At 43.3% G+C, this 128937-nt stretch overlaps 2 protein-coding genes across 6 annotated transcripts; one reads left to right on the top strand and one right to left on the bottom strand.

Annotated features, from left to right (window-relative positions):
- Window positions 1–8437: 8437 nt before the first annotated feature.
- ddx49 (DEAD (Asp-Glu-Ala-Asp) box polypeptide 49) lies at window positions 8438–36068 on the top strand. Of its 2 annotated transcripts, XM_060846493.1 has the most exons (14): window positions 8438–8570; window positions 9653–9776; window positions 13949–14034; window positions 14122–14243; window positions 16331–16518; window positions 25246–25386; window positions 25572–25647; window positions 26328–26404; window positions 26495–26592; window positions 26693–26767; window positions 26922–27010; window positions 27488–27559; window positions 32668–32825; window positions 34901–36068. In XM_060846493.1, exons 1-14 carry the CDS (start codon window positions 8453–8455, stop codon window positions 34932–34934), a joined length of 1458 nt encoding a protein of 485 aa, XP_060702476.1. In that variant the 5' UTR covers window positions 8438–8452; the 3' UTR covers window positions 34935–36068. The 2 variants fall into 2 exon arrangements, with proteins under 2 accessions (XP_060702476.1, XP_060702477.1); XM_060846494.1 differs by lacking the exon at window positions 34901–36068 and having other exon boundaries at window positions 32668–33008.
- On the bottom strand, window positions 34589–109740 carry upf1 (UPF1 RNA helicase and ATPase). 4 transcript variants are annotated; one of them, XM_060846489.1, is made up of 24 exons: window positions 109335–109740; window positions 79915–80057; window positions 78165–78254; window positions 76027–76194; window positions 73666–73846; window positions 72804–72965; window positions 69354–69438; window positions 68634–68741; window positions 62013–62121; window positions 59610–59769; window positions 58254–58372; window positions 53758–53922; window positions 50457–50571; window positions 47322–47465; window positions 43735–43948; window positions 42876–42993; window positions 42365–42521; window positions 42025–42167; window positions 41140–41314; window positions 39970–40051; window positions 39439–39603; window positions 38702–38922; window positions 37871–37990; window positions 34589–37474 (listed from the first exon to the last, which is right to left on the bottom strand). In XM_060846489.1, the coding sequence occupies exons 1-23, from the start codon at window positions 109503–109505 to the stop codon at window positions 37874–37876; spliced, it is 3312 nt and encodes a 1103-aa protein (XP_060702472.1). In that variant the 5' UTR covers window positions 109506–109740; the 3' UTR covers window positions 34589–37474; window positions 37871–37873. The 4 variants fall into 4 exon arrangements, with proteins under 4 accessions (XP_060702472.1, XP_060702473.1, XP_060702474.1 ...); XM_060846490.1 differs by having other exon boundaries at window positions 39439–39600; XM_060846491.1 differs by having other exon boundaries at window positions 68643–68741.
- Window positions 109741–128937: the final 19197 nt, after the last annotated feature.

Here is a 128937-nt window from a genome sequence, read left to right as displayed (position 1 = left end):
CTATAGTTCCCGGGCTTGTCCTTACCACCTTTCTTAAACAGTGGCACCCACGTTTGCCAACCTCCAGTCTTCCGGCACCTCACCTGTGACTATCGATGATACAAATATCTCAGTAAGAGGCCCAGCAATCACTCCCCTAGCTTCCCACAGAGTTCTAGGGTACACCTAATCGGGTCCTGGGGATTTATCCACCTTTATGCATGTCAAGACATCCAGCACTTCCTCCTCTGTAATACGGACATTTTTCAAGATGTCAAAATTTATCTCCCTACATTCTATACCTTCCATGTCCTTTCCACAATAAATACTGATGCAAAATACTCATTTAGTATCTGCTCCGCCTCCTGCAGTTCCACACAAAGGCCACCTTGCCGATCTTTGAGGGGCCCTATTCTCTCCCTTGTTACCCTTTTGTTCTTAATGTATTTGTAAAAACCCTTTGGATTCTCCTTAACTCTATTTGCCAAAACTATCTCATGTCCCGACATATGTAGGAATAAGATGGAAGTAAGGAATGCTGTTCCAATTAAAAAAAACACCCCTACAGACTTAATCCTCTCAAAGCCACACAGATCCGAGGGTAGTGGTTGCGACGCTCAACTAAAATATCATTTAACTGAGTCAGAGTGAATGGAGTTCGCTGATTATGTAAACTCTCAAACCTGACGGGACTCTCTATCAAGGGCACCTTTTCATATGAAACATATTCGCAGTAAAAACAGAGAAGAAACCCCAAGGATACCTCTAGCCAGGAGAAGAAAAACACAGGACAACAGTGGCTGTGTGGTTTTGAAATTAAGTTGATGTAATTTTAATCAGTGTCTAATTGGAACATCATGTTGTTATGGAGTTGGAGGCAGATAGCAGTTAAGAGAAATGGGGGCTTAGAGTTGTGAATAGTTGTTGTTTAATGTTCACTTTTAGAGTTTAAAAATAAATTGACATTATTTTCTTTAAATAGTGGAAATTGGGAGTTCTCTGTCACTCATATTTTAACAGATTACGAGGCAAGATGAACTTTTCTGGGAGTTTGTTTTAATTAACAGAGGGTTCACCTCCACGTTGTGATAATACAGATACTGATACTGCGAAAACAGCAGCAGAACTGCCATATTTAATTGCTAATGGCGGAGATCCTCAGGAAAGTCTGTGGTCTCTGTTTGACTTTGAACCACATCCAGTTACGAAAGAACTGATGTGAGGTTGGCCTTTTTTCTGTGTTGAAGGATCACCACACGAAGGACGTTCTGGTTATATTGCCAGAAAGTCATTAATAGGCAATGTACTAGAGACACTTTACAGTTTGCAGAGATAACTTGCCGTCTTAACAGCCATTAAAGAAACTTGCATATAGTTATAAAAGTTCGGATGGTGCCCTCACCACTAGTGTCACAGTAGCACATCCTTTTTATCACAAAAATTCACAGTGAGAGCAAACCCTCAGATCACGGACCAGCCAGTGGAAAGTGTGGGAAAACATCCACAGTCATTGCAAAGCTGCTAGACTGTTGCAGATAAGTGCTTTGTCAGCTAGGGTGACCCTGGAGTGAAGGAAATACAGACGCAGAAAGAGCAGTATCAGGAAAAACGTGCACACAACCTCCAGATGGAAGAGTTGGAACAGCTGCAGACACAATAAACAAATTCAATAGATTTTGATTCCTCAAAGCAGGAGGACAAACTCTATGCTAATGCCACTGTCGATCACGTTAGTTCACTCCCTCAGGTGCATATAGCCCCCTATTGATGCACAAAAAAGAATCAAGGCCCCAACTGTATGTCTCCTGCTCCCTGTGGGTGAGCCTGCACTGCCCTGTCTCCCTGTGGGTGAGCCTGCACTGCCCTGTCTCCCTGTGGGTGAGCCCGCACTACCCTGTCTCCCTGTGGGTGACCCTGCATTACCCTGTCTCCCTGTGGGTGAGCCCGCACTACCCTGTCTCCCTGTGGGTGAGCCCGCATTACCCTGTCTCCCTGTGGGTGAGCCTGCACTACCCCGTCTCCCTGTGGGTGAGCCTGCACTACCCTGTCTCCCTGTGGGTGAGCCCGCACTACCCCGTCTCCCTGTGGGTGACCCTGCACTACCCTGTCTCCCTGTGGGTGAGCCCGCATTACCCTGTCTCCCTGTGGGTGAGCCCGCATTACCCTGTCTCCCTGTGGGTGAGCCTGCACTACCCTGTCTCCCTGTGGGTGAGCCCGCACTACCCCGTCTCCCTGTGGGTGACCCTGCACTACCCTGTCTCCCTGTGGGTGAGCCCGCATTACCCTGTCTCCCTGTGGGTGAGCCTGCACTACCCTGTCTCCCTGTGGGTGAGCCCGCACTACCCTGTCTCCCTGTGGGTGAGCCCGCACTACCCTGTCTCCCTACCAGGAAGAGGCTGTTAGAACTCAGAACATAGAACAGTACAGCACAGAACAGGCCCTTCAGCCCACGATGTTGTGCCGACCACTGATCCTCATGTATGCCCCCTCAAATGTCTGTGACCATATGCATATCCAGCAGTCTCTTAAATTTCTCCAATGACCTTGCTTCCACAACTGCTGCTGGCGACGCATTCCAGGCTCTCACAACTCTCTGTGTAAAGAACCTGCCTCTGACATCCCCTCTATACTTTCCTCCAACCAGCTTAAAACTATGACCCCTCGTGTTAGCCATTCCTGCCCTGGGAAACAGTCTCTGGCTATCGACTCTATCTATGCCTCTCATTATCTTGTATACCTCAATTAGGTCCCCTCTCTTCCTCCTTTTCTCCAATGAAAAATGTCCGAGCTCAGTCAACCTCTCCTCATAAGATAAGCCCTCCAGTCCAGGCAGCATCCTGGTAAACCTCCTCTGAACCTTCTCCAAAGCATCCACATCTTTCCTATAATAGGGCGACCAGAACTGGACACAGTATTCCAAGTGCGGTCTAACCAAAGTTTTATAGAGCTGCAACAAGATCTCACAACTCTTAAAGTAAAAAGTGAGGTCTGCAGATGCTGGAGATCAGAGCTGAAAATGTGTTGCTGGTTAAAGCACAGCAGGTCAGGCAGCATCCAAGGAACAGGAAGTTCGACGTTTTGGGCCAGAGCCCTTCATCAGGAATGAGACTCTTAAACTCAATCCCCCTGTTAATGAAAGCCAAAACACCATATGCTTTCTTAACAACCCTGTCCACTTGGGTGGCCATTTTAAGGGATCTATGTACCTGCACCCCAAGATCCCTCTGTTCCTCCACACTGCCAAGAATCCTATCCTTAATTCTGTACTCAGCTTTCAAATTCGACCTTCCAAAATGCATCACCTCACATCCAGGTTGAACTCCATCTGCCACCTCTCAGCCCATCTCTGCATCCTGTCAATGTCCTGCTGCAGCCTACAACAGCCCTCGATACTGTCAACGACACCTCCAACCTTTGTGTCGTCTGCAAACTTGCCGACCCATCCTTCAATCCCCTCATCCAAGTCATTAATAAAAATTACAAACAGTAGAGGCCCAAGGACAGAGCCCTGTGGAACACCGCTCACCACAGACCTCCAGGCAGAATATTTTCCTTCTACTACCACTCGCTGTCTTCTGCTGGCCAGCCAATTCTGTATCCAGGCAGCTAAATTCCCCTGTATCCCATTCCTCCTGACCTTCTGAATGAGCCTACCATGGGGAACCTTATCAAATGCCTTGCTGAAGTCCATATACACCACATCCACAGCTTGACCCTCATTAACTTTCTAGTCACATCCTCAAAGAAGTCGATAAGGTTTGTGAGGCATGACCTGCCCCTCACAAAGTCGTGTTGACTGCATTTAATCAACTGAAAATGTGTTGCTGGTCAAAGCACAGCAGGTCAGGCAGCATCCAAGGAACAGGAAATTCAACGTTTTGGGCCAGAGCCCTTCATCAGGAATGAGGAGAGGGTGCCAGGCAGGCTAAGATTTAATCAAGCCATGCTCTTCCAGATGGTCACAAATTCTATCCCTCAGAATCCTTTCTAACACCTTACAGACGACAGACATGAGACTGACTGGTCTGTAATTGCCAGGGATTCCCTATTTCCTTTCTTGAAGAGAGGAATTACATTTACCTCGCTCCAGTCCTCAGGTACGACTCCAGTGGAGAGCAAGGATGCAAAGATCTTCACAAGTGGCAAAGCAATTGCATTTCTCATTTCCCAAAGCAGCCGAGGACAAATCTGGTCCGGGCCTGGTGACTTGTCAATCTTAATGTTTGACAAAATTTTCAGCTCATCAGCTTCCTCTATCTCTATCCATTCCAGCATGCACACCTGCTCTTCAAAGGTTTCATTCACTACAAAGTTCATTTCTTTTGTAAAGACAGAAGCAAAAAACTCATTTGTGGCTTCCCCTACCTCCTCAGACTCCACACACAAATTCCCTATACCGTCCCTAATCGGCCCTACTCTTTCTTTGACCATTCTCTTATTCCTCACATAAGTGTTAAATGCCTTTGTGTTCTCCGTAATCCGTTCTGCCAAGCCTTTCTCGTGCCCCCTCCTGGCTCTCCTCAGACCATTTTTGAGCTCTTTCCTTGCCTGCCTGTAATCCTCTAGAGCTGAAAATGTGTTGCTGGAAAAGCGCAGCAGGTCAGGCAGCATCCAAGGAACAGGAGATTTGACGTTTCGGGCATCAGCTTCCTCTAGAGCTGAGCTTGACCCTAGCTTCCTCCACCATATGTAAGCTACCTTTTTCCTTTTGACGAGAAGCTCCACTTCTCTCGTCATCCAAGGTTCCTTTATCTTACCACTTCTTGCCTGTCTCAGAGGGGCATTTTATTCATCTCTTGCAACAACTGTTCCTTAAACAGTCTCCACATGTCTAAGTGCCTTTACCATGGAACAATTGCTCCCAATCCATGCTTCCTAACTCATGTCTAATCGCATCGTAGTTTCCTCTTCCCCAATTAAATATCCTCCCATTTTGCCTGCTTCTCTCCTTCTCCATAGCTATGTAGAATGTGAGGCAGTTGTGGTCACTATCACCAAAATGCTCTCTCTCCACAAGATCTGATACCTGCCCCGGCTCGTTTCTGAGCACTAAGTCTAGAATGGCCTCTCCCCTCGTCGGCCTGTCAACGTACTGAATTAGGAAACCCTCCTGAACACACCTTACAAAAGCAGCTCCATTCAAATCTTCTGCTCGAAGGAGGTTCCAATCAATATTGGGAAAGTTAAAGTCACCCATTACAACAACCCTCCTACGTCCACACTTTTCCAAAATCTGCCGACCTATGCTTTCTTCCATCTCCCTGCTGCTATTGGGGGCCTGTAGTAAACCCCTAATGAGGTGACTGCTCTCTTGAAATGAGATTGAAGCTCCTCAGTTCCCTCTCACCTTCCCACTGATTCTGAGCACCTGTGGCTCGGATGGACACCAATGGAGTCCATGTTCATAAGCAGCAGACCCTGATTGTGCCTGGTCTGGCTCTCCATGTTGGTTAGAGCCTGTCCATGGAGCCAGCTCAGCCCTGATAATGCTGATGGATCCTTTCATCCTTCGATCCAGCTGACAAGAGTTCATCTGACAAACCTGTCTGATGTTTTGTGCTTGTCAGTACATTTTGACCAAGTTGCTAATGGCCAAGTGCACATCTTCTACTTGGGGCTGAGCACATGCCTGGTCTCCAGCAGTCCTCTGAGTGAAATATTGAGGTAGATATCAGCTGTGATTGTATTAATAATAGAGCAGGCTTGATGGGCTGAATGACTAATTCTTCTTCCTGTGAAGATATGAGTAGATGTTAAACAATCAGTCTTAGAGTATCGAGACAATGGAAATATTTGGGGTGGAGCAGGAAGTGTGACTATTTTTATTCATTCATGGGATTTGGGCATCACTGGTTAGGTCAGTGTTTATTGCCCCATCCCAAGTTGCCCTTGAGCTGCTGCACACTTTATGATGTAGGTTCTCACAATGAGGCAATGGTGATATCTTTCCAAGTCTGGATGGTGAGTGGTGTGGCCAGGGGCCGGGGACTGCAGGATGGTGGTGTTCTCAAGCAGCTACTGTGCTTCTGGGAGGTAGAGGTCATGGGTTTGGAAGGTACTAACAGAGGATCGTACGAAAGTTGGTGGAGTGGTGGACAGCAAAGAAGGATATGGCAGGTTACAGCGGGATATAGATAAGTTGCAGAGCTGGGCAGAAAGGTGGCAAATGGAGTTCAATGTAGCTAAGTGTGAAGTCATTCACTTTGGTAGGAGTAACAAGATGGATTACTGGGCTAATGGTAGGCTACTTGGTAGTGTGGATGAGCAGAGGGATCTTGGTGTCCATGCACACAGATCTCTGAAAGTTGCCACCCAGGTAAATAGTGCTGTGAAGAAGGCATATGGCGTACTGGGCTTTATTGGTAGAGGAATTAAGTTCTGGAGTCCTGAGGTCATGTTGCAGTTGTATAAGACTCTGGTGCGGCCTTTTCTGGAGTATTGTGTGCAGTTTTGGTCGCCATACTATAGGAAGGATGTGGAGGCACTGGAACGGGTGCAGAGGAGGTTTACCAGGATGTTGCCTGGCATGGTAGGAAGATCGTATGAGGAAAGGCTGAGGCACTTGGGGCTGTTCTCGTTGGAGAAAAGAAGATTTAGGGGAGATTTGATAGAGGTGTACAAGATGATTAGGGGTTTAGATAGGGTTGACAGTGAGAACCTTTTTTCGCGTATGGAGTCAGCTGTTACTAGGGGACACAGCTTTAAATTAAGGGGGGGTTGGTATAGGACAGATGTTAGGGGTAGATTCTTTACTCAGCGGTTTGTGAGTTCATGGAATGCCCTGCCAGTAGCAGTGGTGGACTCTCCCTCTTTATGGTCATTCAAGCGGGCATTGGATAAGCATATGGAGGTTATTGGGCTAGTGTGGGTTAGGGTAAAAATTGAGGTCTGCAGATGCTGGAGATCACAGCTGAAAATGTGTTGCTGGTTAAAGCACAGCAGGTTAGGCAGCATCCAAGGAATAGGAAATTCGACGTTTCGGGCATAAGCCCTTCATTAGGAATTCCTGATGAAGGGCTTATGCCCGAAACGTCGAATTTCCTATTCCTTGGATGCTGCCTAACCTGCTGTGCTTTAACCAGCAACACATTTTCAGCTAGTGTAGGTTAGGTAGGCTTCGGTCGGCGCAACATCGAGGGCCGAAGGGCCTGTACTGCGCTGTATTTTTCTATGTTCTATGATCCACAGTGAATTGCTGCAGTGCAGCTGTAAGTAGAATCATAGCGTTATAGAGTCATACAATAAAGAAACAGACCCTTCAGTCCAACTTGTCCATGCCAACCAGATATCCTAACCTGATCGAGTCCCATTTACCAGCATTTGGCCCATATCCCTCTAAACCCTTCCTATTCATCAACCCCTCCAGATACCTTTTAAATGCTGCTATTGCCACAGTATTTATTTGGCTATCGAACAGTCCCTGTGGGAGGCAAACAAGGGAGGGGAGGGTGATGGTTGCATCTTGCTGGAGGTGGGGCAAATGGTGGTTGCTGAACAACTTCCCTTTTAACTCCTCTCATTTTCTTCAGGTCACGGGTTGGCCATGGGTACCCGCATGAGCCACAATTATTCCTGTCTCTTGGTAGGGTACTTGGAACATTCCTTGTTCCAGTCCTATTCTGGCCTCCACCCACAACTCTTTCTTCAATATATCAATGAAATCATTGGTGCTACTTCGTGCTCTCGTCTGGAATTGTAAACATTAATCGATTTCGCTTCCAATTTTCACCCTGTCCTCACTTTCACCTGAGTCCTCCTTTCCCTTCCTTAACATCTCTATTTTCATTTCTGGGGATAGAGTGGCCACTAATATCCACTCTAAACCCCCCAACTCCCATAGCTACCTAGACTGTACATCCTTGCACCCTACTTCCTGCAAAGACTTCATTCCATTCTCTCAGTTCCTCCGTCTCTGTCGTGTGTGTCCAATGAGGTCAACTTTGATGTGGGAGCCTCTAGAATGTCCAACTTCTTCCCCTCAACCGACAACTCTTCAGCACTATTGTTGACAGGGCCCTCAGCCTGGACCAACACATCTTCCGATCTTCTGCCCAGCACCCCCTCTTTTCCCTCCTGCAACAGCGATAGGGTTCCCCTTGTTCTTTCCTATCATCCCACCTGCATCACCAGCCAGAAGATCACTAGCTACCAATTCCATCACCTTCAGTCAGGTACCACCACCAGACACATGTTCCCCTCCCTGGCCTTGTTTGTTTTCCACAGGGTCACCACCCCCATGGCACCTTCCCCTGTGATCATTGAAGGTGTAACACCTGCCCATTTCCCTCTTCTCCGAGTATCCAAGTGGAGAAAGCACTGGATTAATTTAAACTAAATGTAGTTTTCTGTCACTTGAACACAACAACAAAACTTCTGCCAGCATCAAAGATGGCGCCGCCACGTGTCGGTGTGGGCCGCGCGGTGACGTGACGCCATCAGGAGGCGCCGGGCTCTGGAGGATGACGTTGACAACATGGCGGACAGCCTGGTAGCGTTAGGCCTCGGGGCTTGGCTCTCGGAGCAAAGCGAACGGCTCGGGATCCGGCAACCGACCCCCGTGCAGCAGCACTGTATCCCGGCCATTCTCCGGGGTAAGAGACGCCGCTCGGATCCGGAACCCGCCAACCACCAGGCCCTGGACCCTCACTCACCCCTGACCCCTCACACTCACCTCTGACCCCCCATTCCCGGACCCTCACACTGACCCCTGACCCCCTATTTCTGGACCCTCACACTGACCCCTGACCCCCCCATTCCCGGGCCCTCACACTGACCCCTGACCCCCTATTTCTGGACCCTCACACTGACCCCTGACACCCCCATTCCCGGACCCTCACACTGACCCCTGACCCCCCCATTCCCGGGCCCTCACACTGACCCCTGACCCCCCATTCCCGGGCCCTCACACTGACCCCTGACCCCCCCATTCCCGGGCCCTCACACTGACCCCTGACCCCCCCATTCCCGGGCCCTCACACTGACCCCTGACCCCCTATTTCTGGACCCTCACACTGACCCCTGACACCCCCATTCCCGGACCCTCACACTGACCCCTGACCCCCCCCATTCCCGGGCCCTCACACTGACCCCTGACCCCCCATTCCCGGGCCCTCACACTGACCCCTGACCCCCCCATTCCCGGACCCTCCCGCTGACCCCTGACCCCCCATTCCTGGACCCTCACACTGACCCCTGACCCCCCCCATTCCCGGACCCTTACACTGACCCCTGACCTTCCATTCCCAGACCCTCACACTGACCCCTGAACCCCCCCCCCCCCATTTCCGGACGCTCCCGCTGACCCCTGACCCTCCACTCCTGGACCCTCACATTGACCTCTGACCCCTGACCCATTCCTATCTCTTCACTCTGCAGGCTCTCTGCCTCTATTCCTGATGAAGGTCTTTTGCCCGAAATGTCGATTTTCTTGCTCCTCGGATGCTGCCTGACCTGCTGTGCTGACCCCCCCCCCCCTCCCATTCCATGACCCTTGTGCTGACCTTGGGACCTGGTTTCTCCCTATCTGGCCCCTAACCTCCAAATCTGTTCCTTTGTTTTGACCCTGATCTTGGCTCCTTGTTCTCTAACCCATGACTCTTGACCTGGCTCCTTTAATCTTTTCATTAGTTTTCATTGCTCCACAGATTAATTGTTATTTTTTTCTCTCTCACAGGACAGGACTGTATGGGCTGTGCCCAAACTGGCAGCGGGAAAACCGCAGCATTTGTTCTCCCAATCCTTCAGAAGCTGTCAGAGGATCCATATGGAATATTCTGCTTGGTGCTGGCTCCCACCAGGTGACTGAACTTTGAGCAGTTCTCACTGCCATCGCTCACAGCTAATGCATGATAATTGACCCCATTCCCTACTAATCCTTTTAGCTTCTCCTTTCTGCAATCTATTGTAGATTGGAAATAAATGTTGACGTTTTGAAAACAGTTGATATTAGAAAAGTGCTGGAGATCTTAGAAAATACAAAGCTGGATAAATCTCGAGGACCCAATCTCGTCTATCCCAGGACTTATTGGAAAGTTAGGAAATTGTGGGACCCCTTGCCGAAATATTTGTATTATCTATAAATATGCATGAGCTTCTGAATGAGTGAAAGTGTATAATGTGGTGCCATTGTTTAAGAACCGGTGTAAGGAGAAGCCCGGTAACTGTAGACTTGTGAATCTGATTTTGATGGTGGGTAAATTATTGGAAGTGATTCTGAAAGCACTGAAAGATAAGGAATGATTAGAGATAGTCAGCATGGTTTTGTGCATGGAAAATTGTCTTACAAACTTGAGTTCTTTTGAGTAAGTAACCAAGATGATTGATTAGGACAGAACATTAGACATTATTTACTTGGACTTTAATAAAGGTTGACAAGGTTCCGAATGGTAGACTAATTAGTAAAGTTAGATCACATGGGATTCACATTGAGCTTCCCAATTGGATGCGAAGTTGGCTGAACAGCAGGAGACAGAGGGTAGAGCATTTTGTCAGACTGGAGGCCTATGATCAGCGGTATTCCACAGGGACCGGTGCTGGGTCACTTCTGTTTGTTATTTATATAAATGATTTAGATGAGAGTATGGAAGGTATGGTCAGTAAGTTTGCAGATGATAGTAAAGACATCTTGATCAATTGGGTCAATGGGCTGAAAAGTGGTAGGTGGAGTTTAATCTGGATAAATGTGAGTGTTGCATATTGGTAAAACAAGCAAAAGCAAGACTCAAACATAGGGCCTTGAATAGTGTTGTAGAATGGAGAGACTTAGGGGTTCAAGTGTGTAATTTTTTTTGAAGTTTGCATCACACGTATCTAGGATGGTAAGAGAGTGTTTAGCATGTTTGTCTTCATTGTTCAGACCTTGAAAGTAGAGTCGCAGGTAGATAGGATAGTGAAGAAGGCGTTTGGTATGCTTTCTTTTATTGGTCAGAGTATTGATACAGCGGCTGTACAGGAAATTGGTTAAGCCACTGTTGGAATATTGCCTGCAATTCTGGTCTCCTTCCTATTGGAAAGATGTTGTGAAACTTGAAAGAGTTTAGAAAAGATTTACAAGGATGTTGCCAGGGTTGGAGGATCTGAGCTACAGGGAGAGGTTGAACAGGCTGGAGCTGTTTTCCCTGGAGCATCGGAGGCTGAGGGGTGACCTTATAGAGGTTTATAAATTCATGAGGGGCATGGATAGGGTAAATAGGCAAGGTTTTTTTCCCTGGGTGGGGGAGTCCAGAACCAGAGGGCATAGGTTTAGGATGAGAGGGGACAGATATAAAAGAGACCTAAGGGGCAACTTTTTCATGCAGAAAGTAGTACTTGTATGGAATGAGCTGCCAGAGGAAGTGTATGGAGGCTGGTACAATTGCAACATTTAAGAGGCATTTGGATGGGTATATGACTAGGAAGGGTTTGGAGGGATATGGACCGGGTGCTGGCAGGTGGGACTAGATTGGGTTGGGATATCTGGTTGACGTGGACGAGTTGGACCAAAGGGTCTGTTACCGTGCTGTACATCTTTATGATTTTGAGCATAGGATTTGGGATGTTATGTTGAGGTTGTCCTGGATATTGGTGTGGTCTTTTCTGGATAATGTGTCCAGTTCTGGTCTCCGTTACTGGAAGGATATTGTTAAGCTGGAGAGGGTTCAGAAGCGATTTACCAGGATGATGATGGGAATGGAGGTTTGAGTTATAAGGACAGGCTGGATAAACTGGGACTTTTTTCACTGGAGCTTTGGAGGTTGAGAGGTGTATTTAGTGATTTATAAAATCATGAGAGGTATAGATAATAGAATATAGAACATTACAGCGCAGTACAGGCCCTTCGGTCCTCGATGTTGCGCTGCCCAGTGAAACCATTCTGAAGCCCACCTAACCTACAGTATTCCATTCTTGTCCATATGTCGATCCAATGACCATTTATATGTCAATAAAGTTAGCGAGTCTACAACTGATGCAGGTAGTGCGTTCCACGCCCCTATTACTCTGAGTAAAGCAACTACCTCTGACATCTGTCCTATATCTATCACCCCTCAATTTAAAGCTATGTCCCCTCATGCTAGCCATCACCATCTGAGGAAAAAGGCTCTCACTGTCCATCCTATCTAACCCTCTGATTATCTTATACGTCTCAATTAAATCACCTCACAACCTTCTCTTTAACGAAAACAGCCTCAAGTCCCTCAACCTCTCCTTGTAAGGCCTTCCCTCCATACCAGTCCTAGTTAATCTCCTTTGAAGCCTTTCCAAAGCTTCCACATCCTTCCGATAATGCGGTGACCAGAACTGCATGCATCACCCCAAGTGCAACCACATTAGAATTTTGTACAGCTGCAGCATGATGTCATGGTCCCAAAACTAATAAAAGCTAACACACTGTATGTCTTCTTAACAGCCCTATCAACCTGGATGGCAACTTTCAGAGCTCTATGTACATGGGCACGGATCTCTCTGCTCATCTACACTACCAAGAATCTAACCATTAGCCCTGTACTCTTTATTTCTGTTGCTCCTTCCTAAGTGAATCACCTCACGCTTTTCCACATTAAACTTCATTTGCTACCTCTCAGCCCAGCTCTGCCCCTCTATGTCCCTCTGTAACCTGCAACATCCTTCTGCACTGTCCACAACTCCACCAACCTTAATGTCATCCACAAATTTACTAACCCATCCTTCTATGCCTTCTTCCAGGTCATTTATAAAAATGATAAACAGCAGCGAACCAAAAACAAATCCTTGCGGTACACTAGTAACTGAACTCCAGGATGAACATTTCCTATCAACCACCCCCCTCTGTCTTCTTTCAGCTCACCAATTTCTGATCCAAACCGCTAAATCGCCCTCAATCCCATGTCTCTGTATTTTGTGCAGTAGCCTACCAATGTGAACACCTATCAAACACCTTACTGAAATTCATATGCACCACACCATGGCTTTACCCTCATCCACCTGTTTAGTTACCTTGTCAAAGAACTCAATAAGGTTTGTGAGGCACAACCTGCCCTTCATAAAACCATGCTGACTATCCCTAATCAACATATTCCTATCGAGATGGTTATAAATCCTATCTCTTATGACCTTTTTCACCTCTTTCTCCACAACTGAAGTTGTGGCAGGTGTCTTATCCCTTAGGTGGGGGATTTCAAATTTGGGCATATTTTTAAGGTGAGAGGAGAAAGATTTTAAAAAGAACCATGAGAGGCAATTGTTTTTAGTGTTTTGTGTGTAGAATGAACTTACAGAGGAAGTGATGGATCCAGCAACACTTAGAACAGTTAAAAGACATTTGGATAAATGCATAAATAAGAAATGTTTAGAGGGTTCAGGGCCAAGCACAGGCAGGTGGGACTGGTTTAAGTTTGGGATTTTGTTTGGCATGGGCTGGTTGGACGGAAAGATCTGTTTCTGTGCTATATGATACTGAGACAAATCAACAAAGGGGACTGGACAAAGCAGAGAATCAGTTCTTATTGATTACATCTCTCCCTACGCAATGGCAATTTGCAGAAAGTTAGTCATGAACTCATTGTGGATGATTGCATTGGCATCATGGGCTTGATGGCAAATTGCTTGAACGTTTGAGACTTTCCATTTAAATGAAGCCACCTCACCAGACTATAGCTTTCACCTCTGGCCCAGACTGATGGTAACTAGATCAGATCTTGACCTGTGCTCCTTGACCTACCTTTGGCACTTTCCCTTCTTTGAAAGCCCCCCATGTTCCACTGCTTTCTCCCCTGATTTATAGTTCTGGTTCTTTCTGCACTGCCAAGTACAATCAACATGATCTTTCTGAGATATGTTCACTGACTTGAGACCTCCGTCTCCGTGATTTCAGACTCCATTCTCATAACTGTCTGGTCTATGTTTACTTGCTTTTGCTTTCTGAACATTGGAATATAAATTATTGTCACTCTTTGAGATTGAGTCTCTTGATCAGACTGAGCTGAAACACATCTTCTGTAATTCTTCTTTTCAGGGAGTTGGTCTATCAGATTGCTGAACAGTTTCGAGTCCTGGGGAAACCTCTGGGTTTGAAGGATTGTGTTGTTGTTGGTGGAATCGGTGAGTCTCTGTCTGATGTTCTGTGGCCTGCTGTTTCAATGCCTTGTCCCTAAGGCCAGTTTATTATCCGTCTGTTTCCTTCCCTAGATATGGTCTCACAGGCTCTAGAACTCTCTAGAAAACCTCATGTTGTCATCGCAACTCCAGGCCGTCTGGCTGACCACATCCGGAGTAGTAACACCTTCAACTTGAAGAAAATAAAGTTTCTGGTATGAGAGAATTTGTAGAGACTCAATATGTTAATGTTTCTCCCATTTTACAGTGTGGGGATTAGGAAGGCCACAGGGAGGGGGTGGCGTTAGAGCAGCATCAAATTTGGCTACTCTCTGCTTCTGGCTAAATTAACACGGTTCTGACCTACTCGCTCCCTTTAGCCCTGTATCAATCCCCAAACTAATCCCACTGCCTACTCACTCCCTTTAGCCCTGTATCAACCTTGAAACTAATCCTTTCATTCTTTTAATGACAAGTTTAAGATTGCTGACGCCACAGCCAGAGGCCGTAGTCTTTCCAGTTCACGTTCACCAAAATCCTTAATTATTTCCATAAGACCATTGGATATAGGAGCAGAATTAAGTCTTATTGGTTCATCAAGTCTGCTCTGTCATTTGATTATGGTGAATAATGTTTTTCAAACCATTCTGCTGTCTTCCCCTGCATAACCTTTAATCCTCTTATTAATCAAGAATTTACCTATCTCCATCTTAAATACACTCAGTGACCCGGCCTCCACAGCCCTCTGCGGTAACGAGTTCACAGATTCCCCACCCTCTGGCTGAAGAAATTCCTCCTCATCTCAGATCCAAATGGTAATCCCTTCACTCTGCGGCGGTGCCCTCTGGTCCTAATCTCTCTTACACTTGGAAACATCTTCTCCATATCCACACACTCCTGGCCCCTCAGTGTTCTGTAAGTTTCAATCAGAGAACACAGAGTCCTCAATACCTCCTCATATGACAAGCCCTTTATTCCCAGGATCATTCTTGTAAATCTCCTCTGGATTCCCTCCAATACTTTCCTTAGATACGGGGCCCAAAACTGCGCACAGTATTTCAACTATAGTCTGGTTGGAGCCTTACGCAGCTTCAGCAGGACATTCCTTCTGTTGTGTTCTAGTCCTTTGGAAACGAATGTTAACAATGCATTTCTCTTCCTAATTACCAACTGAAGTTGCATGTTAACCTTAAGAGAAACCTGAATGTGGACTCCCAAGTTCCTTCATGTTTCAGATTTCTGAAGCCTTTCCCCATTTAGAAAACAGTCTATGCCTCTATTTTTCCTACCAAAGTGCATAACCTCACTTTCCCACATTGTTTTCCATCTGCCACTTCTTTGCCAACTCTCCTAGCCTGTTCAAGTTTTTCTGCAGCCTCTCACTTCCTCAACACTCCCTGTCCTTCACCTATCTTTGTGTTATCTGCAAAGGTAGCAGCAATGTGCAGATTGTTAATGTGTAATTTGCATAGTCCTGGTCCCAACACTGACCCCTGCAGGACTGGAGTAGTCATCAGCTGCCATCCTGAAAAAGACCCTTCATCTCCACTCACTGCCTCCTGCCCGGCAGCCAATCCTCTACCCATATAACCACCTTGCCCCTAACACCATGAGCTCCTCTTTGACAAGATGCCACATGGGAGGCTGCTAACTAAGACTCTCTTTACTCTCCTCTGCCAGGACTGAGTCCTTGGGTTGGGATATCTGATTAGCATGGACGGATTGGATCGAAGGGTTGGTTCCATGCTGTACATCTCTATGACTCTGTCACTTCGTATACCCCAAACGATGGGCTGATATCATCAATTGCAACTTCCTCTTTTGATGCATGAAACAGTAATCCAGTGACTAGGGATTATTTTCAGGTTCCTCCATTATGGACCGTGGAATTTGAATTCAGTTAATGCATGTGGAATTAAGAAGCAGATCTAGTGGTGACCAGGAAATTGCAGTTGGTAGTTGTAAAACCCATTGAGTCATCTAGTTGTCCTTATCTGGTTTGGAATATGTGACTCCAGACCCACAGCAATATGGTCTACTCCTAATTACCTTCTGAAATGACTGTGCTACTTAACTTCAGGTAAATTGAGGACAGGCAATAAATGCCACCCTGCATCTCATGAAATGACGATAAGAAAGGGAGGAAGTAGGGCTAGCGAGCATGTCTGTCTTGTATCTGAATTATTGTTTGTTTATGTGCAACGTGGCAGCAGAGACGGTTTACATTTTTCTGGCTGTGTGACTTCCAATTTCCGATAGAAGAAAACACAGTTTTGCCATTGGCGTTTGCTCTTTTCCCTAGGTGCTGGATGAAGCTGATAGATTGCTGGAGCAAGGCTGCACAGATTTCACTCAGGACCTGGAATTGATTCTCAGTGCTGTCCCAGCCAAACGGCAAACTCTACTGTTCAGTGCGACCCTTACTGACACGTTACAGGAGCTGAAGAAGATTGCCATGAACAAGCCTTTCTTCTGGGAATCAAAGACAGAGTAACTATAAAACACATGGGGTTAGATACAGAGAACCAGAATCAATCTCCCTGTAACTATAGAGCATTCATGAGGCTGAGGGAATTGTGGATAGCATATTCAGTAAGTTGATCACAACACAGATAAAAATTACTGAAGAAAGTAGAGAATGGCTAGTCAACAGACAGAGGAAAGGTCGGTAGGTAGTGCAGTGGTCCCCTGTGATCATCTCCCTCCAAAACAGGTATAACTGATTTGGATACAGTTGGAGGAGATGGCTCACCAGGGGAAGGCGGCAGCAGCTGGGTTCAGGGAACAGTGGTTGGCTCTGCTGCAAAGGAGGGCAGGAAAAAGAGTGGCCAGAGCTGTAGTGATAGGGGATTCAATAGACGCGTGTTTCTGCAATTGCAAACGAGAGTCCAGGATGGTATATTGCCTCCCAGGTGCAAGGGTCTGGGATGTCTTTGAGCAGCTGCAGTATATTCTGGGGGAAAATGAACAGCCAGCTATTGTAGTCCATACCACACCGACAACATCAGTTTTTAAAAAAAAAGGATGAGGTCCCATAAGCTGAATTGAAGGAGTTAGGAGTTAAACTATAAAGTAGACCTCAAAGGTAGTATTCCTGGGCTTGCTACCTGTGCCATGTTCTAGTCAGAGTAAGAATGGTAGGATAGCGAAGATGAAAACGTGGCTTGAAGGATGGTGCAAGAGGTGGGGGGAGGGGGGTGGCGGAGTTCAAATTCCTGGGACATTGGAACGGTCTGCACCTGGGCAGGACTGAAACCGATGTGCTCGGGGAAGTGTTTGCTACTGCTGTTGGGGAGGGTTTAAACTAATATGGCAGAGGGGATGGGAACCAGTGCAGGAAGGCAGAGAGAGGTTTAACAGAGGCAGAAACACAGGACAATGATTGGAAAGGTGGAAGGCAGGGAAACCAAAGACAAAAATCATAAAGGGCCACGTTTCATAATGATTCTAAAAGGGCAATAAATGTCAAAATAAATGAGCCTGAAGACTCCGTCTCAGTGTGAGGAGTATTTGTAATAAGGTGGGTGAATTAACTGCACAAAGTTATTAATGGAACAAATGTAACTGGCTCAAGGGTTACCAAGGATGGGAACACAATGTGCAAAGTTATTCAATTTTCAGGGAAGACAGACAGAAAGGGCAGTGTTGCTGATTAAGGAGATTAACATAATAGTAAGGGAGGGTATTAGTCTGGGCATTGTGGAATCTGTATGGGTGGAGCTGCAGAACATTGAAGGGGAAAAGACATTAGTACAGACCACCAAACAGTACTTGTGATGTTGGAAACTGTATCAAACAGGAAATTAGAGATACATGCAGTCAGGGTACAACAATTATTGTGGGTGATTTCAATCTACATACTGATTGAATTAAACCAAACTAGAATTTGGAAGAATCAGAAGGGATCTTGTAGAAACATAATATATGGAACGGGGTAGTTAAGGTCGGGGCAGGTAAGCTGTTTCCATTGGTGGGTGAGACTAGGACTAGGGGGCGTGGCTTCAAGATTAGGGGGAGTAGATTAAGGACAGAGATAGGGAGGAACTGCTTTTCCCAAAGAGTGTTGAATCTGTGGAATTCTCTGCCCAAAGAGGCAGTAGAGGCAGCTTCATTCAATATATCCCAGACCCAGTTGGATGGGTGTTTGTATGGAAGGGGAATAAAGCGTTATGGGGATAATGCAGGTCGGAGGGGCTGAGACGCTGGGTCAGCCATGATCTGAATGAATGGCAGAGCAGGCTCAATGTCTCAGCTGGCCTATTCCTGCTGCTTTTACTCTGAAACTATGCACCAGGTATCAATGTGATGGAGGAGGATTTCCTGGAATCTGAGAGGGATGGTTTCCTTGACCAATACATTGAGGAACCAACTAGAGAGCAAGCCACCTTGGACTGTGTGTTGTGTAACGAGAGAGGATTAACTAGCAACTTTATGGTGAGAGATTCTTTCGGGGAGGGTGACCATAATATGATAGAATTCTTCATTAAAATGGAGAGTAACACAATTAAATCTGAAACTAGGGCCCTGAACTTAAAGCTACCTTTGATGATATGAGGCATTGGCTAGGATAAACTGACCAAGGATACTTACGGGGTTGATGGTGAGTAGGCAATGACAGACATTTAAAGAACATATAGATGACCTTAAACAATTGTACGTCCCTGTTTGGTGTAGGAATAAAGAGAAGGTGACTCAACCCTGGTCAGCAAAGGTGATCAGGAACGGTGTTGAAGCCAGACAGGAGGCAGATACATTGGCCATAAGAAGCAAATCCAAGGTCTGGGAGAAATTAAAAATTCAGCACAGGAGTGCAAAGGGTTTAATTCAGAAGGGGAAAATAGAATATGAAAGTAAACTTGCAGAAAACAAAAAACTGACTACAAAAGCTTCTATAGATGTGTGAAGAGAAAAAGACTGGTGAAGACAAATGTAGGTCCCTTACAGTTAGAATCAAGTGAATTCATAATGAACAACAAAGAGATGGCAGACCGGTTGAACAAATACTTTGGATCTGTCTTCACTGAGGAGGACGCAAATAACCTTCAGGAAATCTGAGATGGAGGACAGAAAGAACATGTGGCTGTTAACTGCTTTTTTTTTAAAAAGCTATTTTCAGTATTGGAGCTGATTTCCTTGAATTCCAGGAGCAGTAATTATTGTTTTATAAGCTGTTGCATTGTTTTGGAACTTTTGGAAAAAAAGGATCAAAACAATGGCACTTTAAAAAGGTTGAAGACAAAGGCCACATGGGAAATGAATCAAACTGAGAAATCTGCCTGCACAGCTGACTGTCTCTCCTGTTTGGCTTCAAGTATCTCTGGACATCACAGTTCCTGTCAGAAAAATAAGCAAACAGCAAAATTGACAGCTCACCTTGAAGGAGCCTGTGCAGGAGAGGAGCTCAGTGGCTAGCTTTAAAGTGTAACCTTACTTTTGTTTTTGTAAATCTGTAGTAGTGAGTAGAGTGGGTTCTTATTTGATTACACATTTTTATTGAGATGTGTATCTTGGTTAAACTTTAAAAATTCAAAGTTTGTGAGAAGATTTGTAGCTCGGGTGCTCGTTGTTGTGGTTCTGTTCGCCGAGCTGGGAATTTGTGTATCAGATGTTTCATCCCCTGTCTAGGTGACATCCTCAGTGCTTGGGAGCCTCCTGTGAAGCGCTTCTGTGATCTTTCCTCCGGCATTTATAGTGGTTTGAATCTGCTGCTTCCGGTTGTCAGTTCCAGCTGTCCGCTGCAGTGGTCGGTATATTGGCCTATCATCAAACACATCGATCTGGACCCAGTAGTGGGGGAGCACTTTGGGGCCAGCGACCATAATTCAATTAGGTTTAAAATAATGATGGAATGGATACACTGGATCTAAAAGTTGAAGTTCTAAATTGGAGGAAGGCTAATTTTGACGGTATTAGGCAAGAACTTTCAAAAGTTGATTGGGGGCAAATGTTTGCAGGTAAACAGACGGCTGGAAAATGGGAAGCCTTCAGAAATGAGATAGTGAGAGTCCAGAGACAGTATATTCCTGTTAGGGTGAAGGGAAAGGCTGGTAGGTATAGGGAATGCTGGATGACTAAAGAAATTGAGGGTTTGGTCAAAAATAAGAAGGAAGCACATGTCGGGTACAGACAGCAATAAGAATGTAAAGGTAGTAGGAGTATTTTAAGGAAAATCAGGAGGGCAAGAAGGGGGCACGTGATAGCTTTGACAAATAGGGTTAAGGAGAATCTCTAGGGATTCTACAAATACATTAAGGACAAAAGAGAAACTGGGGAGAGAATAGAGCCCCTTAAAGATCAGTAAGGCCACGGGAGACGGGGGAGGTACTAAACAAGTATTTTTCATCAGTGTTTACTGTGGAGAAGGGTGTGGAAGATAGAGAACATGGGGAAATAAATATTAGCATCTTGAAAAATGTCCCTGTTACAGAGGAGGAAATGCTGAACATCTTAAAACGCATAAAAGAGAATAAATCCCCAGGACCTGATCAGATGTACCCTTGAACTCTGGGAAGCTAGAGAAGTGATTGCTGGGCCTCTTGCTGAGATATTTGTATCATCGATAGTCACAGGTGAGGTGCTGAAAGAGTGACGATTGGCTAACGTGGTGCCACTATTTAAGAATGGTGCTAATGAATAATATTGATTGGAACCTCCTCAGTGCAAATAGTTTGGATGGAGCAGATTTTGTCAGGTGTGTCCAGGAAGGACTCCTGACTCAATAAGTAAGTAGATAGGCTGACTAGAGGGGAGGCCACATTGAATTTGGTGCTTAGCAACGAACCAGTTCAGGTATCAGATCTCTCAATGTGAGAGCATTTTGGTGAAAGTGATCACAACTCCCTGACATTTACTCATTCATGAAAAAGGATAGGAGCAGACGGTATGGGGAATTATTTCATTGGGGGAGGGGGAATTACAATGCTATTAGGCAAGAACTGTGGAGCATAACTTAGGAACAGATATTCTCAGGGAAATTATGACAGAAATGTGGAGGTTGTTTAGGGAGCACTTACTGATAGTGCTGGATAGATTTGTCCCACAGAGGCAAGGCAGGAATGGTTGGGTGAAGGAAGTTTGGGTGATAAGAGATGTGGAACATCTAGTCAAGTGGACGAAGGAAGCTTACTTAAGGTTGATGAAGCAAGGATCAGACAGGACTCTAGATGGTTACAAGGTAGCCAGGAAGGAACTGAAGAATGGACTTAGGAGAGCTAGAAGGGGGCATGGAAAAGTTTTGGTGGGTAGGATTCAGGAAAACCCTAAAGCATTCTACACTTGTGAGGAGCAAAAGACTGAGGATAGGGCAGATCAGGGAAAGTGGAGGGAACGTGTGTCTGGAGTCTGAGGAGGTAAGGGAGGTCCTTAATGAATACTTTGCTTCAGTATTCACTGGTGAGTGGGACCTTGTTATTTGTGAGGGCAGCATGAAACAGGCTGGTATACAGAAACAGGTGAAACAGGCTGGTATACAGAAACAGGTGAAACAGGCTGGTATACAGAAACAGGTGAAACAGGCTGATAGACTGAAACAGGAGAAACAGGCTGGTATGCTGAAACAGGTGAAACAGGCTGATATACTGAAACAGGTGAAACAGGCTGGTATACTGAAACAGGTGAAACAGGCTGGTATACTGAAACAGGTGAAACAGGCTGGTATACTGAAACAGGTGAAACAGGCTGATAGACTGAAACAGGTGAAACAGGCTGGTATACTGAAACAGGTGAAACAGGCTGATATGCTGAAACAGGTGAAACAGGCTGATAGACTGAAACAGGTGAAACAGGCTGGTATACTGAAACAGGTTGCTGTTAAGAAGGCGGATGAGCTGAACATTTTGAAAATCATGAAGGTCGTTAAGTCCCCTGGGATATCCCCTTGGTGTCTACAGGAAGCTAGGGAAGAGATTGCTGCACTTTTGGTGATGATCTTTGGATCCTCAGTGTCCACTGGAGTAGTACCAGCTGATTGAAGCCTGACGAATGTTATTCCCTTGTTCAAGAAAGGGAATTGGGATAATCCTGGGAATTACAGACCAGTCGGTCTTAGGTCAGTGGGGGCAACGTATTGGAGAAGATTCTGAAAGACCAGATTTATGATTACTTGGAAAACCATAGCTTGAGTAGAGATCGTCAGCATGGCTTTGAGAGGGGCAAGTCATGCCTCACAAACCCTATTGAATTCTTTGAGGATGTAACAAAACATGTAGATGGTAGAGCAGTGGATGTGATGTATATGGATTTTAGCAAGGCATTTGATAAGGTTCCCCATGGTAGGCTCATTCAGAAAACCAGGAGGTATGGGATACAGGGAAACCTGGCTGTCTGGATACAGAATTGGCTGGCCCATAGCAGACAGAGGGTGGTAGTAGATGGAAAGTAGTCAGCCTGGAGCTCAGTTACCAATGGTGTTTTGCAGGGATCTGGACTGGGACCTCTGCTCTTTGTGATTTTTATAAATGACTTGGATGAGGAAGTGGAAGGGTGGGTTAGAAGGTTTGTTGATGACATGAAGTTTGGTGGAGTTGTGGATAAAATGGAGGGTTGTTGTAGGCTGCAGCGGGACATTGACAGGATCCGGAGCTGGGCTGAGAAGTGGCAGATGGAGTTCAACCTGGAAAAGTCTGAAGTGATTCATTTTGAAAGGTTGAATTTGAATGCAGAATACAGGGTTAAAGGCAGGGTTCTTGGCATTGTGGAGGAACAGAGAGATCTTGGGGTACACATCCATAGATCCGTCAAAGTTGATAGGGTTGTTAAGAAGGCATATGGTGTGTTGATTAGCAGGGGGATTGGGTTTAAGAGCTGCAAGGTTATGCTGCAGCACTACAGAGCCCTGGTTAGACCACACTTGATATATTGTATTCAGTTCTGGTCACCTCATTACAGGAAGGATGTGGAAGCTTCAGAGAGGGTCCAGAGGAGATTTACCTGCCTGGACTGGAGCGTGTGTCTTATGAAGAAAGGTTGAGGGAGCTAGGGCTTTTCTCAAAGGAGTGAAGAAGGATGAGAGGTGTACAGGATAATGAGAGGCATTGATAGAGTGGATAGTCAGAGACTTTTTCCCAGGGTGGAAATGGCTATCACGAGGGGGCATAATTTTAAGGTGATTGGAGGAAGGTTTAGGGGAGATGTCAGAGGTCGGTTCTTTACACAGAGAGTGGTGGGTGTGTGGAATGCACTGTCAGTGGTGATGGTAGAATCTGATAATTACGAGCATTTATGCGACTCTTGGATAGGTACATGGATGATAGTAAAATGAAGGGTACGTAGGTAAGTTTGATCCTAAATTAGATTAGGATAAAAGGTCAGCACAACATCGAGGGCCGAAGGGCCTGTACTGTTCTATATTTCTATGAAAAGCCAGGGATCTATAGACTGGCAAAGCTGACATTGGCGGTGGGCAAGTTGTTGGAGGGAATCCTGAGGATCAGGATGTACATGGATTTGGAAAAGCAAGGATTGATTAGGAATAGTCAACATGCTTTGTGCGTGGGAAATCATGTCTCACAAACTTGTTTGAGATTTCTGAAAAGTAACAAAGAGGATTAATGAGGGCAGAATGGTGGACATGATCTGTATGGACTTCAGTAAGGTGTTCCAAAAGGTTCCTCATGGTAGACTGGTTAACAAGGTTAGATCACGTGGAATACAGTGAGAACTAACCATTTGGGTACAGCACTGGCTCGAAGGTGAAAGACAGAAGGTGGTGGTGGAGATGGGAGGACAGTGACCAGCAGTGTGCCACAAGGATGGGTGCTGCCTTTTGTTATTTATATGAATGATTTGGATTTGAACATGGGAGGTATGGTTAGTAAGTTTGCAGATGGCATCAAAATTGGAGACTTACTGGATAGCGAAGGTTACCTCAGATTACAACAGGATCTTGATCAGATGGGCCAGTGGGTCAAGGAGTTACAAATGGAGTTTGAGAAATGTTTGTGATGCCTTTTGGAAAGACAAATCAGGACAGGATTTATATACATAGTGAGACGGTCCTAGGGAATGTTGCTGAACAAAGAGACTTTGGAATGCAAGTTCATACTCCCTTGAAAGTAGAGTTGCAGGTAGACAGGAAAATGAAGAAGGCATTTGGTATGCTTTCCTTTACCGGTCAGTTCATTGAGTTTGGCAATTGGGAGATCATGTTTTGGCTGTACGTGACATTGATTAGGCTCTCTCTGCTATAGGATGGATGTTGTGAAACTTGAAAAGGTTCAGAAAATATTCACAAGGATGTTGTCAGATATGGAGGGTTTGAGCTGTAGGGAGAGGCTGAATAGGCAGGGGCTGCTTTCCCTGGAGCGTCGGAGACTGAGGGGTGACCTTACCGAGGTTTATAAAATCATGGGGGCATGGATAGGGTGAATAGCCAAGGTATTTTCTCTGGGGTGGGGGAGACCAGAACTAGAGAGCATAGTTTCCAGGTGAGAGGGGAAAGATATAAAAGGGACCTAAAGTGCAGCTTTTTCACACAGAGGGTGTTGTGTGTATGGAATGAGCTGCCAGAGGAAGTGGAGAAGGCTGTTACAATCACAACATTTAAAAGGCATCAGGATGGGTATATGAATAGGAAGGGTTCGGGGGGATATGGGCCCATGTGCTGGAAGATGGGACCAGATTTATTTAGGATATCTGATCAGCATTTACGAGTTGGGGTCACAGTCTAAGAATGAGGGGATAACCATTCATGACTGAGATAAGGAAGAATTTCCTCACTTAGAGTTGTGGAATTCTCTCCCACAGGAAGCTGTTGGGGCCAGTTCCTCAGATATTCAGGAGGGAGCTGGACATGGTCTTGCGGTTAAAGGCTTGAAGGGGTATGAGGAGTGAGTGGGAATAGGATACTGAGATTGAATGATGAGCCATGATGGCACTGAATGATGCTGCAGGCTCAAAGGGCTCAATGGCCTATTCCTGCACCCATTTTCTATGTTTACACTGACCCCATCAAATGCTCCCAGGACAGGGATAGCATAGGATTCGGAACAGCATAAAGTTCCCTGTTTATTGTCCTCTGAGACAGGAACATTGTGGGTAATGACACATGTGGAACTTGCGTGGTGTTTTTGGTACGCCCAGTTTAATCACTAGTCTGAGAATTGTGAGATTTGATGATGATGAGTTTCCCATAATATTGTTAATCTTAATAATAAAGGGTGCAATATTGCTGTGGGAGGTGTGGCTGTATAGAGTTTGAATTGATCTGTCTGTGTGTAGAGTTCGCACGGTGACGGAGTTGGATCAACGTTATCTCCTTGTTCCCGAACGGGTGAAAGAAGCTTTCCTCGTTCAGATTATCCAGAAGTTTCAGGATGAACATGAGGATTGGTCCATTATCATTTTCACAAGCACATGCAAGTGAGTTCCCTTTATGATGTATGTGGGAATGCTGAATAAACTGTGTTGAACATTCGAGCATATTCACATGTCCATCTGTATGTATGATTGTGCATCACGATAGGAGGATGAGTGGAACACACTGAATCGATGACTCACCACATCCCTGCAGTGGGTTTGGGTCTCATTTTCACTTCTCTTTGCAGAATGTGTCAGATTTTGAACATGATGTTGCGGAGGTTCAACTTTCCCTGTGGAGCCCTACACTCAATGATGAAGCAGGTGAGTGTTGATCCAACAGAGTCTGGAATAACATCAACATTGGTCCACTCTTCTTGGATATTCTTAACAATGTTGAAATGGAATCTAAAATCAGTGACCTGGTCTTAATGAGTCATTATTAAAGAATTAAATTCATTTTACAGATGACTAAATCCAAAACACCAGAATAGATACAGCCCAAGGTTAGAGTGAGCTTTATTCTTATATCCAACCCTGTGCTGTCCCTGTCCTGGGAGTTTTTGATGAGGGAAATGTAGAAGTAACTTTTCAGTTTACGAGTACTCTCTATCTAATCCCATGCTGTCCCTGTCCTGGGAGAGTTTGCTGGGGACAGTGTAAAGGGAGCTTTCACTTTCAGTTTTATTATAATTCAAAGAGTGGGAGAAGCTTTGCTTTGTATCTAACCCCATGCTGTACATGTCCCAGGAGTGTTTGATCGGGATGGTGTCAAGGGAGCTTTATTTTCTGTTTCCTTTCAGTTTTAAAAGAGCAGAGAAAGGTTTACTCTTACTTTAAAAATAGTGCATGCTTTACTTTCAACAACTTCATGGGGTTAGATACAGAGTAAAGCTCTATCTACACTGCCCCCATCAAACACTCCTGGGTCTGAGACATAGCCTTGGGATGGGTGTATGAGCTTACTCTGCGCTGTACTGATTGACTGTTTTCTGTCTCTACAGAAGCAGCGGTTTTCCACACTTGCGAAGTTCAAGTCGAGCATTTTCAAGATCCTTGTGGCCACAGATGTCGCTTCTCGGTAATGAAGGAACAGCCTAATGCTGAATTGACTTCTTGACATCCCATTTCCTCCAGTGACTAATGTCTAACTTGGACCTTTTCTCCACAGTGGTCTCGATATTCCTACAGTCCATGTTGTCATCAATCACAACACACCTGGACTGCCGAAAATCTACATCCACCGTGTAGGCCGCACAGCCCGAGCAGGTGATCAGACATTCGCTTTCTCTCTGACCTCTCCTTTCCTCACCCTCCTCCTCCTCCAAGTCAGTGATGATGAAATGGTTTAAATGATTCTGTTCTATAGGTCGCCATGGCATCTCTATCACTCTGGTTACTCAGTACGACATTTACTTGGTTCATGCAATTGAGCAGGAAACAAGTGAGTATTATTTGGCCTGGGGTGTGGTCTTCAGAGCAGTGCAATGGAATACAGCCAGTGGGATGTGTGCATGGGTGGGCTTGTCTCTGACCTAATTATCTGTGCAGTTTTCATCATTGATGCTTTTCTGCTTGATATGTCTAATTTATCTCAGAGATGAAACTGAAGGAGTTTTCAGTAGATGAGGAGAAGGTGCTGAAGATTCTCACCCATGTGAACGTGACTCGGCGAGAGTGTGAGATTGTAAGTAGCTTGTGTTTGGACAGAATCCTTGATGATGCTAAATCTGCTCCCCTTATCCTAAAACCATGTGCTCTCATTCTCCATGTGCTCTATACCTACTCTATCAACCTCATTTACCATCATTTATACTTCTATAAGATCTCCTCTCACACTTTTTTTAAACTTGTGAGTATGGGCTTACACTGCTCAATCGCTCCTCATCAAACACATCCCTCAGCTCTGGAATCGATCTAGTGAACTGTCTCCAATACAACTACATCCCCCCTCAAGGAAGGGGACCAGAATTCTACACAGTACTCCAGCTGCAGTCTCACTAATGCCTTGTACAGCTGCAGAAATACTTCCCTACTTTCATTCTCTATTCCTTTAGCAATAAATGAAATATTCTGTTTCACTTCCCTCTTATGTGCATATTAGTTTCTCAAATGTAATCAGATAGTAATTGTGGCATCACTGATAATGACTGTTTAATCCCAGGAACTTGAGTCAACTGACTTTGATGAAAAGAAGGAAATCAACAAAAGGAAGCAGATGATTTTAGAAGGAAAGGTACATTTTAGTTTTCTCTAATCTGTCAACCACTCAGACTATTTCTGAGCAACTATTCCGTATCGTGATTGGGAGATAGAGTAAAATTGTGTTTATTTAAAAAAAAATAGCATAGGATCTGAGAATTGCTGGCAAGTCCAGCATGTTTTGTTTTATTTGTTCTTTCACAGGATGTGGGTATCACTGGTGAGCCCACCTTTTAACTAGAAGGCAATAGTGATTGGTTGAAGAAGCCTTGGTGGGTTGCTGTAGATGATATGCTATCACTGGTGCCTGAGGTACGTCAAGTGGGCTGCTTGAATGTTGAAGCTGCACCCATCCAGGCAAGGATTCCATCATTTTCCTGCCTTGCACAGTGGACAGGGTTGGGGGGAGTCAGCCGGTGAGCTACTCACCACACAACGCTGTCCTCCTGTAATTTCAGTTTTTATATGGCTCGTCCAGTTCAGTTTTTGGTCAGTGGGGGTGTCAGCAATAGCAGTGCTATTGAGTGTCAGATCAAGATGGTCATTATGTGGAATGAATATTACTTGCCAGGTCTTGACGAATTTGGACACTGCTTTATTAAGAGTACCTGGGATTTCGACGCTGTGGCCATTTCAGACACACAGCAAGTTTTGAGAAGATTTGTAGCTCAGGTTGAGGTTCTAGATGTAGGTTTGCTTGCTGAGCTGGAAGGTTCATTGCCAGACGTTTCATCACCATACTAGGTAACATCTTCAGTGGGCCTCTGGGTGAAGCACTGTTGATAATTCCTGATTTCTATTTATATGTTTGGGTTACTTTGGGTTAGTGATGTCATTTCCTGAAGTGACATCATTTCTGTTCTTTTACTCGGAGGAAGTGTGTTTTTGATTAGACCCCATCTACTATCCCCTGAGAAAAAGTGCAGGAAATGACACCGCTGAGATAACGCTTGAGGACTCATGCACTGAGGGAGTTTGGGTTGAGGTTAGAAACAAGAAAAGAGGTCATTCAGGGAGTTTTCTGTAGGCCTTTGAATTGTTTCAGGGATGTAGAGGTAAGGACAGCAAAGGTAATTCTCGATATGAACGAGTGTAACAGGGTAGTTGTTACAGGGACTTTAACTTTCCCCAATATTGACTGGGAATGTATAGTTCAAATGGGTCAATTTTTATTCAATGTGTGCAGGAGGGTTTTCTGACACAGTATGTAGACAGGTCACCAAAGGGTGAAGTCATATTGGATTTGGTGCTGGGGATTGAACCAGCCAGGTGTTAGATTTGGAGGTAGGGGAGCACTTTAGCGATATTGATCATAATTTGGTTATGTTTAAATAGCAATGGGCAGGGATAGGTAGATATTGCAGGGAAAGGCAATTATGATGCAATTAGGCAAGACTTAGGATGCATAGGATGGGGAAGGACACTGCAGGGGATGGACACTCTTGATATGTGGAGTTTATTCAAGGAACAGCTACTGCAGGTCCTTGATAAAAGTATCTACTTGTCAGGCAGGGAGGTAGTTGTCCAGAGAGGGAGCCATGGTTTACTAAAGAAATTGACGCTCTTGTAAAGAGGAAGAAGGCAGCTTATGTGAGGATGAGGTGTGAAAGCTCAGTTAGGGGGCTTGAGAGTTATAAGTTAGCCAGAAAGATCTAAAGAGAGGGCTAAGAAGAGCCAGGAGGGGACATGAGAAGTTGTTGGCAGATAGAATCAAGGAAAACTTTATAGGTATAACAGGAATAAAAGGACCTGGGTTCAATTCCCGCCTCAGGCGACTGACTGTGTGGAGTTTGCCCGTTCTCCCCGTGTCTGCGTGGGTTTCCTCCCACAGTCCAAAGATGTGCGGGTCAGGTGAATTGGCCATGCTAAATTGCCTGTAGTGTTAGGTAAGGGGTATATGTAGGGGTATGGGTGGGTTGCGCTTCGGCGGGTCGGTGTGGACTTGTTGGGCCGAAGGGCCTGTTTCCACACTGTAAGTCTAATCTAAAAAAAAAAGAACGACTAGAGTAAGATTAGGGCTAATTAAAGACAGTAAGTGGGAAGTTGTGTTTGAAATCTGAGGACATAGGAAAAGTACTTTGCTCTCTTGTTGTGGTCCTGTTCGCTGAGCTGGGAGCTTTTGTTGCAAACGTTTCATCCCCTGTCTAGGTGACGTCTTCCCTCAGTGCTTGGGAACCTCCTGTGAAGCGCTTCTGTGATGTTTCCTCCGGCATTTATAGTGGCTTGTCTCTGCCGCTTCCGGTTGTCAGTTGCTGTCCGCTGCAGTGGCCGGTATATCGGGTCCAGGTCGATGTGTCTGTTGATCGAATCTGTGGATGAGTGCCATGCCTCTAGGAATTCTCTGGCTGTTCTCTGTTTGGCTTGCGCTATAATAGTAGTGTTGTCCCAGTTGAATTCATGTTGTCTGTCATCTGTGTGTGGGGCTACTGTGTCATCTATAGACAAGCCACTATAAATGCCGGAGGAAACATCACAGAAGCGCTTCACAGGAGGCTCCCAAGCTCTGAGGGAGGATGTCACCTAGAAAGGGGACGAAACGTTTGCAACAAAAACTCCCAGCTCGGCGAACAGAACCACAACTACGAGCACCCGAGCTACAAATTTTCTCCCAAACTTTGAATACTTTGCCCTTTTCCAACATGAATACTGACAATGTTAGTGAGAATACAGAGATTCAGGCAACTAGATTAGATAGGATTGCGGTTGACAAAGAGGAGGTTTTAGCAATTTTGGAAGATCTGAAAATAGATAAGAACCCTAGGCCGGATGGGATTTGTACTCGGATTCTCTGGGAAGCCAGGAAGGAGATTGCAGAGCCTTTGGCTTTGATCTTTGTCATCACTAGAAGACTGGAGGATAGCAAATGTTCCCTTGTTTAAGGGGAGTCAGGATGATCCTGGTAAATATAGGCCAGCGAGCCTTACTTCGGTTGTGGGTAAGGTGTTGGAAAAGGTTATAAGAGATTATTTTCCAGATGATTATAAATCCCAATTTGGTTGTGAAGGGTAGGTCTTGCCTAACTAACCTGATTGAATTCTTCAAGAAGGTGACGAAACAGTAGATGTTCCTGCAGGGTTCAGTGTTGGGGCCCCAGCTGTTCACTATAAATAATCTGGTTGAAGAAACTGGGGGTATTCTGGTGAAGTTTGCCAATGATACGAAGTTAGGTGGACAGGCAGGTAGTTCTGAGGAGGTGGGAAGGCTATAGAAAGATTTAGAGAGTTTAGAAGAATGGTCCAAGAAATGGCTGATGAAATTCAATGTGAGCAAATGTGAGGTCTTGCACTTTGACTATTATAGGCATGGACTATTTTATAAACGGTGAGAAAATTCATAAAGCCAAAGTACAAAGTGATCTGGGAGTGCTGGTCTAGGATTCTCTAAAGGTTGACTTGCAGGTTGTCATTTATTTCAAGAGGGTTGGAATGTAAAAGCAATGAGGTGCTACTAAGCTCTTAAAAATGGGTTAGGCCTTATTTAGAATACTGGGTCCGGTTTTGAGCCCCACACCTCAGGAAGGACATGCTGGCACTGGAGCATGTCCAGTGGAGATTCATATGGATGATCCCTGGAATGGAAGGCCTAACATACGAAGAACAGCCGAGCATCCTGGGATTGTGTTTGTTAGAGTTCAGAAGGTTGATGGGAGATCTAATAGAAACTTACAAAATAATGCATGGCTTAGAAAATGTGGATGCTGGGACAGCCTTAGAATTAGAGGGGGTCAATTTAGAATGGAAAGGAGACATTTCAGCCAGAGAGTGATGGGCCTGTGGAATTCACTGCCACGGAGTGCAGTGGAGGCCGGGATGTTAAATGTCTTCAAGGCTGAGATTAAGAATTTATCAATCTCGCAAGGAATTAAGGGCAACAGGGAGTGTGCAGGTAAGTGGTGTTGAAATGCCCATCAGCCATGATTGAATGGCAGAGTGGACCCGATGGGCTAAATGGCCTTACTTCCACTCCTATTTCTTATGGTTCCATACAGTAGTCTATTGCACAGAGGCATGGGATTGTGGCTGATTTAGCGATTTGAATCAGAAATTGGCCAGCTGAAAGATGACAGAGGGTGTTGGTTGATGGGAAATGTTCATCCTTGAGGTCCGTTACCAGTGGTGCACTGCAAGGATCCGTGTTGAGGCCAATGTTGTTGATCATTTTTTATAAATGATCTGGATGTGGGCGTAGAAGGATGTGTTAGTAACTTTGCAGATGACACTAAGGTAGGCAGAGTTGTGGGTTACAGACAGGCATAGATAAGATGGCATATGGTGTGTTAGTAGGGGGATTGAGTTCTGGAGCCATGAGGTCATGCTCGGCTGTACAATTTATTGGTGCGGCCACTCCTGGAGTATTGCATGTAGTTCTGGTCACCGCATTAAAGGAAGGATGTGGAAGCTTTGGAAAGGGTTCAGAGGAGATTTACTTGGATGTTGTTTGGTATGGAAGGTCTTATAAGGAAAGGCTGAGGGAACTGAGGCTGTTTTTCATTGGAGAGAAGAAGGTTGAGAGGTGGCTTAAGCAAGACCTAACAGATAATCAGGGCAGAAAGCGAGAGCCTTTTTCTTTGGATGGTGAAGACTAACACGAGGGGACATAGATTTAACACAGATATCGGGGTAATTTCTTTACTCAAGTAGTAGAGGTGTGGGATGGCCTGCCTATAAAGACTCGTCAATGTTAAGGGCATTTAAATGGCCATTGGATATACATATGGGTAACAATGGTGTAGGTTAGATGGGCAGATTAATTTAACAGGTTGGGCACAACATCAAGGGCTGAGGGGCCTATGCTGTGCTGTAGCATTGTAAGGAGTGACTGCGAATGGAGCCAAACATTGTTTGCTGATGACTGCACTTCTGCATTTATGAAGATGGTTAGGTCCAGGACACTACGCTGAGGAACTGTCTTTCTTTGTTAGGTACGACTTGGCTAGCGTTCTCCCCATAAATTTTGCCAGGGCTCCTTGGTGAAATGCTGCCTTGAAGTCAGGAGTAATCACACTGGGCTTATTTGTATCAAGGCTGCATTGACAAATGGTCTTTGAGCAGGTGTCATTTGGTAACACAATAGCAGGGGTTATCAAGAGTGATCGAACTGGACATGGTGATGAGATTTATTTGGATTTTGTTCTGTTTCAAGGACCCTGATGTAGAGTTAAAGAGAAAAATGGAGCTGGAGAAAATAAAGGAAGGAAAGAGGAAGTTTCAGCAGAGAATACATGAGACTTTGGAGAGACGGGCAGCAACTCGACTCAAACACAAGCTGCTGAAGAAAAGAAAACAAGCAAAGAGAGCAGGGCAAGTTTTGGTTGGAGCTGGAATCTGACGCATGGACAAAATCTTCAATCTGTAACCAAATCTCAAACTGCCATTTGGTACCACTCTTACGTTTTCAACGGACTATTTTCTAACATTTGAAATTTGTTTGCTGCAGTGGGGAGCTGAACAATGTAGTGTTAATAATATTCACTGTGTGTAAAATATTCTTTATCTGGCTCCTCATTGCATGCAATATGCTACAACCTACTCAGCCAACTTAGCTCTCCAAATGACATTTCTAACAATAGGTAGGGAAATGGAAGTAGCTGTAGGCCAACTGATGAGTTTCAGAAGTCAGCCATTTGCTTGTTTGGATTCATCAGCTGTATGATAGTATTTAGGGTCTTCACTTCCTGATGGCAATAGTTTATTTACAAGAAAGGGCATGAAACTATTGTCTTCCATTTATGATAGTAAGTTGAGTAGTTAATTTACCCACTGTCCTATTCAAATTTCCAGTGGTGCCTTTTCATGAAAGTATTGACTTACTAAATTGAACAATACCTGAATGAACAGTGATTGTATTAAAGCATTCACCAGGGTGTTGCCAGTGCTGGAATAATTCAGCTTTGAACACAGACTGTACATGCTCAGGTTGGTTACCTTCAAACAAGAAAAAAGTTGAAGGGAGGATCTGATAGAGACGTACAAAGTTTGAAGGACTTACACTGGGCCAACAGTAAGAAATTTAATACCCACAAACAGAGCCATTTCAGGACACTTAAGTAAGCCACTACACACTGTTGCAACCCAGAACTACAAGAAGCCGAGGACAAACACCTATAACATTCAGGAACAATGGATACCCGATAAATGCAGTCCACTAATTGCTGCACAACAGACTTAAACAGGAAGATGCAACGTTCCTGCAGACTCTAGTTACCCTACCATACAAAGATGTTTCAGAAATGACCACCAGACTCCTCCAGCTCCAACCACCACACTAAAACAGCTACTGATGAACTTAAAGGACTCTGGACCCACAGCCAGTAGAACAAAAATACAAAATACCACGCAAGGGACTGCAACAGACACTACACTGGCAGGAAACTAAACACCATGATACATGAACTATCACCTGTATCCATACAAAGACAAAGAGGTACATTGTTTGGCCTGCTCTAGGATGCATGCAAAGACACATGCAGTGTGGAGTGTGGTGCTGAAAAAGACTGCAGCTCAGGCAGCATCTAAGGAGCAAAGAGAATAGTCAGATTCTCAACTGATCTGCAATCCTCACTTTCTCCTCAAGACATGGCCTCTAGGAATTCTTGCGTATGTCTTAAGGAGAAAGCGAGGACTGCAGATCAGTTGAGAATCTGACTATTCTCTTTGCTTCTTAGATGCTGCCTGAGCTGCTGTGCTTTTCCACTGCCACATTTGTAGTCCTCACGTTCTCCTAAAAGACAAGTTCTCTCTAAACACTTTGTAAATGGTAGGGTTGGGACTGGAGAAACTCCACTGATGCTGCGAAAGCTGCTATTTCTTCAGATCTCCAACATCCGAGTACATTTATTGTAATTTTTGTGTTCCTATTCTCACTTCAGGCTGGTCAATTGGACAATATAAAAAGGACATTTTGTATATTTTAAATATCAAGTGTAACATTACCCAGTAGAGAAACTAAAACAGACAGAAGCAAGCATTCAACTGGAATAATCAGCTCTGGAACACAGACTGGTGGAGATTAAAGATAGAGCACATTGAGACATAACACAAGAATTTAAAACTGACCCCAAGGGTTATGCAGAGCTAATTTTATTAATGGTTCATGTTACAGACAAATTGGTTTAAAATAAAACAATTTAGACAGATTGGGAAAAATACATTTCCACATAACAGATGCAGAACCAGCACCAGGATAGTCATGGATTTAAAAATCAGAATTTCCTCTTCCTGCTACACAAAGTAAAACAAAGCACAAAGCGTAAGTCAACCAGTGGTGGTGGTGTGGTGGTGGTGGGGTGAGGGGGGGGGGGGGGGGGGGGAGCGTGTGTGTGTGTGGAAGGCGGGGGTGAATGAAGGTGATCTCCAATGGATTATATCTTTTACAGAGGGCTCACAGCCGGAAAGGATGAACTACCATAAACAAATGCAACTATGAACTTCTAACAATTCTGCCAGAAAGCCAAAACAAAAAAAAACAAAATTTCATAAAAGGAGAAGCCCCTTCAGCCTGATCCCGTGCCCGAAAACATCTCGACCACTTGACAGGAGGGCCTACAGAGTTCACACCTGCCCCAAGTCCACAACAGCTGCCTGTCAGACCGCCGGCCACCAGTAGGATTGGCATTTGCTGAATAAAGAGACTATTGCATGGAGGAAGCACAGTTGCTCAAAGGCATACATTATATGTACAGCCATGAAAGAGACAACAGGCTAACCCAGTGTTCCTCAGCAACACAGCCCAAATCTTTAAATCAATCCGATTGTTACTGTAGAATTAATGAATGGGATTGACATTAGCAAAGAGAGATTGGGCAGTGAAAGAGTGAAGCTGTAAGTGGAACAAGCATGTTCCCTGTGCAGCCTTTGTACCTTCAAGCAAAACAGACTCTATTTAAGATGTTTTAAACGTGAGTCAATAGTTGAAAGTCAGGTCCTGCAGTGACATTCACCTTGCACACAAATACTGTGCCTTTTGTTTTGGTTGAATTTCTGGACAGATGCAAGGATTTTCCAATATTCTGTAATGGGCAACACATTGAGTTGGCTGCCAGGTCTTTTAGAGAAGCTGTGGTTTGTATTGCAGCTAGTTGGATTTGCCGTACTCTACCTGGTAGTCAGAACTTTCTCACTTCAATTCATGTGGAAAGACAGACTTCATAAACCAGAGAAGATAAGATTCTCTCTGTACAACAGAAACTGCAATACATAGTATTACAGACAAAGTCCTTCTGCATTCATTCTAGATTAAAACCCCAGCTTTTATGATTTGATGTTCAAGACCGTAGCCCTGAACTTTAACATGAATGCAGGAGACAATTGTCCAAGCTTACTGTTTGCTTCTCGGTGATGGCAAGTTCTTTAAAAAACAGCTTAGGTTTTCTAAAACAAAAAGTTTTAGTTAGGTTAGGATATGGGCTGGGGCCAAACAGAAACCCTGCCAGTGTCCACACAATACTAGTCTTTGCACTGACATAACTACATGTACAAACTGTTCTAAAATGTACTTGTTTTAAAGTAATAAATGCAAATGACAAATTAAATGGAACAAATTAAGATTCATACTTAAAAAGTTTCACTCTGATTTCTGGTTACCCCATTACCAAGTGATTCCTTACGATGTTTAGACAAGAATTTAACAGTTGCCCAGACAATTCATGTATTCTTGCTTCCCTTAGTTTGATCCGAGCAGCATGCTGAGCCCAAAGCCAGCCCGTCACTGCACTGTAAAAACATTTTGTAACCCTCCCGTCACTGGATGCTTCACTAAAGCTCTCAACGTCAATGTAAACACTGCTTGCCCAAAGACAGAATGCTGTAGTCACTCGCCTGCCTTACTGGATTCATTGTGGGCTGAGGTGATTCTAAAGCAGAGACCAGCTCCTCTGCTGCAATCCCTTTGCTGATCTCATCACTCTCTGAAAGCTAGATGCTAAAACAAACTATTTGAAAGCAGATCATCTCAAAACAGAATACAAGGGGGAAAACCATCCACAATCAGCTGATTACGCTGGGTTTAAAAACCTCTTCCTTGGACTAACCAATGATCTGACTGATTGTTCTTGCCTGAGGACCAGTGGCCAACATCAGCTTATCCCGTAGTTCTGTGCATTTCTAATAAATTTAAAACTTGCAAAAAGAAAACTGAGCAGAATTCTCCCACAGTCCAGTGCTGGGATCTGACAGACAGTCCACAGTTAACCCTTCACGAACCCCAACTTGGAACACGCATTAAAACCAGTTACTGCAGAAGATTTGAGAAAGCAACATGAAACAATAGCACTGGGCAGAAAGCCTGAATCTTGAGATCAACTCACGACTTTGAAGTGAATGAAGGGGTGGAGGCACAAGGCAGCTCTGTGTCAACTGGGTTTTGCCAGAAATTAATCTTTGCTTCTCGACGGTCTAACTGCTGAAATTTACAGTGTAATCGCTAATTGTAGCGTCCAGAGCACAACTGAGAGATAACATTCCCTTTTATTCCCAAAACCAAGAAGGTCTCCCACGTTCTCCAGGAAACGGGTGGTCCGGATGTAGCAGGTAACTGTTAGTTTAGCACGAGCCCCTCCTCTCTCCCTTGTTTGATGAGCTGGGAGCAGGGTCTCAGCAGCTTGTGGTTTCTTTCCAAGGGCGAGTTGCGTGGTAACAGCAATAGAGTTTAGTAGATGTGTGAGACCAGGCCTGGCCTGGCTGACAAGGCGCACAAGTGCCCTCTATTTCTTCGTTCCTCCAGTCAATCTCCTCGTCTCAATCTGCTAGCAGTGGTCTTTCTCTCTCCTCCTCCTTTCTTCTTTTTCTCTTCTCTTCCTCCCGTTTGGTTGGTTTCTCTCTCTCCTGTTGCTCTCTCACAGTTGATGCCTCGGTAGTCGCAGTGGAAACAGGTATCCATTTTTGTTTTTATTCCCCAGATTGAATTACTGTTGAACTAAGCTTGGCTCAAGCCTAGCTCTCCTCTCCTTAACCTGGACAAACAAGGGAGCATGTCAAAGATCCAACAAAGAAAAAAAACACTTAATTCCCGCTTTTACCCTTCTGAAAGTAGAAAAATTGCGGTAAAATGTTAATTACAAAAAAACAGGTAGAATTAACCAGATGACACCCCCTCCCCCAACCTGCTACCTTCACTACCCTCCTCTCCCTTAGCTCCCATGACTTCACGCCGCCTGTTCCGACCACCACCCTCTCCCTGTACTGCTCTGCTCCCAATCGCCCCACAACCCTCAAATTCCCAAACCCCTCACTTCTGAATTAGCCTGAGTCAGCCACAAATGAAACGTGTTTTGTGATGAATACCCCTCTACTCTTGATGTCTGTAGCCATATTAACTAATCTGGTGAATGAGTGAGAAACTTGCTCACATTCTAGTACTGTGACAGCCCAGTCACCCCATGTTGATATGCACGTTCGCCCTGGTAAGTGGAATCCTGCGACAAGGCCACGTCAATCTGCGACTTGAACTCATCGCCCAGGTAACTATCCTGAAATTAAAGAGAATACATTCCAAAATCCAAAAAATTGTCAAAGCAGATGATAGAATTTTCTATTTAAAATAATCAGGTTTTGTATAGCACCTTTAACAGATAAAGGGGTGGGAAAGAGAGGGGGTTCTGTAAGAGGGGAGTATTATAAAGGGAAGAAATGGATTGTTAATCCAGAGACCCAGTTCTGGGGATCTGGTTCAATTCTCACCATGGCAGATGGTGGAATTTGAAATCAGGAATGAGCCCACTGATGACCAGGAAGCCATCGCCGATTATTGGAAAAATGTATTTGGTTGACTAATGTCCTTCAGGGAAGGAAATGTACTATCCCCAACTGGTCTGGTCTACGTGACTCTGGACCCAGAGCAATGTGGTTTATTCTTAACAACCCTCTGAGTAATTGATACTGGCCTGGCCAGTGATGCCTACATCCCACAAATTAATGAATGTAGTAGTTTAAAAAAGGGTTTGAGGAACAGATGGGTGGAGGGAGAGGCACAGCTAGGTAACAGTACACTGGGGTGAAAGTAATCAGACTATGGCAGAGGGGGACAAATCAAACTTCAACTTTGGAATGAGGTTGCAGTTCTCAAAAAACTCAGCGCATGAGCAAAGCAAATAACTCCCGTTAACTCAACAGCACGTGATTCTTCTTATATAATTCCAGAAAAATGGACAGGTGCAAGAGTGAGCAGTACAACGATTTACCTGAGAGAGTTCTGGCTGAGAAAGGCCAGGCTGGCTCATTTGTGAAGGCTGGCTCATTGAGATGTAGCCCTGGGTCAGAGGCCCTTGAGAGAATGGCTGAGAGACCACATCCTGACTGGCTTGGCTGTTTGGCAGATTTGACTGGCTGTTCAGCTGGTTCCCCACGCCACGGTTCCGCTGGCGAGCCCCACGACCCACTTTTCCTTTTGCAATTCCACGACCTTGAAAAGAAGAAACTTGCTTTGAATCTGCCTGGCTCTGACCCAAATGCTCCTGCACCTGAAGCTTCGTAAAGAAACACCAGGATCTGTTGCTTTGGCAGCACTGCAGAACTTCACTGTACGAAATAACGACACTGAAGGTTCAGCATTCTGAATGTAAAACACATACAACTATGCACTGAACTGGGACAGGGGTACTTGTGGCACTTGTCAGCCAAGAAACTAACTACAGACACCAGCAGGCCAAGCAGTGAATGCTTCACGTTTCCCTTCCAAGGTGAATTAGGAAGAATGGATCATTAAAATTCATTACTTAATGTGACAGGAAGCACTGGACACTATCAATTCATAAAATTTGAAAATTAAACTCTTCAGGAGGTCTCTAACTTCATGACAGTCACTTCTGTATAAAATATCAATACCTTTACAATCTTGAGTGTCCATAATAGTTCCAGCATCCTGCCCTGGGACATCTCCCAAGCCTACATTCAGATATATCGATGTCTCAGTGCTCACCTGCTGCTGGTCCATTTGCTTGTCCAAAGTATCCAGGAGGCGGCATTGGGGGCATCATCAGATTAAAGGGAATGGGAATATTCATTGCAGCAACATGACTGGGGCTGGCTCCAATCATCCCAATCTGATCATGGGTTTGAAAGTACATGTTGGATGGACGACCTGCTGAAGAGGAAAATATCCAAGTATTAGGAGAAAAAAAGTGATTGAGGAGCCCAACTGTCACCAGGCACAACAATATACTGGGACATGGCGTAGACTGGTTTAACATGCTGGTTGTGCTGGTTTCATGTAGGGTTGGGGGTGCATTTGAGTTTGTTGCATTAAGTATTAATTCCATCATAGCTCCTTAATAATGTTCACAGCAGCAAGAGAAGAATTTCAATGATTATCTGTGGAACCAGATGACAACACAGCATTACGACTGATTTAAGACAATAAGCCTAATGAAATGTAGGGCACAAACTGATGGAACATTCTCTATTGGTTAAACTGTTTAAAATTTAAAACGGAGATCAAATACAATCTTACCCTGACCACTCCTGTCATATACAGAGCCTGGGATAATAGCTTCTCGAGCATCATACATTGCTGTCGTCATGAACCGGGCTCCCTACAACACAAGAATATTATACAGCTCAGTGCTATTGATAAAAAACAGTTTTGAATACTGAAACACCAGTCAATTAGTTGAAAGCCCAACAAATCTATTAAAAGCTGCAATGGAAACAGTGCAGTAGAATTAAGTAAAAGCATACTAAAATCTAGTTTAAGCATTGTAATTTTTGTAAAAACCCATCAGGTTCACTGGTATTCCCTAGAGAAAAAGAAAATCTGCTCTCTTACATTGTTTGGCCGACAGATGATTCCTTGCTAACACACTGCATCCCACGTAACAAAAGAAATTAATGCTATGCAAACACACTAGAACACAGCCCTTTCACACAGGAGTGGAGGTTAATGTAGCAAACTCAAGCTACCATTTAGCAGATAGGAAAGAGTACGCCAGTAGTAAGTGGCCAGCTTCCCACTGAGATCTCAGGCCAGGCATCAGAATACTTCACAAGATAATTTAGAATCACCCCTACTAAAAGGGCCACTTGTGAAAATGGCTGACCAATCCTCCACCTCTGCTTTTCTAACTTCAAGCCAAGAAAGGGAAGTATGTTAAACCATGTATTGCACCAGGAGTCTGGCATGAAACATTAAATGTATATTCTTTTTATTCATTTTTGGGACATGAGCGTCACTGGCTAAGCCAATTACTGCCCATCCCTAGTTCTTCTTTAGAAAGTGGCAGGTGAGCTACCTTCTTGAACTGCTGCAGTCCATGTGCTGTAGGTAGATCAGCAATGCCCTGAGAGAAATTCCAGGACTTTGACCCACCAACATTAAAAGGAATGGTGATATATTTCCAAGCCAGGATGGTGAGTGGCTAGGAGGCAACTTGCACAGGGTGGTGTTTCTATTGTAAACGTAGGGAGGAACCTCAGCCAAGCAAGCTGTACTGAAATAAGTTAATTACTTTTCACTGTCACATATTTGCATAAAGTAGGGGTATCCAGAACATTGCTGACCTGCATACAACAATCAAGCTAACTTTGGCTTCAATTACAGTTTCATCAACAGGGAACCAGATAACCTCCTATAAATCTATTCTGAGCAATCAGCAGTTAAACACAGGCTGGATAGTTTGCTCACCGGATTGATGGTGTTGACAAGTTTCCGTGGTTTGCTGAACTGCATTAGACTCTCGCGGAGATTATTCAGTGGTCCCTCCACCAGCACTTTCTGTTCTTTGTAATAATTCAGCAGGTGATTCCACAGTGGCTGTTTGGATAAAGCCTTTGGATTTCCCACAATAATCACACCATATCTGCAAAACAAAATTGATACATCAACTTCCAGCTTGAATCAAAAAGGAATATCCAATGACCTAACAGCCTAATTCAACAAATTCAAGCCAAATCATCCAAGCCTAACCATCCAATACAGTCCAGCAGACATGGGTGTGAAAATGTAGGAGACAAAAGTAGTCATACAAGGAACAGTAGCTTCAGTACACTTCCCCAAACGTGAACCTTGAAAATTCGAACTCCAGTTGTTTGCACTACTAATTAGTTCATAACTATACGTGCAAAAAATCAATTCATGTTTTCTAAACAGAGCAGAAGAGGCAGCTTGTTGGTGGTTATGCAGGGGTTTGATTGAAGGTAAAGAACAAAAAGGATAAGGAGCAGGGCAAAGAAACAGATATACAAAGTGATGAGCATCTTGACCTTTACAAATGATAGAACTGGCATAAATATTGTGCAGTGAAGCAAATCAGGAATAGCACCACCAGTAATAGTGAACATTTACAATCTGAAACCAGGCTACAAGCCACAGTCTTGCACAAACCTTACTCTCAAATAGTCATCTCAGAAGAGATTCACTCAGGATCAAGGACTAATATGCACCACCAGGGACTTGAGATACAGTAGGATAACATTTTGGGCCTGATCTTGCACCATCCTCCAACCTAACTCTTCACTTTGTCTGTACCATCTCCCTCCCTTATTACTCTTTTGTATCCCTCCTGCTCACCTCGCTCTTGTGAGGGCCACATTCAATCGCCGGGGATCATTGAGAAATCCAATGCCTTGATGCTCGTTGGCTCGGACACACGATAGGATGATGAAGTCCTTCTCTCGGCCTTGGAACGCATCAACACTGGCAATTTCTACCTCCTGAATCATGAGCACAAACAAGAACTTTACGTCATCCAACCAACTAATTGTCACACATTAGTCAATCTTCATTAGAAAACACCAAAATACAACAACTGCACTGCTGTAATTATTGTTACCGTCTCAGAAAAGCATAACCAGAGAAAACAAAGTCTCAACAGTTCACTTAGAAAGCATCAAGATATTTATAATGCTACCTGATAGAGTTTGGTGTGAAGGGAACCACTGAACTGCATGTACTGCACCAGGTAGGATCGCTGCCCCTCGTATGGTGTGATGATGCCGATTTGATCTGGCTTGGCACCTGCCTTCAGCAGTTTGGTGGTGATCTTCTCGACATTGGCTGCCTCAGTCCTGAAATTGGAGTAAGGTTCAATTTCACTTTAATAAACATTATAAAATCTGGTGATGTTAACAAACTGCTTCCCACAATAATCTCACCCAACTTTAGGTTAAAAAAATCTTACTACACACAAAATTGGCTGCTGCAATTTTGACAGTGATTCATAGATCGTGAAGTGAGACATTGAGAATGTGCACGATCTGAAAAATAAAAGATCCCTCACACCTCTCCCAAAAAGCCAAGGAATGACAACTTGCTTCATGATTGGAAAATTATCCTGAATAATGTTTGATTAAAAATATACATTATGTTTCTAAGTTGCTTCAGAGCTCGATAGGAGAAGGATCTGTTAACCACGTACATACCTATTGAGGTAGGAGGTCCCCGAGCTAGCAATTTCCTCCTGGCCCTGGGTTACATAGAAGAACATTGGCTTGTCTGGCTGTGGCCACTGGAAGTCAAAGCCTTTCTTGATGCGATCCGCTGTGAAATCAAAAAACCATCAGAAGAATAATGCTGGGTTCATCCACTTGCCTCATCCATACACTCCCCCAGCAAGCCTTTTACTTGCCGCTTGCACTGAGGATTGTTCTTCCAATCTTCTGTTAAATCTCCCATTGCAGCACTAAGGCATTTAACCACCCCCAAGTAAAATTATTTGCAATCCAGTTAGGTTGCTAAACTTGCTGACAGAATGAGGTGACAGGGATCAAGTTGCAGAACTACTAACTATATTGTTGATGAAGAACAAACTATTTTTGGAGCTTTAATCTAATTCACTAATGTAGAAAGATATGGTTGGGTTTACTTAGAAATAAAAATGATGTCAAATACTCTACATTCTAAGGATGTGCTGTGTCAACTTTTAGGTGATTTATTTTATTTTGGGAAACAGGGCTTCTGCTCTCAGCAGTTTCTCTACCACCAGTCACAATGACATTGGAATGGCATACTGAACCAACATTCCAGCAAGTGGGAAAAGAAAGCAGATCCACTATAATTACAACGCGGGAAGGGGACCCCAAAATCAAATTCCCAAAAACCATCAGCCTATTTAATATGACTGTAGGACACATTGGCTGATGCACAAGAGAAGCAACAGAATCTTAACAAATCTTAGATACACAGAAACTTAATTGCCTGAAGCACATAGGTTTAGAGACCTGTTTACAGAAGAGGAATTAAGCAGAAATTTGCAAATCATCCTACTTCTAATGTACGTACCTGCTGTGACACCATTTTGCAGTGAGCCCTCATAGAAGATGTTGGATGGAAAGGCACTGAGAGCTGGATGCATCCTGTATTGAACCTGCAGACGAATTGGTCGGATCCCGAGAACAACCAGACGCTCAAAAAGCGACTGAGACAGACCAGCTTTAGCAGCTTTCTTACACATAACCACCGGACCAAGCTGGCAATGGTCACCCACCAGGATCAGCTGCAAGAGAAAGACAGTACACGGCTCCAGTTCACTGTGATAATCAAACAGCTGCTAGCCTCGTTCTCATGTCGCAGTCAAAAGGAAAACTTTAAAATAATTCTGAATACAAACCATGAAGTTAGCTCCTCTCACATACAAATGGGATGAAACCCTCTCTCTCCTCCCTCACTGTAGGGTTCTCAATGAACATCACGTGGCATTGTCAAAATGTACAACCAACAAGTCCATCCCATTTTTTTTTAAATAAACAGCTTTAACCAGATTAACCCCAAACCAGTTTATATAGCAAATTGCAACGGATAAGTCCACACATCTTTCTGGGAATCACAGCCTTCAAGGACTTTAGTAAACCAGATGAGATTTTGACAATCGACAATGGGCTCATGGTCATCATTCAAAATACAGAGGAACCTCAATTATCCAAATACCAATTATCCAAAGGAGACCTCTAGGTCCTGATGGAAACATTACATCAAAGACGTGTTTCCAAACGTGATCGCGTCTTTTGTTGACAGTGATTAAACAGGCACCGACTCTAAATGACTGTCTGCCCACCCACCCTCTCTGTCCCCACATTTTCCCTGTAGTTCTACACAGGCGTATACCCTAAATCCCGTCCCTAGATAATCTGTCCAACATTGTCCTGTACAGGGCAAAGGTGGAATCTGTTAAAAAGTTGCAGTAAAAAGTTGTGCGTGCGGGGCTGTGGCTGTGTGTGTGTGTGTTACTTGGAGACTTGCCCCACAAAGGCAGCAGTCTTGTTGCGTGTGTCCAGTCCAGCTGCCCCGGAGGGGAGGCGGGAGTGGATGGGTTGGGGAGGGGGCGGTGTTGGACGGGGTTGGGGGTGGGGCATAGTGCTGCACAAGGTAGGAAGTGGTGGGGACGGTGTTGAGGGTGGGGGCTCACGCGCTGTGTGCTGCTGCAGTCTCCTGAACGGGGAGCAGACTTTAAAAACTCTGAGCCCCAGAGGAAAGGCATTTAATCAATTGACCGAATAGTTGATTATCCAAACAGTAAAGTGGCCTCCCATCACGTTCGGATAATCGAGGTTCCCCTGTATTTAGTAATTTCAAATTGCATCATTTGCCATGGTAGGATTTGAGTAAAAAATGAGGTCTGCAGATGCTGGAGATCACAGCTGCAAATGTGTTGCTGGTCAAAGCACAGCAGGTTAGGCAGCATCTCAGGAATAGAGAATTCGACGTTTCGAGCATAAGCCCTTCATCAGGAATAAGAGAGAGAGAGCCAAGCCGGCTGAGATAAAAGGTAGGGAGGAGGGACTAGGGGGAGGGGCGATGGAGGTGGGATAGGTGGAAGGAGGTCAAGGTGAGGGTGATAGGCCGGAGTGGGGTGGGGGCGGAGAGGTCAGGAAGAGGATTGCAAGTTAGGAGGGCGGTGCTGAGTTGAGGGAACCGACTGAGACAAGGTGGGGGGAGGGGAAATGAGGAAGCTGGAGAAATCTGAATTCATACCTTGTGGTTGGAGGGTTCCCAGGCGGAAGATGAGGCGCTCCTCCTCCAGCCGTCGTGTAGTTGTGTTCTGCCGGTGGAGGAGTCCAAGGACCTGCATGTCCTCGGTGGAGTGGGAGGGGGAGTTAAAGTGTTGAGCCACGGGGTGATTGGGTTGGTTGGTTCGGGCGGCCCAGAGGTGTTCTCTGAAGCGTTCCGCAAGTAAGCGGCCTGTCTCACCAATATAGAGGAGGCCACATCGGGTGCAGCGGATGCAATAGATGATGTGTGTGGAGGTACAGGTGAACTTGTGGCGGATATGGAAGGATCCCTTGGGGCCTTGGAGGGAAGTGAGTGTGGAGGTGTGGGCGCAAGTTTTACATTTCCTGCGGTTGCAGGGGAAGGTGCCGGGGGTGGAGGTTGGGTTGGTGGGGGGTGTGGATCTGACAAGGGAGTCACGAAGGGAGTGGTCCTTGCGGAACGCTGATAGGGGAGGGGAGGGAAATATATCCTTGGTGGTGGGGTCCGTTTGGAGGTGGCGGAAATGGCGGCGGATAATACGTTGTATGCGCAGGGTGGTGGGGTGGTAGGTGAGAACCAGTGGGGTTCTGTCTTGGTGGCGGTTGGAGGAGCGGGGCTCAAGGGCGGAGGAGCGGGAAGTGGAGGAGATGCGGTGGAGGGCATCGTCGATCACGTCTGGGGGGAATCTGCGGTCAGACGTGATCGACGATGCCCTCCACCGCATCTCCTCCACTTCCCGCTCCTCCGCCCTTGAGCCCCGCTCCTCCAACCGCCACCAAGACAGAACCCCACTGGTTCTCACCTACCACCCCACCAACCTGCGCATACAACGTATTATCCGCCGCCATTTCCGCCACCTCCAAACGGACCCCACCACCAAGGATATATTTCCCTCCCCTCCCCTATCAGCGTTCCGCAAGGACCACTCCCTTCGTGACTCCCTTGTCAGATCCACACCCCCCACCAACCCAACCTCCACCCCCGGCACCTTCCCCTGCAACCGCAGGAAATGTAAAACTTACGCCCACACCTCCACACTCACTTCCCTCCAAGGCCCCAAGGGATCCTTCCATATCCGCCACAAGTTCACCTGTACCTCCACACACATCATCTATTGCATCCGCTGCACCCGATGTGGCCTCCTCTATATTGGTGAGACAGGCCGCTTACTTGCGGAACGCTTCAGAGAACACCTCTGGGCCGCCCGAACCAACCAACCCAATCACCCCGTGGCTCAACACTTTAACTCCCCCTCCCACTCCACCGAGGACATGCAGGTCCTTGGACTCCTCCACCGGCAGAACACAACTACACGACGGCTGGAGGAGGAGCGCCTCATCTTCCGCCTGGGAACCCTCCAACCACAAGGTATGAATTCAGATTTCTCCAGCTTCCTCATTTCCCCTCCCCCCACCTTGTCTCAGTCGGTTCCCTCAACTCAGCACCGCCCTCCTAACTTGCAATCCTCTTCCTGACCTCTCCGCCCCCACCCCACTCCGGCCTATCACCCTCACCTTGACCTCCTTCCACCTATCCCACCTCCATCGCCCCTCCCCCTAGTCCCTCCTCCCTACCTTTTATCTCAGCCGGCTTGGCTCTCTCTCTCTTATTCCTGATGAAGGGCTTATGCTCGAAACGTCGAATTCTCTATTCCTGACATGGTAGGATTTGAACCATGGCCCAGGGAACATTACCAGAGTCTCTGGATTAATAGTCCAGCAACAATACCATGAGGCTATCATGGCCCTGTGCCAACTGTCAATTAATCAGAATTTCAGATCTCTGTACATTAGATCCACAAAATAAAAACAGCCCTTGTCTTCAGAATATAAAGCCCAGTACATTACTTGCAACAGCCTTAGCCCCAGCACCTGGAATGTGCGCAACTGCACCGGACATACCTGCTTTGCTCCCAGCACTACAGGGACCATACATTCAGGCTCTGTGGCCTGTGTGCTCTCATCAATGAGAATGGAACGGAACTGCATCTTAGCCAGGCGTGGGTCACCAGCTCCAACGCAGGTACAGCAAATAACATCAGCATTCTGAAAAAGATAGACAAGATCTCCGTCAAAACTCAAAAAGAAACCTTTCAGACATAACTGCAGCAATATTCAACCTCATCGAAAATACCCTCCCATTACGAAAGATGGAGAACCAACCCTGATTCAAAAGGAAGGAGGAGAGTATGCCAGCAAAAGTACTAGATATGCCTAAACAGAAAGCAACAATCTGATAAAGCTACCATGGACTACCTGGGTGGCAAACAGCAGAACAGCAAGTGACTGACAGAGCCAAGTGATCCCACAATCAACACATCATTTCAAATATTTGCAGTCCTCCAACATGGACAACTAAACTAACAGAAGGTGGAGCTCCCAAAATAATCTCCATCCTCAGCAATGGGGAGTACAGCACATCAGTGCAATAGGCAAGACTAAAGCATTTGTTTCAGTCTACAGCCACAGCGTTGAATGATTGATTACTTGCTGCCTCCTCCCATGGGGTCCACAATATCACAGAAGCTAATCTTCAACCAAATCGATTCATTTCAGGTGATACTGAGAAATATCCAAAGGAACCAGATACTACGGAGCCGATGGGCTCTGATAACATTCTGACAATAGTACTCTAGATTCGTGCTCTAGAACCAGCTGTGTACCCAGCCAAGCTGCTGTAGCACAGTTACAACACTGGCATCTAACCAGCGATGTGCAAAATTGCACAAGGTTGTCAAGTCTACACAAAAAAAAGGACAAATCCAACCTGGTCACCAGCTATCGTGATGAAAAGTGTCACTAATACTATCAATCATGAATAATCTATTCAGTGCTACTCCATTTGGGTTCCACCAGTTCACTCAGCACTCTCCACAGATTTGGTCTGAATACAGGCAACGCTGAATTCCAGAGCGGAGGTGATAGGGATTGCTCCAAACAGCAAGGCAGCATCTGAACACGTGTGGCATCAAGATGCACACAGCAAAATTCAAATCAACGGGAATTAGAGGAAATTTCTCGACTTGTTGAAGTCATACCTAGCATTAAAGGAAGATGGTTGTGTTGATTGGAGGTCAGTCATCTCAACTCCAGGACACTATCCTGAGGAACTCCAGCAGCAGTGTCCTTGACCCAACCATCTTCAGCTGCTCTATCAATGACCTTCCTCCATTATAAGATCAGAAGTGAGGATGCTCACCAATGATTGTTCAATGTTTAGCAAAATTCACCACTTCTCAGATGTTGTGCAGTCCATGTCCAAATGCAACAAGATCCAAGCTGACAAATAGCATGCCTGCCACACAAGTAATAGGCAATGACCATCTCCAACAAGAGAGAGTCTCATCATTGGCCCATGACACTCAGTGGTTTTACTAGCACTAATCCCCCACTTTGTGTGAATCCAAGGAAAGTGATGGAACCAGATGGAGTACCAGGCTGTGCACTCAAAGCATACGCAAGTCAACTGGCAGAGGTCTTCTTGGATATCTCCAACCTATCCCTGCAGCATGCCACTCTCTGTCCCTGCCTGTTTCAAGAGGGCCAACATTATCCCTGTGCCTAAGAAAGCTCATGCAGCATGTCTCAATGACTGCCGCCCAGTGGCCCTAACTTTGGTGGTCAGGAAGTGCATGAAATACTTTGAAAGGCTGGTCACGGCATTAATCAACTCCAGCCTCCCCACTACTCTTGACCCACTCCAATTTGCCTATTGGACTAACAGATCCACATCAGATGCCATATCACTTGCCCTTCACTCCTCCCTAGAATACCTTGACACCAAAGAACAGCTATGTAAGAAGCCTACTCACTGACTACAGTTCAGCCTTCAACACTATTATCCCTTGGACTAAGCCCCAATCTAACTGCAGTGAAGATTGGGGACAATACTTCATCCTCACTAACACAACACTGGAGCTCCCCAGGGGTGCATATTCAGCCCCCTACTGTACTCACCATATACCCATGACTGCGTCACCAAATACAAGACTAATGCCATTTACAAATTCACTGATGACACCGTCATAGTTGGTTGAATCGGGCGGTGGAAGACCTGGTAAAATGGTACACTGAGAACAACCTAGCTCTCAATACCAGCAAAACCAAGGAACTCATTATTGACTTTCGGCAGGATGTTACTCATGACTCAAAGCCTATCCATCATCTGCTGGGCACAAGTCAGGAATGTGGTAGAATACTCTCCAATTGCCTGGATCAGTGTGGCCCCATCAATACTTGAAAATCTCAACAGCACCCAGGACAAACAGCCTGCTTAACTGGTAACCCACATACCACCTTCAACATTCACTCCTTTCACAATCTGTCATGCTGCCTCGACACTGCCATCCAAACGTGTAACCTCTGAAGCACATATGAAACTCACCCCCTGCAAGACTCCTCCAAGTCACTCAGGGAAATGTGGCCAATTCTCCAGACTGCATTGCCACCTATTTGAATTAATGCATTGGCCAAACTATATAACAATGGACAAATGTAACATACCTTTCTACTCCCGTTAATGATGGCCCTCAACAAAGCTGGTAATTACAACACAGCTAGAACCAGTCTCTCACACTCATCCTTGTCCTCTGCTGGGAGCAGCTTGGAAATAAATCACCATTCCTTCACTGTCACTGGGTAACGATTCTGGAACTGGAATCCTAACAGCAGTTTGGGACAACCTACACCCAAAGGGCTGCAGCTATTCAAAAAGGCAGTGCATTACCACCTTCCCCAAGGGAAATTTGGAATGGATTCAAAAATGCTGCTGACTCCCACAGCCTTGAATATTTCTCCAATCTATCAGAGGACAGAGACCCTCTCTTCCAAACACTCAAAGCAGCTTTTCCTGGTCCAACTCTTGAAACTCTACTTCTCAGCCACTCTTCCTGGGACGACAGATGGTTGACAAAACCCTCCTCTAAGCCTTGGCACTGCCAATAGAAGCTTTATGCTGAAACCCAGCACTTACACTCTGGGAGTTATGTAGCACATGATTTACAAAATGGGAAATCAGGATTGTGACAGATTTCTTACCATCAGCAGTTCCCGCTCAGCTGTCCTTTTGAGTGCACGGTAGCGCTTCTCATCTGCAGATGACAACTCGCCAGTCTCATCCTTTAACTGCTGCAATTTTTGCAATTCAGGCATACTGTCAAGCAGAGCAAAGATGTTATATAAGACACATAAATCAGGGAAATCTGGCCAAGACTCCTGACTGCATTGTTGCCTATTTGAATTCATGCATTGGCCACACTTTATAGCAATGGACAAATGTAACATATCTTGCTACTGCAGTGACTGACGGCCCTCAACAAAGCTGGTAATTACAACACAGCTGGAACTAGTCTCACACACTGATCCTTGTTCTCTGTTGGGAGCAGCTTCCAAAATATGTGGATTAAGATCACCTGGATGAGGCAAAACCCATACTGAGAAACAGCCTGGTATTCTAAGAGAGAGACCTGCTCTTTTAGCCTGCATTGCTTGTGAAACATAAAATAATTACTGAGTTTAGAGAGCAAGAGGCTAAGGCAAAAGGCCAGGAATGACTGCTCAAATTCAGAATTAAGCAAGTGTTAAAAATAAGACAAAGCTGTCATTCCTGATTACTATCCATATATGAGGATAGCAAATGTGGTTCCCTTGTTCAAGAAGGGGAGTAGGGATAACCTCAGTAACTATAGGTCGGTGAGTCTTACCTCTGTTGTGGGCAAAGTCTGAGAGAGAATTGTAAGGGATATAATTTATGAACATCTGGATACGAATAATGTGATCAAGGACAGTCAGCATGGTTTTGTGAAGGGCCGGTCGTGCCTCACAAACCTTATTGAATTCTTTGAGAAGGTGACTAAGGAGGTGGACGAGGGTAAAGCAGTAGATGTGGTGTATATGGATTTTAGTAAGGCGTTTGATAAGTTTCCCCATGGTAGGCTATGCAAAAAATACAGAGGTATGGCATTGAGGGGGAGTTGGAGGTTTGGATTAGGAATTGGCTGGCTGGAAGACGACAGAGGGTAGTAGTTGATGGTAAAGATTCATCTTGGAGTGCAGTTACCAGCGGTGTTCCGCAAAGATGTGTTTTGGGACCATTGCTGTTTGTCGTTTTCATAAATGACCTGGAAGAGGGGCTAGAAGATTGGGTGAGCAAGTTTGCGGATGATACGAAAGTCGGTGGAGTTGTTGACAGTGAGGAAGGATGTGGCAGGTTACAGTGGGATATAGATAAGCTGCAGAGCTGGGCAGAAAGGTAGCAAATGGAGTTCAATGTCGCTAAGTGTGAAGTCATTCACTTTGGTAAGAGTAACAAGAAGATGGAGTACTGGGCTAATGGTTGGATACTTGGTAGTGTGAATGAGCAGAGGGATCTTGGTGTCCATGTACACAGATCTCTGAAAGTTGCCACCCAGGTAAATAGTGCTGTGAAGGAGGCATATGGCGTACTGGCTTTTATTGGTAGAGGAATGGAGTTCCGGAGTCCTGAGGTCATGTTGCAGTTGTATAAGACTCTGGTGCGGCCTTTTCTGGAGTATTGTGTGCAGTTTTGGTCGCCATACTATAGGAAGGATGTGGAGGCACTGTAACGGGTGCAGAGGAGGTTTACCAGGATGTTGCCTGGTATGGTCAGAAAATCGTATGAGGAAAGGCTGAGGCACTTGGGGCTGTTTTCATTGGATAAAAGAAGGTTTAGGGGTGACTTGATAGAGGTGTACAAGATGATTAGGGATTTAGATAGGGTTGACCATGAGAACCTTTTTCCACGTATGGAGTCAGCTATTACGAGGGGGCATAGCTTTAAATTAAGGGGTGGTAGGTATAGGACAGATGTTAGGGGTAGATTCTTTACTCAGCGAGTCGTGAGTTCATGGAATGCCCTGCCAGTAGCAGTGGTGGACTCTCCCTCTTTATGGGCATTTAAACGGGCATTGGATAGGCATATGGAGGAAAGTGGGCTAGTGTAGGTTAGGTGGGCTTGGATCGATGCAACATCGAGGGCCGAAGGGCCTGTACTGCGCTGTATTTTTCTATGTTCTATTTTGGGAGAGGGAAGGGATGAGCTATGATGCTTTATATGGTCAAGTACACCAGGCTAAATTAGATTAGATTACTTACAGTGTGGAAACAGGCCCTTTGGCCCAACAAATCCACACTGACCCGCCCAAGTGCAAACCACCCATACTCCTACATTTACCCCTTACCTAACACTACGGGCAATTTAGCATGGCCAATTCACCTGACCCGCACATCTTTGGACTGTGGGAGGAAACCGGAGCACCCAGAGGAAACCCACGCAGACACGGGGAGAACGTGCAAACTCCACAGAGTCAATCGCCTGATGCGGGAATTGAACCCGGGTCTCTGGTGCTGAGACAGCAGTGCTAACCACTGTGCCACCCGTTAAATGAATGGCTTCAGTGCCTGTGTGGAGTCGTGTCCCTCACAGATACCTGGTAGAGTGTTCAACATTGCAGAATGTAGTCATAAATCAACCAATTACAACTCCGTTAGTTACAAGCTATTCCAGGCTTCTATATGATCTTGGACTTAGAGAGTGCTATCATAGGCTTGGATTTTATGCAGATTCTTACATTCTCATTATGACAAATAAGTCCACTGCTCAGTGCTAAAATAATTAACATATAACCCACACATGTTATTAATTGGTGAAAGAATGTAATTAGGGCCAATCCATCACAAACAGAACTTGATGATCTACGATATGAACATAGAATCACTACAGTAGGGAAGCAGGCCACTCTGCCCAGAGTCCACAACAACACCCCAATCGCCTACCTAATAACCGTGCATTTCCCATGAACAGTCAACCTAGCTTGAACAATTTAGTAAGGCCAATCTATCTAACCTGCATAGCTTTGAACTGTGGGAGGAAACGGCAGTACCCGAAGGAAACCCATGCAGACTCTGGGAGAATGTGCAAACTCCATAGAAAGATGCCAGAGTCTGGAATCAAACCTGGGCCCCTGGTACTGTGAGGCAGCAGTGTTAACCACTGAGCCACCATGCCACCCTAAATAAGTGAGTGGCAGACTCTACAGGCCACAGAGTAAAGCAATTGCGGAATGCTGCATATAAGAGAAGCTCTTCATAGCCCTTCGCAACAAAGACCACCAAAGAAAATTAACTGATGTTTTAATGTGGTACTTTTGAAGCACTCTGGGAAAGAGGTCATGAAAGGTCGAATCTTGAAACAAATAATTATTGCCTGCTTACAGCACCCTCACGTAAGACCACATTTTAGTTCAAAGGTAACATAGGATTATCTATAAATGCTAGCTTTTGGGCTGAGAAGGGCTACCAACAAATAGTTGCTTCTTACCTATCCATGTTACGGATTTGATTATGCAGAGCCAGGAAAGAGACTGGTGAATCAATGGCCTCACGACTCTTGGCACAGAGACGTACCACCTTCAGACCTGTATGATGAATCTTCTCAGTCAACTGGTCCACTGCAATGTTACTCGGAGCACATACCAGGACAGGACTAGAATTAAAAAGGAAAGCACATTAGAACCCCACAACACAGCAATAATTCATTTTAAATGTATTTTGAATTTCAGCCTAGAATGACTTCATACAATGAAGATATCCCACACAGACAGATATAATGCAGGAACATAACAAATTCTATAAACAACAACTTCTTAGTTTCAAGAAGCTCAACTCCTGCTTAACCAATATGAACCCAGCCCAAGAAATCTCTAAACATATGAGAAAGTCAGTTAGTCAACTGAATAAACCAAGTTTGTAAAATATATTAATTAAAATTTTTATATCACCCAAGCACTTTGAGAGTTATTCTCTAATGTTGTGACACTGGCAGGATGTTATAAAAACACCGATAGTAGGAAAATACGCACATGAACTCAGGACGTTAAACTTCACACAGAGGTTTATGATCAGAAGCAGGAACTGGTTCAAGTATGAAGATATGAATACAGGACATTAACCGTTGGAAAATTAGTCAACTCAATTTACACTTCTTACACAATCCTGCCTTTCACTGCTCCACGACTTTCAGCTGCTGAGTGGCCAACCTTTGGAATTTCCTCATTATATATCACCACCTCTTTTTATGACGCTTCTTCAAACCTCTCTCTTTGACCAAGGTTTTGGTCACTTGTCTGACTATTTCATTGTGTGGTTGAGTATCAATAAATTATGGGATTCTTCAGTGAGACGATTAATATTGACCCACATAAAGTGAGTGTCAGGTGGCTGTGTTACTTGCCTACTGGGGACATTAGGGAGGTCTGCTCAGGGCTGGGAGGAACCAGCTGTCATGGAGCATGCAGGTATGAATAACAGGCAAGAAAAGTGGGGTGGTGCTGAATAGCCAGTATAAAGAGCTGGTGTTAAATTATACAGAACCTCAAGTCAAAACCTATGGATTATTACTTGAGTCACGTGCAAATGGTATAGGGTACATAGGAGAGATTAATGCATGGTTCAAAGAATGGCATGGGAGAAATGGATTTCAGTTTCTGGAGCTTTAGCAGCTGTTTAGGGCAGTGTGGAATGTGAAACAATGGGATAATTGCCCCCAGCACAGTCCAAGTGGGTGTGTTCTTGCTAACTGCATAACAAGTACAAGGGACTTTAAATTGAATAGTGGGGACGAGAGATCAAATTCAGGATCAAATCAAAAGATTAGCGTTTAGGCAAAATATTAATATGGGAACTATAAACAGACCTTGACAGGAAGGGATGGAATGCACGAATCTAGGAGTCAACCAGCAGACGAAATCAGAATTTATTTTTTAAAAATTGAAGATAAAACTAAAGGTTCTGTATCTTTCTGTAAAGGTTCTGCACGTGGGGGTGAAAACAAAATGAATGAACTGAGTGTAAATATAAACATGTATGATCTGGTGGCCATTACAGAGACATGGCTGCAGGATGTCACAGATACCACGAGTGTTGAACAGTACAGGGCATTTAAACACTACAGGAAAGTAGGAGAAGGTGGAGGCTGCGTTAATGACAATATTATCACAACAGAACAGCGACTCAAGTTCAGAGAATTAAGGTGAGCAAATAGTTGGGTATAAATTATAAAGGCAAGAAGTCATTTGAGTGTGTGGTGTACAGGTCACAATAGAATAGACCATAAAGGAATAAATGAGAGTTTGTCAGAAAGGCAAAGAATAATCATGAGATATTTTCATCTACATATTAATCAGAAAAGACAAGACAGGTAAAGGTGCCAAGATGTAGAGTTCATGCGCTGCTTTCGGGGGGTTTCTGAGAAAAGTACATGTTAGAGCTGACCAGTCAGCAGCATACCCTGGACCTGCTATTGTGCAATTAGACAGGATTAACGAATGGTCTCGTAGTGAAGGCTTCCTTAGAAACCAGCAACCAGAAGATGATTGAATTTTACCTTCAGCTGGAGGGAGGAGGGATTATCTTTCTACATTATGACCTTTGAGGTTCTGTTTAATTTGACATCTAGCTCCTCACACTGGCTATACAGAACCTCCTCCTTTGTGAGAGCATGAAAGCAACATGGTTAAAGTGAACTGGCAAACAAGGATAAGGACAGGTGAATAGGGATGTAGTGGCAGACAGTTATGGGGTTATTTCAGATTATACAGCATGCATTCCAACAAAGAACCAATCCACTATCTATGGTTAACTAGAAATGTCAAAGATAGTAATAAACTTAAAGTGCTTGAACACAAACACCAACAAGTTCAAGAACAGCTTCTTCCTTAGCCTTAATAGACAGCCAAATGGACTTCTCTAACTTGAAATAATGTTGATCTTGCTTTGTGCAGCCATAATCCTGTATACCTCACTCTAAGGTCCTCACCCTGTATACCTCACTCATGATTGCTATGTCCTTTTTATGAACTGCCTATACTGCTCGCAAAACAAAACTTTTCACTGTACTCAGGTACATGTGATAACAATAAATCAAATCAAAAAAATCTTAACCATGCAAGTTAGAAGATTAGGGTTTTAAAATGTTTAAATTTCTGGACAGAGTACAAGAGTTTCTACAATTATTCTGAATTACTTAAAGGTGATTCAACAAATGATATAAAAATGAGGGTTGGTTCAAGAATTCAGGCTGAAGAATTAACAACAGAAAATAATGAAATAGCAGGCGAATTGAACAGGTATTTTGCATTGATCTTCATGACAAAACATACAAGTAACATCGATAAATCAAGAAATGGAAGGCAGGGAGAAACTGAAGGGGGAAAAACAAAATCACAATGACTATGGGCTGACAAGAACCAGGTTCCTGATGGACTTCATTCTACAGTCTTAAAAGAAATGGCTAGTAAGATAGTTGATGCATTGGTTTTAATTTTTCCAAAGTTCCATGGATTCAGGGAGAATCCCATTAGATTGGGAGAAAGCCAATGCGACTCCTTTATTCATAAAGAGAGGGAAACAAAAAGCAAGAAACTACAGCTTGACACCTACATCAGCGATAACGTTTGAAGCTATTATTAAATGAATTACAGCAGAGTACCTGGATAAGTTTAAGGTAATCAGACAGAATAAGCATAGTTTGATGTTCTACCATTCTATTGGAGTTCTTTGCAGTATTATGTACTGTGGCTAATGGTGGGTTTATTGCACTTAGACCATCATAAAGCATTTGTTAATGGTCCACATCAAAGGCTCTTGCAGAAAATAAAAGTTCATAGCACAGGGTTTAGCATATTTGGATGAATACAAGATTGAGAGCAAGTAAATCAGTGTATTATCTGAACAGTGAGAAGGAAGAAAGAATCTGGGTGTCCTCGTGCACGAATCATAAAGGCTCTTTTGCAAGTGATCTGAAAAATGAATAAAATGTTACCTTTTTGAGGGGAATTGAACATGAAAGTAGGTTGTTTGCTTTAGTTATAGAGGGCTGTTTTCTCTGGAGTGTGGGAGGCTGAGGTTTATAAAATTATGAGGGGCGTGGATAGGATAAATAGACAGGATCTTTTCTCTGGGGTGGGGGAATCCAGAACTAAAGAGCATAGGTTTAGGGTGAGGGGGGAAAGACATAAAAGGACCTAAGAGGCAATTTTTTTCATGCAGAGGGTGGCACATGTATGGAATGAGCTGTCAAAGGAAGTGGAGGCGGCTGGTAAAATTACAGCACTTAAAAGGCATCTGGATGGGTATATGAATAGGAAGGGTTTAGTGGGATATGGGCCAAGTGCTGGCAAATGGGACTAGGTTAGGTCAGGATTGGATATCTGGTTGGCATGGATGAGTTGGACCGAAGGGTCTGTTTCCGTACTGTCCATCTCTATGACTCCAAGATTGGCGAGACTGCACCTGTCGTACCATGTATAATATTCATCTTATTTAAAGGTAGATGTAAATGCTTTGGAGGTAGTTTCGAAGTCCACCAGACCAAAAATGGGCACGGGCAGGTTGTCTCAAGGAACAGCTAGACAGGTTAGGCTTGTACCTGGTGGAGTTTAGAAGAGTAAGAGGCGATTAGATTGAAACAAAATGTTGAAGGGGCTTGACAGGCTGGGAACAAAGATATTTCCTCTTATGGGTGAATCTAAAATCAGGATCCACTGTTCAGAAACCAGTAATAATCCATTTAAAACAAATAGAGACATTTCTTTCCTCTCAGAATGCCATAGATCTTTGGAACTCTTCCTGAAAAGGTGCTGGATGTAGAGTCCTTGAACATTTTTAAGGTAAAGATAGATAGATTCTTGTTAAGGGAATGAAACATTATCAAGGGCAGGCACTAAATGGTGGTGCAGACTTGAGAAACCAAATGGCCTACTCCTGCGTATGATTCGATGACTCTTACATTAAGTATGAAAAGGAGTTGCTGCTTACCCATTGCCTTGCCTGGCCAGATGATAAACTATCGTAGCAGAGGTGACAGTTTTCCCAGTGCCTGGAGGTCCTTGGATTAGACTGAGGGGGCGCTGCAGAACAGTCTTCACAGCATAAACCTGTTGAAAAGATTAAAACCACATCTTAACAATAATGGATAGCAGTCTGATGAGTGTTTTGATTGTGTCATGCGCTTCACTGCAGTGTAACCTATAATTGCACTTGTACCTCTCAGTACTTCTTTTGACATAGTAAAATTTCAAAGCTTTTGGAAATCCAAGCAGTTTGTAAGCAATATCCAGACTGCATCAAATTATTTATGTCTACTAAATGTTTCACATTTCACCAAGTAGCATAACTGAAGCTGCAGAGGCAGAATGTTTACATATGACTTAAACATGCTAAAGATACTCTGATATAAACACTGCATAAGTGGATTTGAAATACATTACAGCTAGGAATACGATGCAGTGCAAAATGACTCACTCATCACAGTGCAGTTAGTAGATTGAAGCATTGCACGGGTCAGCTTCAGCAGTCAGAACAACCAACAGATTAAAGTATGCCATGTGAATTAGTCAGGAAAACTACTGTATCCATATTGTCCCACCAACACAATATTTCGGCCATGCAACTGCTACATCCATGAAAAAAACAGACCATTTTTAAGACAGTTGTTTCAATGCTGACAGACCTAAGCTGATGCATAGATTTAGTAATCCTTGGCAATGTAACCTAATTTACTGCTGTGCTGTTGATTGTAGCAGTTTTCTCTGTGGTAAAGTATTAAAATGATGCCATTGCTGCCTTCAGGGGTAAAAGGGCCAAACAGAGGTGGGGCAGCAATATCACAGGCATCACATGCTGCCACCTTGTGGTGACTGGTGGGCTGAATGGCTCAATGTTTAAGACACTAACAATGTCGTTTCTCTTGGAAATCTCATTTTCACTTCCTGTTTTGATCAAGGAGGACACTGCAACAATAGGCAACTAACATTGCAAATCAGTAAAATTTGCTGCTTCCCTTGTTTTATGATCAGTTTTGAATTTAAAAGAATGTTGACCATAAATATTGAGTGTGTTCAAAATATAGCACAGAGGTTACAGAAGTGTGATTAAATTGAGCACCTCATTCTTATATCTTACAGCTCTAAGCCTGACCATGTATGGTGCAATCTTACTGAGGTTAGGTTTTCTTGTACAGCCTGCACAAAGTACAACTGGGAGATTACAGGCTGGACTTGATAAAACATTGAAAACAACATTGACAGAATATCTACAGCTGATGCTTATTTGAGACGAAGGTCACCGATGTCAAATCAGACAGAAGTTAATATGTCATTCAAAAGTGCCTACCTGAGAGTGATTAAGGTCAGGCAAACCATGGGCAGTGAAGCGTTTGGGCAGCTGGCATTTAATAATCACATCCTCCACCTCATGGCCAAGCAATTTGTGGTAAATGTAGCCAGACACAGAGGTCTCATCCACTGCGAAGGTTTTTAATGCACTCTGCATTCTGAAAGTTTAATAAAGAAACATGTTGTTACCTTATCAGAATGGGTCACAGTACAATTCACACTGCAGTGAAGAGAGGAGCAACCATGCCAACATCATGTTGGTCAAGTCTCAGGGACAACCTTGGTTGCATCAGCCAATACATTCCCAACCATAAAACTCTTATCAACCTCTAATAAGTGAGATCTGATGGTGATATGCCAATAAGTATTTGTTGGATTTCTTCCAGTTTACTATGTTAGTCCCTCTAATATTCACTCAGTGCACAGAAACCAGGAAAACAGCATAATTGTAGACATGTTGTCCCGCTCATGATGTTTTAAAGTTGAAGCCCTAATTTGTACCAAGCTAGCAGGTCTTAGTTTGGACGGCCAGGCGCTGAAAATGGCCTCCGTACCTACAGTGGAGGTAAGAAACAGCTAGGAGTTCTACTTCTGCATAAGATTCTGATCAGAGCCTAGACTAAGCTTTTATTGTCATCAATAAGAAAAAGAAGGAAGCACATGTCAGGTGTAGACAGCAGAGATCGAGTGAATCCTGAGAAGAGTACAAAGGCAGTAGGAATAGACTGGAAAGAAATCACGAGGACAAAAAGGGAACATGAGATTGCTTTGGCAAGTAGAGCTAAGGAGAATCCAAAAGCGTTTTTACAAATATATTAAGGACAAAAGGGTAACGAGGAAGAGAATAGGACCCTTCAAAGATCAGCAAGGCGGCTTTTGTGTGGAGCCACAGGATATGGGACAGATACCAAATCAATATTTTGCATCAGTATTTACTATGGAAAAGGATATGGAAGATATAGACTGTAGGGAAATAGACAATGAGATCTTGTAAAATGTCCATATTACAGAGGAGGAAGTGCAGGATGTCTTGAAAGGCATAAAAGTGGATAAATCTCCAGGAACCGATTGGTGTACCCTAGAACTCTGTGGGAAGCTAGTGAAGTGATTGCTGGGCCTCTTATGGAGATATTTGTATCATCGATACTCACAGGTGAGGTGCCGGAAGACTGGAGACTGAGTAGGGCCCCTCAAAGATCAGCAAGACAGCCTTTGAAATTTTGTCAGGGGGAGTACAATAATAGCAAATTTTTTTAATGCAATTTGTCATGGGAGAAGGGAAAAGAATGCATTCAAGTGAAGTTTCACTTATACCACAGATGAGTGCTCAGGTCACAGGAATGCTAAAATTACAGTAAGCATCTGAAAGGGAGGGCATTTCCCACAAAAAACGGAAAGATCAAGATTGGATGGCGAACAGATATTATTTAAATTCTAGTAAGATGGAAAATCTAGAAGTTCGCTATGTATACATTGCCCGGTCACTGGAATAAACAGACAAGGCATTCAAACAGCAGCTGAGCTAACAGATTCTGATACCATGGGCTGATCCAGTATGTGGATCAGTTAAGGCATGTCACAGAGTATAACTACTACTTAATTCCTGGACTGTTCCATACACATTCCCTTTTTCTCGCAATTTCAAATCTATTTTACACTCAAACGTTACACTTGTGCAACAACAGACATTCTGCACACAACATCACAAGCATTAACATTAATATTGTTATTGCATTCAATAGCACCTGAATACTCGAGAATCATTCCTATTTTGAAAATTAGGACATTGGAGTTCACATAAGAATGGGAAATTTGCAAGCTTACAAGAGGAAAATTAGATCCATTTGTACCTCATGAACAAGCGGGGTGTGTCAAATAGCCTCCTCCTACGTTACAGGACAGCTTCCTGTTATTGAACTCCAGATGCAGCATCCCTTTTAAGTGGGTAATAGTTATACCTACAATATTTAATTTTAACCCCTGTTAAGAATAGCCAAATTCCTTTCTAGGAATCAGGCACATGCTAAGAAATTGTTGTATTAACTAACATTACAATGTCCTGGATTGCTGGGAATGCGAAATGGAATTGTTGGATTGATCAAAACATGAGCCAGTCTGCATTCTCCCACTTGACCTTTTTTTTTAAAAAGGTGGATGGGCCTGACACTGTCAATATTGCCAACATCATTTAGACAGAAAATAAAAACAGATATAAATAGAAAGCAGGAGACAACAGCTTTGCTTCACTTGGAGGTCACCACTGATGATGTTACATAGCCAGGTAATGAAACATCTGGATATCAAACCTACAGCTCAGCAAGCAAACCTATACCCCAGAAAATAAAAAGCTGATAAAGCTACATATTTAAAAAGGGCAAAGTTGGACAAATTAGCAACTTACCTGTCAAATGAAGTTGATTTCCAGACAAAGTCCACCTGGAAGTTGTGGGTTACTTCAACTGGAGCTCCAACACTGCTGCGCAATTCAATAGCGATCTCATCCCCATAATCTACACAGATCAGTTAGAGACATAACGCTGAGCCTGAGCGGAGTCAGGCCGTACAATTGCACACAGTTGACCTAAAACTGTCTAGAATTATCTAAATTATATTTTAAACAAATATATATCGCACTTAAAACTGTCACAGCAGGTCAAATGAACTAGTTGTGCTCTTAACTTTAAAAAAGACTTGTAAATTCAAATATTTATAGAGGATAATTTTTCATCTCCTGAACCCTCAAACTTGTTCTAAAGGACAGTCAGGCCTGCCCTTTGATTAGGATGACAACTACAGCAAAGGAAATTAAAAAGGAGCTATGCCATAAACTGGTTAAATGCAACATGAAATAATGACAAATCAATGCTTTAGAGAAGTCAGTAAATGCATTAATATTTCCCAAAGGAAAAAGCAGCAACATTGATACTGTGAGGAGAGCAATAAGGAGAAGTAACAATGAAGGCCCAAGAAATGGTACCTCAAGGTGCTAAGTATCAGGGCACGCCAGAGGACTGGAAGATGACCAGACATCAGTTTTTAAAAGGAAGAATGTTACCTTCAGTAAATAATGTTACGTTGAGAGACTGGAAATTAAGATTGCTATCTTGGAGCAAGGAAATTTCAGGGGTGACTTCAAATGTGCCAGAAATACAGACAGTGTTTGGAAAATAATCAAGGAATTGTTCTTCTTGGCAGCAAGGTCTGTAATCAGAGGGCACAGAATTAAGAAAAGTGGCAAAACAAACCATGGAGAAAATCCCAATGTTACAAGTTGAGCAATGCAGTCTTGAAGGTCAGTAGAAGCAGATTCAATAGCATATTTCAAGTGAAAACTGAGTAACTACTTGAAAAGGAAAAAACTTCCAAGCTAAGGGGAAACTACAGAGAATTATTTAGAAAAATGGACAAAAAATGTCCCAGACACCATCATCCTCATTCCTAGATACGGCTTGTTCCACCGACAGAACAGACCCAGCACAGGTGGTGGCACATTGATATACAGTTAGGAGGAAGTTGCCCTGAGAAAGTCCTCAATATTTACTCCAGAAAAACAGCATAATCAACAAGTGGTAAAGAGACTTAGACTATCCCACAATAAACAGATCTAAGCTCTGTAGTCCTGCAACATCCAGTCATTAGTGGTGGACAATTCAACAACTCACTGGAAGTGGCAGCTCCACAAACAATCCCATCTCTTCAATGATGAAACAGCTCACACATCTGTGCAAAAGATGAGCTGAATCTTTCACAGTGATCTTCAGCCAGAAGTGGATGATCTAGCTCAGCATCCTCCGCTGGTCCTCAGCATTAGATACCACCCTCTGCTAATTCAACTCTCTCCACGTGATATCAAGAAATAGTTGGAGATACTCAATAATGCAAAGGCCATGGACTCTGACAACTTTCCAGCAATAGTACTGAAGATTTGTGCTCCAGATCTTGCAACTCCCCTCAGCAAGCTCGTCAAGTACAGTTACAACCCTGGCACCTACACAACAATGTGGAAAATTGCCCAGGTATCTCCTGTACACAAAAAAAAAACAGGACAAATCCAACCCAGCCAAGTACTCACCCATTAGTCGATTCTCTATCATCAGTAAAATGGTGGAAGGTGCCATCAACATCATCAAGCAGCACCTGCTCAGTAATACACAGTCTGAGTTCCACCAGGGACACTCAGCTCCTGACCTCATTCCAGCCATGGTTCAATGTGGACAAAAGAGTTGAATTCCAGAGTTGAGGAGTGACAACCCCCGACATCAAGACGACATTTGACTGTCTGTGGCATAAAGGAGTCTTGGCACAACTGGGTTCAATGGGTATTGGGGATAAACTCTTCACTTGTTGGAGTCATACTTGGCATATAGGAGGGTTGACCATGCTGTTGGAGGTCAGTCATCTGAGCTCCAGGACATCTCTGCAGGAGTTCCTCAGGGTTGTGTTGCACAACCATCTTCAGCTACTTCATCAATGATCTTCCCTCCATCATTAGGCCAGAGGTAGTGATGTTCACTGATGATTGCACAATGTTTAGCACCATTTGTGACTTCAGATATTGAAACAATCCATGCTCAAACGAAACAAGATCTGGATAATATTAAGGGTTGGGTTGACAAGTGCCAAGGCATTTTCTCAACAACTGCCAGGCAATGACCATCTCCAATCAGACAATCTATCCACAACACTTTAGTATTCAATGGTGTTACCATCATTGAATCCCCCACTAAAAACATCCTTGGGGCTACTATTGACCAGAAAGTGAACTGATTCACTATATAAATACAGTGGCTACAAAGTGGCTGGGAATACTATGTTGAGTATTAAGCAAGAACTTTCAAAAGCTGATTGGGGGCAGATGTGCACAGGTAAACGTAAATGTGGCTGGAAATGGGAAGACTTCAGAAACAAGACAATGAGAGCCCAGTGACAGAATATTCCTGTCAGGGTGAAAGGAAAGGCTGGTAGGTATAGGGAATGCTGGATGACTAAAGAAATTGAGGGTTTGGTTAAGAAAAAGAAGGAAGCATATGACAGGTATAAACAAGATAGATCGAACAAATCCTTAGAAGCGTATAAAGACAGTAGGAGTATACTTAAGAGGGAAGTCAGGAGGGCAAAAAGGGACACAAGATAGCTTTGGCAAACAGAGTTAAGGAGAATCCAAAGAGTTTTTACAAATGGTAACGAGGAAGAGAATAGGGCCCTTCAAAGATCAGCAATGCGGCCTCTGTGTGGAGCTGCAGGAGATGGGGGAGAAACTAAACAGATATTTTGCATCAGTGCTTACTGGGGAAAAGGACATGGAACATACAGAATGTCGGGAAATAGATGGTGATATCTTGAAAAGTATCCATATTACACAGAGGAGGAAGTGCTGGATGTCTTGAAACACAAAAGTGGTTAAATCCCAGGACCTGATCAGGTGTAACCAAGAACTCTGTGGGAAGCTAGAGACGTGATTGCTGGGCACCTTGCCGAGATATTTGTATTGATAGTCATAGGCAAGTTGCCAGAAGACTGGAGGTTGGTTAACGTAATACTACTCTTTAAGAAGGGTGGTAAGACAAGCCAGAGAACTATAGGCCAGTAAGCCTGATGTCGGTGGTGGGCAAGTTGTTGGAGGGAATCCTGAGGGACAGGATGCACACGTAATTGGAAAGGCAAGGATTGATTAAGGATAGTCAACATGGCTTTGTGCATGGGAAATCATGTCTCACAAACTTGATTGAGGTTTCTGAAGTAGTAACAAAGAGGATTGATGAGGGCAGAGAGGTAGATGTGATCTATATTGACCCCAGTAAGTGGTTTGACAAGGTTCCCCATGGGAGACTGGTTAGCAAGATTAGATCCCATGGAATAAGGAGAGGACTAATTATTTGGATGCAGAACTGGGTCAAAGGTAGAAGACAAGAGGGTGGTGGTGGGAGGGTTGTTTTTCAGACTGGAGGCAGTGACCAGTGGAGTGCCACAAGGATCGGTACTGGGTCCACTACTTTTTGTCATTTACATAAATGATTTGGATGCGAGCATAAGAGGTATAGTTAGTAAGTTTGCAGATCACACCAAAATTGGAATGTAGTGGATAGTGAAGAGGGTTACCTCAGATTACAACGGGATCTTGATCAGATGGGCCAATGGGCTATGTAGTGGCAGATGAGTTTAATTTAGATAAATGAGAGGTGCTGCATTTTGGGAAAGCAAATCTTAGCAGGACTTATACACTTAATGGTAAGGTCCTAAGTAATGTTTGAGAACAAAGAGACCTTGGAGTGCAAGTTCATAGCTCCTTGAAAGTAGACTCGCAAGTAGATAGGATAGGGAAGGCAGCGTTTGGTATGCTTTATTTTATTGGTCAGAGTATTGAGTACAGGAGTTGGGAGGTCATGTTACGGCTTATACGACATTGGTTAGGCCATGTTTGGAATATCGTGTGCAATTCTGGTCTCCTACTTATCGGAATGATGTTGTGAAATGTGAAAGGGTTCAGAAAGGATTTACAAGGATTGGAGGATTTGAGCTGTAGGGAGAGGCTAAACAGGCGGAGGCTGTTTTCCCTGGTGCGTTGAAGGCTGAGGGATGACCTTATAGAGGTTTACAAAATCATGAGGGGCATGGATAGGATAAATAGACAAAGTCTCTTCCCTGGTGTGGGGGAGTTCAAAACTAGAGGTCATAGGTGTAGGGTGAGAGGGGAAAGATATAAAAGAGACACAAGGGGCAATTTTTTCACAGAGGGTGGCAAGTGTATTGAATGAGCTGCTAGAGGAAGTGGTGGAGACTAGTACAATTACAATATTTAAAAGGCATCTGGATGGGTATATGAATAGGAAGGGTTTGGAAGGATATGGGGCGGGTGCTGGCAGATGGGACTAGATGGGATATCTGGTCGGCATGAACGAGTTGGACCAACTGGTCTGTTTCCGTGCTGTTCATCTCTATAACTCTAAGTAACTCCCTAACTGACTCCCGAAACCTCTCCATCAACTACAAGGCAAAAGTCAGTCGTGTGATGGAATACTCCCCACTGTCTTGGATGGGTCCAACTCCAAGAACATAAGAAGCTTGACACAATCTAGGACAAAGTGGCACTACATCAACAACAAAAAACAGACTCCCAGCATCATTGATGTGCAGTAGCAGCAGTGTGTGCTATACTCAAAACGCACTGCAGGAATTCACCAAGGATCCTTAGACATCAATTTTCATATCCACAACCATCTCAAAAGGACAAGGGCAGCAGGTACACAGGAAAACTGCTACCTGCAGGTTCCCTGCCAAGTTACTCACCAAACCTGACATGGAAATTTATTGTTCCTTCACGGTCACTGAATTAAAATCCTGGAATTCCGTCCCTCAGGGTTTTGCCCGAAACGTCGATTTTGCTGCTCCTTGGATGCTGCCTGAACTGTTGTACTTTTCCAGCACCACTCTACTCCAGAGTCTGGTTTCCAGCATCTGCAGTCATTGTTTTTACCAGACTGCAATTAGACATAGGCAATAAATGCTGGTCAGCCAGCAACACCCACGTACCATGAGTGAATTTTTAAAAAGTTTGAAAAGGAGGAAAATGTAAGTTAGGGTTTCAAAAGCGGGCTTTGGTCCCCTACAGATTCTGTTGAGACTATTTCAGTGCTGTTTACATCAATGATTCTGACACAGGACTAGGAGTAGGCCAATTTACAAATACTCAAATTATGTTTACTGAATTTTAAAAATGACTGAAGGAAGCTGGAGGAGAATGTTGATGAAATGATGGAATGGACAAAAGCAGATGACACGCAATGTCTGTTATGTATTGTTTGCAAAAGAGGCACCCTGTCAAATCTTTTCATCTTATATCCATCAGGACAGATGTAAAAATACCAAGAAAATAACAAATGTTCTATCACATAAGAAAAGGGTACTTACTGAGTGAACTCTGGTTGGACACTGCCTTGTCATGGGGCATGCACAAGGCAAGTTACCACTTCAAGCTTGCATTTCATATTCTCTTTATAAACGCAGGTTTACTGTTATTGATTGAAGAATAACTTCCCTAAGCTTTAGTATTTTTGGGTCCCTTCCAAAATTTACCAAATTTCTTTGATAATTCAAAGAGAAAAAATACAATGATTCAGTACTCAGAGAGACAGCATGTTAAAAATAAACTTGTGAACTGTGGGAATTTATTTTGAAGATCAGAGATGTTGAGAACACCAAAACTGAGGCCTTGTTAGAACAGGTTAGATACACTGAACAAACAAAGAGGACAATGACATTTGGGAACAGTGACTTAACCAAGTGCAAACAAATCTGAAACACCAGCACAAACTAGTTGGTGTGGCAGTCATATTTCAAATGGTGTGCCATTTCAATGCTAGGATGAACTAAAGCAGGAACTCATACCAATTACTGAAACATCGCCTATCACCTCAGAGGCAAAATTTGCAAATGGCAGTGTTAAGCACTGATGACTGACATTCAAAGCAAGTAAAGAACTTACATTTTTTAAGAGCTTTCCATAACTAAAGCACTCAAACAATGTTTTCAAAAAAGGAAAGGTCCCTGAAACAGCATTATTATAAACAAACAAATAATCTGCTTTAGTCAGATAATAGTTTATTCAGGAGACTGAGGGGTAAGGGAAAATTCCATTTCTCCATTCTCTCAAAAATCTTTGATACAGAAGGTGGTCATTCAACCAATCATGCCTGCACTGGCTCTTTGAAAGTCAGCTGATCATTTCCTGCTAAACTCTACAAACCTTCTTTTATCAAGCTTGTCAAAATGTCTTTAATATTTAGCCGTGATATATTTGACAACTTCCTTTTATAAACTGAATCTGCTCCCACTGACAGAGCTTCTTTTATGCCCATGAACAAAGAAATAAGGCCTCTGTCTAACATCACATGCAGAAGCAAGCATGTAAGAGTGCAGTAGTTGCATAGTAAGGTGCGCACAGCAAAGCCGCCCTTATTATTTATATACAAACACTGGAGACTCTTCATCTGTACAATTGCCATTGGTTTAATTAGCAAGATACAAAGGATACTGTCCGGGACTTTGATCACGTGGCCGATCCCTTTCCAAAGAGGTGCCAGGTCACCCTTGTAACGCAGACAGATTTCGTCACCTTGCATCAGGCGCATGTCTTAAGAACAAGAATGAAAATAGCCAAATTATGACAATACATGGCACAATAATAGAATTTCAAACTGTCCAAAATCTATTAGCATGCTGCTCCAATACAGTGTTAATCAACCCATCATTCTGATGCAGAACTGGAATGTTTTTGTCGGTGATGGATGCATCAGAAATAAAGTACTGTGAGACCAAATGTATAAGTTCTAATTGTTCCTTTCCACTGTTCTCAGACTGGGCTATTTACTGTCTGGCAATGTCACTTTTACAGAGATACAAAACATTCAGCTTTGCAGCTCTCTTGTCTAAAATCTGTTTATGCACAATGAAAACTCTTCCTACAATGTATCAATGTATACATACTTCATTTATTGAGCGTGGTATTTTGTTTCTGTGCACAAAGAGAATGATGACTGTACCATGATTTAGATTTACCCATCAGTGATAACCAGTCAGTCAGTCAGGGGTTTGTCATTTAATTTGTTGAGATTTGCCAATTCCTGAAGTAAATAGCACTACACCCCGCATTCCTTTGTCACCACCTTAAATTAATCTGAAATTGTTGCGCCAATGAAGCAAACTGTACTTTTAATTTAAAATAATGTAAGCTGGTGCCATTTACCAGAGTCCGTCTTAGGCAAGGTGAAGTATGCAATCCTTTTCTTGTTCAGACCCAGATCCCATCTTACAGTGATATTGTCCTGAGTCTAAAATTACAAAAACAATTAAACTCATTTACTGGTTCAAGCTGCAAGATAATTTAGCTGGATAACATGAGTAAAGTAGTTAGATTATTCACTCTTAATAAAGAGACAGTTCAATCATACTTTAACACAAAGAGAAAGCATTACTAACCCTGCTCACATGCTCTCTAATCTTCACATGATATTTTTAAACGTTTGTATACACAGATGGGTGGTGACACAGGCTGTGGAAGTCAGCTATTTGAGAATTCGAGGGAATAATGCTGACATTTCAGTTAGTTTTCTGGAAACAATGGCATTGGGGTTATAGCGAACTACTTACAATGGAAGGTGAAATCCTGCCCTTTTCTCAGACAAGTAATCACTGTTTACTTAAAAAGTGGAAATTAAAATACAACGCATGTAGAACCAATTGTCTTGGTTTGACAAAGGGAAGGCTAAATACATTGGAGGAGTACCACAAGTTGTTACTTCAATTTTGGGACCAGTACTGGTATAAACAGCCCAGTACCATTATCACTTTTGCACTGGTCAACCATAATTTCCCCCTACGTAATAATGCTGATGTAACCAAGTCTATTCAGGCCTCATTATACCATCTGCACAAGCCCAAATTTAAATGTATCAGAATTCTCGGGCTCCAGGAGTGCTCTCACCCAGGAAGGATGAAAAAAAATGTTTATTTTGGAAAGTGACTTCAAACATCAGTGTCATTTATTGAAAGGGGAAGATTATAGAAAGAAAGAAAGAGAAGTGAAAATTCTAAGCCCTCCCAAGGCAATGAACTAGACATTGTCCCATCCAACCAAGTTACTCAGACTGAAGATAATGCAGTCCATCTAATAAGAGATAACATACTATGGGGGTTAACAAATGAGGCTTTGTCAGTTGAGTTTAGGAATGAAAAAAGGGGCAATGATAGTATTAAGGGGGTATTTGGGACCCTCAAATAATGGGACAGAGATAGAAGAACATAAATGTAGACAGATTTTTGTCCATTGGAGTAATTATGGAATTACAGAATTCCTTCAGTACAGAGAGAGACCATTGGCCCATCAAGTCTGCACCGACCCACTGAAGAGCACCCCATTCAGACCCAGTCCCCTACCCTAACCCAGTAAATCTTGTTTTCATTGTGGATAATCTGCCTAACCTGCCCATTCCTAAACACGACGGACAATGTTACCAAGGCAAACCCATCTAAGCTGCATATGTTTGGATGGCGGAAGGAAACCAGAGAACCCCCGCAGACATGGGGAAACATGTAAACTCCACAGAGTCACCCAAGGCTGGAAATGAAAGCAGGTCCCAGACGCTGAGAGACAACAGTGCTAACCGCTGCCCAATAAGACGGCATTAATAGCAGGAGACTTTTAGCTATACAAATATCAACCGGGTTTCAAACAATATAAAGGCAGTGAGTAAAAAATTAATGTACTATGTCCAAGAAAACCTTTTTAAACAACAAGAGATGCAATTTAGATTTAGTTTTGGGAAATGAAGATAGGAAAGGGGGTAAAGTGACAGTGGGTGACCAGGTGGCCATAATGGGGAGAGTGACCATAATTTGTTTAGATCGAGCATTATTATGGAAAAGGACAAAGGTAAATCAGGAGTAAAAGCTTTTAACTGGGGAAAAGCGAATTTTACAAAACTGAAAGTGAATTGGATAAGGTGGACTGGACAGGACTAAAGGATAAATCAACAACTACAGAGATCCTCAGAGCACAAAGCAGACATGTTCCCTCCAAAAATATGACACTGCCAAATGTAGACCCCCAGGGCTGTCCACAGAAAAATACAGGTAAAGATTAAACAGAAAAAGAAAGCATATGACAGTCACGAAAAACTCAACCCTACAGATAGCCTAGAGGAATACAGAAAGTACAGGGATCAAGAAATAAAATAGAAATAAGGAAATCAAAGAGAGGTCATGAAAACAAAATTAACAAGAAAAGAAACCCAAAGTTTTTTTAAACTAGGAAATAAAAAACAAAATAGTTAAGGAAAAAGTGGGACATGGAGATGAAGGAGGGATCTTGTATGAAGCTGCAAAGCTTATAGGAAGAATTTTGAGTCAATTTTTGTCACAAAGGAAAGGTATGATGTGGATATAGTAATCCAAGAATAGCAATGTGAAATCATGGATAAAATAATCCTAATGAGAGAGATTTTATTTAGGGGAGATGGAATCCTTGAAAATTAATAAGTCACCAGGGCTGGATGGATTGCTCCCTAGGGGGCTGAAAGTGGTCAAGGAGGAAATAGCAAATGCTGAGGATTATTTTGCAATTTTCACTCGACACAGATGAGGTGCCAGACGACTGCAGAAATGCAACTATGGTTCCATGGCTTAACAAGCATACAAAGAAAATGCCAATTATAGGCCAGTTACGTCTTATTTCAGTGGTGGGAAAATTGTTAGAAGCAACCCTGAGAGACTGGATGAACTCCCACTTAGATAGACATGGACTAGTCAGGAATACTCAGCATGACTTACAAATTTGATTGAATTCTCTGAAGAAGTGACAAGGAGGATCAATGAGGATAATACAGTGGATGCTGTCTGCATGGATTTTAATAAGGCATTTGACAAGGTCCCACATGGCAGATGGGTCAATAAAGTAAAAGCCCATGGAATACAGGGTAATGTGTCAAATTGAATTCAAAGTTGACATAGTAACAGGAAACAAAGAGTAATGGTCGATGGCTGCCCAGGCAAATAGAAAGCAGTTTTAAACAGCATTCCTCAAGGCTGTGTTCAGATCCCTGTTGCTTTATACATTAAATGATTTGGACTTGAATGTGGAGAACACAATTGGGAAACGTGCAGACAAAACAAAAACTGACAGTGTGCTGTACAGAGTAGTATAACCCTTTTTGTTTTTAAAAAACACAGAGGGTGGTGGATGTCTGGAATTCACTGCCTGAGATGGTGGTGGACCCAAAACTCTTTAAAAGATACTTGGAGTTGCACCTTAAGTGGCTTTAGGCTGCAGGGCTATGGGCAGTGTGCAGTAAGATGGGATGAGAAAGGACACTGTCTCTGGGCTGACATGGACAAGATAAGCTAATGGACTCTTTCTGTGTTTTATCAGTCCTATGGACAAAAGATATTAAGAGCTGAGGGAGCACTGTTCTACCAAACAGACTGAAGTGGTTTTGTCAGCAAGAAGTAACCCCAAAGCCACTGATTTATTTGGTTTAATGATTCACTGGGTCAATTCAGTGAGCGCTGAAAGGAACATTTTCCAGATTCCTCAGTTGCCAGAGACAAAGTCTCAAAAGATTTAAGTGTAGTACTATTAAAGATAAAATGAATATATGCAAAAGCTACACTTTGAGCAGAGGTTCACTCTACACAATACCTGCGATTCCTTTAGCTTTTTGTCATAGTCAGCCTCCAGCTTGACCAGTGGACCGAAGATGTTCTGGTATTGATAAGCATCCTCGTAACGAAGTAGTACATGCTGAGGCTCTTCATCCACTCCAGGCTTCTCCAAGTCTTCGAGGGTAGCAGAAGGATTATCCTAAAACAGATATTACGTAACTACATTAAAGACGGCATTACGAAGGGGATTGGAAACCTTACATATATAATTTTAGATCTTGACATTTCAATTTCTAATCAAACTAATATAACAAATACAGTAAATTTGTGATTAACACTGAGTAATGGCACAATGACATAATATTGTAGTGATCTGCAACATATTCCCAATCATGTAGTGGTACATAAATATGGCATGATCTACAAATATTCAAGGTTTTTTTTCTTTTAACATGTTACATAAACCAACAGTTTGTTAAACAGAAAATTAATGCACAGTCAGCATCCTCTATGTTCACCTTGAGCACCAGACGCTGAAAATACAGTGCAGAATGAGCAGACTATGTACAAATAACTCAGTGCCATTTTAACAAAATGTGCTTCTGAGAGATAACCCAGCTGCTGCCCTTGGACATGATTCTACAACAGTCAGAATCACAGCATAAAGGACACACTGGCACTAAGTGACGTAGAAATCAGGCATAACAGTTTGCAGGATGGTTGCTAGCTCTTCCAGTATGCAGGACAACAGGTTAAAGCTCTAATGACAGGTTTGACAGCTGTGTAACTTACTTGGAGTAAGAACATTTCACCCGAGTACTGTTTCCAATATTACACATTTCCTTTTCGCATTAGACTGCAGCCAGTTAGTATTAATTTGTCCATTATGCAATACGTACCTTCCAGAGCTCCTCCAATTTGTTGATCTGCTGTGCAGTGATCTGACGGGCTCGCAATTGTTCCTGCTCTGAAGGTATCTTTACCAACCAAGACAGAAAGCAACGGTCCTGGATTAGTGGTTGCCACTGTGAACTATCCCAGTTGATATCTTTCAGGCTGCTCTGACTGGCACATGGCTGTCTGAAGAAAAGTAATTGTCCACAATGTCAAATTGCTTCTTCTAAAAGGCACAGACCAAGAGTCACATTATAAATCTCCCTAGAAGTGGGTTGGATTAAATTAAAGCAGACTTTCACAATGAGCAAAATTTAAATTTATTGCTGCAACATTAAACCAACACTACTATTGGTAGTACTATTTTGATGGGCTTGCCACTCACTGACTACTCAAATTCCAAGTTGACACTATGTTTCACTTATTGTTTCATTAGTTCCTCTTGCATAAAATGGGGTTAAAAGAAATTCTATTTCCCAATAATACTACAACATTAATGTTTCAGATGAGATAATGAGTTTGTGCAGCCACATTATCAAATATTGCTTGAGTCGAGCCAACTGCTGGCAGGTGCTCTTGTGGAGCAGTGATAATATCCCTACCTGACCAGAATGCTTGGATTCAAGTCCAGGAGTGTGGGCAACGTATCAGAACAGGCTGATTGAAAAAAATAACTTTTCAATATTTTTTTCAAAAATGAGAAAATTTGCTCTGTATTTGTCTCTGCCTCCACTAGCAAGCTTCCATAAGGTGGCCATAGAAATGCACATATTTGACAAAAGAACTGATAGAAGTAAACTAATTCTGGAGATGTAGATGTACAATTATGATTTGCAGTTATAGGTGGGTGACAGGGCAGGACAGGCCAGGGGAAACAGCAATTTAGTATTAATGTACTGCAATTATTGCACACAATGCAGTTTCTATTAGGGAGATAATTTTGTGTAAATGTTTTACAGAATAACTCTTTTGAGCCTGCAACTGATACTCTGAGCCCTGGTAGCCTGTCATTTTAATCCTCTGTCCCACTCCCATCTTTGTCTTCAGCCTCTTACTATTCCACTGCTGGAGCTTAATGTTAACATCTTTCAACAAGACACTTGACAAGTCTTCCAGACTCAAGTTGAACAATTGTGTGATAACATCTGTCCCAATATTTGTTGTGTTTTGTTTTGGAAAGCTGAAGATTCTTTTTCTTCCCCACTTACACATCCCTTGGAAGCACATTTTGTTTCTCTACTTACCTAATTACAATCTGATTGCCTTTCACCACCCCTCTTGGTCACTTGATCTCTCTTCTACCATATTGCAACCTTTCCTTTAATTCTCATTCCTTTTGCTTGCTGTGCAATTTCTTAAAATCCAGGAAATTTTTTACTGATTTAGATAGGATGAAAATACCATCAATTTTGTGTTACTTTTATTTTCTCCATAAATGCCATATGTTGTCAGCCCTGCTGGATCTTTCTAGCATCTGAAATTCTGCTTTTGAACTATCTTATGTATTGAAACACATTTGCTAATTCCATGTCCGTTTGCAAAGTCTTTTCATGCCTTCTTATAATGACTGCATTCCTCCTTAGTGTTAATTATTTGATAGCATTCTGAAATTTAGAAATTGTTTTGCACCGTAAATCACGAACAATGGTTCAGCACTGATCCTTTAGGGTAGCCCCTAACTTTCTGGCATAGAATAACTTTACTTTCTGCACTCTGTCTCATCAGCCAGCTAGTTATGCATTTTACCATTCGACCCCTAACTCAATATATCTTCACTTTCGTCATTAATGTATTATTAAATGTGGTAACTTATTGAACATAATTTGAAAATGCTGAAAAAAATTACCCTTCTCTATTATCTCAAGAATTAAATTAGGTTGGTTCAGTAAAACTAACCCTTTTGAAATCAGTTTCAAATATAGATTGGGTTTTTGATTTGTGTATTCCTTATTCAAACCTAAATATAAGAAGTGATTCCATTACTTTATCCACCATCAATATGAAATTGTGTGGCACATCCTTCTCTGGGCACATTCTCTTGAATGTAGATTAGGTATCTAGGAGTCCTCTAACATTACACTTTTTCCTACTATATTTAGTATATGCATCAGTGCCTCCTATTTCACCTCTGTACTATTTTGAAAGTTGAGATATGATCATCCTTATAAAGGGGGCTTTATTCCTCAGCTTTATTAGTTATTCCTATATTTCTCTTAAAAATTAAAATGCAGTTTTAATATCTCTAAAATTATCTTTTAATGTCATGCTTAACTAATCTGACTCTGAGCCTTCCTTGTCTCTGTAGTTTAGTCATCACAATATATATTAGCCATAAGTATTTGTAGCTTCAGATCAAACTGACTCACCTGCATAGGAGCACCACCACAGAGTCAGCCTTAGCAGGGATGAAACCCAGGAGGAACACATTCCTGCAACCACAATTATAACACTCCAGGACAGTCTCTCCCAATGGCCCATCTTTGTGAAGAGTCACTTCCTTGCACTTGGCTCTCACCAGATGATTTACAATATGGCTGCAAGATCAAATCAAAGGGAAGATGAAACCAAAGGAAATCTAGGCTACTTGAAAATTAAAGATGAGCCCTCACCCAGCTAACAGTTAAAAAGGCCAATACTGGTGCTTCATTTGGACAAGAGAAATTGTCTGAGAACATCCCAAAAGACTTCATAGCTATCAATATTTCAGAAGTATAACAGTTTTTGAGGGCAAACTGAAAATAGCAATATTTTAATGAGTTTAAAAACTGCTTCTGATTATGTTGATGGATAAATATTGTCCAGGATACTAGGAAACACTCCTCTACCTAGCTTTGAAAAGTGTCATGGAATTATTAAAACCATCTGAATTGGCAGAAAATTTTGCAGCTCTTCAGAGTAACACCACCTCCAATAGTGCAGCATTCCTCATTACTGCATTGAAGGTTCAGCCTGGATTACCTCTTAAGTTGAGAACTCATCTTCAACTCATGACATTTAAAAGAGTTAAGAATTCTACTGGAGGCAGATTGACACAAAAAGATGCTTTCAAATACATTTCACTAACATTTAAAAAGATATGAGACTTGCTAGAATAGGCTTGGCACAGAAGGAGAGTTTAGCGAATTACTATGTGCTTAGCAGCATTGCATGCCAGGAACACCACAGCTGTAGGATATATAGAATAAAACGGAGTTCCTCACTTCATTATTTCACTAGCATTAAGAGGAAGTTTTCACTGTAATGAAAACAAAATGAATCCTTATGTCTACTATGCCTACTTTTGCAACTGCAATCTATAGCTTACTGACTGTCCCAATCTTTCAATAAAAACTTCCAGCACTGCACATAAGAACAGATGAATTAGCAGCTCAAACTTATCTAAGTGTTTGCAATAGCTCAGTTAGCACTGCTCTTGTCTCAGAGTCACAAGGTTATGGGTTCAAGTCCCATTCCAGAGCACACAAATCAAGGCTGACATTTTAATGCATAACCAACAAAATGCCATTTCTTGGACAAGAATTTAAACTGAAGCAGTTTATTCTTTCAGTTAAGTGCGAGTGTGTCTATGGCACTATTTTAAAGAGGACCAGGTTAGTTAGGCCCAACTTCCTGGTCAATATTTATCCTTGATACAAAATCACAAAAATAGACTGATTGTTATCACTGTTGTCTATGGGAGCATGTAGTACATAAATTGGTAGCCTTCACTTCTTGCAGTAAAATAGTGTAAATTGGTGTAAAGCACTACAAGTTTGTTGTGAGGCACAATATAAATGCAAGGACTTTTATCCTGAAATGAAAATTTAACTGAAGTTGAATTGCTTTATTTGTTAGAAATAATTAAGTTAAATATGTTGTAAGTTTATTCTTTACACAACGCAATGCAATATTAGAGGCAGGACCACTGAAATAAATAGGATCTTTAAATGTAAAATTCAACAGACAAAGACAGTGTTCACAGAATCTAGCTTTGACAGTGTGGCTACAATGCAGTGAGAAAACTCACTTCCAAAACCCCATACCGCTGAATAAAAATTAACAATAGTATGGCAAGGTTAACAAGTCTATGAGAGAAGTGGATTTAAGTATTTAAATAGCTCATCATGAAAATAAATCAAAACTATTTCTATCAATTTTACTTCAGTCAATGCTGTATGGGCAATTACCACAGTCAATCTGCACGCAACAGGCAGTGAATGGACTGGCCAACATAATCTGCTTTTGCTTTAGAGAACAGTGTTGCCAAGCACACCCAGGAACTCAGCGCTCCTTTACAAACAATGACATGGGATCTTTTATATAATTCCGAGTAGGCAGGTAGAGTTTCAGTTTGAAGTTTCACATCCAATATACAGAAATCCCCTAAAATCCCCTAAATAAAAAGGTACAACCCAAGATCAAAGCATGGCCTGATTCCACAAACTTCAAACTCCGAGTTAAGACTGCAGTCAACTGAACTTATGTCACCCTGAAGAATTTGTTCACTATCACAACACTCATTTACCTGCCAGAGGTGTTTCCACGGCCATTACAGAACCACTTCTTGCTGGTGTTGCAGTAAACAACACAGGCTGGATCATGAATTCCGCAATAACTGTGAAGAGAACAGAATGAGTGGAGAAAACAGCTTTCACCGTCTTGTATTCTGATGGGAAACCAGGTTTCAGGAGAATCTAGTCATGTAGTATCCTCATTGTCTGATGGTTGCTAATCACAGCTCTCCACATATTTTGACACCATCAGATCACAATAGGCAAAAGGAGATGCTAGGTCCCTATACCCACCTCAACTTATGAGGATTGAACTTGAATCATGAGACATTAAGTGCCATGCTCTAGCCAACTAACTTATTTTGGAATATTAATTTTTAACAAAAGGGAGGAGATGGAGGAAAGGACCAAGAACATAATTTCAGCAGCAGGCAGAAAACATTCATTAGACATATTGCTCAAGCAGCTTTTCCCAACCAGGAGATGGAATGCAACAGGATTAATTTCAGGGTGAGTGCGCGCATGCGAGGGTGCCCGAGAGAGAGAGAGAGAGAGAATAGACATGCTTATTTACACTACATATATTAATCATAGTTAAGTTTCCCATTGGGTAGCAACATTAGAAATGGAAGTGGTTTGGAGTACAATTACCAGCTATTCATCAAATTTTGTCACTGAATACAAACCTATTAACAAGACATTCATGCATCAAGTGATAGCCCCATGTATCTGTTCCCCTTGTCCTTCTAGATGAAAGTGGTCGTGGGTTTGGAAGTTGATATCTAATGACCTTTGGTGAATGAGTTTAGATGACCAAAAATTTGGCCAAAGCTGTAGGTTTTAAGGGAGTCCTAAAAAGAGAAAAGTGATATCCAAAGGTGGAAAGATGTATAGGATGAATTTCAAAGCATAGGATCTTGGACTTAAAGGGTCAGACCAACAGTGATGCCATTATAATCAGGGAGGCTCAAGAAGCCAGAATCAGAGAAGCAGGGATATCTAAAAGGGTTGTGAACCCAGAGGAGATTAGAGAGATTGGTAAGGGTGAAGCCATGGAGTCTTCTGACAAGGATAATTATAGAATCCAGACATTGCTCAACTCTGAGTCAATGTAGATTTGTGAGCTGATGTGAGGAGGGGAATGGGATTTGCAGCCAGTTAAGACACAGGCAGTGTTTTAGGTGGCCTCATGCTTATGGATAATAAAATATGGGAGACCAGAAAGAAGTGTATTGGAATTGTCAAGTCTAGAGGTCAAGACTAATCACGAGACAAAGGTGCTGTTTCATATTCTGCAAGTCAAGTAGATCACTGCAATGGATTGGAATCTGACTGACCATTTCTGGAACTGTACTGAGTTAAATGACAGAGGAAAGGTCAATAAGCAGATAAAATTGACAACTATAAAAAAGGCACAGCATGCAAAAGGCAAATATAACCTATCATCTCTGCATCAACTGAATAAATGAGCAATCCATTAAATTAAAATTTTCAGCATCTGGACTGCAGCCTTGCAGGCTACCGAACTTCAGGTGTGAAGCCAATTTCCTTTTAAATCAGTTGAGAATTCTTGGCTCAGACACCAAGCTGTGCAATGAATTCCAAATACCCACCCAGTTTTTCTTGTCCTGCCTCCTTCAGGGATCTGTGGACATGCAGTCTATGGTCTCACTTTTTCTACACTTTCTCTCCAAGAGGCTTAGCTGCCCTGCTTCTTCCAACTTCACTTCCTTCAAGATTAAATAAGTAATCAGACCATGGTACCTGCAGGCATGCAAAGGAAGATCCTTTGTGTAGTATGTATCCTCTTCATCCTCTTCAAAGTTCAGTTCTGGTAATAACTGACTTGCTTTGGCAACAGCATCATCAATTGCTCCATTCTGGAGAACTCCATCTGGTCCATTCACCTGTCAAAATATTGACAATTACTGTCAGCACACAGAAAAGGGCAAATAAAGTATCTAATCTTCTCATCATATAGAGCTTCTGTTCACAATGTATTGAATTTAGGTGATCTGTGGATCATAAAAAAAGGGATTGATGGCCTTTTTCTGTACGGTTACAGAGTCTCGTTTTGTAGTCCCTGCCCTAAGTAATAATAGTGTAACTCAGATGGTAATATACACCAGCAAACTAGTGTGGACTAGCCTTCATTATTCCATATTTTCACATTAAAAGGAAGTCAAGTAAGTGCTTCCAGCTTTTATGCAGCAACAGTTCAAGAACAGCACTAGTCTCTACCAACACAGCATACCATGAACGGGGAACATAAGTACATCAGGGCGCAATTGAAAATGATAGCAGCCAGGAGTCTGCTCTTCATTTCTTCAGTATTTAATCTTGCCCATCAGGCAGCTAGGCTCTTTCTCTCATCAAGTAAAATCACAGCTCGAGAGACATATCAATTAGGCCACAGTCCAAGGATTTTACATTAAGGAAGGTAATGATCTAGCGATATTATTGTTAAACTATTAATCCAGTGATCTAGGTAATGCTCTGGGAATCTGGATTCAAATCCCTTTATGGCAAATGGGAGAATTTGAATTCAATTAAAAAAATCTAGAATTAAAAGTCTACTCAAAGTTCGGAAGAAGATTTGGAGCTCGGGTGCTCGTTGTTGTGGTTCTGTTCACCAAGCTGGGAATTTGTGTTGCAGACGTTTTGTCCCCCGTCTCGGTGACATCCTCAGTGCTTGGGAGCCTCCTTTGAAGTTTCCTCCGGCATTTATAGTGATTTGTACCTGCCACTTCCGGTTGTCAGTTCCAGCTGTCCGCTGCAGTGGTCTGTATATTGGGTCCAGGTCGATGTGCTTATTGATTGAATCTCAGAACAGCCAGGGAATTCCTAGAGGCATGGCACTCTTCCACAGTTTCAATCTTGAATCAAATCCTGGGGATTTAATTCACTTCCAGCTCCATTTCCTCTATAACGTGGACATTTTTCAGGATGTCACCATCTGTTCCCCCATATGCTATATCTTCCATGTCCTTTTCCACAGTAAATGCAGATGTAAAATACCTGTTTAGTATCTCTGCCATCTCGTGCAGCTCCACACATAAGCCTTGCTGATCTTTGAGGGGCCCTATTTTCTCCTGAGTTAGCCTTTTGTCCTTAATTTATTTGTAAAAATCCTTTGGATTCTCCTTAACCCTAGTTTACCAAAGCTATCTCACATTCCCTTTTCGCCCTCCTGAGTTCCCTCTTAAGTACAGTCCTACTGCCTTTATACTTAGGATTCACTCAATATCTCATCTGTACCTGTCATATTCTTCCTTTTTCTTAACCAAAACCTCCATTTCTCTAGTCATCCAGCATTCCCTGCACCTACCACCCCTTCTTTTCACTCTTTCACAGGAATATACTGTCTCTGGACTCTTGTTACCTCATCTTTGAAGGCTTCCATTTTCTAGCTGCCCCATTACCTGCAAACATCTGTCCCCAATCAGCTTTTGAAAATTCTTGCCTAATACTGTCAAAATTAGATTAAAGGTTCAATTGGCAAGCATTTGAAGTGGCCATAACACTTAGTTTAAAAGTAATTATGGAAAGTGATAAGGAGAGTACAGAGATAAGTGTCTAAAGTGGGGGTGGGAAGGACAATTTCAATATCATTAGGATACAGCACTCAGACTGAGAGCAGCTACTTGCAGGTAAGCATACATTTGGAAATGAGTTAAAAATCACAACATCAAGTTATAGCCCAACAGATTTATTTGGAAGCACTAGCTTTCGGAGCATTCTCCATCAGGTGGTTAAGACATAGAATTTATAGGAAACGTTTACAGTGTGATGTTACTGAAATTATATATTAAAAAAGACCTGGATTTTTTTGTAAAGTCTCTCATCTTTTGGAGTGAACATGCTGGTTTCAGTTCTTTCATATGTTAAATTGCAGAACTTTTTAAAAGTTACATTCTCAAGTGCATTGAAGGTACGAGGTGTCCTGTGCCACAATGTTCAGACGTATTCTAATCTAAAATATGGATTTACAGAATCTTACATGGATTCAAGCAGTTATTGAGCAAAATAAAGTGTAGTTCTGCAAGTATGAATTTACCCCCAAAAAACATTGTGCGCACACGTGTGCGTGTGTTTTGGGGGGGGGGGGGGGGGCTGCGTTTATGAGCGTGAGAGACTATGTGAGTGAGTGCTCCAAGGGCTATAAATCTGTGAGAGAGCACATGAGACTGTGGGAGTGTATGAGAGAGGGTCTGTGCATGTGTGCACGCCCATCAGACTGCCGGAGCGTCTGTGCGCGCGCCTGTCAATCTGCCGGAGCGTCTGTGCGCGCGCCTGTCTGTGATACAAATGTCTTTTAAGAGTATATACTTGAGAATTCAAGTCCAGTGTGAAGGACAAAGGCACTAGTTCAAGGAACTCTGGGCATCAAGGGATATGAAGAGTTTTGTGAAGAAAAAGGCAACAGCACACGTCAGGAGTGCGTAATAAAATAAGGGAGGTGCTTCAAAAGTATAGACAGTGCAGGAAATTGCTTTATAAAGGTAAATTAGGAGGACAAGGAGGTCCACAAAATATCTTTGACCGATAAAATCTTGGGTTTTCTTGATTCTTAAAAGAAAGAAAATTACAACAGAAAAGTGGGACCCATTAAAATCCATGGGCCAACTTGTGCATGCAGCCAGTGGATTTGGATAGGGTCATAGATGAATTCACAGAAGTAGTACTCATTATTGGGGGGGTGGGGGGGAATTTATCTGGGACGGTGAGGTTCTTGAAAAATCTTGAAATCTGTGAGGAACCATTAAATATATTAATGGGCGTACAGGTGCACGAATCCCCAGGACATGAGATGTATTCCAGGTTGCAATGAGACAGGGGAGATTGCTGGGGCCCTGGTGGAGATATTTAATAATTTGCTGGCCACAGGTGAAGTGCCAGATGATTAAAGGATAGCTCATGTAGTTGGTTTGCTCATGGACAGTAGAAGATTTGGCCTGGTAATTACAGACCTGTTGATACTAGTGGTAGGGAAATTATTCAAATACATTCTGAAGGACAGGGCTAATCCATACTTGGAAAGGCAAGGGTTGATCAGTGATCGTCACCAAAGATTTGTTTGCAGGCAATTCTATCTGACTAATTTAATTGATTACTTTAAAAAGTGATTAAATATACTTTTGAAGGTAGTACAGTTGATTTGATTTACTTTCTGAGCCTGTCCAAGTCCTTCTGCAGTCTGGCCACTTCCTCAACATTACCTATCCCACATTATTTGTGTCATCTGCAAACTTAGCAATGATATCTTTAGCTCCTTTATCTAGATCATCAAAACATTGTGAATAGTTGTGGTTCCAACTGAACCTGCGCAACTCCACTAGTCGTTGGCTGCCATCCTAAAAAAAAGGACACTTTTGTCCATAGACCTGGACTTATGCTAGTCAGACAAGTATTCTACAATCTCAGCCTGAATAATGGACTCTATAATCTGAACAACAGAGGTCAGGCTAACCAGCCTATAGTTTCCTGCCTTCTGCCTCTCTTCCTTCTTAAAAGAGGAGCGTTACATTATCGATTTTCCAGTGACCGCCCCTGACTCCAATGATTCTTGAAAGACCGGCAATGCTCCAACTCTGGGCTGTAGCCCATCTGTTCTGGGTGATATATCCATCTTCAGATCTTTCAGATTCCCCAGCACATTTTCCTTAGTGATAGCCACTGCCCACCAAATCTCTTGAAGTTCTTGTATGGGACTGATGTCTTCCACTGTGAAGACTGATGCAAAGGACCTATTCAGTTCCTCCACCATTTCTTTGCTTCCCCATTACTACTTTGCCAGCCTCACTGGTGGTGATCTTTCTTGTCCTTCATGATTTTATAAACCTCTATAAGGTCAGCCCTCAGCCTCTGACCCTCCAGGGAAAAACATCTGGGAGACAAACCAGTTGTGAGCATATAAAAGCTCAGCTGATAATCCCAGTAGTGTGATTCACTCAAGTTAAAGATTACAGATCCAGATTGAGAACAGGAAAATACACTGTCACATCAACAAGTACTTAAAAGATAACACCAGTGGATCCATTCAGACCATTCTGAACAAAACTGGGGAATTTCTGCAGGTGTTTACCATCTTTGGTAAACACCATAGCTACACAGCTAAGGTTGAGTGCTACTCTCAACATGACACCGAAATATATCTTGGAAGAGGAGGTGAAATTCATAGTGAGGAAAAAAGAATTCTGAAGGACTTTGTGGTTGAGACTGATGACATATGCCAGGACCTTTGAGGCAATGTGCAAGATTTGTCTTACTGACATTTGATGTTTATAGTTTACTATAATAAGCTATTTTCTCATCAATTTATGTTGAATTTATACTGACCTTAGATTTCAGAGTATTGGCACTTATTCAAAATAGCATTTAATATTCGTTTTGACTACTAAATACAAAAGAATTATTTGATTTAAACCTTGGAATGTAGCTTTATTCTTTCAGTAATTAACTGGGACTTCAGATTTTCTTCTTTAAAAACAAAAAAAATGTGGTCTCAACTAAGATCATATCAACACTTGAAATAAAACAAAAGGTTTTAGGACATAGAAACTAGGAGAGTGGGCAAATCAGTGACAGATGGAATACAATGTGGGAAAGTGAGATGTTTTGTACTTTGGGTAGGAAAAGGTGATGTAGACTCTTTCCAAAATGGGGAAAAGCTTCGGAAATCTGAAGCAGAGAGATTTGGGAGCCTAGTTCAGAATTGTCTTAAGGTCAATACAGAGGTATAGCTGGCAGTTAGGAAATTACAATTAGTATTCATTTCAAGACAGTTAGAATATAAGATCAGAGATCTACATCCTAAGTTGTATGACACTGGAGACCATATTTGCAATATCCTGTATCTAAGGAAGGATGTACTGGTGTTGGAGGGGGTCCAGGGGAGGCTTACAAGAATGATCCCAGGGATGAAGGGCTTGTTATAAGAGCAACAGTTGAGCAATCAGGATCTGTACTTGATAGAGTTTAGAAGGATGAGATAATTAAAACTTACAGAATACTGAGTGGCCTGGATAGAGTGGACATGGAAAGATGTTTCCACTAGTAGGAGAGACTAGCACTGGAAGGCACAACCTCAGGGAAGGGACTACCCATTAGAAATGAGAAGAAGAATTTCTTCAGCCAGAGGGTGAGGAATCTGTGGATTTCATTGCTGCAGAAGGCTGTGGACACCATGTCATTGCGTATATTCAAGACAAAAACAGAAGTTCGTGATTAGCAAAGGGATCACAGGTTACAGGGAGAAGGCAGGACATTGGGGTTGAGATCTATAGGATAGTAGATTCAATGGTCTGAATGACCTAACTCTGCTTTTATGGGCTGGACAGTAGACAGGAAGACCTGTTCCCACAACAGGACACAGATTTAACATATTCAGCAAATGGAGGAATGATGATTTTAGGAAATTACACTTTTACAGTGTGAGCAGTGAGTGGTTAAGGCCTAAATGCACTACGTGAGTGTGTGGTAGATGCAAGTTCATTGAAGTATTCAAGCAGGAATTAGATTACATGAAAGGGAAGAATGTGCAACAGGGAGAAATTACTGGAATTATACTTCAGAAAGCCAGCACAGAATAACAGGCTGAAATGATATCCTTCTGCATGGAGGGATCCAGTGGCCTTCAGGATCTTCTAGCCTGACTGCAATTTTACCTAGATAGCATTGAATATGACAATCACTTCTGTACAGAGTTTTGGGTCCTCCTCTAAAAAGGAAATAATTGCATTAGAAACACTTTTGATCAGGTTCACTTGATTTGTGAGGTAACGTTGTTGCTTTTTTGAATTTCATCATTTAAAATTTAGAACAAGGAGTAGCAATCTGATTAAAACATAGAACTGGGAACAGATTTGACAGTGTGGATGTTGATAAGATGGTTCGCGTCAACGGAGAGAGAACTAGGGAGGCACATTTAAGCCAAAAATGAAAAGAAGGTTTTTCTCCAAGTTGAGAGTCTTAGTGGAGAAAGGTGATTGAATGCTGCTAAATTCTGAATTAGATAGATTCCTGATAAGGGAATCAAAGGGTGGAGCAGACAGAATGAGTTGAGGGCACAGTCATGATCTTGTCAAATGGTGGAACAGGCTTTAAAGGGCTGAATAGCCTTCTCCTGATTCATATGTTGACATATTCACTATAATCAAATGGAAAATTTTGATATGTACAAAAACAGCATTGATGTAGCGGAGGAAAAGATGGGGGGTGGTGCCAGTGTAGTTGCGGAAGATGGACTGTTCCACATATTCCCCAACTACACTGGCACCACCCCCCATCTTTTCCTCTGCTACATCGATGACTGTATCGGCGCTGCCTTGTGCTCCCACGAGGAGGTTGAACAGTTCATCCACTTTACCAACAGCTTCCACCCCGACCTCAAATTCACCTGGACCGTCTCAGACTCCTCCCTCCCCTTCCTAGACCTTTCCATTTCTATCTCGGGCGACCGAATCAACACGGACATTTACTATAAACCAACTGACTCCCACAGCTACCTAGACTACACCTCCTCCCACCCTGCCCCCTGTAAAAACGCCATCCCATTTTCCAAATTCCTTCGTCTCCGCTGCATCTGCTCCCAGGCGGAACAGTTCCAACACCGTACAGCCAAGATGGCCTCCTTCAAGGACCGCAGTTTTCCCCCAGACGTGATCAACGATGCCCTCCACCACATCTCCTCCACTTCCCGCCCCACCAGGACAGAACCCCACTGGTTCTCACCTACCACCCCACAACCTCCATACACAGCGTATCATCCGCCGTCATTTCCGCCACCTCCAAATGGACCCCACCACCAGGGATATATTTCCCTCCCTCCCCTCCCAGCGTTCCGAAAAGACCACTCCCTCCGTGACTCCCTCATCAGGTCCACACCCCCCACCAACCCAACCTCCACTCCCGGCACCTTCCCCTGCAACCGCAAGAAATGCAAAACTTGCGCCCACACCTCCTCCCTTACTTCCCTCCAAGGCCCTAAGGGATCCATCCATATCCGCCACAAATTCACCTGCACCTCCACACACATCATCTATTGCATCCACTGCACCCGATGTGGCCTCCTCTATATTGGGGAGACAGACCGTCTACTTGCGGAACGTTTCAGAGAACACCTCTGGGACACCCGGACCAACCAACCCAACCACCCTGTGGCTCAACACTTCAACTCCCCTTCCCACTCCACCAAGGACATGCAGGTTCTTAGCCTCCTCCATCGCCAGACCATAGCAACACGATGGCTGGAGGAAGAGCGCCTCATCTTCCACCTAGGAACCCTCCAACCACAAGGGATGAACTCAGATTTCTCCAGTTTCCTCATTTCCCCTCCCCCCACCTTGTCTCAGTCAAATCCCTCAAACTCAGCACCGCCTTCCTAACCTGCAATCTTCTTCCTGACCTCTCCGCCCCCACCCCACTCCGGCCTATCACCCTCACCTTGACCTCCTTCCACCTATCGCATCTCCATCGCCCCTCCACCAAGTCCCTCCTCCCTACCTTTTATCTTAGCCTGCTGGACACTTTCCTCATTCCTGAAGAAGGGCTTATGCCCGAAACGTTGAATCTCCTGTTCCTTGGATCCTGCCTGACCTGCTGATCTTTTCCAGCAACACAATTTCAGCTCTGATCTCCAGCATCTGCAGACCTCACTTTCTCCTCCACAGTACAAGCTTGTCACTCAAATTTCCACAATGCACAAAATCTTTTAAGAATGGAACATCACAGGTCGCCAATAGCACAATCAAATTCAAAATTAGGCTTGCTCATATCAAACCTTCAACGTATGAATATATGCATTCATTTTTATTTCTAGTCCAATTAATCCCTTAAAGATAGTGTTGACCAGCACAGAAAGAAAACATTTCTGGTCTGTAAAGTCTCAAATACCAACAAAACCCAAGGCATTACAGAAACCCAGACACAGTTCTTGAGAAAAGACAATTCCAAACAAACAAACAGATAGTTAGTCATACAATTAGCATCACAGGCCAAGGTTCTTTGGTGACTTGAATTAATGGAGCAGTACCGCAATCAAAATCTGACAATGGCATAGTTGCTTACATCACACCGAAAGCTAACCCACTTTTGTCATCAAATCAGTCATAGTGGTTAGACAGCTGTCAGTGAAATCATGAAAAATTTCTTAAAAGACTATTCATTCTGTTCTTATCACTCAATTAGAACACATGCAACATTTATACTCGCAAATGCACCAAATGTTTCAGAGAACATAACTCTCTAACAGTTTGTGTTCTCTCCTACAACATTCATTCCTATGTCACTGAGTTTGTGTGGGCGGTCATCTCTTGCTAACATACTAACTTGGTTTACATTTACTGGGAACCTCTTTTACTGCACTGTAATTTGAATAGAATAACATTGTACCTGTAGTATCGTCTGGCTGTGGAAGAGCAATCAAAATTTGGCACAGCGCCACTGTCCAAAATTCATCACAAAAAGGAGTGATTTTGTCCCCATCTTGCTGGATGTTTTACTCCATCAATAGACATGCGTGAGTCAGCTGTAATATGTCATGTAATAAGACTGCAGATGATGTTGGTCAAAGACAGAAAAATCCTTTAAAGTTGTAACTAAATTGAAACTTTTGTTTTACAGAAAAAAAATGTTCACTACTGTCTTATACAGAATGGCAGTAGAATCCCTAATCCACATTTGAATCATCTGTAAAATCCAACCTTTCAATCAAATTGAAAATCATTCTCACACCCATTAGATACGTCTCCACTCATTTTAATTATCATTCCTCCAATTCATATGCTTATATGTTTCTGGCACCCAAACGGTCTGGACTCTTTTTACATTATAATGCAAAAGTAAACTATTGTAATATTCAGAATGAGTGTTACAATACAAAATATCAGTCTTCTCCAACTGCATTAAATGTTTCACACAAAAGTAAATATGTATGCTATGTAAGTGTCACCAACCCTCTCACGAGTTCTGAGAAAAGAAAGGCCTTTGTCAGAATTGACTGCACTCAGTCCATGTCACATGATAAGTATTTGCACTTAAAAAGGTACATGCAGAAGATATGAATCATCAACCCAAATAGTTAGTATAAACCTAAAAGCAACTACAAATGTAAAGAACTCTAACACAATTTGAATTATGCGAAGTGCATTTTGGTCTTCAAAATGTCAACTAAATAACAACTGCTTGCTGGAACAACAACATAAGCAACATGCAGGTAAAGTACGGTTCCAAGGGTCAAATACTACAAAACAAGATTGACTAAATAATAAGAGTACTGTTCATTCAGTTAATAGTTTTGTGTGAATGTACAAGATACATTTACAAATCTAACAAAAGTGGCTTCCAATATGGTTTAAAAAAATCTGTAGTTTGAATAATGGGTATTTAAATAATAAATGGAGTAGAGTCTACCAGCTGATTCAATTGCTACAGTTTCAGACTCTCAGTATTTTGAAGTCAATGAAGCTTAGCCAAGATGGAGAAAAAGTACCTTTCAGAATTCATCTGGAACAAATGTTATTTTATACAACATTTCTGAAAAATTATTCGAACCCTATCAAGATTTTCATAAAAAGTAAAAGTCAGTATTAATAAAGATAGATTTAACTCTTCTTCCTATTTGAGAGAAGATTGTTACTTTTATTCTTATGGGCAATTGCAGGAGGTCTGCGCTATCCACAGTGCTCACACCTGGTGTTTCTGTAACTATCAGTAGTAAAGATTTTAATCCACTTCCTTCCATCTGTTGTTCAGAGCCCACATGCAATGGGTTTATTCTGACTGAAATGCAAATAATGATAATGTTTCTAATATTAAAGAAAGACATTTTGCCTGAGTACATTAAAAAAAGGTCTGTGTGATGTCTGTGTGATGTAGATGTAGTCAGGCCACAGAGCATGGATGAACACAATACTGATGAAGAGCTTATGTTCAAAATGCCAACTCTCATGCTCCTTGGATACTGCCTGACCGGCTGTGCTCTTCCTGCACCACATTTTTTGACTCTGATCTCCAGCATCTGCAGTCTTACTTTCTCATAGAGCATGGATGTAAAGCAGTCCGTACTACAGCACATATACTGATTAAATATATCACAGCAACCAACCAGCATAAAAGGGGGGGAAAAAAAGTGTAATCACAGCCCCCTTTCACTTGCTACTTTCTCAAGTACTGAAATTTAAATAGATTACCTACCAGAGTGGAACACTATGTGCATTGGTCAATAAGCTCAAGTTCAAAAGTAGCATCTTAAAAAGATAAAAATGAGGATTTTTTTTTAAAAGTAGCATGTCAAGACATTTTTCCATTTAGTTTTTGTACACTGTAGAGATTTTATTCCACAAAGACATTACTGAAAAACTGACCAGATACTATGGAGGAGACAAAATCCCTAACTGTTTCTGAAAGGGAAATGGATAAAGATTTATTGGAGAAAAAAAAGATAAAAGAATACAAAAATTGCTTCAAGTGGATAACATTTTAGAGTCAAACAATGAGATGTCAAGTGGCCATCTTCAGTACTATACAATTCTATAAATTCCTGGCAATAGAGTGATTAGCAGTCTGAAGGATGGAAGTGACAGTCTGGTGATATTATTGCTGGAATGTTAATCCAGAGACTCAGGTAATGCTCTGGAGACTTAGGTTCAATTTCTGTCAGGGCAAGTGGCAAAATTTGAATTCAAATAAAATCCGGAATTAAAAGTTAAACAATGACCATGGCACAGTTGTCGATTATCGGAAAAAACTCATCTTGTTCACTAAATGTCCTTTAGGGAAGGAATCTGCCATCCTTACCTGGTCTGATCTACATGCGACTCCAGACCCATATCTATGTGGCTGACTCTCAACTGCCCTTTGGGCAATAAATGCTGGAATAGCCAGTGACGCCCTCATCCCAGGAATGAGCTTTTAAAACATGAATGGTGGAGCACAACTGGAGGGCTGAATGGCCAACTCCTGTTCCTAGTCTCTATGATCCTTCCATATTTCAAGATAATAGAGTCTCTCTCAAATCAGTCATGGGATGAATGTGTTACTGGCTAGACCCGCATTCACTCCCCATCCAGAAATGCCCCTCAAGAACAATGAGCTACCTTCTTAAAGAACTCATGAATAAAGAATAGTATTGACTACATTCCATTTACATTTATTCAATAATTTGACACTTAATCTCATTAATGCAAAAATTATGAGTTTTTAGTGTAGATACTGTTATCAATGGCAGCAGGATTGTCTACCTAGAAAATTCCATATCACTGCACGTGGGTTTAGTGTTCCTTTGATGGCTGACGAGCACAACCTTAGAGCCCCACTTCTGATCACACACTTGCTTAGTGTTTTTGCGAGGTGGCAGAGTCCTGGGTATCGAGACTGTTGGCATTCCTTTCACTTGCTGACAGGCATTCTTGAAGGACTGTGACCCTTACACAGAAGCTTCAGCCAAGTCAGTTTCTTCTGAATGAGGGTCTCCTGTGCTTTGGGAGATGCAACATTTTGAGGAAAGCCTTAAGGAGTCGATGAAACACTTCCTTTGTCTTCACTCTTTCAACTGCCTTCCTCGAGTTGTGAAAGATGATTTGCTTACAAACTTAAACATCCGAAGTATGTGCTGCCCCAAATGATCATGGCCTCAATGTTAGTGCTATTTGCTGCTTCAAGGACACGGATGTCCGTGCATTTATCCTCCCAACTGATGCAGAGAATCCATCTCAAACTGCAATAATGATACTTCTCAAGAGTCTTATGTGGAGGTGGCATCTAGATGTAGTCTATGTTTTGGAACCATATAGAAAAATCAAAAGGATGGCCTAACACATGGATTTTGGTGTCAGTATGGATGTCTCAAACATTGATAGTGCCACCATGGTAGTTGGCATCTGGGCTCCTGAACTCGATGGCTCCAGGCTGGCCACATCCTTCTCTCTTTTTTTCTTTTCTCCATCTTCTGACGTCGCAGGAAGTCAGCGCGCATGGTGGGTCAGTGGCTGTGGTGGTGATAGTGTCTGCAGTGGAGACTCCTGGCTGTAGTAGGCCTGAAGCATGGGCTCTTGGTGGGGTCGCTGTTGTTGTACCCAGAGCAGGGACTTTGTGGAAGTGCTGAAAATGTATTGAAACCTTTTGCACAGAAGAGGAACTCTATGCAATTTCATCTTATTCTTTTTGTAAATTGAAATGGCTCTAGATTGCAGCAAAAAACACTTTACACTGTATCTTCTGAAATGTGAAAGACAATAAGCAATTCGCCTACTCTCATCCTTATATGTCCAAAGGCAGTGCTTGCAGATTGGATGATGTTGAATCACCCTATTAATGTCAGCCTTAGATGAGAGGTAGCTCACCAGGTTAGGGAAAGATTCCATGTTCGGGACAATTTTGACATTAAGCTTAATGGAGGCATGGACCAGACCTTGACTTGGGGCAGAATGGTAAAGAGGAGTCTTCTTGAACTTGAAGTTGTTCTTCAGTGTGCTTCTGTGAAGACATTGAGCTAGACTTGAAGACTGTCTTCCAAGAGAGCAATGATGACACTGTAATCTGCATACTGAAATTCCGCAAGTGGGGTTGGTGTTGTTTTCTTCTCGGATTTCAACCAATTGAAAAAAAAATCGAGATAGCGTAACAGAAAGAAGGTCGTATGTACCAAAGACTCTGCAACATACCATAGTGACACCCAGTTTAACAAGCAAAACATCAAAATCTGTCTCCATTGTCCCCATGTTTAAGGGAATTATGTTATATTGATCAACCATAATTGCAGCTGGGACATTAGATTTCCTACAGTATGGAAATAGGCCCTTTAGCCCAACAAGTCCACACCGACCCTCCGAAGAGTAACCTACTCAGATCCATTCCCCTACCCTATATTTACCCATAATACACTTAACACTGGGCAAATTAGCATGGCCAATTCATCTGACCGGCACATCTTTGGATTGTGGCACAAAACCAGAGCACTTGGAGGAAACCCATGCAGACACGGGGAGAATGTGCAAACTCCAAACAGACAGTCGCCTGAGGTGAGAATCATATTCGGTCCCTGGTGCTGTAGGGCAGCAGTGCTAACCACTGAGTCACCATGCCGCCTAAGTGGACTGCAGCGGTTCAAGGCGGCAAGCTCAACAGAAACCAATTCATAATTTAACTTAAGAATTCAAAGTCTGTCAAGAAGAACATTCAGATATTTACATATGAATATTCAGTCAAGCAGGAATGACTTGTTGCACATGGAGGCTTTCTTCAGACATTCTATTTTAATAACTTGTAACAATCTAATATCTTAACAGTTATATATTTACCCAACATCCACCTCTGCTGATTCTTCCATTACAATTTTCCAAAATCATTCCTCCCAATAATATTGTCAAAACACTGTCAATTGTCAAAATGCTAAACCACTGCCCAAAAGTACAACAACTATGTAAGTGAACACTAACACACCCAAATACACAACTCAGCTGCACATGTTAGGAAGTGCAAGCAGCTTCACACTGAATGCCCATTTGAAACTATACCACGAAAGGAAGAGCTTATAGCAAAGCAAGTGCAGGAGAGGCTAAGCAGCTCTTTAAAGTGCTAGGGTGTGCTGCTCAAAGTAAATATCACCCAGATCATTTAAACTGACCACTTCGACTCCTACCAAACTGATCAATCAATACCAGTTAAGTGATTTAGGATTCTGATTCTCAAAATAATTTAACTTGCAAAAGAGATTACCAATTGTCACCTCCAACTACAAGCTAATTCCAATCTGAGTACCTTTTAATTTTGAATTCAAGATTAGGAATACACCATTAACAGGTTTAATCCACTCATTAAAGCTCCCATATAATTCCTGAATTTATTACTATTTTCAAATTTAAGATTTACACTAGAGTATTATGTAAAAAGGTCAAACTACAATCTTGAATGAGGACACTGGCTGCAACACATGCTGGAGCACAAATACTAGATGTTTATAATGACAATGAATATTGCTGATGTAAACAACAGTTTATGATTTTATAGACAGCTTTTATTATGGATCAAAATGGGAGAAGGACTTTGGAAGAAATTGCTGAAGCTCACCGAGCTGTGTTTACACAACCGCTTTGTTTGAGAGTGGATGAGAGAGCAAAGGCACATGGAATTTGGGGGGGGCGGGGGGGGGAAGAGGGGGAAACAGGGACAATGACATGCGTGCAAAGTGAGCTTCATCCAACGACAGATTACTGATAATATTTGTGCAATCAGAAATAGTCACAGATGCCATTAGCATGACAAGCCTGTGGCGCCTGGTGAGGTGAATAACATGTGTACTGTGTTTATGATACAGGAGAGAAGTCTCCAAACTGCAGAACACACACACTCACTCTCTCTCTCTCTCTCTCTCTCTCTCTGTGATGAAGTAACCAAAACCTGAGATATGACCAGTGACTTGAGAACATAGAAACAGGAGCAGGCCATTCAACCCCTCAAGCCTATTCCGCTGCCATTCAATGAAATCATGGTTGATTTGTGGCCCAAATCCATATAAATGCATGTACCCCATATCTCTAAACACTAAACAAAAATTTATCTCAGTTTGAAACTACCAACAGATCTAGCATCAGCTGCCCTTTGTGGAAGAGTTCAAACTTCCATTCTTTCTAACATCTCCCCTGAACAGGCTGGCCCCAGTGATTGAAAGGACATGGAAGGGAGGAGATCAGAGAACAGAAGGTCTTAGGAAGCAAAGAGGATATCTCATTGAATCCTGCGGACCAGTGTTATTGAACTAAGAATCATCATTTTGGGGTGTGTATGTATGTCTGTACAGAGATTTAGGGGGTTAAGCATTTCAGGTTGAGAATTCATATTTTTGTTTGCCTGCGATATCAATTTATTTGTAATAAATAGAACATTACAGTGCAGTACGGGACCATCGGCCCTCGATGTTTCCACAGGTTGGCGCAACAATCTGAAGCCCATCTAACTTAAATTATTCTATTCTCATCCATATGCCTATCCAATGACCATTTAAATGCCCGTAAAGTTGGAGAGTCTACAACTGTTACAGGCAGGGCGTTCTACACCTCTCCTACTCTGAACAAAGAAACAACCCCTGACATCCGTCCCACATCCATCAGCCCTCAATTTGAAGCAATGCCCCCTCGTGCTAGCCATCACGATCCTTGGAAAAAGGCTCTCACTGTCCACCCGATCTAACTCTATTATCTTATATGTCTCAATTAAGTCACCTCAACCTTCTCTCTAATGAAAATAGCCTCAAGTCACTCTAATATTGAAAGATTAAATGGGAATATCTCTGAATATTAATGTAATATTAAAGCAGATGACTCCCCATTCCATTTCCACAGACATTTGCCACTCCTCTCCTGCTATTATGAAATTGAACCATCATTCAATCTCTTCCAGTCGGAAATGCTTTCTAGCCATCCTGGAAGTGAGTTATGCCACACATACATTGTCTTGGGGCGTTACAGAATCAGGAAATCATTCACATAAAGATTCCCCAGGATTAGGAAGATAGCATTATCTCAGAGGATGATCTCATCCTAATATTGTACCTGTGAGTGACTGGGGGTTGCCTTCAGTGGCATGTGACTGTGGGGGAGTGGTCAGAATATCTAAGCATGACCAAATGACCTGAATAAAGGGGATGTATTTTCTTTGTTCAGTGCCTTCACATGCCTGCGAGAGGGGGTCAAAGAGGGTCATCTAGCTTGTACAAGCTTTAATAAACTTTAAATGTTTGCAGAAGTTGGTGTATGCAAATTGAATCTTGTATGAGAAACCTCAGTAAAAGAACTGAACATCTCAAACTTTCTTTGTAAGACCATGCTTCCATACCAAGCAACATCCTGGTAAATCTCCTCTGAACCCTTTCCAAAGATTCCACATCCTTCCTATAATGTGGTGACCAGAACTGTATGCAATATTCCAAGTGCAGCCACACCAGAGTTTCGTACAGCTGCATGACCTCATGGTTCCAAAATTTGATCCCTCTACTAATAAAAGCTAACACACCATATGCCTTCTTAACAACCCGATCAACCTGGGTGGCAGCTTTCAGGGATCTATGTACATGGACACAGATCTCTCTGCTCATCTACACTAACAAGAATCTTACCATTAACCCAGTCCTCTGTATTCCTGTTACTCCTTCTAAAGGATATCACCTCACACTTTTTTGCATTAGACTCCATTTGCCACCTCTCAGCCTAGCTCTGCAGCTTATCCGTGTCCCTCTGTAACCTACATCATCCTTGGGCACTATCCACAACTGTACTGACCTTTGTGTCTTCTGTAAATTTACTAACTCATCCTTTTACATCCTCATGAGGTAATTTATAAAAATGACAAATAGCTGTGGACCCAAATCTAATCCTTGGGGTGCACCACTAGTAACTGAACTCCAGGATAAACATTATCCATCAACCATCACCCTCTGTCTTCTTGCAGCTAGCCAATTTCTGATCCAAAACGCTAAAGCACCCTCAGTCACACACCTCCGTATTTTGGACAATAGCCTACCATGGGGAACCTTATCAAATAGGTAAAAAATGAGGTCTGCAGATGCTGGAGATCACAGTTGAAAATGCGTTGCTGGTTAAAGCACAGCAGGTCAGGCAGCATCCAAGGAATAGGAAATTCGACGTTTCGGGCATAAGCCCTTCATCAGGATGATGATGAAGGGCTTATGCCCGAAACGTCGAATTTCCTATTCCTTGGATGCTGCCTGACCTGCTGTGCTTTAACCAGCAACGCATTTTCAACCTTATCAAATACCTTACTGAAATCCATATATGCCACATCAACCGCTTTACTCTCATCCAACTATTTGGTTACCATCTCAAAGAACTCAATAAGATTTGTGAGGCATAACCTACCATTTACAAAACTGTATTGACCATCCCTAATCAACTTATTCCTGTCTTGATGATTATAAATCCTCTCTTATAACCTTTTCCAACACTTTACTCAACTGAAGTAAGGCTCACTGGCCTATAATTACCAGGGTTGTCTCTTCTCCCCTTCTTGAAGGGAACAACATTGCCAACCTCCAGTCTTCTGGTACTATTCCTGATGACAAAGATCAAAGGCTTGGCAATCTACTCTCTGGCTTTCCCAGAGAATTCTAGGATAAATCCCATCCAGCCCTAGGGATTTATTTATTTTCACACCTCCTCCTGGCGAACCTCAATCCCATCTAGTCTAGAAGCCTGTTTCTCAGTATTCTCCTCAACAACATTGTATTTTTCCAGTGTAAATAGTGACAAAAAATATTCATTTAGTGCTTCCCTTATCTCCAGAATAGCATATTCTTGTTAAGTACAAATACATTGTTGGAGTTTTAGTTTAACTCAAGCCCATTCCTCAGGTAAATTGATTCAAAGTACTCAATTCCTCAATCTTTAACTTTTGTAATGCATCAAGATACTGGACTGGAGTATGAGCACATTTCTGCAGAATGGGACGGGACATGATGGAACGACAAAAATAAGCAGACGATACCTGACTGAACAAAATTCCACGTACACAGTAGACTTATCACCGAGTCTGTACTTTAACTCCCCAGAAGAGTTAAGGGCGGCACGGTGGCACAGTGGTTAGCACTGCTGCCTCACAGCGCCTGTAGACCCGGGTTCAATTCCCGACTCAGGCGACTGACTGTGTGGAGTTTGCACGTTCTCCCCGTGTCTGCGTGGGTTTCCTCCGGGTGCTCCGGTTTCCTCCCACAGTCACAAAGATGTGCGGGTCAGGTGAATTGGCCAAGCTAAATTGCCCGTAGTGTTAGGAAGGGGGTAAGTGTAGGGGTATGGGTGGGTTGCGCTTCGGCGGGTCGGTGTGGACTTGTTGGGCCGAAGGGCCTGTTTCCACACTGTAAGTCTAAGTCTAAAAAAAAAGACTTCACTGAAATTTTGGCTCCTCTCATGTAACATTAAGAGATTAATAAGGCTACAGAATTTATAAATATACATTCTGCTTTGTTGCTGCTTTTGATATGTTAAAAGGATTTATGAACATTATGTAATGCTGTACCAGGAGTTACCAGAAGACTTGTCAATATAGATATGAAATTAATTCCCAGTCTGCTCAACTAATCAAAGTAATCCACAATATTAATTTGGGAAACAAACTGGAATAGCCTCAAGGAAAGCAGCCAGAGAAACTATCAATCTGATGCCCACAGCAAAATTTTTAAACTAAAATGCTCAAAACTCACCTTGCCCTACCTGGTAATACACAGCAAAGTTTAGATACCCTATAAAGACCCTTCATATGCTAAGTACTGACCCTTGTATAGAGGTCAACTAATGAGCACAATTTGATATCATTACGCATATAATTCAAAGTGGTTTGCCTTTGGCATTCATATTCAGACAGAGCATGCACATGGAGAAAAGTTTACTTTAACTGTAACTTCCGTACAAAACATTTCCAATTAAAAATTATTGTATCTTTACAAACTTGATGATAGTATCCTTTTGGAAGAAAACAACTGGGTGGGGAAGGGGGAGGGGAGGGAAAAGAGGCGTGAGAGTAACTTTACATAAATGGCAGGGATTGATAGCAAAGGAAACAATGAAATGATACAGAACAGAAAGGGACCATTTAGCCCATCTTCTCCACACCAATACGAAGACAACTAGATGTTATTTTAATCCTTTCTTCCTTCAGATGAGCCCATAGCCATGCAGCTTATAGCATTTAAAGATGCAAAATACTGGAACTTGAAGTGTTTTAGAATCTCTGCCTCCATAACCAACTCAGGTAGCGAATTCCAGATACCCACCATCCTCTGCTTAAAAAGGTATTTCCTCACCACCCCTCTAATCCTTCTGCCATTTAGCTTGAATCTGTGACTGCTGGTTTTGAACACTCTGCCAAAAGAAACAGGCTCCTCCTGTCAACTACATCTCTACCCTTCATAATTTTGCATACCTCAATCATTTCAAACCTCACCTCTTCTCTTTCAAGGAAAACAACCCCAATCTTTCCAATCTCTCCTCATAACTGCAATTTGTCAACCCTGACAACATTCCAGAAATTTTCTCTGCACTCTCAACAGAGCAATTATGTCCTTCCTGTAATGCAATGACCAGAACTGCACACAATACTCAAGTAGTGGTCTCACCTGTGTCATATACAGTTCATCTGTCATTACTTTTGTATTCTGCCAATGAAGGATGGCATTCCATATGCCTTCTTTACAACCTTATTCTACCTTTACTGCTACCGTTAGGGACCTGTGCACTTGCACACTCCGATCTCTCACTTCATCTATCCCTCTCAGTATATTTGCATGTATTCCCTTTTACTGTTTAACCTCTAAATACATCACCTTACACTTACAGTTAAACTCAATCTGCCACTTTCTTGCCCACTCACTAACCCAACATTATCATTTTTGCGCTTATATCCATCCTCTACACAACCAATTTTTGCAAGTTTTCCAACTGTGCACTCCACATTCAAATGTAAAACAAACAGCAGGACTCCAAACACCAAGTCTTGCGGAATACCACTTGACACAGCTTTCCATTTGCAAGGGCAGACATTGACCATTACCCTTTGTTTCCTGTGATAGAGCAGACTTTGGATCCAATTCAACACATTGCCTGGTATCAATGGGCTTTTACTTTTTTGACCAGTTTGCCTTGTCAATTGCCTCACTAAAATCCATGTAAACAACATCCAATGCACTTCCAACAATCCTCCTTGTCACTTCCTCAAATAACTTAATTAAAATTTGTAAGGCATGACCTTCCCTTAAAGCCGTGCTGACTTTCCCTGACTAGTTCCATGCCTTTCTGACTGACAGTTTATCCAATCACTCAGAATCCCAACTGTGCACATAGAAGCCATTGATCCTAATTTGTCTGCACTAAACCTCCAAAGAACATCCTACCCAAAACCCGCCCCAACAACCCTGTATTTAACATGGCTAATCCACCGAACCTACACATATATGCACATCTTTGGACTGTGGGAGGAAATCCACTCAGACACAGGGAAAATGTGCAAATGCCACACGAACAGTCAAGGCTAGACTGGAAACCAAATCCCTGGCACTCTACTAATCACTATGATACCTCTATCGTTCAGGATTGACTCCCGCCAATTTGGCCTATAATTGGTTTCTTCATACCCATTTTAAACAACTTTAGATTAGATTACTTACCGTGTGGAAACAGGCCCTTTGGCCCAACAAAGTCCACACCGACCCGCCAAAGCGCAACCCATCCATACTCCTACATTTACCCCTTATCTAACACTACGGACAATTTAGCATGGCCAATTCACCTGACCCACACATCTTTGGACTGTAGGAGGAAACCGGAACACCCGGAGTAAACCCACGCAGACACGGGGAGAACGTGCAAACTCCACACAGTCAGTCGCCTGAGGCGGGAATTGAACCCAGGTCTCTGGCGCTGTGAGGCAGCAGAGCTAACCACTGTGCCACCGTGCCGCCCACACAACTTAGTCACATTTGCATTCCTTTAGTCTTTTGGCACCACACATAGGTAGAGTGAAGATTGAAAAATAATGCTCAGAGCACTTATTTTCCCCTGACATCCTTCAGCATCTTAGGGAACAATCCTTCCCACCCTGGCAACATATCCACTTTCAAAGGGTCCATCTCATCTAACACTTCCTCTCTCATTATGGCTATTTTGTCCAATATTTCCAACTCCTACTATATCCACATCACCCCTTTCCTGTGTGAACATGGAAACAAAAAATTCATTTCAAATTTTTCCCATTTCCTCTGCATCCTCACACAAGTTCCTTTCTTCCTCCGATAGGTCCCATGTTTTCCTTTACTACACCTGTGCTCTCTATTTCCTGGTCAAATATCCTTTATTTAGCTTGCCAACATTTTTTTCATTCCCTCAGTTTTTTTTGTCTACATGATCCCTGTTCTCCTCTAGGCTGTTTGTAGTGTGGGTTTTGTGCGACTATCAAAAGCTTTTTTTTCCTGTTTATTCTTTACCTGTATTTTTCTAGACCACTATGGGGGTGTAGATTTGGCCGTGTCATTCTTATTTTTGGAGGGAACATGTCTGTTTAATGCCCCAAAGATCACACTTTTTAAGCACCTCCCACTGGCTTATCACAGACTCATTCCATAGCCATTCAGTCCAGTCCACATCATCCAATCACTTTTCAATTTTGTAAAATTCAATTTTCCCCAGTAAAAAGCTTTTACTTATAATTTATCTCTGTCCTTTTCCACAATAATGCCAGATCTAACCAAACTATGGTCACTATCCCCAATATGACATCCATCGTCACTTTGCCTACTTGCCCATCTTCACTTCCCAAAACTAAATACAGAAATCTGTCTCCTTGTGTTGGGCTTGTCACACTCTTTTTGAAAAAAAAATTAAAAACTTTTGGAACAGTTCCTGAATTTTTCAATCTCACTGCCCCTCTCAATCTCATTGTCTGAAACCCAGTTGATGTTGGGTTAGTTAAAGCCTATTATTGCCCTCTTAAGAATCATACAGCACACTCCATGCCAACTATAATCTCAAACTAAACTAGCCTCACCTGCCTGCACTGGACCCATATCACTCCAAGCATTTTCAATCCATGTACTTATCTAGAGGTCTTTTAAACACTAACCATACCCACATTCACCACTTCCCCTGGGAGTTCATTCAACACACAAACCACTGAAAAAAATTACCCTACATGTCTTTTTTAAATCTCTCACCTTAAGAACATGCCCTTATTCCTACAAGCAGAAATGGGTACACACATATATTCTTCTAGCTCTTTGGGGACCTGTAGTACACTCTTTGTAACGTGATTACCTTTTTTATTTGCTAAGCTCAACTTATAAAGCCTCATTTGTTATCTTGTTTAGTGTATCATCACTTCTCACACCTGTAATTCATTCTTTAACCAATACTGCTACCCCGCTTCCTTTAAGTCGCCATGCCTGAAAACTCTATACTCAGGGATAATGAGCTGCTAATTCTGTGCCTTCTTTAGCCAGGTTTCTGTTATAGTGTGCTGCTATGTGTCTATCTATGCCCTTTGTTCATCTGTCTTGTTCATCCACTCCCTGCACTGAAGTATAAACAGCTCAACCCAGTCAATTTTCTTTACTGGACACATTTTAAGCCTTGTTTCTTTCGTCTTCCCAAGTCGCTGAAACGTGGAGGAACCAACACTGGACTGGGGTGGGCAAAGTTAAAAATCATACACCAGGTTATAGTCCAACAGGTATATTTGGAGGCACTGCTTCTTCATCAGGTGGCTGCTGAATACATCACTCACTGTTCTACCTCCTGTTTCCTGATCTGAATCTAACCCATCTGAATTGGACTCTACACCTTGGTTCCCATTCCACTGCCATACTAGTTAGAAGTCTCATGGAATGGCACAAGCCCCATCAAAGGTTTGTCCCAGCTTTGCCCAGGTGCAACTTGTTAGGTTTGCACATGTCCCATTTTCTCCAGAAATGGCCCCATTACCTCAAGAATCTAAATCCCCTCCCTGGTACATCATTTCAAAAGTTGTGTTTTCATCAGATCAACTCTCTTATTCTTGGTCTCACTAGCATGTGACACTGAGTAACCCTGACATTAATACATTTGAGGTCCCACCTTTTAATTTATCTCCTAACTTCTTAGTACCTGAAGGTGGCTGCACAGTTGGATAAAGTGGTCAAGAAGGCAGAGGTATGCTTGCCTTCATCAGATGGGGTATTGAGTATAAGAACTGACAGGTCATGTTAAAATTGTATAAGACTTTGGTTTGGCTGCTTTTAGAATACTGTGGACAGTTCCGGTCACCACATTACCAAAAGGATGTGGACGCTTTGGAGAGGATGCAGAGAAGGTTTACGAGGATGTTGCCTGGTATGGAAGGTGCTAGCTATGAAGAGAGGTTGATTAGGTTAGGATTGTTTTCATTAAAAAAAAAGACGATTGAGGGGGGACCTAATTGAGGTCTACAAAATCATGAAGGGTATAGACAGGGTGGATAGAGATAAGCTTTTTCTCAGGGTGAGGGATTCAATAATGATAGTTCACACGTTCAAGGTGAGAGGTGAAAAATTTAAGGGGGATACACGTGGAAAGTACTTTGTACAGAGGGTGATAGGTGCCTAGAATACGTTGCCAGCAGAGTTAGTAGAGGCAGGCACGGTTATTTAACATGAGTCTGGACAGGTGCATGAGTAGGTGGGGAGCAGAGGGATACAGATGCTTAGAAATTGGGCGATAAGTTTAGACAGTTGATTTGGACTGGCACAGGCTTGGAGGGCCAAAGGGCCTGTTTCTGGGGTGTAAACTTTCTTTGTTCTTACATTCAGCTTTCAGGTCCTCATCCCTTTGTTGTTGATACCTAGGTGCACCACAACCACTGGCTGCTCACCTTCCCAAACCAGGGCATCCTGCAACAGCTTTGTCACACCCCAGACCCTGGCACCAGGGAGGCAACATACCATCCTGGATTCACACCTGTGGTCAAAGCAGTGCCTACCTGCACCCCTTACCATTCAATCCCCATCACTTTAGCTCTGCTGATCATTTGCCTCCCATTCTTTGCAACAGAGCCACCGATGATACCACAAACTTGGCTGATGCTGCTTTCCCCAGAGGGAGCAACACCATCAACCCCCAACCCCCGAAACACAATCCAAAAACTGGTATATCTGTTTGAGAGGGGATGACCACAGGAACTCCGGCACTTCCTTCCTGAGCCTTTTACTTTGTCTGATGGTCACCTATTCCCTTTCTACCTGCATTGCGACCACTTCGCTAAATGCGCTGTCTACAACATTCTCAATATGATGATGCTCCACAGCAAGTCCACCTGCAGCTCCAGCCCCAAAATACAGTTAGCGAGAAGCTGCAGCCAGACAGACTTCTGGCACACTTAGTTGTCAGGGACAATGGGAACACCCCTGATTTCCCACATTGGTCTGAGGTTTCCTATCATGACTTCCCTCTGGAAGAAACTAGTTACTCCCTTTAAGAGAATTCAATTAAGTGACCTTCATTCACTTCAAACACTTATTTTAAAATCACTAGTCTCTACTTCAGTTAAAGTATCATGCTTTAAAATCTCTAAGAAAAATGCTCTGCAGGCATCATGTACCAACTGGCTGTTTACATTGAGACCATGACACTTCCTCACCTGCCCAAGCAAACAGTGAACACCATATTCAGTCTTTCAGCTTCACCTACTGTTTTTAACCAAATCTTTAAAGCACTCATTTAGCTAAGCAATATTCAGTGCAGCACAAGCTATAAATGATAGTTGACTTACCAATAAAAATTAAACAGACAGGGTAGTGAACCTACCTACTGCTAAGAGTTTACTCAACAGGACAATATGCAGCACATCTGTTATCATTCCATAATGGTAGCAGGTGACAACTAAAATGGAACTCTTTAAATCAGATTGCAAATACTTATAATGCACATCTGAAACCGTCCATTTTATATTTTAAACTTCAACTACTTACAAATATAAATGTTAAAATACCATTACTGTTGAATAAAAGCAGAATGGCCAGCTCAGGGAGGTCTCCTCAGATATTGAAGTTTTTGACTAACGATGAAAAACTGTTGTGACCTCACCGCATTGTTTACATGCAAAACTGACTAAATACACTATATTTTGAGTTTTTTAAAACCATATCTGGGTGTATTTTAAAATATCACTCCAGTAAAGAATCAGCTGCAGAAAAGGCAACAGCTCTGTTACATTCTAGTCCTTATACTTTACAGACTAAGATGAAAGTATTGGAAAAAGTGTGTTATGGAGATTCAATCTGCAGCATTGCTGAAAGAGCCATCAAATTAGTCCAACTCTCCTGTTCTTCATCCACAGTCCTATATATTTCACTTCCAAGTATATTCAATTCAGTTTTGAAAGTTCCTAACGTATTTGCTTCCATCATTTTTAGACAATACATTCAAGATAATTTGCACCACAATATTTTCATTTCCCTGTGGTTGTGCCTCAATTCTCTCAATCTTGGTACTGATCAGTTGCCATTGGATACAGTTTCCCCTTATTTATGCCACCAAAGTCGTCTTCATTATGAGCACTGACTAATTTTTCCCTTTATCCATCACAGGTACAATTCATTCTTTAGGTCCCTTTACATAATCAAAACCATTTGACTCACCAATTAAACACTAACGTCAAAGTAAATCATGCATCATTATGCTTGGGCTTAAAATCAATCAGCCTCACCACTGATATTCTCAAGTAAGAGAGTTGAGAATATCAGTGGTGAGGTTAATTGATTGGTTACCCTTCAGACTAGATGCTAAATAGAATCATTGGCCTTTTTTTCAACATTTTGCTATTGTTAAAAATCTTTGGTCCTATTTTACTTTTGAAACCTGTCTAATAACACATGTTAAAAGGTCCCATTTCGCAAACTGTTAAGACATTACAGCATTAAGCATATCTTGGCAAATATGCTCCCAAACATGCTTTCCTGAAGAAGGGCTCATGCCTGAAATGTCGATTCTCCTGCTCTTTGGATGCTGCCTGACCTGCTGCGCTTTTCCAGCAACACATTTTCAGCTCTCATGCTCCCAAATATACCTTGCCATCTAGTTTTTGGGGCTTGAAGGAAAGAGTTTATTTTAGTTATAAAAACAGAATGCTGGAGAAACACCAACAGGTCTGTCAATATCTGTGGAGAGAGAAACAGCGCTAATGTTGACTTCAACATAACTAACTTATGAGGAAGGAAGTTCCATACACACAAACTTAAAAAAAGTTCCATCCATATGAACAAAGATAGGGATGTGGAAGCCCTGATGCAATATTATTGAAGAATATCTTCTGCACAAATGTATTTAGTGAATAGGAATCCTATACACCGTTTGTGGGTTGTGTGTGATAGAAACAGCAAAGAAAATAATGTTTAGTTAGGTACTTAAACAGTGAAAGTAGAGAAATGAGTAACAAGTACACAGGATTCTTATCATACAGTTCAAAGTCAAACTTTAGGAGTTTAGCTTCACCAGTTTACAAGTATTTGAATTAAAAAAACAAGTTTTGAGTTTCGTTATTTTAAAAATATATACACTCTGTTCTACAGAGAAGAATTTATATCGTACAGAATACAAGTTAAACAGGAATTAAGATACTAAATGCTTGTGAAGTACACATCCTTGCAACACATCAGCCACATGGGAGCAACTGCGATATTTCAATAAAATATTCTGATTATTAAATGTCATTCAAAAGTGCTAATCAGTAACCAAAGAAAAAGTTACATTACAGCCTAGTTACACACTGACATCTTGGCTTGTAGAGATGAAAATATTGACACCTGGAATCAGTGAGTATACATTATTTCACTGAGGAATAGCTCAGGACAAGGTCTACAACCAGAGATTCAAGAAAATGTATAAAGCAAACCACCACTTTACACCATCAACACATTTATATCCATCGCATTTGCTGCAATGTTCACGAACAAATTCTACACCAATATGCTCTAAATTCAATATTTCTTACAATATTTCTCATTGAACTCCGAGTGTGCGTATCTGTGGAGCCACTTCACAAATCAGCAACAAGCTATTTTTCATCGCCTGTCCACTTTCTCTATTTCTCATTGGAAAAGCACAGATCAGGCAGCATCTGAAGCGCAGGAGAGTCGACAATTTGGGCATATGTCCTTCACCAGTAATGTGGGGGGGGTGGAGCCGAGAGATAAATAGGAGGGTGGAAATGGGGCTGGGGGGTGAAGGGGGAAGGTGGGGCTTGATTGTGATAGGTTGGTGGGGAGGGTGGACTCTCCAACATCTGCAGTCCTCCATTTCTCGGACAGTTAAGAATTTAGTAGCTTCAACTGACCAAACTTAACTGCTCAGTGACTCAAACTGCATTCTACAGAATGGGTGAATTGGCCACAGACATTCCACTTCTTTGATCCTGGGAATGAATCCAGCCTTTACAGATGGTGTGTCTGTTGGTTGCAATCATTGAACTCATGCATGATAACTGAACACAAACTGACAGCATCACTAAGAAGCCACAACTACTGGAGTAAAGGATCAAGAGATTCATATCTATGAGCAATGAGCAGTTTTAAAAAGTTTGTTCTAATTTCTATCACTAATATCCTTAACCTTGACCAACAGAGGTCACCAAAACCATGTCAACTAAGATCCACCACAGTATTGGAAAGGTATACAAACAAGCAAACTGCTTGAGCAGCATGGTGGCACAGTGGTGAACACTGCTGCCTCACAGCACCAGAGACCCGGGTTCGATTCCTGCCTCGGTCGACTGTGTGGAGTTTCCTCCGGGTGTGCTGGTTTCCTCCCACAACCCCCCTGCCAAAAAAATGTACAGGTTAGGTGAATTGGCCATGCTGAATTGCCCATAGTGTTAGGTGCAGGGGTAAATGTAGGGGAATGGGTGTGGGTGGGTGTGCTTCAGCGGGTCGGTGTGGACTTGTTGGGCCGAAGGGACTGTTTCCACACTGTAAGTAATCTAATCTACACACTCACAGCTGCAATGCCAGTCATTACCCTCTATCTTAAGAGTGTGGTTAAATGGGAGTCACAGTTATTTCAACATGTTATTTTTCTAATAAAATTAAATGTCTGAAAGGCATGACAGTACATCAGAATAACAAACAGCTTTCAATTCTTGCCTCAAATCTGAGCTCCTCATTTTCTACCCCAACATCATGCAGCATGGACAATGTTGTAGTACTGCGATACAATATTGAAATGGCACGATCATCATTTTCATATAATGATTGCTTAGCTTATTACACATGGTGTGGTGTTTTCACAAGCTTTGATAGACATATGACTGCTTCAAAATGAAGTTTTAAAAATTCTAAACACACCCAGAGCTAAAAGTTCACACAGCTGCCACCTCAGTTGTTTTTATCCTTGATATTTTGAGTATGTGGGGACTTGCTCTGAAGTCAGCAACTTCACAGGTTCCAATGGCCAAAATATCCAGACTGGAATTAAGTGACTCACCCACAAGTCCAATAATCCTTATAACTTAAGTCAAAATATCTAAATAGTCTTCCTACCTGCACACTATACAGCCCAATTTCAACTGTATCTGGATTATGCATTTCCTATTCTCTCCCAACACTGTAGAACAGTGATGCGCTAATACCCAAGGTAGGTCACTCAGAATCTTTACATGGAATTTTATTGCACTGCCGCTGATGCAATCAACTGTCATTTTTAAACATGAACAGATATTTTGTAAATTTCCAATCACTTACAAAATGGTGGCAGCCTGATAGCTGCTTTTGGGTGGTCAGGTGGAGGGTCTTCACTTCAACAAATTATCCTTGTACCAAAGCCTTGTGTTGTATACATCAATCAAAATAAACCATATGAGCAGGCAGCTGGAGTTCAGTTGAACTGGGGCTTATTTTTATGAAGTTGAGAGGAAGCAACAGGCAAACCAGAATGTGAAGAATCCCGGGTATTTTCGCACCAGCATCACACTTACAGATACATACAAAAATCGATCTAGCAGATCAGGGAGCTCCAACCTCACCCCCTTAAATTTTACAAATTCCTCTCTCACCAGCAGCCCCCGCTTCCATTCCTCTCAACACTTCAATAGCTCCTCGCTCCACAGATTCCCAGATCTAGAGCAGCTTCACTTGGCATTAAGTACCATCGGGGCACTGCACGGGGTGAGGAGAGCAGGGACGTATTGAGTCGTTTGGCAGTGGATGCGAAGGGTTGTAGGATGCGATGGTTTGTGGGAGTCGGGGGAGGGGGTCAGAGGGAGGGGGGATCGGGATGGGGGGGGATCGGGAGGAGGGTGGAAGGGGATCGGGGGAGGGGGTCAGAGGGAGGGAGGGGGTCAGAGGGAGGGGGGGGGTCAGAGGGAAGGGGGGTCGGAGGGGGAGGGAAGACACAGGAGGCGAGGTGAGGAATAGCATGACCGCCCCCGATCTCTCAACCCCCCCCCCTCTCCAAATCGGGCCTTTGAAGGCCCAGACGTCGCCACCTCTCGACTCCACTGCCGCTTCCTGCCCTCCATGTGGGTCCGAGCCCACAAACCTCACTGAAACGACGGCCAGGGGCTGCACTCAAAGTCCTCACGGAAAAACAGGCTCGGACCTGGGAAAAGGCCCGGGTTTAGGCCGCGCGACCTGGGACTGGCGTGGCTGGGGGGGGGGGGGGGAGAAGAGCCTCGTCACTCCTTACCTGGCCTTCGATGGGCCCTTGGCTCTGGCCCTGTGTTTGTGTCTGTGACGGTAAAGTGAAGTCGGTGAACTCGAACTCGGAGCCCTGCGTATCGGCCCCCAGCAGCTCGGCCTCCTCCGTGTCCAGGAAGGTGAGGGTCTGTGAGCTCGGCCCGTACGCGTCCACACTCATGGCGGCACGGCTCGGGAGCGCGCACTCGCCCCCCCGGCGCGATTCAAAACCCTAGAAACAACCGCTGCGCAGCGCGCGCCGGATGGGTGAGGAGAGGCGAAGCGAGGTCGGGGCCTTGGCTACGCGTACTCGGCGGGAAGCCGGGGAAAGAAAGGGCCGGTGGGCGCGGGTTCGGGAATCGATCGCTCGGTGGCGGCCACAGAAACCCAGCGAGAGCCGCAACTCCCCCGCAGCGCTGACGTAGTACACACTGCGTCGTGACGCACACTGAAACGTCATTGCGCCCGGGCATGTGGTGACGTCATCCCCAGCAAGAAGCGATGCCGTAACCCACAGGAGAGCGGCCTCGTGTGAGTGGGCGGGAGAAATCTACCCCCATAACTCCCACCGTCACCATTCCCACACTCATCTCAATATCCCCACATACATCATCAACCCCACCATCAATTTTATCACTACTTCACATTTAACCATTTCACAATCCCCATCCCTCCTCCTGAAATTCACTATCCAGCCCTCCATTACCATTAAACTCCTCACAGCCCACTAAACATCCATCCTCACAGTTACCCATAATACCACCCCACAACGTTCACTGCCACACTCACTCATGCCCTAATAACCCTCTCACAGGTCTACATCATTACCTATCACCAACACATTAACACGCCCCCCAACATCATCACCCGTCAAACACAACAAGCCCCCTATCATCCCACCCCTCACACGCACAATCTCTCACACTGTCAACCCCAGTCCCCTCAGATCCCCCATTAAAATATTCCACCTTTCCCAACCAACTTCACATTCACCAGTGCCCTCACATCGCCATGATCTGCACCCCTTCATACCCCACCAAACTCCACTAACTCACAACATTACCACCAACCTCTCAAACTCCACTCCATCACAACCCAACTCCCACAGACCCCTCACATCCCCTATCATCCCTCCTCCCAACTCCACCCATCCCCAATAACCCAGAATTATCAAACCACCTCTTCCCACCACTCAAATCTCTTACTCTAATTTCACCTTCACACCCCAACATGTCCCATGCCTCCAACCCCAAAGCTACCTCTTCTATTTCCCCCTTACACAGCCCAAGTCCTCTTTTCCATACCCAAGTCACCTACATGCCCACTTAGCTCAAACAGCCCACCCAAACCCCAATGTACTCCCAAACTAACATCCAAAATACACTCCTCATTCTATCACCCAACTCAGCCACAAATAGCTTTGCTCCCCCTCATTATCCCATATCCCAGTATCTTCCCCCACCCACCCACTTAACCTGATTCACCTAATCCACCCTGATAGCACTCACACCCTGGCACCCATCTGTGATCATAGTCATACAGTTTGGAAACAGACCCTTCAGTCCAACTCAGCAATGCCAACCAAGTTTCCCCAACTAAACTAGTCCCACTTGCCTGCATTTGGCCCATATCCCCAATATCATTCCTCTCTCACTTACTCCCTCAACGCCTCAGTCTCACCCATATGCTCACCACCCACCATAATACCTTCCATTCCGTCACCAGTGCAAAACTCACTCCTCTAACTTGTCAGTCCAGCCCCTCAATCTCACACTCACCACATCACCAAACATCCTCACTTACCCAACAAATAATCCTCTTTCCATCTGCATATTCAACCCTTCCCTTCTCTTTGTTCACCCACAATACCCCACCAATCCCACCCTTTAATGCTTCTCACCAACTGTCACCCTCACTATCACCTCACTCTCAGTACAATTCTCACCCACTGCATTCACCCGATCCTCACCCTGCTCATTAGCTCTTACCTATCTTCAAACCTCAATCATTCCTACCCACCCCCCTCACTTCCATCAGGGATATGGGCTGGGTGCTGGCAGGTGGGACTAGATTGGGTTGGGATATCTGGTCAGCATGGATGGGTTGAACCGAAGGGTCTGTTTCCATGCTGTATATCTCTATGACTCTAGTCCCTCATCTCCCTCGCCCCACACACTCATTCACACAACTTCACACTATTATTCCTTTCCTCCCCTGTCCACATTTACTCTGTTGGCTATATGGCTAGCATATGGATCAGCCAGTAACAGTGTTGGATTGAATCCCTGTTGGAACTGAGATGTATATGGAATTTGCCTTTTTGTCCCACCAGTAGTTTTAAAGTCTCAGCTCTCTCATCACCGAGCATCGGTCTTTATCCAGATAACTAAAAGTCAAAGCTGACATGGCATGATGGAATTAAAAAAGTCCCCTGACCCAGTATTCCTGTCACTCTGCCACCTTATTTTCCAGCGTTCCTGTCCCACCATCAAAGCCCCAAGAACAGTGCCCTCACCAAGCCATTTGCAACTTCATCCAATGCTGATTGTTTCCCCACTTCAATAGGAAGGTTTTGGTCAGTTATTGCAGTGCATCTTGTAGGGTATGTCATTGTATGTCACTCGTGAACATTGAAGATGTCAGATTGGGTGCCAATCAAGCAGGCTGCTTTGTCCTGAATGATATTGCCTGTTGGTGGAGCTGCAATTGTCTAGTTAAGCAGACAACATTCATCATAATCCTGACCTGTACCATTTAAAATACAAAAGCTTGAACACACACACACACACACACACACACACACACACACACACCAACAGGTTCAAGAACAGCTCCTTCCCTGCTGTTATTAGTCTTCTGAATGGATCTCTCTACTTTTAAATAGTGTTGCGGAGGTGCTGGTGTTGGACTGGGGCAAACAAAGTCAGAAGTCACACAATACCAGGCTATAGTCCCTTCAGGTTTATTTGATGTGGAAGGGTCGGTGTTGGACTGGGGTGGATAAAATTAAAAATCACACAACACCAGGTTATAGTCCAACAGGCTTATTTGGAAGCGCTAGGTTTTGGAGCACCGCACCTACATTAGGTAGCAGTGAAGCAGGTCAATAAGACACAGAATTTATAGCAAAAAATTACAGTGTCATGCAACTGAAATGACACATTGAACAAACCTAGATTGGTGTTAAGTCTTTCACCTTTGAGAATAGGTTGCAGTTCGGTTCATTAATAAGTAAATCCCATAACTTCTTTTAAGTCACATTCTCGTGGTGATTTAAGCTTTCATTAAAAAATTGACATCTCAGCTCAGAGAATGCACTAAAGATGTATGGTTAGAATCTGTCTGTATCCCAATCATGAGTCAGACTGGTTCTATGGGCGGCACTGTGGCACAGTGGTTAGCACTGCTGCCTCACAGCGCCTGAGACCCGGGTTCAATTCCCGACTCAGGCGACTGACTGTGTGGCCATAGTGTTAGGTAAGGGGTAAATGTAGGGGTATGGGTGGGTTGCACTTCGGCGGGTCGGTGTGGACTTGTTGGGCTGAAGGGCCTGTTTCCACACTGTAAGTAATCTAATCTAATCTAATTTCCAAAGTGGAATTTGTAAAATATTACATGATTGACTGCCCGCAGATAGTGCGCTTTTTGAACAAAGTAGAATGTATCTGCAAATTCTGCAAATACAAATTCCCCCATAGACTTATATGTGCACGTACATGCATGAGAAGAGACTGTGAGTGTCTGCGTGTGAATGTGTGCATGTCAGTCTGAGGGTGCATGAGAGTGTGCTTGGTAAAGTGTGTGTGTAAGTGTAATGGGGTATAAGCATGTGAATGGGTATGTGCATGGGTCTGAGTGTGGGGGGTGTCTGTGTGTGTATGAGAGAGAGCGGGTGTATGAGAGAGGGTCTGCGTGATTGTGTGAGTATGTAAGAGTGTGTGTGTGAGTGAAAGAGTGTATAGTGTAATGGGGTCAACTGTAGTGTGACATGAACCCAAGGTTCTGGTTGAGGCCATCCTCATGGCTATCAGTCCCTGTTCAGCCACTCTGGATATCTGGTCAGCATGGACGGGTTGGACCGAAGGGTCTATTTCCATGCTGTATATCTCTGTGACTCTAATCCCTCACCTCCCACGCCCTACACACAACTTCACACTATTATTCCTTTCTCCCCCACCCAAAATTACTCTGTTGGCTACATGGCTAGCATATGGATCAGAGCTGAAAATGTGTTGCTGGAAAAGCGCAGCAGGTCAGGCAGCATCCAAGGAGCAGGAGAATCGACGTTTTGGGCATGAGCCCTTCTTCAGGAATGAGGAGGGTGTGCCAAGCAGGTTAAGATAAAAGGGAGGAGGGACTTGGGGGAGGGGCGTTGGAAATGCCTTAGGTGGCAGGAGATTAAGGTGAAGGTGATAGGCCGGAGTGGGGGTGGGGGCGGAGAGGTCAGGAAGAAGATTGCAGGTTAGGAAGGTTCAAGGGTTGAGACTGAGACAAGGTGGGGGGAGGAGAAATGAGGAAACTGGAGAAGTCTGAGTTCATCCCTTGTGGTTGGAGAGTTCCTAAGCGGAAGATGAGGCGCTCTTCCTCCAGCCTTCGTGTTGCTATGGTCTGGCGATGGAGGAGTCCAACGACCTGCATGTCCTTGGCGGAGTGGGAGGGGGAGTTGAAGTGTTGAGCCACCGGGTGATTGGATTGGTTGGTCCGTGTGTCCTAGAGGTGTTCTCTGAAACGTTCCGCAAGTAGGCGGCCTGTCTCCCCAATATAGAGGAGGCCACATCAGGTGCAGCGGATGCAGTAAATGATGTGTGTGGAGGTGCAGGTGAATTTGTGGCGGATATGGAAAGATCCCTTGGGGACTTGGAGGGAAGTGAGGGGGGAGGTGTGGGTGCAAGTTTTGCATTTCTTGCGGTTGCAGGGGAAGGTGCCGGGAGTGGAGGTTGGGTTGGTGGGGGGTGTGGACCTGACAAGGGAGTCACGGAAGGAGTGGTCTTTTCGGAACGCTGATAGGGGAGGGGAGGGAAATATATCCCTCGTGGTGGGGTCCATTTGGAGGTGGCGAAAATGACGACGGATGATGTGATGTATATGGAGGTTGGTGGGGTGGTAGGTGAGGACCAGTGGGGTTCTGTCCTGGTGGCGATTAGAGGGGTGGGGCTCAAGGGCGGAGGAGCGGGAAGTGGAGGAGATGTGGTGGAGAGCATCGTCGATCACGTCTGGGGGGAAATTGCGATCTTTGAAGAAGGAGGCCATCTGGGTTGTTCGGTATTGGAACTGGTCCTCCTGGGAGCAGATGCGGCGGAGACGAAAGAATTGGGAATATGGGATGGCATTTTTACAGGGAGCAGGGTGGGAGGAGGTGTAGTCTAGGGAGCTGTGGGAGTCAGTCGGTTTATAGTAAATGTCTGTGTTGATTCGGTCGCCCGAGATAGAAATGGAGAGGTCTAGGAAAGGGAGGGAGGAGTCTGAGACAGTCTGATCTCCAGCATCTGCAGTCCTCACTTTCTCCTAGCATATGGATCAGCCAGTAACAGTGTTGGATTGAATCCCTGTTGGAACTGACATAGTAGACACTGCGTCGTGATGCACACTGAAACGTCATTGCGCCCGGGCATGTAGTGCATTGTTGCATATCCCAAAATCCACCTTGGAGGATGGTCACCCGATGATCTGAGGACGAATGTCCCTGACCGCTGAAGCGTTCCCCGACTGGGAGGAAACACCCCTGTCTGGTGATTGTTGCACGATGTCCATTCATCCATTGCTGTAACCTCTGCTTGGTCTTGCCAATGTACCATACCTTGGGGCATCCTTGCCTGCAGTGTATGAGATAAGCAATGTTGGCTGAGTCACATGAGTACCTGCCGCTTACATGATGGGTGGTGTCTCCACGTATAATGGTGGTATCCATGTCAATACTCTGACACGTCTTGCAGTAGTTGCTATGATAGGGTTGTACAGTGTTGTGGTTAAAGTTGTCCTGAAGGCTAGGCAGTCTGCTATGAACAATCATCTGTTTAAGGTTTGCGGTTGTTTAAAGCCAAGGAGTGGAGGCATACGGAAGACCTTGGCAAGGTACTCTTCCTCATCGGTAATGTGTTGCAGGCTGCAAAGAACGTGGCATAGTTTCTCCGCTCCTGTGAAGTACTGGAGTTTAGGTTTATTTGAAGTGACAAGCTTTGAAGCACAATTCCTTCATCAAGTGAAGTCTGACAAAGGAGCAGCATTCTAAAAGCTTGTGATTTCAAATAAATATGTTGTACTATAACCTGGTGTTGTGTAACTTCAAATAATGTTGATCTTGCTAACATTTTACATGTAGAAGGATAATGGCAGCAGATGCATGGGAACACTATCACCTACAAATTTTCCACCATATCAAACACCATGCTGACTCGGACAAAACAGTGTGTATGCCAAGTGGTCAGACGGGAACAAAGCTAGAGTGGGGCCACAGTGAGTGGAAAGGACCATTGTGAGGGGGAAGTGGGGTGGATAAGAACATGGTGAGGGTGGTGGCAGGAACAGCCTGAGAGGCAGAAATGTGAACAGAATAACGTGGTGGTGTGTACGGATTGGAACATCCAGTCCAGTTTAATCTGGCTGCAAAGCGGACCGACTGAGTTGGGGGAAACAAATCAAAATGGGAAATCACAGGAAAACAATAAATTGTTTAATTGGTGGGTATTTTTTCTCATTAATCTGAATTGATAAAGATAATACATTATGAACTTAAGCTAGTAAGAAATACAAACACAGATTGTAAAGCTTCTTTAGGTATGTAAAAAGAAAATGAGCAGCAGGGAGAGACAGGAGAATTTATAACAGGAAGCGTTTAGTGAAATGACAGAAAAGTTAAAAGATTAATTTGTATTTGTCTTCACTGAGAAAAATATGGGAAGTCTCACTGAAATAATTGAGATCCAAGCATCCAATGGAAGTGACAAACTGAAAGATATTAGTATTTGTAAAAATATAGTATTGGAGAAATTAGTGGGTCTAATATTAACAAATCAGCCAGATGCAATGGCCTTCGTTCTAGAGCATTGAAAGAGATGGATTCAAAGATCATGGATGCATTGGTTCTGGTTTAGTCTGTTTATGGAGAGAGCAAGAGAGAAAACAGGGAATGAAGAACCTGTTAGCCTGACATCGGAGAAAATACTAGAATCTATTATAAATGATGTGATTACTGGATACTTAATTGAATGGGCACATTCAATAAATATTTATGAAAAGGAAATCATGTTTGACAAATCTGTTTGAGCTTTTTTGGGGCTGTTACAGCAGAGTCAATAAGGGAGAACCAGTAGATGTGGTGTGTTTGAATAATCAGAATGCATTTGATAAAGTCTCACAACAGGTTAGTAACAGTAAACAAAATTAAAGTACCTGGGAATGGGAGTAATATACTACCATGGATTGACAATTGGTCAACAAGCAGAAAGTGAAGCAAATGAATACACGGGTCACTCTCAGGTCAGCAGTGACCAGTGAGTACCACAAGGATCAATGCTTGGACCTCTGCTTTTCACAGTCTATATCAATGATTTGAATGTGGGGACCAATTGTAATATTTCCAAGTTTGTGGATGGCACAAAACAAGATGGAAAGTAAGTTATGAGGAGGATACAAAGCGGCTTCAGACAGGGGCAGATTCATAAATCACAGTCAACCTTTATCATAGAGGTTTTCAACTCAGGAAAAAAGAAGTCTTGCTTCAGTTGAGCAAAACCCTGGTGAGGCTGCACCTGGAATATTGTGTGCAGTTCTGGTGCTTTTGCCCAAAGAACGATTTACACGCCATGGAGGGAGTGTAGTGGATGTTCCTGAGATAAGGAATTGTCCTTTGATTAGAGATTGAGGAGACTAGGTCTTTATTCTGAGTCCAGAAGAATGAAAGGGGATTGCAAAGATCCATGCTAAATTCTTAAAGAGTTAGACAGGCTCAATGCACAAAGGATGTTTTCTTTGCCTGTGGTTTCTAGTCATTTCAGACTAGATGAGAAGGAACCCCTTCACTTACCACACACAAGATGATTAATCTTTAGAATTTTCTAATCTAGAGAGTTGTAGGAAGCTCAGCCCTTGAAAAAGTTCAAGACAGAGACTGCCAAATTTCTTGTTACTAATTACATCAAGGGAAATGGAGAAAGTGCAGGAATATGACACTGATGTAGATGATCAGCTAAGCTCAGCTAAGATTTATAGTGGCAAAGCAGTTTTGAGAACTGAGTGACTGACCTCTCCTCCAGTTTTCCCAATTAGTCAAATTATCATTAATTCCCAATGGGAGGTGGTGACCTACTGGTATTATTGCCAAACCAATAATCCAGACACTCAGCTAACATTCTGAGGACCTGGGTTCGAATCCTGCCCATGGCAGATGATGGAATTTTAAGTCAATAAAAAAACTGGAATTAAGAATCTACTGAAGATCATGAAACCATTGTTGATCGTTGGAAACCATTTGGTTCACTAATATTCTTCTGGGAAAGAAATTTGCCATCACCTGGTCTGGCTACATGTGATTCCAGACAATGTGGTTGATGCTCGACTGTCCTCTGAAATGGCCTCCACTCAGTTGTATAAATCACCTCAAAGTCTCAAGAAAGAAAGGAAACTGGATAGACCATCTGGCGTCAACATAAACATTGGAAAAGATACTGCAGAAACAGATCTGTCAATCCTGCAAAATCCTCTTGAGGTTAGCATCAAAACCAGGAGAGCTGTCTCACAGACTAGTCAAGAATCAGCCTGACATAGTCATATTCATGGAATCATACTTGATAAACAATGTGTCAGAGAGCACCAGCACCATCCCTGGATGTGCCCTGACCCACTGGCAGGACAGATCCAGCAGAGCTGGTGGCACAGGAGGGATTTGCCCTCAGAGTTCTTAACATTGACTCTGAACTTATGAAGTCTCGTGGCTTCAAGTTAAACATAGACAAGGAAACCTCCCGCTGATTAGCACGTACCGTCCTCTCTCAGCTGATAAAATCAGTATTCCTCCATGTTGAACAACACTTGGAGGAAGCACTAGTGGGGGGGGGGGGGGGGGGGGTGGATTTCAATGTCAGATAGCATCGCAGCAGTACTACTGATGAAGCAGTTCAGGTCCTAAAGGACACAGCTGCTAGATGGGTCTGCAGCAGGTAGTGAGGGAATGAACAAGAGGGAAAAACATACTTGACCTCATCCTTATCAATGTGACGGCATCGATAAAAGTGACCATTGTATAGTCATTGTGGAGATGAAGTCCTGCCTTCACACTGAGAACACCCTTCACTATGTTGTGTGGCACTATCACTGTACTAAATGGAACAGACTTCGAACAAATTTAGCAATTCAAGACTGGACAGTCATGAGGTGCTGTGGACCATCAGCAGCAGCAGACTTGTCCTCCAACACAATCTGCAAACTCGTCACCTGGCATATCCCCTACACAATCATTACTAACAAGCCAGGGGATCATTCCTGATTCAATGGAGAGTGCAGGAGGGCATGCCACGAGCAGCACTGGGCACACCAGCCATAATGAGATGAGGGTTTAGATCTGAAACATGGACTTCTCCACTTCTTGATGCTGCCTGGTTTGTTGTGTTCCTCCAGCTTTCAAATCATCATGCTATAGCATCAACAGCAATGATTCATCATTTTCTCAGAAAACAACATTTAAAACTCAATTCAAAATCTGACCATGCCCTGAAAGACTGAGCACCTCTTCCACAAGGTCCCAGTTACCGTTCAGTATCTACCATCTGTTTGAGCAGGCCTCTTCTAGACTTGCTGGTACCAGTCATCAGGCATTGATCAACCTCATGAATGCCCAACCTTCAAGTTGTCATGCACAAGTCAGGAATGTGATGGAATACTCCCTACTCATCTGGATGGGGGCAGCTCCAACAACACTCAAGAAACTTGAAACCATCCAGGACAAAGCAGCCGCTTGATTGGCACCACAGCTACAAACATCCAATCCCTCCATCATTGACGCTCAGTAGCAGCATTGTGTACTGTACACAAGATCTATTGCAGCAATTCACCAAAAATCTTTAGACAGCATCTTCTAAACCCACAACCACTTCCATCTAAAAGGACAAGGGCAGCAGACGGGAATGCCACCACCTGCAAGTTTCTCTCCAAACCACTTACCATGCTGACTTGGAAATATTTCACCATTCCTTCATTGTTGCTGGGTCAATCTCTTGGAATTTCCTCCCTAAGAGCACATGGATTACAGTGGTTGAAGACGTCAGCTCACAACCACCTTCTCAAAGGAAACTAGGCACAGACAATAAATTGCTGGCCAGCCAGCAATGTCCACATCCCACGAGTGAATTTAAAAAATTGAAGGTTTAATAATAGAAATGTTTACTAATAGTAGTAAAGCTTATTAGTGATAGTAGAGTTTATTATTCTAAATTTCCCTTCAATAGATTTATCTTAGAATAAAATGAACCATTGCCAACCCTAACAATGCAACCATCTAACTGAGGAATTGTGTATGAATCTATTTCCATTCTTGTATTTACGTTTCTGTGTTCTATGAAGAATCTCACCAACCAATCCAGTTTAAGACCTAATACCCTCGTAGACTCCAACTGTTTAGGCCGGATTAAATCAGGTGATTTTCAATAAGACCATAAGATATATGAGCAGAATTAGGCCATTTGACCCATTGGTGGACTGAATGATTTGTTTCCATGCTGCACATCTCTATGACTTTGTGAATCAGATCCACCATTCAATCAGGGCTGATGTATTTCTCTACTCTGTTTTCCTGCCTTCTCCCTATAATCCTCGATGTCCTTACCAATCAAGAATCTACCTATCTCTGTCTTAAATACACTCAACACTTAGCCTCGAAAGTCCTGTGTGGCACCACCTTCTGGCTGAAGAAATTCCTCCTCATCTCAGTTCTAAAGGGTTGACCCTTCACTCTGAGTCTGTGCCCTCAGGTCCGAGTATCTCTTGCTAGTGGAAATAGCTATTCAAGCCTATCAGTAGTCTGTAAGTTTCAAAGAGATACCCCCTCATCCTTCCCGCCTCAGGCAACTGTCTGTGTGGAGTTTGCATATTCTTCCCGTGTCTGCGTGGGTTTCCTCTGGGTGCTCCGGTTTCCTCCCACAGTCCAAAGATGTGCAGGTTAGCTAAATTGCCCATAGTGTTAGATGTAAGGGAATGGGTCTGGATGGGTTGGTCTTCGGAGGGTCGGTGTGGACTTGTTGGGCTGAAGGGCCTGTTTCCACACTGTAAGTAATCTATCTAAGTAATCTAATCTATCTATTCTGTAAACTCCATTGAGTACAGACTCAGAGTAAAAAATGAGGTCTGCAGATGCTGGAGATCACAGCTGCAAATGTGTTGCTGGTCAAAGCACAGCAGGTTAGGCAGCATCTCAGGAATAGAGAATTCGACGTTTCGAGCATAAGCCCTTCATCAGGAATAAGAGAGAGAGAGCCAAGCAGGCTGAGATAAAAGGTAGGGAGGAGGGACTAGGGGGAGGGGCGATGGAGGTGGGATAGGTGGAAGGAGGTCAAGGTGAGGGTGATAGGCCGGAGTGGGGTGGGGGCGGAGAGGTCAGGAAGAGGATTGCAGGTTAGGAGGGCGGTGCTGAGTTGAGGGAACCGACTGAGACAAGGTGGGGGGAGGGGAAATGAGGAAGCTGGAGAAATCTGAATTCATACCTTGTGGTTGGAGGGTTCCCAGGCGGAAGATGAGGCGCTCCTCCTCCAGCCGTCGTGTAGTTGTGTTCTGCCGGTGGAGGAGTCCAAGGACCTGCATGTCCTCGGTGGAGTGGGAGCTCAGAGTCCTCAACCACAATTAATCGCAACCTCTTCACAAACCTTTCCCCATTTATAAAATACTCTATGCCTCTTCTTCCTATCAAAGTGCATAAACTGACACTTTCTTACATTGTATTCCATCTGCCCCTTCTTTACCACTCAACACTACCTGTCCCCCCATCTATCTTTGTCACCTGTAAACCTGGCAACAGTGCCCTCTGTACCTTCACTGAGATTGTTAATATATAATGTGAATAGCTGTGGTCCCAGCATGGGCCCCTGCGGAACTCCACCATTCACCAGCTCCCATCCTGAAAAAGACCCCTTTATCCACATTCTCATACTTCTGCCAGTTAGCCAAAACTCTATCCATGCCAATACCTTCCCTCAACACTATGAGCTGTTCTCTTCTTTAGCAACCTCCTGTGCATTAATTTGTCCGAGGCCTTCTGAAACACCGAAACAAACATGTTCACTGGCTCGCCTTTGTCTAACACGCTCATTACGTCCTCAAAGAATTCTAACAGATTTGTCAGCCATGATTTTCCATTGATGAAGCTGTATTCACTCATCCCTATTTTACCTTGCATTTCCAAGTACTTGAAGAAAGGCTTGGATGAAGGGCACATGTCCAAAATGTCGATTCTCCTGCTCCTCAGATACTGCCTGACTTGCTGTGCTTTTCTAGTGCCACACTTTTTGACTCCCACTTCCAAGTACTCCACAAGCTCATCCTTAATAATGCACTGTAAAATCTTACAAATGACTAAGGTAAGGCTAACCAGTCTACAGTTTCCTGTCTTTTGCCTCTCTTCATTCTTAAACAGGAGTTTTACACTGTCCATTTTCCAGTACTCTGGCACTCTCTCTGACTTCAGTGATTCCTGAAAAATCACCAATAATGCCTCTACAATCTCCTCAGCTATATCCTTCAGAACTCTACAATGTAGTCCATCTGGTTAGGGTGATTTATCCAGCTTCTTTCAAATTTCCCAGCACCTTCTCTTTAGGGATGGCCACTACACTCACCTCTGCCCCGACCCTCTTGAAGTTCTGGTATACTCTGAAAACTGATGCAAAGTGCTTATTCAGTTCCTCCACTATTTCTGTTTTCCACATTGTAATTTCTCCAGCTTCCTTTTCCAGTGGTCCAATGTCCACTGTTGCCTCTCTCCTACCTTTTATATATCTAAAAAAAGCCTTGGAGTCTTATTTTATTTTACTAACTAACTTATTTCCATATTTCATCTTCTCCCCACTGTTGCTTTTGTCCTCTGCTGTTTTTAAGGGTTTCCAATCCTCTGGTTTCACCACATTATAAACTTTTTCTTTGGCTTTTGCACTGTCCCCGACTTTCTTTGCTGCCTCATTTCCCCCCCTTAGTATTTTTCTTCTTCCCTGGGATGAATTTCTGCTGTATCTTCTGAATTACCCACAGAAATTCCCCTCATTGCTGCTCCATCATCTTGCCTACTGGGCTCCCCTTCCAATTAACTCTGGTCAGCTCCTACCTCATGTCTTTGTAGTTACCTTTACTCAATTGTAATACTGTTACATCTGATTCCAGTTTTTCTCTCTTGAACTGCAGGGTGAATTCTGTAATATTATGGTCACTGCCCCCTAGGGGTTCCTTCACCTCAAACTCCCGAATTAAATCTCCCTCATTACATACCATCAAAATCCAGAACTGCCTCTTCCCCAGTGGCCTCTACCACAAGCTACTCCATAAAGAAAATCATCTCGTAGACATTCCACAAATTCCTTTTCTTGAGATGTGCTGCCCAGCCTGAGTTTCCTATTCCACCTGCATTCTGAACTCCCCCTTGATTGCAGTAATAGTGCTTTTCTTATATCCTTTTCCATCTCCTGATTTATTCTCTTCCCCACATCTTGACTAATGCTAGGCCAGTACACGACTCCCATTAGGACATTTTCCTTTGCATTTCTTCAACTCCACCACAAAGATTCTATGCCTTCCAACTCTATATCACTCTTGCTACTGATTTAATTTAATTTCTTTCTGATGAGGCAACTCCAACCCTTCTGCCCATCCGCCCGTCCTTTCAATAGGATGTGTATCCTTGGATGTCTAGATCCCAGCCCTGATCCCCTTGAAACATTGTCTCTGTGATCCCCACAACATCATACCTGCCAATTTCAATCTGTGCTACGAGCTCATTTACCTTGTTTCCTACTCTGTGTGTGTTTAAGTACAACACCTTCAGTCCTGTCTTGACTGATCACCTCTTATAGTTCTCCCTTTAACTGCTGTGCCTAAAGTTAGATATCTGATCCTTTCCATACTCTCTGTCCTAACATTTGTTCTGCATACTTTAAAAACTTCTGTAGATATTTAACCTGCCCCCATTTATGTAAATGTCTATTCAACTGATGTCAACTGCATTCACCCCCCACTCCCCCAACCAAAAGGTTTAGTTTAAAGGCCTGTTTACAGGCCTAGTTATGTGACTTGCCAAGGTTCTAGTGTCAGCATGATTCAGGGGGAGCCCATCTCATTGAAACAGCTCTCCCCTTCCCCAGAACCAGTGCCAATGTCCCATGAACTCAAACCCTTTTCTCCCATACTAATCTTTGAACCAATGTTTCCCTCTTTAATTTTGTTGACCCTGTGCCAATTTGCTCTGGCTCCAAGTAGTAATCCAGAGATGATTCTTTTTTGGTTCTGCATTTTAGTTTAGCTTCTAGCTGCTCATATTCCCTCAGCAGAATCTCCTTAACCCTTCTCCTTGTATTGTTAATACCTACATGGACCATGACAACAAGATCTTTCTCCTCCCACTCCAAGTTCCTCTACAGCCCAAATGAGATATATTGAACCCGGACACCGAGCAGGCAATACCGCCTTCGGGACTATCATTCCTGGCTCCAGAGAACAGTGTCTGTTCCCTGACTGTACAATCCCAATGACAACTACATTTCACTTTTCTCCCCCCTCTTGAATGGCTCCCTGTACCACAGCGCTATGATCAGTTTGCTCTTCCTCCATACAATCTTCACTCTCATCCATAGAGGGACCACAAATCTCAAACCTGTTGGACAGCTCAAGGGCTGACACTCCTTTAGCACTGCTTCTTGGATCCTTCTACCTGCATTGTTTATAATCACACCCTCCTGTCCCTGACCACCAACTGAATTCAAGGTAGTTGATTGAAAGGGTGTGACCACCTCCTGAAAGTTAAAAATCACACAACATCGGTTTATAGTCCAACTTATTTGGAAGTAAAAGCTTTCGGAGTGTTGCTCCTTCATAAAGTAGCTCCTGGAATAGGATCATAGGACACAGAATTTAGAGCAGAAGGTCATAGTGTCATACAACTGATGTGATATATTGAACAAATGTAGATTGCTGTTAAGTCTTTCATCTTTTCAAATGGATTACAGGTTTTTTGATTCATTAATATGTAAATCTCAGAACTTCTCTCAAGTCACATTCCCAAGATAACTTAAAAAAAGTGACATCTCAGCTGAGACAATGCATTAAAGGTGTGAGGTTAGAGACTGTATGTATTCCAATCTTGAGTCAGACTGATTCTAATTCCAAAGTAGGATTTTTAAATTGTCACATGGATTGACTACATACAGATTGTGTGCTTTTGGAACAAAATCAAGTTATCTGCAAATACAATTCTGCAAATGTAAATTCACCCCATAGACTTACATGTATGTGTGCGTACATGTGAGGGACTAAGAGTGCGTATGTGTGTTTGATAGTGTGTGTGCGTGAGTATGATGGACTATATGCCTGTGAGAGGGTCTGCGTATGGGTGTGTGTGTGTGTGTGTGTGTGTGTGTGTGTGTGTGTGTGTGTGTGTGTGTGTGTGTGTGTGTGTGTGTGTGTGTGTGTACGAACGAACCTGGTGTTGTGGGATTTTTAACTTTGTCTCCCCACCCAGTTAAACACCGACACCTCTACATCATACCTCCTGAAATACAGCATTGAGGTAACTCTCCCACTCCTATTCAAGGTCAATTCCTGGAATGGCGGGATTACCTTACACTGAAAGACTGAAGCGACTGGGCTTGTATACCCTTGAGTTTAGAAGACTGAGAGGGGATCTGCTTGAGACATATAAGATTATGAAAGAATTGGACACTCTGGCAGCAGGAAACATGTTTCCGCTGATGGGTGAGTGCCGAACCAGAGGACACAGCTTAAAAATACAGGATAGACCATTTAGGACAGAGATGAGAGAAACTTCTTCACCCAGAGAGTGGTGACTGCATGGAATGCTCTGACCCAGAGGGCATTGGAGGCACAGTCTCTGGATTCATTTAAGAAAGAGTTGGATAGAGCTCTCAAAGATAGTGGAATCAAGGGTTATGGAGATAAGGCAGGAAGAAGATACTGATTAGGAATGATCAGCCATGATCATATTGAATGGCGGTGCAGGCTTGAAAGGCTGAATGGTCTACTCCTGAACCTATTGTCTATTGTCTATTGTCCCTGATGTGTCGCAGTATTTGTAGAGCCAAGTTCCTTAAGCAACCAACATTTATTTCAGATGTGGTCACCATGAACCACAGTGGGGTCCACCAGCTCCCACATCACTGGCAACTCTATTTTAATTTTTTAGCACTTAGAGTCATAGAGATGTACAGCACAGAAACAGACCCTTTGGTCTAACTCATCCATGCAAAACAATTTTTAAAAAAAATTTCAAAATATACTTTAGTCATAAAATTATTTTAATATCTATACAATTGGTGATGCCATCCATACGTATACATTCCTTTTCTTTATATACAGAGATCAGAATTAATCATTCGTATGTACAAATCTGTAAATTGACTATCCAGATATTCCGCTGAGGCGTCAGCAGAGCCCAGTTACTGAGTGGGTCCCCTGTTCTTCTTAGGCAGGCAGACCTTACATGGTGGTCTTTCCCCACTGAGCCTTGGCGGCAGCTGTCCCAAGCTTCAGTGCATCCCTCAGCACGTAGTCCTGGATCTTGGAATGTGTCAGTCTGCAACACTCAGTCAGGGTCAACTCCATCAGCTGGAAGATCAAGTTTCGGGCAGACTAAAGAGCATCTTTCACCAAGGTGATGATCCTTCAGGCAAAGTTGATGTTCGTCTCAGTGTGCGTCCCGGGGGACAGACCGTAGAGCATGGAGTCCTGCTTCACGGAGCTGCTCGGGATGAACTTCGACAAACACCACTGCATTCCTCTCCAGACATCCTTTGCATAGGCACATTCCACAAGAAAGTGTGTGACAGTCTCATCCCTTCCGCAGCCGCTTCGAGGGTAGCATGCAGTGGGGCAGAGAGTCCGGGTGGCATAAAGGATCTCACCGGCAGAGCCCTTCTCACCACCAGCCAAGCCATTTCTTGGTGCTTGTTGGAAAGTTCTGGTGATGAGGCATTCTGCCAAATGACTGAGACAGTCTGCCCAGGGAACCGCTCAATAGGATCCGCCCTCTCCTTTTCCCAAAAGGTCTCAAGGATACTACGTGCTGACCACTTCCTGATGGACTTGTGGTCAAATGTGTTTTTCTTCATAAATTTCTCCATGAAGGACAGGTGATACGGAACAGTCCAACTACTTGGAGCGTTCCGCCGCAACGAGGCCAGACCCATCCTTTGCAACACCGGGGACAGGTAGAACCTCAGTATGTAGTGACACTTGGTGTTTGCGTACCGTGGATCCACACACAGCTTGATGCAGCCACACACATCAGAATTAAGGTGGCATTGGGTGTGTTTTTCCCCCCGTTGCCCAGATCTTTATACATGGTGTCCCTTCGGACCCGGTCCATCTTTGATCTCCACATGAAGTGGAAGATGGCCTGGGTGATTGCGATGGCACAGGTTCTGTGCCACATATAATGACACTGACAGTACCTCACACCTGATGACCAGGTTTTTCCCACAATGGAGAGTGACCATTGCTCCCCTCTGCCTAGTTTCTACCTTGCTTTCCTGATCCACTCCTTCCAAGACTTGGCACACGCCCCAGCCCCTCCGAACCAAATACCCACCACCTTCAGGTCCCAACCCAATCTGGTCCCACCTGCCAGCACCGGGCCTATATCCCTCCAAACCCTTCTTATTCATATACCCATCCAAATGCCTCTTAAATGTTGCAATTATATGAGCTTTTACCACTTCCTCTGTCAGCTCATTTTATGTTGGTCATTTAGTTTGTGACCTATAAATATTTCCCTTATTTACCTTCAATCTTTAAGTAAAGTAGAATAAATAGTCAAATTACTAGCTGTCATCAACCAATGAACTTGTGCTTTATCTGAGATGTCACTCTTTTGTGCTATGCCCCTCATCCTGGGCTTAAATTTATCTTGTTAAAAAAAATTACAAATTATAAGCCAAACAAAACAAGCAAAAAGCATCTCTTCCCCTCTATACTGAATTCCCCCATTACTTCCAAATTTCCCAAACTATATGAGATAACAAGAATCCAGAGAAAGTATATTCCTGTCAGGGTGAAAGGAAAGGCTGGTAGGTATAGGGAATGCTGGATGACAAAAGAAATTGAGGGTTTGGTTAAGAAAAAGAAGGAAGCATATGTCAGGTATAGACAGGATAGATTGAGTGAATCCTTAGAAGAGTATAAAGGCAGTAGGAGTATACTTAAGAGGGAAATCAGGAGGGCAAAACGGGGACATAAGATAGCTTTGGCAAATAAAATTAAGGAGAATCCAAAGAGTTTTTACAAATATATTAAGGACAAAAGAGTAACTAGGGAGAGAGTAGGGTCCCGCAAAGATCAGCAAGGCGGCCTTTGTATGGATGTCTTGAAACGGTTAAAGGTGGATAAATCCGCAGGATCTGATCAGGTGTACCCAAGAACTCTGTGGGAAGCTAGAGAAGTGATTGCTGGGCCTCTTGCTGAGATATTTGTATCATCGATAGTCACAGGTGAGGTGCCAGAAGACTGGAGGTTGGCAAACGCGCTGCTACTGTTTAAGAAAGGCAGTAAAGACAAGCCAGGGAACTGTAGACCGGTGAGCCTGACCTCGGTGGTGGGCAAGTTGTTGGAGGGAATCACGAGAGACAGGATGTACATGTATTTGGAAAGGAAAGGACTGATTAGGGATAGTCAACATGGTTTTGTGCGTGGGAAATCATGTCTCACAAACTTGACTGAGTTTTTTGAAGAAGTAACAAAGAGGATTGATAGGGCAAAGCAGTAGATGTGATCTATATGGACTTCAGTAAGGCATTCGACAAGGTTCCCCATTGGAGACTGATTAGCAAAGTTAGATCTCATGGAATACAGGGAGAACTAGCCATTTGGATACAGAACTGGCTCAAAAGTAGAAATCAAAGGGTGGTGGTGGAGGGTTGTTTTTCAGACTGGAGGCCTGTGACCAGTGGAGTGTCACAAGGATCGGTGCTGGGCCCTCTACTTTTTGTCATTTACATAAATGATTTGGATGTGAGCATAAGAGGTATAGTTAGTAAATTTGCAGATGGCACCAAAATTGGAGGTGGAGTGGACAGCAAAGAGGGTTACCTCAGATTACAACAGGATCTGGATCAGATGGGCCAATGGGCTGAGAAGTGGCAGATGGAGTTTAATTCAGATAAATGTGAGGTGCTGCATTTTGGGAAAGCAAATCTTAGCAGGACTTATACACTTAATGGTATGGTCCTAGGGAGTGTTGCTGAACAAAGAGACCTTGGAGTGCAGGTTCATAGCTCCTTGAAAGTGGAGTCGCAGATAGATAGGATAGTGAAGAAGGCATTTGGTATGTTTTCCTTTATTGTTCAGAGTATTTGGTACAGGAGTTGGGAGGTCATGTTGCAGCTGTACAGGACATTGGTTAGGCCACTGTTGGAATA

Source organism: Hemiscyllium ocellatum, chromosome 28 (assembly GCF_020745735.1).
Source record: "Hemiscyllium ocellatum isolate sHemOce1 chromosome 28, sHemOce1.pat.X.cur, whole genome shotgun sequence".
Lineage (NCBI taxonomy): Eukaryota > Metazoa > Chordata > Chondrichthyes > Orectolobiformes > Hemiscylliidae > Hemiscyllium > Hemiscyllium ocellatum.
The sequence above is the reverse complement of the archived record's forward strand: the minus strand, read 5'-3'. Positions and strand labels throughout refer to the sequence as shown.

Bases quoted from the DNA above. Each gene is read 5' to 3' on its own strand.
- ddx49 (XM_060846493.1), top strand. From the start codon at position 8,453: ATGGCGGACAGCCTGGTAGCGTTAGGCCTCGGGGCTTGGCTCTCGGAG. The intron at 26,593-26,692 runs GTGATCAGACAT...TCTGTTCTATAG, and splicing joins AGGCCGCACAGCCCGAGCAG to GTCGCCATGGCATCTCTATC. The intron at 27,011-27,487 runs GTAAGTAGCTTG...GTTTAATCCCAG, and splicing joins CTCGGCGAGAGTGTGAGATT to GAACTTGAGTCAACTGACTT.
- upf1 (XM_060846489.1), bottom strand. From the start codon at position 109,505: ATGAGTGTGGACGCGTACGGGCCGAGCTCACAGACCCTCACCTTCCTG. The intron at 59,770-62,012 runs GTAAGTTGCTAA...TTAAACTTTCAG, and splicing joins AAATCAACTTCATTTGACAG to AATGCAGAGTGCATTAAAAA. The intron at 43,949-47,321 runs GTATGTCCGGTG...TTTCTCTTGCAG, and splicing joins TAGTGCTGGGAGCAAAGCAG to CTGATCCTGGTGGGTGACCA.